The sequence below is a fragment of the Carassius auratus genome, chromosome 12 (genome assembly GCF_003368295.1).
Source record: "Carassius auratus strain Wakin chromosome 12, ASM336829v1, whole genome shotgun sequence".
Classification (NCBI taxonomy): Eukaryota; Metazoa; Chordata; class Actinopteri; order Cypriniformes; family Cyprinidae; genus Carassius; species Carassius auratus.
Window position 1 is genome coordinate 19,217,984 of NC_039254.1, and position 144,179 is coordinate 19,362,162.

Genomic DNA, 144,179 nt, shown 5'->3' on the forward strand with positions numbered 1-144,179 from the left:
CAAAATGAAATCAGCATGTTCAGAAAGCTGGTCAGCAGAAGGAAGTGCAGAAGGAAGTGCTCCAAGATTTCTTGGTAAACGGGTGAAGTGACTTTGTTTTTTAAAAACACAATAGACCAACACCAGCAGATGACATCGCACCCCAAATCATCACAGACTGTGGGAACTTAACTCTGGACTTCAAGCAACTTGAGCTACGAGCTTCTCCACCCTTCCTCCAGACTCTAGGATCTTGGTTTCCAAATGAAAAAAACATCTGAAAAGAGGACTTTGGACCACTGAGCAACAGTCCAGTTCTTCTTCTCTTAGCCCAGGTAAGACGCCTCTGATGTTGTCTGTGGTTCAGTAAATCTCTTGACACGTCTGTGTGTGGCTCTTGATGCCTTGACCCCAGCCTCAGTCCATTCCTTCTGAAGGTCACTCGAATTCTTGAATAAATTTGACTTGACAATCATCATAAGGCTGCGGTTCTCTCGGTTGGTTGTGCATCTTTTCCTTCCAGTCAACTTTCTGTTAACATGCTTAGATACAGCACTCTGTGAACAGCCAGCTTCTTTAGCAATGAATGTTTGTGTCTTACCCTCCTTGTGAAGGGTGTCAATGTCTTCTGAACGACTGTCAGATCAGCAGTCTTCCCCATGATTGTGTAGCATAGTGAACCAAACTGAGACACCATTCTGAAGGATCAGGAAACCTTTGCAGGTGTTTTGAGTTGATTAGCCAATTGGGATAATTTATTGAGAAGCACCTGTATATTGTGATATTTTATTCACAATTATAACTCAGAAAAACAAGATTCAAACTCACAATTCTGCTTATTTGACATTTTTCTCAGATTTTTTAAAATAAATTTTCCGGTTTAATTAAGTTTTCTCATAATTCTGCATTCATATCTTGCAATTCTGAGGTCATATCAATCAGAATTATTAGAAAACAAGTCCAAGCCGAAATTACCTTTTAACTTCTTAAGTAACACATTGATCTAAACCTTGATCATTTTACAGTGTAGAGATCAGAATTGAATAATAACTCATCTTCACAAACTGAGCAAAGAGACTCTTTCATTATTTTCTGATCAGTTGTTATCATCAGTTTCAAATTCATTTATATTAACAAACACACCTTATATCTGTAGCATAGGATGCATGTTAATACTGTCATATTCTGTCAGACAAACAGATGATTGTCAGTAAACTGTGTCTGTAGAGTCGTATAAAGTCTGTCCCAGCAGGATCACTGTAGTTCCCCGAGGGGCAGGAGTCTATAAAGATGCCTGTCGAGTTAGCAAGTAATTACGACTACACGCACATCTCAGCATATATGAACAATATTTGATTTTTACATTATCAAGGGCTTTATTTTTGGGCTATAACATTCAAGCTGTCCCTGTGCTCTCTAAACAGTGTCCTGTGATGCTGTGATCGACAGCTGGATGTTATATATCTGTGATAATCAGCGCAGACGAGCTCCAGACCGGATCATTTGTGAGGAAACATTTGGAAACACAAAATAAACGTGAGCCTCGGGTGGTAAAATGAGTCTGGCTTTCTACCAAAGACTTGCTCCTAGTGAAGGATTCCCATCGCTGCGAGACGCCTTCTGTTGGTCAGAACAAGAAGCACAGCCTTGGAAGAGGAGACACGACCGAGAAGACACATGTGTGACAGAGAGGGGTTTAAATAGCATAGCATAAATCACATACACTACTTTAGATGGGTTTTTTTTCTTCTTACTTTTAAACTTTGTACTTATCAAGGAATCCTGAAAAAAAGTATCACAGTTTCCACAAAAATATGAGGCAGCACAACTTTTCATTGATAATAATCAGAAATGTTTCTTGAGCAGTAAATCATCATATTATTCTGATTTCTGAAGATCATGTGACACTGAAGACTGGAGGATCGATGCTGAACATTTTCTGATAAAAAAACTCCTGCATTTTGACTCCATCATGAACAGAAGACAACAGAGCTTCAGGAGTGCAAAAGCCTTCGAAATCAGCCGCAGTTCTGATATACAGCCCTTCTGAACCCAGCACACACAGATGGGAAGCATGTCCTCAAATATCTCACAGGAGATATCAGGCAGGAAACACAGAAGGGTCTGGATGGAAAGTGGAAAAAGCGGAGACACTTGTGTAAGACTGAACATGATACTGTGAGAGAACATGCTTTCTGTGAAGAGCCTTTATCAGAACAACGCATGATGTTTTGCCACACATTTCTATTAATGTGCACCAGCCACAGAAACTACTAAAGATCACATGATCCCAGGTTTCTGCTTCATGTCTGTACTTCATTTTCTCTACATCGTCTCATTTGCCCAGAAAAATAAGACAAAGACAAGGAGGAAAAATACTTGTGCTAATATGGAGTGGGCGGGGCTTATGCAAAAGCTCTCTGATTGGTCGAGTGCAGCTGGCCATATTTAGTTGAGTCATTTCTCAGACCACAGCATGGTTGTGTTTTTGCTCTTTTTCTTCTCCTTGTCACATCATGGAAACTCTGGCCAAGTACTCAGACCCCTGCTGGCAACATCTCACAGAACAGCTCTATGTTAGTTTGTTAAAACAATGGTGATTCAACGGTAAAGGACTGTAAAAATGAATAGTGCACTCCTTCAGGCAACCCAATAATTTATTTCTTCACGGGAAGAAGTTTGTAGAAATGTAGCACTGCATCAGTGTCTCATCAATGGATGCTCTGCAGTGAATGGGTGCCGTCAGAATGAGAGTCTGATAAAAACATCACAATAATCCACAGCACTCCAGTCCATCAATGAACATCTGGAGAAGACACAAGATGAAACACATCCAGCATTAAGATGATTTTAACTCAAACACACATAGTCTATATATAGTATACTACACTGCTGCCATATTGTATTTTACTGTGAACCACAGCTGCTGTTTTATTACTGTACATTTGATTTCATAGGAATTCACAAAGACTCTGAAAATGAGCTGGAGAGTACAGATGATTGTTTCTGAGTCATGCAACTTCAGCTTTCAGTATCTGCTTCTCATTAGTTCCTCACATTTTCCCATTTCTGTCTGATGCCAATATCATGAACACAATCAGTCTGAAGGAAAGGGCTAAGATCGCCCCAGAGCTCAGCGCTTCATAGGTTTAGACGTGAGATCTGTGTCATTATTAGCATTATTATCAAATCATTTCTGTTGAACTTGCAATGACTAAAAGGTGCAAGCATATGCATGACTTTATACAATATTAAAATGTGCCAAATACGTCTTAAAGTGTATTTATTATTTTAATAAATCTAATAATTTATACTTACTAATATTAATTATATCATATTATAAATTAATGTATTATTTCATATTATATATATATATATATATATATATATATATATCAATATTCAATATTCAATATTATTAAAGAAATTATCAATTTTATTCAGCAAGGACACATTAAATTGATCAGATGTAAATTAAAAGCTCTTCTTTTTAATTTATTATTTAGCAAATAATCTCCGTGGTTTCCAAAAAAAAAAAAAGTTGCATATTAAGGTATATAATATTATAATATTTTATATGCAATATTATATTGTAGTTATAATACTAAAAATATTAAAGACTTCTTTCAAAAACTTGAAAAAAATCATACAGACCCCAAACTTTTTAATGGCAGTGTAGTGTTCATTGTTTTTTTGTACATTGTACAATCACTAAAGACCAAGAAGAAGCCCTTACATGAGAGGAAACACAGTCATGCCCATCTCTTCAGTCTCAACAGGAGCTCAGTGGAGATACACAGATCTATTTTTAGTCTGACATCATGACTGTGTACATGGAGAGCAGTTTGACCCCCCCGTGCACACCGAGGGAAGCTATCCGACACCGGCGTCCCCCCCCTGCTCCCGACCAAACATGTGGAGACGGAGCAGACAGCATTCCTGGATCCCAGTGTTCAGCGCTCCGGAGTCATCGGCACACACTGAAACCCTGATCTCAACAAGAGAATATCAAACATTATATCTGCTGTCTGGATAACCTTTGCTCTGACTTTATATGCATGTATTTATCTCTGTGTTAGGCTTGAATGTGAGTAGGTACATGGCTCCACTTCCTCAAAAGCTCAACTGGGAAAGGCAAAGTGAAAGAAAGCCGTCCATCTATCTCTCTAGTCCATGTCTCCACCTGCCCCTGAACACTTCTCTCACGCCTCAATCATGAGAACACACCCAGAGCTCAGCTCCAGGTCTCTTCAAGCCACAGTACAGGAAATAAATGTGCATTTACAGACACTATCATGATCTGAAGTGAATGGCATGCTCTTAAAGGGACAGTTCACCAAATATATATATATATAAATTTGGTAATCATTTACTCACCCTCAAGTGGTTCCAGACCTGTATGGTTTTATTTCTTCTGTTGAACACAATACAAAATATTTTGAAGAATGTAGCCATTGACTTCCACAGTATGGAAGAAAAAAGAATACTATGAAGGCAATGGGTGCCGTCAGCTCTTTGGTTATACCAGTCATCATATCATAGCTCTGTGTGGACTAGTATCTGGGAATATAAAATCTATTGAAATATTAAGACTTTAAACATGAAGTTTCTTCAGATAAAAGCATCTGCTAAATGACTAAATGTAAATTATAATAATTTGAAACTACTGTCAGGTACAGAAGCTGAAAGTTGTTCATTACAACCCACCAAAATAAATGTTTATAGAAATATAGTACAATTATACAGTAGAATATGCTTCTTAAAAAGTGATTAGAACAATAATAATAATATTTTGTATTATAACATTAAAAATAAATAAATAAAACAGTAATTCTACAGTGCAGCACTTTGTTTGCAGAAAAGAAAAGAAAGTAACTGCACAACGTAATTAGATTTCACTTTAAAATAATTATTAAACTGTAAGTTTTATACATAAATTTGATGACAACTAGTAAATTTGTATAAAAAAGAATACGGAAATATTAAAACACACAAAAAAGAAAATAATAGGACTCTATTATTGTTATATTAATAAATCATTAGACTGTTTCTAAAGTTTCATGACTTAACTTTCGAATGATTTAAATGTAATACAACTTTTAAAATGGAATGCAGAGAAATCAAACTTTGGGGGATGACGGAAATTAGGGGATTTCATAGGGTCTTAGGACCATTCTTATGGTTCATTTATAGACTTCTCAGCTCAACAGCATTGATCTCTGTTCAGATTCACTGCTTGGATAAGAGCTGCATGGATATTCTGCCAAACATCTCTGCAGAAGAGAGAAAATCAGAACATGAGTGTGAGTAAATGAGGAAAAAACTTCTCCAAGTTATCAATGATAAAAGCATTGACCAAAACCTCAGGGAGTTCTTTTTTCAAAGAAAGGGGACTGACATTTAAAACATCTTGAGTTGTCATGAGAAAAGAAAAACAGCAGGAATAATTAATAAAGATTTAAACATCAATCAATCAATAGCTTGAGTATTTTCTGATTGGCTGATTGTGAAAAGAAACATCAAACAGTCAGATCTTCTCTGCAAATATAAGTCTCTTTTTCCACCACTATTCAAGTCTTACTTTTTCCATGTCCTCATGAGAAACCCGACCCTGTTCTCTCTCCAGTAAAGAAGTCGACTCATCTGGGAAAGCTGGTCTGTTCTTGAACTCTCAAACACAGCGGTGAAGAACAACGCGTTTGTAATTGATTATGTTTCTTAATAATCACTGGGTTGATTGCCAGTGTTTTCAGACACAGCTGAAGTCAGGGGAAAGTCATTTCCTCACACAAGTGTTTAGGGCTCAGAAACATCTTGAAGTGTTTAAGATGGAGACTTCAGGCGTAACAAACCTTTACAGCGGGACACGGTGACTGAGACGTACAGTGTGCTTTAAAACAGGCCGAATCAGTGGTGAAACAGCCACATCACACCAGACGAGAGGGAACGGTCTCAAACACTGCGTCTCTGCTTCTCTCACACCCTGCTCTCTTCTCCTCCAGCTCCAGAGATCTGTCCGTGTGTGTGCTCTTGTGAAGAGAAACAGTGCGTCATCTCCCACAGCAAACTCTGGATCGCTCAGCTCTGAGACTCTTAAGAGTTATGTTGTACATGCAGAAGGAGACGTCCAATCACAGACCAGCGGTGTGAAAGTACTGTGGCATAGAACTGGGATGTGGGAGAATTTTATGCAGCAAAACTTTCAGATTTTGGAAATCATTGTTTGAAATTGAAGTCTCTTCTGAAACGAATGTGAAATAAACGTTATCTCAGGCTGCATTTATTTGGTCAAAAATACAGTAAAAATTTAAAATATTATTCTAGTGTAAAACATCTGTGTTCTGTGTGAATCTGTGTTAAAGTGTGATATATTTCTGTGATGCTCCGCTGTATTTTCAGCATCATTCCTCCAGTCTTCAGTGTCACATGATCTTCAGAAATCATTAACAATCTAAAATGTATAACATTTAACCGTTTCAGAGAACACAGGCAACAACTGAACATTTGCTAAAGGAAAGAGTGAATTATGAGTCAGACACGAGCAGAGGTTAAACACAGCTCTACTAAAATCCTCTCTGTCTTCAGACAAGTCATAAAAACAATCTCTTTCCCGGTAAACTCTGACAGATGTCAAGCACGTATTACCAGTAGAATAGCTTGGTTTTGTAGAAAGACCCACATTGGGAGTTAAAATGAATTTTTCTTAAGAACAAAAATTTGAAGATTTTCATTACCCCTCACACAAACACAGTTTTCTGGACATTGCTTCAGTATAAACATTTCAGCCGAGCCTCCCCTCTGAGAACAAGCTGTAAGACCTCCTCCATTACAGCTGAAGACACTGAAGTGTGTCCAGAGAAAACACACACACACACACACACACCCGTCACACTGGGACTGAACACTCAGCACTGCATGGAGGAGTGGACAGAGACACACTCGTACACACACACACTAAATAAACCTGACTGCAGTGGATTTCCCTGTGAAAGAGAGAAATATCCTAAATCATTATTCTAAAATCACAGATTCCTTTCACATCTTTCACAAATATACAGACACAGCATTCTCCTCTTCGAAAGAAAAGTTACTCTGTGCTTCACACTGTGCAATCATTTAGTGCACACAGTCTTTAAGTGGCTTTGCTTCTGAAAAAAAAAAAAAAAAAAATATATATATATATATATATATATATATATATATATATATATTACTATAAATTTTTCCTATAAATGAAATAATAATAATGATGTATAACTGATGATATTGTGAAATGTAAGATCGTGTGTTCTGATCTGCTGTATAAGGGTAAACTCAATTGTGCAGTTAGTCTAAAATATCAGACTTGTGATGTTGCTACATTTGATCAGTCATATAACATCACAAACATACTCTTTCTTGAATGTTTATAGGTATGATTCAGAATGTTTATATGCCGTATGGTATAGTTTATCCCTCGTTTAATCGCAGAGAATGGAGTGATTGCAGTTGCCACCCAAACCAGTTCAATGCTATTATGTGATACTGCTGAGATGAGGCATGTCTGTCAGCCGGTGCTGATTCAGATCAAGTAGAGGGTCGTTAGTGTGATGGGAGTCTGCAGGAGATTAGTGTGTGTGTGTGTGTGTGTGTGTGTGTGTGTGTGTGTGCAAACTGCCTCAAGCTTTACGGTCTTCACCTTGTAACATTTCAACCATGCACAGACTAATAAAAGCTATATATTAGGTTAAAACAGAGCATCACCTGGTGTGGTCTTCTGCTGCTGTAGATCATCTGTTTCAGGGTTCGGTGTGTTGTGTGTACCTCTGTTTTAACGAGTGGTTATTAGAGTTACTGTTGTCTTTCTGTCATCTCTAACCAGTCTGCCCATTCTCCTCTGACCTCTGACCTCTGACCTCTGACATCAACAAGGCATTTCTGTGAACACAACTGCTGCTCACTGGATATTTTCTGTTTTTCAGATCATTCTCTGTAAACCCTAGAGATGGTTGTGTGTGAGAATCCCAGTAGATCAGCGGTTTCTGAAATACTCAGATCTGGCACAAACAACTATTCCACGATTAGAGTCTCTTAAATCTTCTCCATTCTGATGCTCGGTCTGAACTTCAGCAAGTCATCTTCACTCATCTGGATTCCCATGTGATTGGCTGATTAGCAATTTGTGTTCCTGAGCAATTGAACAGATGAATCTAATAAAGTGTACACTGTAGGCCTATGTGTTGTACATGCTGTATATTAAAGCCCTTTAAAGATCACTGGTGAAGCTAATAACTTTTTTAAAATACAGTTATTCAGTATAAGTGAATATGTGACTGGATCAAATGCAGACGTGTCATGTGATGTTAGTCATGTGCCAGATGCATCAGTCCACAGTCAATGCTCTTTGATCTACCCAGGTCATTAGTTCTGCTGAATAACGACAATTTTGTTATAAAATGAAAAAAAAGAAAAGGCAAATATATATATATAAATCAGAAATGTATTTTAAAATCATTTGAACTTTATCATCCTTATTCCTGGTTCTTCTAACCGCAAATTAACTTGATCTCTGAACTAAACTCATTTTGTAAATCTACACCACGTTCCTCCCTTTATAGCTGCTTTCCTATTAAACCTCATTATGTGCTGTGTTTTGATTACAAAAATATACTTTGTGCTATTAAAAAATACTAGATTTTTTTTTTTTTCTTGTAGCAATCCATTATAGAAGAACTGGTTGATTCCCCAAACAACCAACAACGTTTTTAAAAGAACCATTTATCTGAATAACTTTTCTCCACTATGAGAACCTTTGTTTGGGGAAATGGAGGGATTTCATGGAGCCACAGATGCCAAGGAACCTTTGTCTTTAGAGTTAAATTAGAGTCATAATTTGGAATTAACTATAAACTGAAATTATTACAAGATTTTCACAAAACTGCAACTTTTAGAAAACTACTAGAACTATCGTGATTCCCAGCTTCTGCTGTAGAATATTAAATTCAATTGAAAGAAAATTGAGGCGTCCAGGTTTCTGTGAAGGCATCTGCAGTAGAACTCAAGAATCAAATCAAGACAAGAATTTAGCTTCATTATTTGGTCCAATTAGCTAAATGTTCCCATAGGAACCCTGTTCACATTCCTCAAAGTTCCCTAACTAGAGTTTGAAGAATCCTTGTCTTGTTTATGTGGGAAGTCATCATTTCCTTCTTTCCTCCTCCAGTTTTTCCAGTGTGACATCACTTCCTGTGTTCAGACCTGAGCTTCTCCTTCACAAGGCCTCCTCCTGCTTGCTTCCGCATGTAACAGACCTGACACTGCAGGCAATATCTCAAACAGCTGGAAACAGAGAGGAGAGAAGCTGCTAGAGAGGATTCCAGCGCGGTGAGTCAGACCCAAGCTCCTTCAACAGAACAAGACTGAGAGAGTCTGACGAGTGATCACAAAGAGCTGATTCTGTCCTCACAGATGTGCACGACTTTGTCTTATTTAGAGGATTCTGCATGCACTAAAACCAGTCCATCTTTCATTGTCTTATAGTGTCAGTGCCGAGGTCAAAGCCATGGTGTAGTGTTTGAGTCTGCTCTGTTTTCCACACACACGGAGAACTCTTGTGTTTAATAGGGAAGTGTTGCATTGGCCAGCAATGCTTTCTCTTACACACACACACACATTCACACACACACACACACGGAGTTAGATGTAGAACAGCACTATTAAAGACAGCAGGGAAAAACACAACCTCACTCTTTTATTACTTAGAAAAAATAGGATACTTCCATTCCCAAATTTTCAATGATGAGGGTGATTAGAGTCAACAAAAAAAATAAAAAATGTTTTTGCAATAATATGAAGTACTTAAAAAAAGGGTGATTAGAGTCAACAAAAAAAATAAAAAATGTTTTTGCAATAATATGAAGTACTTAAAAAAAAAATAAATAAATAAATAATAATAATAATAATAAATATATATATAAATAAATATATATATAAATATATATATAGATATTAAAACGGATCGCTTTGAAATGTCCTTATAGGTGATGATACACTACTACAGTTAGTGAATGCTTACAGTAATTGAGAGATTTTTTGGAGTTTGCTTCTTCTCTCTTGAGCTACAAGCATGTTTCCTCTCTCTCCTCAGAGGTCTGGGCTGGTATTTCTGGCTGGGACTCTGGGAACAGCCCACTCAGATTAGAAGCAGCTGGATCGTCACACAGCAGAAGCCCCGCCCACAGGAGGAGCTAAACCCTGCAGGGGGCGGGGCCATCACACACCCGGACTCCATCACCCATCATTTACTGTGATTGGCCAATTACTGCACTCCGATAGTTCAAATGATGATGGGCACAAGTGTATCCAGCCGAACTCTTTGAGCTTGTGGTTTCGCTCATGTGCATCGTCCCTTCTGTAACCTCTCTACAGGCCTTTAATAGAGCGAAAAGACACAGACTAAACTACTACAAGGCTCCATCTGTTCACAGTTATATATAACTTAGTTAATGTTGATTCAAATATTTACTAATACTTTATTAAAATCAAAAGTCTTATATTAATGTTTTTGAGTTAAGATGGACTAAAAATTAACAGCTGTATTTTTTATTGACTAGCCTTCATCTTAATTTTAACTAAAGTTTTGTAATTTTATTGTTTTATTATTGTTATATTATTATTGTTATATCACCCATTATGCGCTCATTCAGCTGGGTTTTAATTCTCTTTTGGTGGCCGTTCAAACAGAAAGATGAATAGGTACAGTGTTCTGAACTTCCTGTCTGTGTCTTCCTGTACTTCCTGTCAGCTCTGATAAACGTTTAATGGAAGCTGCGTGTCCTGAAAGGTTCTCCAGCGCTTCAGTGTATCTGATGAAGACTGAAGCAGGCGATTCTTTGGACTCAGTCACAGAGAGGCGTTCATATCCTCCTCCTGACCCACATCTTACACCAGTCAATCCCACGGGACATGTCCACTTAAACCAGGAAGTCTGAGGTTTCCCACAAATCTCCAGAGGGGTCAGACAGAGGTCAGAGGAGCTCAGGTGAATCAAACACACCTCATGTGTTGATGTCAGTGATGCTAGTTTTACAAATCACTCTTCTGACAGGTTACACCTTTTTTCTTCTGCTGCACAGATGATGTATGAAACAAGGAACAAACACATACAGACTGACTTTAAAATATGATGAAAAGTAACAAAAATTAAATTCTCACTAAACATTAACTTTCTAAATTAATTTTTGTTTTTATTTTCTGCTGTATATCAGACCCACATATACACCGGTACATCAGTATTTATAGGTCCTTCTCAAAAAATTAACATATTGTGATAAAAGCTCCTTATTTTCCATAATGTAATGATACAAATTAAACTTTCATATATTTTAGATTCATTGCACACCAACTGAAATATTTCAGGTCTTTTATTGTTTTAATACTGATGATTTTGGCATACAGCTCATGAAAACCCAAAATTCCTATCTCAAAAAATTAGCATATTTCATCCGACCAATAAAAGAAAAGTGTTTTTAATACAAAAAAAGGCAACCTTTAAATAATTATGTTCAGTTATGCACTCAATACTTGGTCGGTCGGGAATCCTTTTGCAGAAATGACTGCTTCAGTGCGGTGTGGCATGGAGGCAATCAGCCTGTGGCACTGCTGAGGTGTTATGGAGGCCCAGGATGCTTCGATAGCGGCTTTAAGTTAATCCAGAGTGTTGGGTCTTGCGTCTCTCAACTTTCTCTTCACAATATCCCTCAGATTCTCTATGGGGTTCAGGTCAGGAGAGTTGGCAGGCCAATTGAGCACAGTAATACCATGGTCAGTAAACCATTTACCAGTGGTTTTGGCACTGTGAGCAGGTGCCAGGTCGTGCTGAAAAATAAAATCTTCATCTCCATAAAGCTTTTCAGCAGATGGAAGCATGAAGTGCTCCAAAATCTCCTGATAACTAGCTGCATTGACCCTGCCCTTGATAAAACACAGTGGACCAACACCAGCAGCTGACATGGCACCCCAGACCATCACTGACTGTGGGTACTTGACACTGGACTTCAGGCATTTTGGCATTTCCTTCTCCCCAGTCTTCCTCCAGACTCTGGCACCTTGATTTCCGAATGACATGCAAACTTTGCTTTGATCCGAAAAAACTAGTTTGGACCACTGAGCAACAGTCCAGTGCTGCTTCTCTGTAGCCCATTTCCTGCACACGCCTGTGCACGGTGGCTCTGGATGTTTCTACTCCAGACTCAGTCCACTGCTTCCGCAGGTCCCCCAAGCTCTGGCATCGGTCCTTCCCCACAGTCTTCCTCAGGATCCGGTCACCTCTTCTCGTTGTGCAGCGATTTTTTTGCCACACTTTTTCCTTCCCATTGAGGTGCATTGATACAGCACTCTGGGAACAGCCTATTCATTCAGAAATGTCTTTCTGTGTCTTACCCTCTTGCTTGAGGGTGTCAATGATGGCCTTCTGGACAGCAGTCAGGTCGTCAGTCTTACCCATGATTGCGGTTTTGAGTAATGAACCAGGCTGGGAGTTTTTAAAAGCCTCAGGAATCTTTTGCAGGTGTTTAGAGTTAATTAGTTGATTCAGATGATTGGGTTAATAGCTCGTTTAGAGAACCTTTTCATGATATGCTAATTTTTTGAGATAGGAATTTTGGGTTTTCATGAGCTGAATGCCAAAATCATCAGTATTAAAACAATAAAAGACCTGAAATATTTCAGTTGGTGTGCAATTAATCTAAAATATATGAAAGTTTAATTTTTATCATTACATTATAGAAAATAATGAACTGTTATCACAAGACGCTAATTTTTTAGAAGGACCTTTATTTTAAAGAAATTAATACTTTTCTTCTGCAAAGGGAGACTACATTTATCAAAAGTGCCACCAAAGGCATTCCTAATGTTACAAAAGACTTTCGAACTTTCTAATAATCTGTGAATCCTGGAAAATAAAATGTATCACAAATATTGTGCAGCACAACAATGATGATATTGCTAATAATCATATTTTCATGATTTCTGAAGATCATGTGACACTGAAGACTGGAGGAATGATGCTGAAAATACAGCGGAGCATCACAGAAATAAATTACACTTTAACACAGATTCACACAGAAAACAGATGTTTTTAGATTATGCAGTTTTGCAGATTTTACTGTATTTTTGATCAAATAATCGCAGCTTTGGTGAACGTTTTGATTGGTGGTGTTGGTCAGATGTTGCTGGCTCTGGTGATGAGCATCATGGGAATGTTCTCTTGTGCTCCGTCTTTACTCATACTGAAGATCTTACACAAGATGCACTTCATGTGCTCACAGACATACAGTTCATCGCAGAACAACATGAGAGTACAGCGAAGCTTGGAAAGGACTGGAAATATGTTTCCCACAGGCAGGGAGATGAGAATTGGTTCTTGGACTGAGAGCAGAAACCCTGTCCAGACATAAGTGTAGAGAGAGAGAGAGAGAGAGAGAGAGAGAGAGGCCATGCTTTAGGTGACAGCACCACCTAGTGTTTGATTTGCACAACTGCAAGTGTTTCACTTTTCCATGTTGCCTTTACTTGATTTCCATTTATTGAGTCATGTTCTGTAAGTTATTTCATGGCTAAAGACATCCTGAAGGGTGGTGCTGGGGAGGTGGAGGGTTTCTAATTACAGCAAACACTATTTATATGTTAAGCAGTTATCTGCAGAGGCCAATCAGCTTGCATCATATGTGTGATGTCATCGTTTGCTGTTTGCATTAATATCCAGCGCCATGAAAGAGCATGATATTGTTCAGACACATAACATGTACTGTTAAAGGTGTAAGTGTTAATCAGTTCATGCATGTTAATTTCATTAGAATCAAACCCATGTTATCGTTGTGAGTTTTAGGAACGCACACAGAAAATACAGTTTTATTATATTACACTTACACTAAAATAATGTGTTCTCATGTTTGTGTGTGTGTCTGTGTGAGAGAGAAATATAAATATTAAATGTGTTTACCTTTTTTATTTATTTGTTTTTCATAATGTGACTTTTGGTGAATTGTTAAAATAGTGCCCAACATACTGTACTCACATCCACAAATGCTTACAGTAAAACAAATAATAATAAAAACGTTTGCTTTCAATCTTGCGTTGATGTTTACAGTACTTTTTCAACATGTCTCTGAGAGAGAGAGAGACAGAGAGAGAGAGAGAGAGAGAGAGAGGGCCGTGGTGCAGTGGTACAGAGCTGGAGAAGGAGCTTAAAGCTCAATCCTGAGATGAGGATCAGAGAAAGAGCTTAAGTTCTGGAAACACAGGAAGACAGAGAGAGTTGTTTGACTCCTGAATCCTGTTCCCACAGCAGCCAATGAGCACACAGAGTCAGAATAGTGTTTCATTCAGACACAAAACGCTTGAACTGCGAGGAGTAAAGAGTTTATTTTAAAAAGAGATAGGTAACATCATATCACAAGAAGTATTGAATGACATGAGGGCATCTTCTGTGTAGTATCCAAAACTAAAGTGGCTGCTAAAAAAAATCCTAGTTTCTAGTACAGATATTGATGGTTTATACAAAACTAGTTGTTGAACGGTGCCCTGGTGCGTCCAGGGCCACTGCTATGTAATAATGCATCCACCCTTCTCCTTGAAAGGGTTCTTGTCTTCTGGGACACCTTTGACCAGCGGGTCTTCAGCAGACAAGCCCTCCACGAACGCTATGATCTCTGGAGCTGTTGTGGAGACCTGAGAAGAAGAGTCGGGACAGATCTGAGTGTCATCGACCCAATCAAACACGTAAGCCATCACAGGAGGAGGCCAAAACTCTCTAATCTTTTAATCACACTCATGTCCTGCCAAAACATTACAGAAGATGTTTTAAAGAATGCTAGTAACCAGAGAGTTTGAGATCTCTTTGACTTCCATTATATGGACCAAACTAACTGTGTGTTTCTGTGTTCGTTACTATAATGTTTCCAGAAGAGAGAAAGTCCTGCAGGTCTGGAGTAAACGATGACTGAACGTTCTCACCGCGATTCGAGGAGTGTTCACTTCCACCTTCAGCTGATCCAGCTCCATCTTTAGGATCTCTTTATCTGACATGTCCCGAGCCATCCTGACTGTCCAGAGGATAGACGTCAAACAACATACTGATCCCATTACATCTTTAATCATTTAATCCAGGAAATTTGTATTTTGGTCTATTCAGTTATTTAGTTTTTTTTTTTGTCAGTGTACTGTTAAAAGCACTTAATAAAAAAAAGGAAAAGGAAAAAAAAAACAGTGTTATAAAAACACAAGAAAAGGCTTATAAATGCTCATAAAAACAGTATGCATTGTTCCAAATATACTTTAACACATATAAAAAATTTGTGCATTTACAGAGAAGATAAAATTACTGTTAAATTACTGAAAACCACATTGTAAATATGATTTTGCAAATTTATTGGTGTATTTTGTACCAGAAAACCTAATTTCAGCATTTTTTCTTAGAAATGCAATGCTTGTTCCTTGTATTAGTAGCCATTTATTTGTAATTATTTGTGAACAAAAACCATTGCTTCTGAGCCAAGTGTTTTTCACTGAAAAAAAAATCTAATAAAAAATTGTTAAATTAAAGGTAAGGGGTTGCAAACAATTTATTTTAGCTACATATAATTTTTTATAAGTTAGTCAACTAAATGTATTTGAATTTAGTTTAAAATAGACTGATTGCAACCACTTAATTAAAAAACAAACAGATTAATTAATGAATCATTTTCCCCCAGTGATAGCAAAAAACTCAAGCCTGTTGTTTCAGTAAAATAGATTCTCAGTGTGACACACACACACACACACACACACACACACACAGAAGTGGTGGAGTTACCTGTTGAATGGGACTGTGGCAGCAGTCAGACTCCAGAAGACGATCAGCACTGAGGCTCCTCTCCTCTCCTCTCGTCTGATCTCTGATCCTCGCTCCTCCTCAGCTGTGGACTGATCCTGGAGGGATTGTGTTCTGATGTCATCAGTCTGTCCTGATCTCATTAGGCCAATCAGAGCAGCTAGGACAGCTGTGAGGAGTCACCTCTAAACACTGCAGGACAGACCCGATGTGTCCCTCAGATCCTGCACTGAAGGACTTACTGTGTCAGCAATACTTTCTACTCATCTGTGAATCTAGAAAGATAACATGCATGACAAATATTGAGCAGCACAACTGTGTTCAACAAGGATAATAATCAGAAATGTTTCTTGAGCAGTAAATCATCATATTATTCTGATTTCTGAAGATCATGTGACACTGAAGACTGGAGGAATGATGCTGAAAATACAGAGAAAAAAACTGGTGTAGGATCTACTTTAAAGGAATTTACTCAGAAATTGTGAGCACATTTCACACAAAAAATACAAAGAAATTCCTAGAACACACTGAAATTAAAGTGAAATTTAAACCTTTGTTTTATTTAGTACCTTGAAAAATCTCTCTTTATTAGTGTTTGACATACCAGTTGTGTGTGTGTGTGTGTGTGTGTGTGTGTGTGTGTGTGTGTGCGTGCGTGCGTGCGTGCGTGCGTGTGTGTGTTTGAAGCCAATTGGAATCTGGTTTAAAATCAGTCCTGATATATAGAATAGTCTTGAGATGCTTGTGTTAAACTCAGTCTGAGGCTCCAGGAACGTTTGGCCCAGGATTAATGCTGTCTTACATTCCTCCAATCATCTGATGATACGAGTGTTTCACGTCTAAACAGCTCTTCTGGATAGTTTCGAGGAGAACAGTGTCAGACCTGATCATGTGTGTGTGTGTGTGTGTGTGTGTGTGTGTGTGTGTGGGTGCGTGTGTGGGTGTGTGTGTGTGTGTGTGTCTGTGTGTGGTGCACTCTGGGTAATCCGCTTCTCTGGATCTGGGTCTGTCCAGGATTAACAGCAGAGAGCTTGATTCGTGATCAGTGACTGCACAGAGCTTCTAAAAGCACACGGCTCCAACCACTATACATCTTTAAATCAGATCCATGTTTTTAGAAAGTGTCCTTGCTAATTTGATTTTTGACTATCATACACTATTACCATGATTTACACCAAAAAAACAAATATAATAATAAAAATGCCACCATGAATTGTCTTGATTCAGGTGAGACGGTTCTGTCATCTAACATCCATTAACACGATCACTAATCTAATTCACACCAGATGTGTTTTAGTGACACAGATCTATGTGAACACTTATACACTGTGACTATTTTTACTAGAGTATGTGACAATAAATTTATTTCTACTTCAACATTGTACATTTAATTGTATGTCTTACTATGTAATTATCTTTGAATTTTTTTCACTTTAGTGTACACTAAAAATAGTACTTTGAAACAATTTACACTACACGTACCGTAGTATTTCGTAATATATCTGTGTTATTGTATTATTAAGACTTAATCAGTTATTAATTACATATAATTTTGATGCTTAGCATACAAGAAAATGTGACACTTCAGTGTGCGCTGTTATTACTAGATGAACTAAAAGCATTTCCACTTATCTCTGAGGCAGTGAGAGAAAAACTAAATGTGTTTTACCTGCATTTTGAATGTTGTACTTCATTGCATCGTTTTTTTAGATTTTAATGTATTTATTCATTTATGTTTAGTGTTATAATATAGTTGTTATTGTTTATTATTATTCCTAGGTTAACAGTGCGTTTTTCAGTGCATTTAAAATCAGCTGTTTCTCAGTGTCAATATTAGATTTTTTAAAAGGTATTCATTACTGCTAAAGTTAGTAGCACAAGAACTGAATCGTCGTATGATGTCACTTTTAAAAGCCATCATCTGAGTGGACCGATTACAGAAGTATAACTAAATAATTGTATTTTGGGTCGTCAAACTGAAATAACTTGAAATGAATCAATCAGTTGATCTGTTGAGTAAACACTTCTCTGGAGGCTCTCTGCTGCAGCATGCGCCCCCTGGAGGAGAAACTCTTTATGACTCACTGTCAGTGTTTGCCAACAAGGCTCCTGAAAGACGAATCATTCCCGCGATCCGGTTCTTTTGAACGGTTCGTTTTAATGAACCGGTTCAAATAGTTGATTCACAATTCTTACTTCATGACGTCTTTACGTCCTTGTTGGAACTCGTTTTCCAAATGTTATTATTGAATCGATATTGTACTTATTCAGTTATATTGAGGCGTAAAGTACAGACATTTACCAATAAAAATATCCAGTATTCAAGACCTCTTTCGTTTTACAGCAAAATCTACTTTTACTTAAAATGATCAAAAGAGTATGTAAAACGCTTTTATTCAACGTATTTATATTTATGACCAGATTTCACAATCATACATGCAAGTTTACTCGTAAAAAGGTTTTGTTGACTGAACTATATGCAGTCTTTAAGAATCTTTGAGTAAGAAAGCTACAAAAATGTATTTAAAATTGCATTAAAATTGTACAATGTTCAATTTCTCCATCTGAAAGAAAACAATGAAGTTTAGAACAAAAGTGTAATTTGTAAAATGTTTGCATCTTTTACGCTCGAGTTCGAAGACGAATCGCTCTTATGATCCATTCAAGGAATCGACTCAAAAGAACGATTCGTTCACTAACCCTAGGAAGAAGGTGATCCGGAGTCATGGCTGCTGTAACCAGCAAAACATCTCTGAGGTTTTTCTCTCTTCTCGGAGCTTTTATTCTGACTCGGTTCAGCTTCTGTTGATGCTGTTCGCGGTTCGAACAAATAAACACGTGACATGCAACAATGTAACAAATCCCCTTCACACTCGCGCGCTTGTGTTTAAACTGCATTCGTGCATCAGCATGTTTAACGTGATGATAACGAAGCTTCATTTAAAGAACAGGTAAAGAAGCTGGTCAAATCTAGAATACAACTGATACACATTGTCCTAAGCTGTTTAGGACAGGAGTGATGAGATGCAGGTTTGGCCCTCTCTTGACTCACACCATTGCTTGATGGATTGTTAACATCTAAATTAAGATATGATTTTTAAGCAAATGACTTGCCTAAGTTGATCTTCCTATTAATCTGTGCCTCTGACTGCTAATGGAAATCATTAGCCATCTGTGATATAATGTTATATATCTGCAGTAATATCTGTCTGATCATAATACAGCGGTCAGGGGATGGTTTTCTGGAGTGTCCATCATCCGCAGCTTGAGGCAGTGTGGACCGTGTAGATTCACTGATAACCGCTGCAGGTGAGGATGTTCTCCAGAGCCACGGCTATCACAGGAGCGTTTCTGCTTCCTGTATGTTTAGTTCATCATGATGATCCACACAAACACAACTTTTATAAATGTTTAAGCCTAAATACAGTCGCCAGAAAGCTAAACCTAGAAATAAATAAACTACACAATGGTCACATGATTTCAACGTCCCACAATTTCAGCTTCACACAACTTTCCTCCGAAAAATTAAACACGATTAAACAGTGTTGGGAAAAGTTACTTTTAAAGGTAATGCACTAAAGCGATATTGTGCTGCTTCCTTAAAAAAGTAACAAATTAAGTTAGTAACTTTATATGGAAAGTACTTTAGATTTGAGTGTCTGAATAATTTCTGGCCCTGTATTCTACTGTTAATCCACTGCATGAATACATGAATGAGTTTTAGTGTCCTGCACTAGTAATAAAATAAATACAGATATCTGGTGTCTGAATGATTTCTGGTTTGACTGTAGATAAGTACTTAATAATCTGCACAAATGAAGAGCTCTTGTGTTAAATAAGACTCTTGCTGACTCCTTTCTTCGTTTGGGAGACTCCCAAGGCATAGGATAATTTCCTTATTTTTCCAGGTTCATCTTCTGATTTTGCTTGCGTTCTGCCATGACCAGAGCCGCCACCACAGTGACCATCACGGCTCCTGTAATGAGCAGGACAGTGGCCGTTTCTGCCACACACAGCTGACTGTGCATCACACCCAGAGACAGCGGAGCATGGCACGTGAGGTTCATGTAATCGTCCACGTGGAGATGCCTGACGTGGAGAATCTTACTGAAGACGCGATGTAACTCGCAGTCGCATGTCCAGGGGTTCTCCGACATCTGCAGATGTGTGCTGGCCGTCTGGAGGTTTAACAACGTCTTGAACTTCAGGCTGCTCAACTGGTTGGCTTCTAAGTTCAGAAGTGTGAGGGTGTGTAAGGGGGCCAGAGCTTGGGTTTCGATCTTGGAGATATTGTTGTGGTCCAGGAGGAGAACTCGCAGACTCTGTTGCATGGTGAGCAGACCTCGCTGCACGACTGTGAGCTGATTCCAGGAGAGGTTAAGCAGCTTCAGCACGGAGAGACCACGAAATGCACCAGCTTCGATAACCTGAACGTGGTTGTGACTGAGATCCAACCTCTCCAGACTCTCTAGGTCCTCCAAGGAGCGGGACTCGAGGCGTTGCAGAGCATTGTGGGAAAGCTGGAGATCTTTAAGAGCGGTCAAGCCTTGAGAGAAATCTGGAGGAAGGACACGGAGCTCGTTGTAAGCCAGGTCCAACTTTTCCAGGAAGGTCAGAGAGGAGAGCGCCTGGAACACAAACAGGACACAAAGATAGAAGTAGAGGAATATTTATATTTTTGTTCACATTTGAAGAGATAGTTCCCTTAGTTCAGCAATCGTTCACTCGACCTCGTGTTGTTCCAACCTCGCGTGACTTACTTCTGAGGAACACGCACGATGAGGTTTCAAATGTTTTTATCCGTACAAGGAAAGTCATCAGGATGCAAACCAACATTAGACACTTTCATTGAGTGGAGGAAAACTCCTGGAGCACAAAAGCATAAGTAGAATAACCAACATTATACATTTTTCTTTTATACCAGAAATCATTAGGATATTAAGTAAAGATCATGCTCCATGAAAATATTTTGTAAATGTTCTACCGTAAATATATCAAAACTTCATGTTTGATTAGTAATATGCATTGCTAAGAACTTCATCTGAACAACTTTAAAGATGATTTTCTCAATATTTAGATTGTTTTGCTCCCTCAGATTCCAGATTTTCTAATAGTTGTATCTCAGACAGATATTGTCCTCCGAACAAACCACACATCACTGGAGAGATGATTTAGAAACACATTGACCCTTATGAATGGTCTTGTGCTCCAAGCTCACAAAATATTATTTTTTAATCTCTTGTTTTGTATATTATATATGTTTTTAAGAGTGTAGGCAGAAAGATGAATGGGAGCACACACCTTGGAGCGCAGCAGCTGTATGTGGCTCTGTGAGAGCAGGAGCACCTGGAGAACCCTCGTCCCAGTGAAGGATCCGCTCCTCAGCTCCCACAGATCATTCCCACTGAGGTCCAGGAGCTGCGTGCCGTGTGGAATACTGCGGGGAACGTGTGTGAACCCTCGGGATCCACAGTCCACCAGTTCAGACGCATCGTAACACAAACACTGACGAGGGCAGAGCTTGGAGCTCCTCACCAGGAGGAAAGACACGAGTAACACCAGCACACCGAGCATCCTCAACAGATCAGGATCTCCATCCAGAAACAGAAGGATCCTCCAGATTACCCAGCACACGCGCCTCGCTCATCCTCAGGTCGAGCTGAAAGTAGTAGATTCCACTGGTGTATTTGGGGCATTTATGATGCAGTTTCTAACAGCTTGCGGTCTACAAGGATTTGTGGCTTGGCATGAGAAGTCAAATCATATAAAGAGCTCAAATCCTTTAATCCGTTTATCATTTTACACAGAATTAATCACTTTTATGTTAGTTAGTGTCTCCTGGACAGATGTGCAGAGCTCTGTAATTCAGATAGATCATTTATTGTACTTACCACGGTCTTCATGATTCAGATGTCCTCTGAAAACTGAACTACAGCGCTAACGCTCGAGATCCTTCACCTGATGGTCTCTGACACAGACTGGATTTATCCTGGAAGCACACTGCGTCCCTCACGAAACTAGAGCCCTTGGAACATGATGAATATTTGAGTGACCGCTCCATCGGTCCAGAAGCAGGACGTGTAGTCTTACAGCTCTCAACAGAGCCCTTCAGGAGCACCGTGCACGGTCTGATCTTTAACGGTTTGTCTAGAGATGGACACGGTGCCAGCGGTGTGTATAACAGTAATAATCTGACCCCAAGCTTTAATTATTCATGAACAATCAAGACCTTTTGATGCTGCAATAACAGAGTCCAGGGAAGTCAAACCCTTCGTAGTTCCTGGCAGTGAACACACACGTGTGTAATGAACCCAGGTCTGCAGCTGGAGAGCTTTCAGATGTGTGAACCTTACCACAATCACATCGCTCTGATGAGGTCTATAAACATGACACTAGAGAATAAATGCTTGCTTTTGGCACAGAATATACTCTACACTGCCTAGTCTATAAAAATAAAGATATTAAGCGATATAAACCTCTGAAGTTCACCCCGTGTGTTTCTTGCTGCTTGATTATATTTGTAAAGCAATTAAACCCAACCTCTTTCTGCAAGCAGTGTTCAAAGATTGTGAAAAAGCAACTGAAAGTACAATGTTACAGTCAGAATTTGTTACTTTTATTTTAGAAAATGTCCTTTGTAACGCGTGGCATCATACGTCACATTTCTTTTAAAATACAGAACAGACAGACAATTGTAGAACATAAACAGCCAAAAGAAGGAGAAAAAAAAGCATAAAAAGTAAAAGCTAACAAGCTCTTCTGACTGATTTGTTTTTCTTTTTTTGACAAAAATGGAATAGAAGGCGAAGGAGGGATGTAAGAGAAGAGAAGAAACGCAGGATAAGACACTGTACGTTAGTCAAAGAAACTATGGAGGGAGGGGGTTTAAATTATCTTCATAAAGTCTAATTTAGAATGAACTCTTCACTCTGGTGTTTTCTCTTAAAACATTTTTCCTTTTTTTTTTGCTTTTTTGTCTGAATGTGTTTGAGTTGGTGTTCCCTGCGCCAGGCCCTGGTGCCTCCACCCTCGGAGCGCCGCACAGGTGGAGGAGAGCGCTGGCCCCCAGCAGCTCTCGGGCCCTCGGTGCCCTCCCCAGAGCAGACACACACCCCCTCACGAGGATAGAGACGAGTCCTTCTGTGTGTGCTGGCCTGGCGTGCGCGGGACACACTTCTGGCTCTCCACATCTTTCAGATGTTTCTCCACCTGCAGGAAGAGCACAGATCTATTCAGAAACAGTGAAGAGTCAGTATGGATACAACAAAATGAACAAGCAAGAATGGAAACCTAGCGCTTGTGAAATCACAATATGAAGTGCATTTTACACCAGTTTCACACAGCTGAGAGTATGAGGACTGATCATAGCATTATCCACTTGATTCAGTTCACACGGAGACTGAACGTTAAAATAACTGCTGCCTTTTCTTTTAATATTGTCCATGTTGTAAGCCTACAGGTGCCGCTGGGAGAGATGTATGAAAGTAAAGCATTACTGAAATGAAAGGTTGCGTGACACTCACAATTTTGCGTATATGACTGAGAGCGCTCCCCTCTTTTCCTCGGCAGTTCTCCACCTGATACGGTGGAGAGATCACCACATCATCCATCACAATGATGTTCTTCTCCTGCCACTTACAGTCTTTGATGCTGGAAAACAACATCTCAACGATCAATCAGACACAAACACACATATCACTCTTACTTTAACGTGATCATCGTGAAGATCTCTGAACCCTAATGTACTGAACGCATTCTTACGTTTTGTGTATGGTCTGGAACAACTGCTGTCCCTCGGCTGACACCCCAGCACTGATGGCATAGGCCTGGGACAGCTTGTCTTCCTTCTCTGTCCTGGCACGACTGGCCAGCTGCGGAAACGAGACGTGACAGGACGATCACGAGGTGTTATTAACCATCACACGTTCATCTGATGGATCTTCACTCACAGAACACATCACAGTAACTCACAGCACTCATGTAGAAACTAACATTAACATTAATACACACTCAAGTATTGTTTATTCCTTCATGTTATCCAAAGTAGTTAACTAATGAACTTTATTGTAGTGTGCTACTAATATTGATACACTAACAATTCTACAACACTTCTCAATTAAAAACAAATCATCATTTTGACTTAACACCATTGTTTCAGGTTAACACTGCGTTGCATTTCGGCTCAACTCAATTTCAACGAAGTAGACCAAAAATTACTTTTGATGCTTGATCACTTTTCTTTGGTAAGTGAAGTTAATTCTTTACAACCAATCGACTCGATTCATTAGAGAACATTAATGCTTTGCTCAGCACAGCGCTGGATAGAGGGAATAAGTGTTATTTTATGCATTTCTTTAGTATTTGTTCATGTTTAATGCTCTTCTATGTTTGTATTTGAGTGTTTCTGGTGTGTTAGTGTTTGGGGCTTGGGTTGAGCACCTGCTATCACGAGTTAAACATTATTAATAATAAAATAAGATCTTTGCTCATGCCACGGATATAACTAAACCATCTTGTGGCTAATGCCTAAAGCGAAGTGAATCAAATGTATCGTTTTTTGTGAGTCGTTTAGAAGGATTTCTGCCTAAAATGTTACTTTCCAGTTACAGGATGTTGTCTGAGTTCAGCAAGGATAATAAAGATAAAACTTGTCAAATGTATCAAATTGAGTTCATGAATTGGGATTCCACAAATGTATTGGATGGAAGTCCTGCCCTCGATTAAATTGAGTTCATCCAATTATTATTACTTTTTTTTTTTTTTGAGTGTAAAAATTCAGTCCAATTTTATTGTTTTACTTTCAGTAAAACGTTTTTTTTTATTTTTTTTTATTCAGTATCATTCAAATGGAGTTAAATTTAAGTATTTTAATATTTATTTACTTAATAATTACAAAATCCATTTTTGGTTTCTGTTTTCAGCCCAGAAGTTTCATTTCGTTGCATCCCTTATATTATGTGAAAACACTGTATGAATATGATAAACCAAACAGCATCTGATTATCCTCACATGTACACAGCAGTGTTAGCGTCTCCTGATGAATAACTGTGAGGCAATGCTGACGTCTGGACCATAGAGGCTTAGAAACTGATGCAACATTTACAATTACATGTTTTCCATGATAGATAACGAGACGTGGCTATTAATCATATTAGTCATGGAAAAAAAACCTGAAACTAAACTCCTTGCGTGGTACAGTTACACTGATGAAGGGATGCAGCATATATCAGACACCAGTATCTGCCCATAAACACTCTTTATACCCTTCTGATCACACCAATAAGATCTGGCTGATTAAAGCTGATAAATAATGCATCAAATCTCTCTCAGAGACACTTCAGATTCACACTGATGGTTTCTAATTGCCTGAAATATGATTGGAATCACTTCGAAAAGGACAATAATACAGTTAAGTGTGATGAAGATGGGCAAGGCTGCATCAAATTGTGTTGAGAACATTGCTGTAAAATAGCTTAGTGGGGTTTGACAGCATTTACCCAGAATTTACAGGAACACACAAGAACACAAACACATCCGCTGGGTTAGATATGATCCAGATTCACCAAGTGTGAGAGTCTGGAGCCCACCAGGCATTATACTTTCACGTTACCGTTCTTCTGTTGTTTTTGGAAATAAATATTCCTGTAAATTCTCACTGATGGTCAGAACGATCCGTTTCATAATATCGGTCTCTTTTTCTGAGTCTTTGTTTCGAAAATGTAATGTTTTTGCATTAATGCCAGACTTCGTCAAGAATGAGCTCGTCTTTCGGTTTGCACCCAAACAAAAGGAAGAGGAAGTCAAGTAAAGGCACATTCACAACATTATCTTTTAGTCTAACTACATTAGCATCCGTTCACACCAACAGAAGAGTGTATCTGAAGCTCAGACGGCTTCTGATTGGCTGACAGAGACTGACTGTGAAGATCTTACCTTGCTAATATTCAAGGATGCTAGAGGAGGCGGAGTCTCGGAGCGGTCATTAATAACATCCACGTCTGAAACATAGGCTAGGTTAACCAGGATGACATCACTGAGGTGGGGCTTAGCGCTGGAGGAAGGGCATTCTGGGAAGACAAGGGTTAAGGAGAAACCAAACCAAGACTTCCAGAGAAGATTATTAAACATCAAATCAAGCTGAATCCTGGTTTGGGAGTGATTTTAACTAATCATGGGCAGCAGGTGCTAGCACACCTGTGTTACACAGCAAACACACACTGGTTTTAAGATCCAGATATATAAATGAGCAAAGAGTCAATCGAGAAACTGAAACTAACAAAAACTGACATGAGTAATTAGCGGAGCGGGTGTACAAAACAGAAGATGAGGGAAAAAGTGACAAGCTGAAGACGTCAAAGCAGCAAAGGTCATGCCGATATACACGTGTGATTTATAGAGATGAAATCTGATGAAGATCAACTGCAGACGAGTTCATTCATCACCACAAACACTCCAGAACTCTCTCTCTCACACACACACACACACATCCTTCACTCAACACAGTGTGTCTTATGTTTTATACACCGTGATCATCATCACATCTTCAAGATCAAAACATGCTGAAAGTCCTTCACACACAATCTAACACAGGCCTCAATGATATACTTCTATAAAAGTAGAACACTTTTTACTGCAATTGTAAAAAAGTCCACTTAGCTGTGAAATCATTGTTTTTTAATGAAATAAACCTGAGTTTGAATTAAAATTTAGTATAATGAAGGTTTATAGTTTTCAGAAATCATGTTACAATGCATCAAATATGATCATCAGGCTTCTAAGGAATGTTTATTTTATATAATTATAGTCAACATGTATGGCATTTTAAAACGCCTGTGGATTAATGTCAGCTATAAACAGAGAGTATAGCAGCAACAGACCTGTCTGGTGTTATTTTACACATTAATTAAACGCGAATAGCCACCTCCTCGTCTCATTAGTCCACACTACTGTATTTGTTTCTTCAGGAGAAGAACAGAGGAATATTAGCACTACTGATCTCACAACAGCAGCCTGAGACCTCGTGTATTGAGGTAAACATGGTGTATCCTTCACACAAAGTGATACTTGAGGAAATAAATCCAGAATATATTCTGTGAGAGCTGCCATTATCGCATTAGCTTAGCGCGCTAACGACATTAGCTTACGCGGACTAGTGCTACATGCTAATCACATGCTGACCACAAACAACACGCTTTCGACATTCAACCCACATCAGACCAGCTCAGCTCAGACCCCCCGCGAGACACACACCGGGGACCGTGACCAGACCCCGCACCGAGAGACACGGGAGCGGGAACAGGCCGCTAGCTCGCGCAGCTCGTTCACGCGCACATGTCCGAGGGCGAAAGGATACTCAAAGTCAACATCTTGGACGGATAATCGAAGGCCAGCACCTCTCCCTGCAGACGCTGGCCTAAACAGGTGAGGCACGAGACACGGCTCCCGACGCTGAAGTACTCCCCCGGTCCCGGAGCCGCCATCTTCTCCGCCAGGGACACCGGACCGCGGCTTTACGTAGACGCACGCGACGCAGACGCACGTGACGCCGTGAACGCACGCGACGCAGACGCACGTCAGCTGACAGGAAATAGGCTCAACCGTCAGACTGAGTAGAATGTGAGATAAATAAAAAAAACATATAAACAGATATATAAACCCTAACATTCAAATAACTTATAAATAATGTCATATATTAAACAGTATGAATACAGAATAAACACATAGACCTATATAGCAAAACAACAACAAGTTCATATTTCGCCAGTTACATGCGTTTGAAAAGCTTTTGGATTTTTTTTTTATCGTTTTCATAAGTTTCTTATTTTGTATTTTCAATATGTAAAAGCAGATCTTAATAATATTTCAGTTATTTATTAATTTATTATAAGTAATTAAAATGTACGTATTCAAAAATAATTAAAATATAAAATAATGATTCTAAATCGTAGGATTCTAAATTAATGTTTATCTATTTTCAAATGAATGAATAAAGACTGTGCACTGTAGTCCTAATATTATCTAGAATTCTCTGTGGAATACTTGATTCTGATTGGTCAGTCGCAGCATTAGTGGCTCAAGTTGGTTTTCAAATGGTACGAAACGAATTGCTTTGCATCTTGGGATGAAGCAAAGTGAAACTGAAAATGTCAGAGCAAATAATAGCTGTCGACATGTCTATAATCAAGCTGTTATGTATATTATGTAAATATTAAATGATTTATATGATTATTATTATTATATTGTTAATGGTATTGTTGTTACTGAACAGTAAAAATTTATATGAAATATAATTAAAATGCATTTAAAATGATCATGTACACTACCAGTCAAAAGTTTTTGAACAATATTTTAATGATTTTTCAAAGAATCCTCTTTTGTTCACCAAGCCTCTATTTATTTGATCTGAAATACAGCAAAAGTAGTACAACTTTGAAATATTAGAAAACATGTGAATCTGTGTTAAAGTGTAATGTATTTCTGTGATGCTCCGCTGTATTTTCAGCATCATTCCTCCAGTCTTCAGTGTCACATGATCTTCAGAAATCAGAATAATATGATGATAGAAACATTTCTCATTAGCAATGTTGAACACAGCTGAGAATATATTTTTTTCAGGTTTCTTTGATGAACAGAAATATAATTTATCTTACTGTAGTTCTAGACTTATATGAACATGTTTACTCTGTTTAAACACATTCAGTGTTCCTCAGAATCAGTAAAAACAATCAAATGCAAAATCAGAATATTATACAAACCTGCAATAATTAAATATGCTAAATAAGACAATTTATTTATTGCTGAATGTTGTTGATCTTTCTTCTTCTGTGGCATATTCTTCATGTGATTAGTTTGAGCAGCGCCCTCTACTGTACAGACCTGAATTTACATTTCCTTCATTCCACTTTTGGTGTGAAAGGGCATTACCTTCCATAAAAAGTAACTAAGTAACGTAATTAGTGACTTTTTTTTAGGTAGCAACGAAATATAGTAATGCATTACTTTTAAAAGTAACTTACCCCAACACTGCTTATTTGTATGTAAGAATATCTATATCATCTCTCTCTTACAGTAAGATGTAGCTGCAGTACTGTATCTGTTGTATGCCGTGTTTTTGGGATGTTTAGGCCTTTCTCAAATCTTCATCTTGGCTTACTTACCACATAAAGTCATTGCAGGTCTTCGTTCTTAAAATATCACATACTGTATACATTGCATAATTGTGCCATATAAGCATCCATTGGTGAAAGCGCGAACATGTCTAATGTAACAAACTCATCTATATATCAATAAAGTAAGTTTAGGAGCACGATCAGTTATACATTTCTTAAAGCATATAAAAATGACAAGTGACATGATAAAAACACATTCTGGTTTATTGAAGTCAGGAAATGTTGTCACAGCGCTCTGAAAGCTCACGTTTACAGACGAGAAACTCTGCTTAGCAAGCAAGTACATGGAAATCAACTCCAACTGAAAGATAAAAGAATGGGCAAACCCTTCAGAGGTAAACGTCACATCTCTCCTGCTGAGTTTGGTGGAGATTCATTTTTTCGTCAGGTGTGAAGTTTATTTCTGTTTAGTTCCTAGACATACGGCAGATACACGAATGTCTGTGTATGTCGATTTCAGAGGATAAATCATGCGTCAGGTTTTGTACAGCAATAACAGCTTGCATGAAAAACCACACTTCAGAGTCCGGTGTTCAAGTGTTATTTATTTAACTTTTCCCCAAAGTTGACCATGAGGCATTTCTCGATTCAAGCAAGTTTACACCGACAGCAATAGAAAGGTGGGTATGGTTGCCTTTAAGACAAGCTGTCTAGATATCTGTCCATATTCTGTATTGTAGAGCCACATTGAAGCTCCGCATGTTAATAATATCATATTCTGAAGCAGAGGACTTTGAAAGGAACTAGCTGAATATTGTATTTTTACACGACAAATGCACAAAATTTTCTAAATGGCAGGTTTGCTTTTCGGTGTGTGTGAAGTCACTGAACTGTGTTTGAGGCGTGAGGTTCATCACGCTGCATTTGGTGACGCGTTTGCAGATGTTGTATGCATGAACACATCTGGCCACTATATACAGCAAGTACACTGCGCTCTATAAAGGCTGTTATATACACTTTTTAAAAACATAATTTCGCTCTTTTATATTATTGTTCATTCATTTGCTTGAAAAATTAGAATTGCACCAAGGACAATAACTGCTATTTGATTTCTAGAAGTACAGCTAATCACAGGTTATATTCCAGCATCCACTGAATGTTCGTTATTAAGGATTCCCCATCCCAGATCCCCCCACTGTCATCTCCAACCCCCTCATATTCACAGTCCATATAATCCTTACAGATGAATAAAGTGCTCTCTTTCGTCATAATGTCACAGACAGACCAAAGTTACGAATAAAAGTTTTGAAGTTAAAACAAACATACTTCACTTGATATACTAATGCTTCTCTGTGACAATGCAAGGTTCCATTTCTTAGAATACTAAAGAAACTGAAAATACAGAAGAAGTTATATTACTACCTTGCAAACTCCCCTGAAACTTTGTTGCGTAGTTCCCATACTGTAGAGTTCATAAGACGTCTGTGGTGTGATACATTCCTCCACTTGAAATGTGTCTGGATTGGCACTCCACTACTTCATAAATAATTATTTCATTTTGTAAATAAAAGCTTAGTATTATCCACAAAATGCCAGGGTTACTTGAAAATCATATTACGCTTCCCATGAAAGTGCTTTGAACTAATATTATTGCCACTCTACAACTGTGAATTTTGACACAAACAATATTTCTGCTCGGGAGCCAGAATTGTAAGGTAATAAGTGTAAAGATAATAATCTCCAGACATAAACTCTGAATCATTATTTTGAAAATATCTGATACCATTTCCAAAGTCCAAATCAATAGATACAAAATTAAAGACAAAATAAACCTGACACAAAACCGCTTTAATATTTCTACACATCATATAACTTAATTATAAATATTCCTCTTTTTATGCTATAACTACAACTTAATTTTTCTGAAACGGATTTGCACTTTTTACAGTCTTGAACATTTCAACAATATGATGTCAAGAAAGCCTAGCAAATGAGTTTAGTTTGAATGAGAAGAGGGAGATCAGGATTAATTGAGAGAGGGAATGAGTTCAACACACAGTTTGTTGTGTTTCCGCTTTAGTGCTGGGAATGAAGGCAAGACACGATTCCTCTGTTGTGGAACGTCAATAAATGTGCTTTAAAATAATGTGCAGATCTTTAGAGGACATTTTTTTTTCACTCCAATGCTCCAAAAGGGGTCTGCCAGGGTATTTGTAGCCTGTCCGGCACCCAAGCTCTAAGTGTTTACCAACAGATTGAGTTGACTTAAAGTAGGCACAGGTAATTGTACACAACTTTTGTAACACAGTTTTTTTTAGTTTATTAAAAGTGTTTCTACTAGGCCGTTTCCTCTATTCAAAATACTGGCTTTAATAACCTCCACCTACACTTTCACTGTCACTCACACCTTATGCCCACCCTTTGGGGCGCCTATTAAACATTTGACTCCACGTAGGGTCTCTTTGGTTTGATGGGCGAGGTGGGACATTGTCTGGCATCGCGGGAAAGCTGGCGGTACATCTTCTCCTGGTACGCCTGTGCCACTGGCATTGTCCGTGCCACCTTAACATCCTGGTACATCGGCGCCTGGCTCACTCGCTCCAGGAAGTCTCGATCACGTGCCCCTCCATTAGCAAGCTTGCCCAGGGAAGAGGGCTGGGGCTGGACGTAGTACTCCTCCTCTAGCATGTGTCCATTCTGGGCATTATTGGTCTTATTGTAGTAGGCAATATTGCCTAGAGATGTAGGGGGGCTGTAGGAGGAGGCTGTGGATGCCTGGTGGATCAGATTCCCAGGTGACGTGGGGCTAGTGATAACCGATTCCAGAGATGACACAGGCCAGGCCCGGGAAGGCTGGTGGAGGTACTGCTGCTGAGTCCTTGCAGTCTTGTCGATGATGCCCATGAACGGAGTGTTACGGGATCGGGCGGGTTCACCCGAGTACAGTCCGCTCTGAGAGGGCGACAGGGCAGATGGCTCATCGAAGCTCCGTTCATATGCAGACTGGAGCGGGATTTCCATTTGAGCCATGGAGGAGGACGGCCTGAAGCCAGGGGCTAGATTGCAGCTGGAGCCTAAGGATATATTAACGCTAGATGGGGAGAAGCGAAGATTTACGCTCTGGGAGTGGATGAGTGGTCTGGGGGTTGGTACATGCTGTTTTAGGTCACTTGTGATGGCACTGATAGGTCTGCGCACTAGGTGCGGGATCTCCGGAGAGCCCAGCTGGCACGGTGGCAGAGCAGAAGCCGCCACTGCTCTCTCGAGCTCGTGCTTGGAGACTGGATAGTATGCCGCTGACTGACTGCGGCTTATCTGGGGGGTTTGGCTGAAGCGCATGCCTCCAGGTCCCCCTGTAGCTGAGCGGTACGCCGATGCGGGTCGCTGATGGATCTGATCTTTCCCCAAGTTTGACTCCAGGACACCAGCAGGCCCACCTCGCCCCCCATGACAGAGAGCTCCCGCACTGAGGCTAGATTGCACTTGAGACATTGACCGGCCATCCAGCGAGGGTTGGTACACCAGCCTCGGCTCTCGATCTCTGTCCCTGTCCACATCCATGGAGCTACCTTGGTACCTACTGCTAAGTGGATGCGCCAACTGGCTGTACATGCTGTTGCTGGGCTGGTTAGTGCGCACGATTTGCGCCATCGAGGGCTGCAGGCGCAAAGCCTGAACCTGGTGGTGCTGGCTGGTCTGAGAGCTCTGGGAAGGTTGCGACTGGAGCTGGAAGGACCGCTGGCTGCTCATCTTCAATAGTGGCGATTTAGGGCGGCTAGGTAAAGGATCCTGCTGGTAGCGGACTGGTGAGCCAGACTGGGAACGATACAGACACATGTTCTCGATCGGAGGGCTACCTCTGAATGGAGCCCCACGCCTAAGAGGAGATGGCGGAGGACTCTGATAGTCCATCCCCTGGTTACCTCCACTGCCAATGGGTGGAGGGCTGAAGCGGTAGGAGGACTGATTGGCCGAAGAGGTGTGTGGTGGACTCTGGCGGTAGTGGGAGTTCTGATGGGTTGGAGAGATGCATGGAGAGGTGGACTGGTAACTATGATGTGTAGGAGATGACATAGAGGAGGAGCTTGGGTGGAACTCGAAGGCATGCCCTCCAGATAGGTAGCCAGTGTCATGATGGGGTGGAGAAAGGGGTGGACTGCATATAATGGCAAGGCTTGAAGCGTTCGATCGAATGTCTGAAGCAAAACCGAAGGACACGGCCTCTAGCTCTTGTTCTAGGAATTCGTCATCCTCAAACAAGTCTTGGACGGGCTCCATGTCATCCAGTCTTGGCTCAGGAGGAGGGGTGTGATGAGGGGGCTCCTCATCTTCCTCCACCGGTAAGGGAGATGGTGGTGGGGATGGAGGAGGCTCAAGCTCTGGCTCCTCTGATTGGGTAACTTGCCTGTACTCCTCGTCCACACGCTGAAGGAGGCGCTGGATTTCACGACTGTTGGGACACAGCTTTATGGCTTCCCTCAGGTCTTCTAGTGCTTCCACGAATTGCCTATAAAGTGACAATGGAAATATTAAGCCACCAATAAATAACTTGAAGTGTGAAGCCCTGTTCACACTGCCAGCCACTTTCTCACAAGGCACTGTCCTGTAAAGATGCATGTGGGGCGTTCCTAGTGCTGTTGTTCTAATATCATTGGTAGACTTTACGTCTGGACATATCTTTAGAAAATGCTTTCACAACTTTATATATTGCTAATAAAACGGAAGTTGCCAGATCTCCACTGAAAATGAATGGGATCATAACGCTTTGTCTCTGTGTGTCTCTGGAGGTGTGAACAGGGCTCGAGGAAATAAACGATGGAGGAACCCTACCTGCTGCTACGCTTGGCTCGGGCTCTAGCATAGAATGCCTCGTAAGACTTCGGCTTCAGTTCCAGAGCCTTGCTAGCAAACTCTTCCGCCATACCAAAGTCCTGAAACCAAAAAGAGTGTATTTCATTTTTGTAATCTAGGGGTTGACATTTTATTATTTTGCACAGCTGTACTAGAAGTACACCAGCAGAATTCTCACAACATGCCTCATACTGCAGTTATTACAGCGTAACACAAGCTTTTATATTACTGTGCACTAGAATGAGAGTATTTTTGCTGTTCTCACATTCATTTTCCTCCGACAGCGAGACAAGTTCAGGAACAAAGACACTTTGAGCTCCTTAAAGGTCTTCAGTTCCTCACTTAATCCTTCTCTGGGAAATTTCTTCAGAGCGTTCTGGTAGCACTGAGCTGCCTCCTTCACTTTACCCATCTGCTGGGGAAAAGATGATTGACTGTGTAAATACACAGAGCCAGGGACTTTGTACTTGACAAATCTGCACAAACATCGAGTAAATCTGACCTTGTAGAAGCCATCTCCTTCCTCTAAAAGTTTACTCAGTAGGATAATCATGATGTCAGGTTTCGATGTCGCCATTGCCCAGGTAGCAGGACCTATGGGTAACAGGATGTTTGATGGGTCAAAATGAACAACTGGTTTGAGGGTAAAACATGTGGAGAGACGGAGGAGTGCAGAGAGCACTCAGGAGCAGTGCTGGGGGTAACACATTACAAGTAACGCAAGCTACGTAATCAGATTACTTTTTAATTAACTAGTAAAGTAAGGCATTACTTTTTTAATTTAGAAGGAAACATTGGAGAACCTTTTTCAAATAACTAACAGCAGTTACTTTGTTTCTATGTGTTGAGTGACAGCTCTGGTGTTGTCATGGTGACAGAGATCAGGAGTCAGTGCAGAGTGTTGTGTGTGTGAACATGATCTCACTGTAGTTCTAGACTTTTAGTTATTGCTGTATAGTGTTGAACTTTATTCTTCTGCGTCATATTCTTCATGTGGTTAGTTTGAGCAGTGCCCTCTACTGTACAGATGTGGATTTACATTTCCCTCGTTCCACTTTTGGTGTGAAAGGGCTCTAAGATTCGTCAAAGAATAACTTTTTTATATTAAAAACAAACAAGCAAGCCCTGCCCAGATTTAAAAAGTAACTAAAAAATAAATCACTAGATTATTTTCCATAAGTAACTAAGTAACATAATTAGTTACATTTTTTTTAGGGAAAACGCAACATTGTAATGCAATACCTTTAAAAGTAACTTTCCCCAACGCTGCTCAGGAGTCATAACACACACAGATGGAATGAGAATGCCTTCAGTTCTCATTCCCTGTAACCTTTCATTTGTAACACTTCAGTTTAAAGTGTCAGTTAAACCTGCGGCACCCAAACACAGCCACAGAACAGAACAGAGAGCTGTCCGGACGCCCGAAGGAAAGCAGGATGCACAAGCATTACCTCCTTTACACCGACTCGGCAGCGTCTGACATCCTGAGGTCAGAGGTCAGAGGTCAGGGTTTGTGAGAGCGAGGGAATGAGGATTGGGTTGTGTGAGAGTGAGATGGAGCGAGTGGCACAAGCACAGGTGGAGATGAGAGCGGTGTGTGTTTAGTTGAGTGAAAGTGTGAGCGGCAGGAAGACGAGGTGAAGAGTGATGCAGTGGCCGTGGAAGAAAGGTGAGGGGAACACAGAAAAATCAGAAGTGACTGGAGAGAAATAAGAGCTTCGGCTGAAGAATGAGAAGGTGGAGGTAAAGTCAGCTTTATCTGCCTATAAAAATGGGGAATAATTTGGCCTTAAAGCCTCTCTTTGAATGTTTTAATGATATTTAGGAGTGGACGGCAGCAAATGTTCTTCACCTGAATGAATCAAAGACTGAAGTGAGTTCTCCTGAACTTATAATCAATCAGTTAGGCCCCTTTGAATCTAAGGTACATAATCATGCAAGGAGTCTCAGAGTCATTTTGGATGCAAAGTTAAAGTTTGTTAAGCATATCGATTCTGTGGTAAGAGTTTTTTGTTTTTGTTTTTTTTCAATTAAGGAATATAGTGAAATTGAAACATTTTCTGTCTTTTAATGATTTGGAAGATGATATGCTTTTTTTTTTAATTGCAATTTACTGTAATATAGCATTTCTCATGCATCAATTTCATGCTTGCATCTGCTTCAAAATGCTGCTGCCAGGCTTTAAACTGGGACTAGGAAATCTGTAAGCACCCCTTCACTGGCTTCCAGTCAAATTTAGAATTCAGTACAAGTTAGGATTATTTGTTTTAAGGGGTTAAATGGACTGGCACCAAGTTATATTAGTGAACTTCTCCAGCAGCATACATCATCTAGGCCCTTACGATCTGTACAGAGAGAAAGAGAAACAGGTAGCGAGTGAAATCCAAGGCAAACACCACAAACATAAAGAGCACGGATCTAGAGACACACAACCAAGAGTCAGTGAAGTATGAGGAGCAGCCAAACACAAGCTGAGCTACATGAAGACACACTCACACACACACACACACACACTCACACACACACACTCACACACACACACACACACACACACACACACACACACACACACACACACACAGTACACAGGGATTTACAGTCATTTATATTCGTATAGACCAAACCAGTGAAGTTTTCCTTTTGGGGATCGTCAGTGATTTCTGCTTTTACTTTGCCTTTAAAGTTTAAGGAAACCAGCTTCAGGAGATTTGTACGTTTTCTCAACTTCTTTTCAAGTTTATACTACAAAACATTGAGAAAACTCACAAATCTCCAGAAGTGGATTGCCTTTAACTTTAACGTTATGTAGAGTTATGCAAATATTTTTTCTCCACAATTTACCAGTTCAAGAAGAAATAGTTGTATCTCAGACAAATATTGTCCTCCTAACAAACCATACAGCAATGGAGAGATGATTTATTTTTCAGATTTCAGATGATGTATAAATCCTTTATGACTGGTCTTGTGCTCCGGGGTCACATGTGCATCAAAGCACTGCATGTGCTGTATGTTTTAATCCACATTTGGAAAACCAGTCATATTCAAGTGTTTAAGCATAACTGTCTCCCTACAGGACTACATTATCCCTTTCAACAGATGGAAATTAAATTCCGATCAAGCTCAATAGGATCGAACGAGGGCTTGATGTCGGATTAGTTGGTTACATGTCATACCGATTTTGGCTCCTTTCTTCAGCAGGGCGAGCACCACAGACGTGTTTCTGCAGCCGACGGCGCGGTCCAGAGGACGCATCCCGCTGTAGTCCACATGCTCGATCACAGCCCCATGATCCGCCAGGAACTGAACCTGAGACACACCAGCAAAAAGAAGCTGTAGTTTAAATAGCTGATGTGATGCCTATATTTGAACAAATGTAACTGTATTTGGAAAAATATCTACCGGTAAAAGTAAAAACTTGGAAGCAATGCAACCAATTTGTTGGTTTTTATGAGGTGGTTGGTTATATGTACTATTGTTTGTACAGTTTGCTTGATTCTCAATATGAAAAAAAGAATATTTATTAATAAAATAGTCTAATACATTTATTTATTTATTTCTGTGTACTAGCCTGGTACACAGATTTCTATTTCGATTCATACACGATTAACTCTGTGGATGGGCTTTGGATATTTGATTATGTGCTTCAGTAGCACAACAGGCTTTCATTACAGCCGGAGCTTCTCAAAGTAAATCTAAGTCCACTGAGGGAAAGCCAAAAGTCCAGATGTGGTCAAAATCATCTGAAGGTGTGTTTTGAGTTTGGTGGATGTAGTTTGAAAGCTCTTGGGGGAATATTTAGAAAAGTTGAAGTATTTTTTAACCTAATGTTGTCAAGCGAACTGAGACCTGGCTCACCACGTCAGAGTCTCCGTAGAAGGCGGCCAGATCGAGAGGCGTTCGTCCGTTTTTATCGGCGTGGTCCGTGGCAGCTCCTCTCTCCACCAAGAAACGAACCACAGACAGATGTCCTTTCAGACAGCCCCAGCTGAGCGCCGTCAGACCCTCCTTATCCTTCAGATCCACACACGCTCCTGCACACACACACACCTCACACACCTCCATATCAGCGCTTACTGTCCTTCACCTGAGAAGAACTCAGAGCTAAACTATCAGAACAGATTCATCTTGAGAATGTCAGGTAACTGATGATGAATTCAATTGAATAGCTGTCAGCTGGTAAATTTAAGAACGTAATTAGATAATACATTTGCTACACATGTAGAAAAGTAATCAGTTACATGACTTTAACAAAGTAACTGAAAGGGTTACACTACTGTCACGTGTGTTGCAGCTCGTACAGGTGTGTGTGATGTACCCTGAGCCACGAGGAGCTCCACTGTGTCCAGGTGTCCCTCCGAAGCCGCCATCATGAGCGCAGTCCGGCCCTGTTTATCAGCCAGGTTCACGTCTGCTCCGTGTGACACCAGCAGATCCACCGTCTGCAAGAGTGTGTACAGCTGAAGCATGCAGAAACACTCTCTGGAGATGACAGACGTGTGTGTGTCTCAGTTACCTGCCAGTGGCCCTGACGCACAGAGCTGAAGAGCGGACACACTCCTCTGCGGTTGGGCTGGGTCACGGACGAGCCCTGCTCCAGCAGCATCTGACAGACGTCCAGCTTCCCTCGGCCGGCTGCAGCGGTCAGCGCTGAGGACACGAGCCGGACAGAGCGCTCAGTCACCACAGGGACAGTCTCACAACATTCTCTTTAGGGTAACAACACGTGTTTCTCACCACTAACAGAGCTCCTGGAGAGCAGTGAAAGATTTAAGCTCACGAAGGACTAGAGGAAGGGGGCGGGGCTGAGCTCGTTGCAGTGGATGATGTCATCAAGCTTATTAACTATGCACACAGTGATTGGCTGATCGTGTCTGTCAGCGATTCATTCATAGAAATATTGTAGAGCGTGATGTTATGTTGCCATATTCAAATAAAGATTTTAAAATGTCACTAATTAAACTTTTTAATTAGCCGAGAAGAATAAACGTGGCTGATATTAAGACAAAGTTTGTAATGTTGTGATTCTCCTTGTAGCTGGTTGGTTTGGTTTATGACTGATCTGATAGAGTCTATGTAGGAAGCTCAGTAGACTTTGAACACAGTTATTGACCCTCTACCTGTCTCGCCCCACAGGGTGTCATAGCTGTTCATCTGGGCACGAGGAGTGTCCTCTTCATCCCCGTCAGGCAAGTCCAAGAGATAAGACACAACCTGAGAGACACAGACACAGTTAGCAGGACCACAAAATGTAATAGATTTCTGTGAGTTTGTGGGTGATCTGAGGCCGGTACCTCAGTGTGACCCATGCTGGCTGCTGCTGTAAAGGCCTGCTGCACTGCCACACTCTTGCTGAAGCTCGCAGGCTCCCGAGACGTCTGCTGCGGAGTCTGAGCGTCCGCTTGTGTCTGCTGTTCAGACTCCTGCTGCTGTGACTCTGGGGGCGTGGCTCGTGTGGGGGAGGGCGTGGCCTGTGACTCAGTGGGGGAGGGGCCCCAGTCACTCTGAAGGAGAAACTTCATCACCTCCAGATGTCCTCGGAGAGCAGCATGCACTAGAGCACATTGACCGAGCTTGTCCAGGTGGTCGAGCTGTGGAGAGGATATCATTCATCAAATATGCCCAAATAAAAGCTCCAGTCTGATTGACTGGATGATGCTAATTCTGTGAATCATGCATGGATTCCATCAGTCATTTAGTAATACTGATATACTATCTGATTGCTCTCAGTCTCAGAAACCCAAGTGCATGTATTGTGCAGCGTGATTCCTCGTACCTTTGCTCCCCTCTTGCACAGGGCAGTGACGATGGCCAGGTGTCCGGCGGCGGAGGCGTAGCCCAGCGGAGTGAGGCCGCTCTCAGATGCAGAGTCCACACTGACGCCGTTCTCCAGCAGCAGGTGCACCATCTCCGAGTAGCCCAGGTGAGCGTGCACACACAGCAGCGGAGCGTTGTTTAACACCTCCGTACGGTAATTCACATTAGCGCCGCCCAGAATCAGCAGCCGGGACACCTACAGAGCATGCACGTGAGAAATAAACCTAATGCTGCAGAGCCAGAAAATAATACACGGTTGATTTTTTGTCCAGGGTAGAGTGGAGAAGCACCTTAATGTTGGGTGTGTAAAGGTTTCTGAGCGACGCCAGAGCTGTGGATAAACTCTCGGTGCTGTATGACACCCACAGCCCTTGCAGGACGGATGAAGAAACCCCAACCTTCTTACTCAGTCCCTACAGCACCACACACAAGAAGCTTTAATGCATGAAATCTCAGATAATGATGGCGATCTGTGTACAACACTCTTACCTTGAATATGTGTGCTTTCAGGATATGGTGACCCAGCTCAATCGTCTGCTGTCTGTTGAGTCTGTTTTCTTGTCTGGACAACCAGAAAGCCAGAAGCGTGTGGCCATTCCTTTAAAAAACAAAACCAATGTGTAAGAAATGAGAAAATCTTCAAGCGACAGCTTTGTGTTAAACTAGACCTGTCATCATATTTCCCTCTCAGATTTAATAGAAAACCTTGAATATGTGTAGCTTTCATGTACAGTATTTGGAACTGTGACACATTGCTTCATTGCTCTGTTGTCAGCTGCTCTGGGTAACTGAATCTGCTAAATGCATAAATGTAACAAAAATCTTAATTATAAAATTAAGAGGCTGTCACAGTTTTTTTTTTTTTTTTTTTTTTTTTTTTGTGAGTAATACTGATATACTATTCTATTTTTAGAAATTAGAAATTAGAATTAGAAATTAGAAATTTTCACTAAATAGGCCTTTTAGTTAAGTTTTAGTTATTTTAGTACCTGAATTAGGAACTTAATACATGGTATAATGCATTATAATTTTTCTTAATGTGCAGAAATGTCTAGAAATACATTATATCATGTTGTAAATAATTATAAACAAATTTAAAATGCATAGTGTAAGTGTTATTATAGATTAGCTGGTAATTATGCATAATTAGTGTATTAAACATTTTTTTTTTATAATGCATTATACCTCAAGGCTTTATGTAGAGTGTTACCAAAATATGTGTAACATCTTTTTGTTTTTTTGTTTTTTTTTCAAGAAATGATTTATATATATATATGCTTTTAATTTAACAATCAAAACCCTGGCATCTCTTCATGTATAGATCTCACTAGCTCCGGCACGTTTCAGCACAATATATTTTTACAGTCTCTCTCTGAGCACTGTATTATTGTATGAGCAAAATTAAATATCGTTTGAACTCATATCTATTGACATGTTCGTGCATAAACCAATTTTTACACCTACGAATGTACATATTAAATAAAACATTTCTTGAGTATTTCAACTTTCAGTTTTCCTGTTTTCAATAAAGATTTTGAGATGTGGGTCATACAGTGGTTTATTAGAGCAGGTCTTAAATGTGACCCTGGACCACAAAACCAGTCATAAGAGTCCGTTTCTGTTTTCCATTGATGTGTGGTTTGTTCGGAGGACAATATCTGTCTGAGATACAACTATTTGAAAATCTGGAATCTGAGGGAGCAAAAAAAATCTAAATATTGAGAAAATCATCTTTAAAGTTGTTCAGATGAAGTTCTCAGCAATGCATATTACTAATCAAACATAACTTTTGATATATTTCCGGAAGGAAGTTTACAAAATATCTTCATGGAACATTATCTTTACTGAATATCCTAATGATTTTTGGCATAAAAGAGAAATGTCTAATTGTGACTCATACACTGTGTTGTTGTGTATTTCTACAGATACACCCCAGAGACTCAAGACTGCTTGTGTGCTGCAGGGACACATATCTGACTTTAAAAATGCTGGTTTGCTGCTTTTAGATGGTTGAGTTAATCTAAGTGCTCCAAAGCATCGTAGTCTGTGGTGAACAGAAGCGTTTGTTGGTTCGTTCTGTTTCACGACACAGAGCCAGTGCTTTCCGTCAGACCTGAGATCGCAGAGGAACTTGGTCTTCTCTCCCTCCTCTCTCCATATGAGCCACTCTCTGAAGGACGGGTGCACAAACATGCGTGTCCCATCCCGTCTCTTGACCAGGAACACCGACAGGTTCTCCATCCTCTGCTGGAAGTCGTCCCAGTCCAGCGCTCCCTGCACCGAGCCGCTGTTGATGGCCTGGTAGATCTGCTCATCGCTGAGAGGATGCAGTGAAGCCAGGGCCAGGTTGAGCAGCGGCAGGGCCCTGTCGAAGGACGACTGCGTGGGGAAGCGCATGTTACACTGCAGGAGGTAGACCTCGGCTAGACTGACCGGCACCACCTTGTAGTTGGAGCTCTTGAGCACCAGATAGCCGCGCTCGATCAGGTCAAAGGTGAGCTTCAGGTAGAGCAAGCAGCCCTGGCTGAGGGTCTTGAGGTGTGAGCTCAGCTTGCTGAAGCTGGTGTTGTCCATCTTGCCGTTGAGGGAGATGTTGTTCTGGATCTCTGCGCTGCTGTGGATGCGCTGGAGGATGTAGCTCTGCAGGTCGTGGTCGATGGCGTCGTGTTCCTCCAGAGCGTCCAGAGAGATCCGGTGGAAGGCCAGAGGTTTGGTGATCTCCTGCCAAGAAGGAAGGAGTTTAGTACATAGGAAATAATCTTTGGGAACACTTTATTGTGATGATCCCATTTGAGCGTTCTGTTGACGACGAGCAACATTGCACCTACACACCAACAAACTCTCGTCAGTAGACTTATTAATATCAGAGAAATCTTTATTGTGATGGTGAATAGAAGTTATTTTTCAAATATGTCAACTTATTTTAACCCTTAACCTACCAGTCTACTAATATATTCCAATGAGAAGTCAATAGAATGTGTTAAAGGGACCATCAATATAAAGTCAATGAAACCATGTTATCTTAATAGTGCAACCAAGTTACTAAAAGAAACATGTATTATAACTATTTAAAATTCATCATTTCATGTCAGCAAAAAAGATTTCTAACTGTAAACTCTTTAAATGAAGGTTCCTATGTGTAGACACCAGGGTCAGATGTTAACAGGGGTCCGAGTCAAAACTGTCACTGAAACACATTTCTATTTCCTTTATTTCTAAGATCTGTAAAAAATTTGGGATCAGTAAAATTGTATCATTAAATTGATCAAAAGTGACAGAACAGACATTTATAATGTTACAAAAGATTTGTATTTCAAATAAGTGCTGCTCTTTTCAACTTTTTATTGATCTGTGAATCCTGAAAATAAAATGTATCACAGTTTTCATCAGCACAACTGTGTTCAACACTGATAATAATCAGAAATGTTTCTCGAGCAGTAAATCATCATATTATTCTGATTTCTGAAGATCATGTGACACTGAAGACTGGAGGAATGATGCTGAAAATACAGCGGAGCATCACAGAAATACATTACACTTTAACACAGATTCACTCAGAAAACAGATGTTTTAAATTGTAATAATATTTCACATTTTGTGCAGTTTTTACTGTATTTTTGATCAAAGCGATACCTGCATGGAGGTCCTGACCGTCACCAGCAGCTTGAGCCAGACGGGGAACCTCTTGATGGTTTTACAGAGGAAAGACACAATGGTGTCACCGTAGTCTGGTTTGTGGAACTCAGCCTCATTCAGACCATCGATGAGGATGATGAGGTCTTCATCTGGACTGATCTTCCTCTCTGAAGATAAACAACAATCAACAAACTTTAACACATGCATTCAGTCTTTTGAATTATTTTACTTTCTTATAACAGAATTACAGTTTTTGCTGAAAATATCTTCACTCTCAGTTCATCAGAGATCAGGATAAGTTTGTTTCTTCATCAGATTTGTAGAAATTGTATGAGTGTCTCACCAATGGATGCTCTGCAGTGAATGGGTGCCGTCAGAATGAGAGTAAATAATATCACTTCCACCAGTGAAAAGTGCATCATCTGTTGTTTCTCAGATCTAAATCCAGACACATATTAGTTTAGATCTGTTTAAACGCTGCTTGATCTGTGCAGATTTCTCTCCTGATTCAGACCAGAACACTTGTTCACTGGAGGAAGTGTTATTCTGGATTATAGACTCTATGTGTTTGAGTTAAAATCATCTTAATGCTGGATGTGTTTCAGGTTTTGTCTTCTCCAGATGTTCACTGATGGACTGGAGTGCTGTGGATTATTGTGATGTTTTTATCAGACTCTCATTCTGACGGCACCCATTCACTGCAGAGCATCCACTGATGAGACACTGATGCAGTGCTACACTTCAATAAACCTGATGAAGAAACACACTCATCCTGATCTCAGATGAACTGAGGGTGAGGATATTTTCAGCAGTTTACATTTTTGGCTGAACCTTTCACAACAACACACTCTTGATAGTTTGTTTATAACGTGCCTTTATAAAGTGTGTCCAGGGGTTCTAGCACGCCTCGTCTGAAGGCAGCGGGGGGATCCTGGACGCAGGATCGCAGACTGAGCGTGCTCTGAATGTGCGGCTCCTTCAGCAGAAGCTCTCTGTATGCGGCCAGCTGCGGCGAGCGACACAGAAGCGCTGCCACATTGTGCACAAACTCCGGCACCAGACAGGTGTATGCATTATCTGCCTGACAGTAGTGATACGCCACGACCTGCAGGGGGCGGACAAGAGGAGCACAGCTCAGACAAACACCGGAGGGCAGGTTATATGATGATCTAGGGCCAGTTTACTGTAATTATAAACTATACGTATAATACTGATGTGCACATTATGATGTGGAACAACAATCCCTAAATGAGGAGAGGAAAAACAATCTGCTGTGGCTGTATAGTGCGTCTCTATTTGTCCCCTGAGAGGTTTGAGTGGCACAGTGCTAAATTGCAAACTTATTTCCCTTCACTTGGAATTTGGCAAGACTTTGTCATTAGTTTCTGTGGGACACCCATCTCTGAGACAAGTACACATAACTGGTTCCATTAAAGAAGTAATTAGCTTAATTAGCTGCTTTAAAACATGATTCGAAGGGCAACACATCTTCTGAAGTTGCCTCAGTTTTGAGGATCATGCAGCAGAGGTAGTGCCTACTCAATAAAGAAATAAATAAAACAAACAAACTGAGTAAAACAAATCTGCATATTATATCAAACCTTTTTTTTTCAAGACAACACATTCATGTTACAAACAAATACAAACATTAATCTAATTAAACACAAAAAGTGAATTAAAACTATTTTTCACTCATATTATTCACACCATTCAGACAATTAACACACAGCTTAGTGATCAAGTTTGGCTAAAACATAACTCACAACGTTCTGACCTACTATGGTGTAAAATAAAATAAAATAATCTGTTATTTCCAAATGCTGTTCCTGTGTCTCTGCATGATCATTCAGACTGATGAGAAAACGACTTACAGAAGCAAGAAGAACACACACAGACACATCCCCTCGAGCTCCACACACTCCTGAAGCTCTGTTAATGAGGTGTGATGGTGTAACGGGGAAACACTGAGTGTGAATACACACATCACATCCCATCACATCACATCACAGCCCAGCGCAGGACACCACGGAGACATCAGGCGCAGACAGAGACCATCAGCTAGACTAGAAGACCAATTCACTCACACAAATGTTTTCAAAGGACTTTAACCGTCCAGAAAGAGAGAGTTGATTATTAATGCAGTGACTTAACTAGATCTAACAACATTGTAAGGAAATTGCTTTCTGCCTGAATAAATATTTAATGAGGCTCACTGGCAAACTTACTTCTCTTTTTTAAACATATCTGCATAATGCAATAGCTGAGACAGCAAGCCTGCACAGGTTCAGACAGCCTTCTGTGCGAGCAGAAGCAATTCTACCAGTCAACAGCATCTATTGTGAGGAGACTGATGTGTGTGTGTGTGTGTGTGTGTGTGTGTGTGTGTGTGTGTGTGTGTGTGTGTGAGTGTGTGTGTGTGTACCTGTGATGCAAGCCTCCTCATGGCCTCCTCCTGCCTCCTCCTCATTTCTGGAGTTCCAGGGCAGCTTCCTCCTCCCAGTGCACCATGGGAAGTCTGCGGCTGTGTGAGAGGGATGTCATCTCCATCTGACCACACACATGCAAACAATCAAATACACTCAGTCCAGGCTCATTGGGAAAACATGCCTGCCCTGTTGTGTGTATTGCAGCAGTTCTTAACTGAAATGTCCAGTGAGTCGAACTAAAAGATTAATGCTCTGTCACTTTTGGAAATAGCGTACCTTCTACACTAAACCTAACTGAGAGAGTTTACTAAAGCAAACATAAGATAAAAGATGCATTTGCTGAAGCAGTTGTGTCATTTTATCTTGCTTTCACAAGTCTTTGAGCTCTTTTGACTGGTTTCATACTCTTTTCATCACAAGTTCAATGCTGTACCGGGTGTGATACCGAGCAAGTTTACTATGTAAGAAAAGCCAAATATATGGAGCTTTTATGTGATGCAAACATCAAATTTTATTATTTTACAAATAATGCACTGTGGTAAAAATATTTTGGGGCCATATACTACTATTTTACACTTAAAATTGTGCAAAAATAAGCCTTTATTAATTAATAATCTGCACCATTTATTATAATTTGTGTAAAAAGTAATGAATGTTGGTGTTTTACTGCCACTAGTGTTCCTTCAGCTGGAAACTGCAGTGAACTGAAGGAACAAGTTTTTTTTCTAGAAATGTAGACAGAGGTATTTGTTTCAAAGCACCCATGTTGATTATATTCTATTTATTATTGTGCGACAGAGAAAGTCACACAGTAAACGAGCTCTCGAAGAGTAGACTGCAGCACATGTGTAGTTTGGTCAGGACACCCTGCAGAAGTGATGTAACAGGCTCACGTTTCGGCGACCCCTGTGGGCTCTCGGAGGCGATCTGTCGCATGCGGTTTCCATGGCAGCTGAGAGCCACGAGGCGCGAGATGATGGCAGTTTTGCCGAAGCCGATGCCGCCCACCAGGACCACGCCGTGATTGGTGGAGGAGTGGGCGGGGCGCAGGTAGGCGTCGACCTCCTGGAAGAGCCAATCACGTCCTGTGAACACAGAGTCCATGGTGATGCTGGGCACCTCGAAGAGCAGCGGCTTCAGAGCGATGTCCTGCAGTCTGTACGGAGCGAAGGGCCCTGGGGGGTGCACAGAGAACACAACCAGCGGTGAGAAGAAAACACACATCCTCTAAAACACACCAAACAGACACACACACACTCACAGGGAACACACAACCAGCGGTGAGAAGGAAACACACATCCTCTAAAACACACCAAACAGACACACACATACCAACGGCACTATGGTTTTAGGGTGAACTGAAGAATTAACAATGAGAAAAATCAATACAATGTATAAAACACATGGTTTAATTACTAAAAGTTACTAAATTGTTAATATTTTATACATTTATTTGATTAACACACATTTTGATGATTAAATGTCATTATGATAGAAGTTCTATAATTGTTCAAGATAGTAATTGTTATATTATGCTTATATACATATGTAAAATGTAAAATAAATAACGGAAAAAAAAAATTATACAACTTTTTTTTTTTTTTACCTAAGAGAAATTACATTAATTACAAAAATATTTCATAGGGCCCCACATATCCACACATGCTGTTAAAAACTGTTAAATATTATTATTAATTTATTTCTGTGATGCTCCACTGTATTTTCAGCATCATTCCTCCAGTCTTCAGTGTCACATGATCTTCAGAAATCATGAAAATATGATGATTTACTGCTCAAGACACATTTCTGATTATTATCAAATGAGTATTGACTGGTAAGAGAAGCATCCCAGTGATTTTAGCAATTTTAGCGTATGATACAGTGTTAGGAAGGACTGTATTTGACACACACCTGAAGACCCTGTGGATGACTGGCCGGATCTGCTCGACTCGAGTGATCAGTGATGGAGAGATGCTAGCTAACAGATGCTAATCATGATGACTAGTACTGCGTGTGTAGAACAGAGCGTGACGCACAGGAAGCTGCTGCACTCATGTTACTCTACAGGAGGGTGTTGAGTTAAGCTCTGTAGACTTGCCTTAAATGTTTGCTGTTAAAATAGGCCACTCTTTGTTTTTTAATGCTTCTTTGAGTAATACATATATATATATATATATATATATATATATATATATATATATATATATAAAATGTATGTCATATTTGTGTGTGTGTTAGTGAATGAGTGTGAGTGAGTGTGTGTGTGTGTGTGTGTGTGTGCGAGTGAGTGTGTGTTTGTTTGTCTGTGTGTGAGTGTGTGTGTTTGTGTGTGTGTGTGTGTGTGAGTGAGTGAGTGAGTGAGTGAGTGAGTGAGTGAGTGAGTGTGTGTTTGTGTGTGTGTGTGAGTGAGTGAGTTTGTGAGTGTGTGTTTGTGTGTGTGTGTTTGTGTGTGTGTGTGTGTGTGTGTCTGGGGAAAGGATTTGAGTTCCCGGTCTCCTACACACTCTGCTGGAGATTTCTGTATTAGTTACAAATCAAATGAATGTGTTTGTGTGCACAATTACTAGATTTAATATTTTTAACATCAATAAAATCCAGTTGTGATACATTTTAATGGAATATAGTTTTCCCAAAGCAAGCAATATTTTAACCATGTTCATAGTTCATAACTGAGTAAACAGATTTATGTTGATTCGAAATGCATTTTGAAAGCATGATTATTTAAATAATGAAATAACTAATAATGAATGTAAATATTTCATGAAAATAATTAATGATAAACTATGCCAAATGGATGTAAATGTTAAAGGCAGTTGAAGTATGTAAATGTTAAACTGAGGTGTAAATGTGTTGAGTGACACCGAGAGCAGATGAGGATCAGCTTCACCTCGCAGCTCTGTGTTCTGACGCATCATTCTCAGCGGAGCGTGTCTCTGCTCCTCCAGGTGAGTCCAGCTGCTGGCTGATGGGACACAAACACAGCACTCCAGCTCATCAACACACAACACTCATTTATTTATTCAACACACATACTTGTTCACTAAAATCTCCAGAAATCATACCTGTACATACAAAAGGTCAATTTTGTTTTTTTAGTTTTGCTGTTTTGTACATTGTCTGTTTTGTATATTTCTATATTATTCTTTTTATTATCTGAGTCTTGTCTTTATCTGATGCATTAGTGTTACTACTGTTTACCCTTTGACCTGGAAACAGACATCAGAAAATAGACGCATTGCTATTTTCCATCTTATTGGGACTCAAATACACTTTCATGATTTATTTCATTTCTTTTTATTCTAAACTTGATTCTTATATTAATGTTTGTATCCCACAGGATACTTCACTGTTTTGGGGGAATAAATGAACTGAAAACAGAGCAACGTTGATACAAAAGATGATACATAACAGATTATTGATGACAAGAAAGCCTTTAAAAATAAAATAAAGTAAAAAATAAAGTTTACATTAAAGATAATGTTATGATCTACTGTTTTTATTTATACGTAATATATATTATTAAAAGTATGTTGAACTCTAAAAGTTATGTTTCAAATTTGAAGTTGATATCACAAAAAAATATGGTTCCTGTAAGATTTTGTTTGGGCGCTATACCAAACATCACCACTGGGTGACACCCAAACTCTATTGAATTCTTCGATGCAATTTTCTGTCACAAATTTAACCTTTTTCTGTCACAATATCACCTCTTAATTTTAAAAGGAATTAAAAAACAAAAACTTTGAGCACATTCCAAAAGGCCGTAACACTTTATTTTGATCGGCCACTTTAGACATTCGTTAACTCGCAGTTCTGAGACTTTACTTCTTAAATACTTTATACCAGAAATACCTTTTTACTTTTTTATTCCAAGGAAGAAATTGGTTTTAAAGTAGCTCTAGAGAAAACACTTGTACAAATAAATAAAAACAATAAATAAAATGAGAGCGTTAAGGTAACAAATATGAAGTTTTGACATGAAAACCAATGGTGTTTGACGTTATTAATACCCAACCTGTGCATCACAGAGCATCCGAGAGCACATTTTTGGAGAGGCAGGTGTTATTTTCAGCTCGATGGTTATTTCTGACAAGGATGACATATTCCACAGAGCTCAAGGAGTCTTCTCAGAATGACTTTGTGTGAGTGGACGTCTCATTGTGAGTGTATCAGATGAAATAAAAAGGGGGGAAAAATCACGTTGAAATAGATTTTGGGTGTGCTTCTGTGTGTTATAATCATGTGTGCTTGTGTGTGTATGACAAGACAGCCTTGTTCTGAGATAATACGCTTAAAATTGAGTTTGAGTGTGTGAAGACGTGTGTGTGTGTGTGTGTGTGTGTGTGTGCGGAGCCACAGCTGCATCTTATTCCACAAAGCCGCAGGTGAACAAATCCGAGGTTCTTCTCACAGAAAGATGGGAAAACAAGCAATTACAGCAGCTTTCCAATAGAGTTAAAGACACTCTGTTCTCACGAGGAGCTTCTAGTGCATTAAAGTGAAGCTGAGTCAGGCTGAGCTGCCCTTCCTGGACCAATCTCAGTCTTGTTACGCAACACGGGGAATACAAATGATTCCAGCCAAACAACACCGCCTGACTTTGTTCAGTGTGAGATAAAGGGCTAGTTCACACAAAAATGAAGGTTTTGTCATCTTTTAATCATCTTCATGCTATTCCCAAACCATATGACTTTATTTTTTCTAAGGAACACAAAAGATAAATGTCAGGTAGAAAGCCCTGTCTGCTCGTTTCTAAAATAAATAAATGTGGACAAGCACAGTCAAGCTCCAGAAAGGTTATTATTGTTAACCTGTTATTGTTAAAACTGTTTATTACAAATATTTTAATGATTAAAATAAATCTCAAACAAATTATAAATATTAGATGAATTATGTATATATATATATATTAGGGCTGTCGCGATATACCGGTATTGACGGTAACCGTGATATTCAAATACACAATTATCGATATTGTGTTGATTTAGTGTATGAGGATATACCGGTATTAGTGATAACCGCAATATTAAAAATGGACAGTTCTCTTATGATGACACCACATGTAAAGAGTTGGTAACAGTACCAGGTTGAGTGCCCAGGGGGCAGTATCGTGCTTTAACTCTGACACATGTCACACAAGAAGAAGACTCTGAGGAGAGCTGTGTTCATCAGAGTAAGTTCTTATTATTTTACTAGTCATAGACTGGGAAATATTATATAACCTATTAACACATAACACCTATATATCTCTTTTTAAAGTAAAGATAAAATAAATACAAGAAAATAAAGAAAATATAATAAACTAATACACTAATTAATAAACAGACATGTCTTGGTAACTTACTGAAATAAGTTAAATTCGAAGCAGTAAAATTACTGGTAAAAAATATATATATTTTTTTTTTCCAGGAGTCTTGAACAGCATTTATTTTAAACATATTTTTTGTAACAATTAAAAAAGTATTTACTGTCATACAATGAGTTTATTGCATCCTTGCTGGATAATTTCTTTTAAAATGAATCAGCTAGCTCACATTTGGCTTTGGAATAAATTGGGAATAAATGCAAATAAATTAATTTGTATGTCATGTGTAGATCCCAGCAGCCTCATTCACTTTCACTGTATGGAAAGGAGCAGCCTAGACATTCTGCTAAACATCTCCTTTTGTGTTCCACGAGCGACAGGGTTTGTAGTGATACATATGCATGCTAACAATGCTGGTACCTCCCTTCTTGTGTTACGTCACACCTTCATGCCCATTCTCTTCTAATGAGGATGTTGACACAACACAATACCTGCACAGCATTACATCCTCTACAGTCTGCACTCCTCCATTCACACGTCTCTCCTCCAGCGCTGGAGCTCAGCCAATCAGCAGCCAGTATTCTCTCCGCCTTCATCTCATCTCCATCTCTCTCCTTTACCTGCCATTATTCTCACACTGTTTTCTTTCATCCCCCTCTCCTTCTTTTATTCACTCCTCGTTAAATCATTTGGGTTGACAGTGAGTATTTCTCGCTCTCTTTTCACTGAGAACATCACTTACCTCAGTATGTTATTTATATCATTGCCCTTTCATCTTTCTTTTTTTAGACTTTTTTTTCATTTTTTCCCTCCTGCACATCTCTCGTTCGGCTGATATATGTGTTTTCTAAGCGTTATTTGAGTTGCAATGATTAAGTGACATATACATCTACCGATACAAATGTGTAACAACATAACACTTCCTCCAGTGAAAAAGTGCATCTGTTGTCTCTCACAGATTAGTTTAGATCTGTTTAAACGCTGCTGGATCTGTGCAGATTTCTCTCCTGATTCAGACCAGAACACTTTTTCACTGGAGGAAGTGTTATTATGGATTATAGACTCTATGTGTTTGAGTTAAAATCATCTTAATGCTGGATGTGTTTCAGGTTTCGTCTTCTCCAGATGTTCACTGATGGACTGGAGTGCTGTGGATTATTGGGATGTTTTTATCAGACTCTCATTCTGACGGCACCCATTCACTGCAGAGGGTTAATACATTTTGAAAAATGTCTCACAGTTAAGTAAGTTTATGCTTGAAACAAGACAAAATCCCTGCCAGTGGAGTGAGAAAAAATGTACATGTTTCCTTTTTAAATAAAGTTCATGTTTGTTTTCCTATTGATTGACATATTTATTGTTCGCACAATTCATTTTTCAGTAATATATATATATATTGCAGGGTTATTTGTGTGTGCAAAACTTAAATTCTGTTGCTATTCATCACAGAAGAATTCCTCTTTAGATGACAGTATATTTTCCAGACCGACCCGCACAGCTTGCTGCGGTCAGATTTATATGGTTTCCAGATCAACTGCATCACTCCTGATCACACGTGTGAATGCCAGCCGTTTCCTTCATTAAGAAATCATCTTTTATATCACTTGCCCTTTCCAGACCCACTTTCTTTTGAGATAACCATAACTCACTGTTCTCTCTCTCTCTCCTAAAAACACTTCTTCTCATAAATACAACAATGCTGATTACTTGGACAATAACACAATCAGCCAGCAATGAGGAGGCGCTGCGTTATATAAGACACATACAGTATCAACATCATCAGACAGATTTAGCTTTTACTTCAGGGAGCGAGTGCTGTTCATCATTACCTCCGCTATTAGATGCCTCTTATCTCCTGCTAACACAGAGCTGAAACACGAGGTCTGTGACCCGACTGAATCAGACTGTTCTGACCCCACAGAACACAGGAGAGGACATTAACCTGGACACCAGGGTCAGCATCACTCAGAGCCAATCAAGAACTATTTCAAACTCCTCCTGAACTGAATCTGAATGTGAGGAAGCTGACTTAAAATAGATGACATTTAAAGAAACTTTTTCCAGTATAAATTACTCATGAACATGTGATCATATAACACATTAGAACATATTTATATTCATACTGACAAATTAAATGTTTCTTTAAATGTTTTTTCAGCTTATTTTATTAATTAATTAATTTATTAATTTATCATTATTATTAATACTTACTAATATTAATATGATCACTAGATAGATAGATAGATAGATAGATAGATAGATAGACAGACTGTTTTTTTCTCTAGAATCTTTATCTTACTATCACTCTCTGTTGTTTAAAGTGATAAAATATAACTTAATTTACACCATATTTCTGATATTATCGATCAATCTTATCAGATTAACTTTGATCTTTCACTTTTATTTTATATCCGTGAGTGCAGGACACCTGCAAAGCGTTAGCACTCGTTAGCTTGTCATTAGCGTTTTCATTCGAACTTATCGCTGTTTTCTTTTCTCCTCTCCTCTCTCTCACTCCAGTTTTTCACAAGTTCATCAAACAACCGCAGTAAGAATATTTCATCAAGCACGGTGAGTAATGGCTTCTCCTGCTATTGTTATTTGCACCTCTTGCCACATGTACAGTTTATCTATCTCTGTCGCTGATGAGGGATTCACATGTGATAAATGCAGGGAAACAGTTAGGCTGACAGAGAAGATTTCAGAATTAGAGACACGCATCCAAACTTTAATTGAGGACAGTAAGAATGTTAAGGCTCTAGATATGGCTTTGGATGCGTCTAGCTCAGGGATTCTTGTACATTGTCCGGTTCCAGCAGAGCCCCTGCAGCAGGGCAACTGGGTGACGGTAAGGCAGCGTAGTCGTGGGTCAAAACACCGCTCTTCTGTTTTCCGATCAAAACATTAAACAGGTTCTCCCCACTCAGTGATGCACCCACTGAGAAACCTGATGAAAGTGCTCTAGTTATTGGTGATTCTATTGTACGGAACGTGAATATAGAGACACCAGCCACCATAGTCAAATGTTTACCGGGAGCCAGAGCGCCTGACATCTTGGCAAATTTAAAAGTGCTGGCTAATGCTAAACGTAAATACAGTAAGATTGTTATTCATGCTGGCGCTAATGATGTTCGACTTCGCCAGTCAGAGATCACTAAAAATAACTTTAAAGAGGTGTGTGAACTTGCAAGCACGATGTCAGACACTGTAATATGCTCTGGTCCCCTCCCTGCTTACCGTGGTGACGAGATGCATAGCAGATTGTCATCACTCAATGGCTGGATGTCTAAGTTGTGCCACGCAGAATAGCATAGGTTTCATAGAAAATTGGATGAGCTTTTGGGGCAGACCTGACCTGTTGAAAAGAGATGGTCTTCATCCCTATTATTATTAATTCCTTATTGTCATTAGGATATGTCCCCAAAACCTTCAAACTGTCTGTTATTAAGCCTCTCATCAAACAAATAAAAAAATAAAATAAAAAACACAACTTGACCCCAAAGAACTAGTTAGTTATAGACCAATTTTGAATCTCCCTTTTCTGTCCAAGATAAGGTAGTATCCTCACAATTATATTCCTTCTTAGAGAAAAGTGGTATCTGTGAGGATTTCCAGTCAGGATTTAGACCGTATCATAGTACTGAGACTGCTCTCCTTATAGTTACAAATGATCTGCTCTTATCATCTGATCGTGGGTGTATCTCTCTATTAGTGCTATTGGACCTTAGTGCTGCGTTCGACTCTGCTATTGACCACAACATTCTTTTGCATAGACTAAAACACTTTGCTGGCATAAAATGGAAGTGCATTAGCATGATTTAAATTGTACTTATATGACTTCCATCAATTCGTAGCAGTGAATGAAGATGTATCATATCGATCACAAGTGTAGTATGGAGTACCTCAAGGCTCAGTACTAGGGCGACTACTATTCACGCTTTACATGTTACCCTTAGGAGATAAAATCAGGAAACATGGTGTAAGCTTTCACTGTTATGCTGATGATACTTAATCAGTAGATATCATCAATAGCAATCTTTCCTTAGAAAGCCACGTTTCTAGCATTTGTAAAAAAAAATGTATATCTCAAAAATATATGTAAATTACGGCCTATGCTGTCAATGTCAAATTCAGAAATGTTAATCCATGCATTTATGACCTCAAGGTTAGATTATTGTAATGCTTTATTGGGTGGTTGTTCTGCACGCTTGGTAAACAAACTACAGCTAGTCCAAAATGCAGCAGCAAGAGTTCTTACTAGAACCAGGAAGTATGACTATATTAGCCCGGTCCTGTCCACACTGCACTGGCTCCCTATCAAACATCTTATAGATTTTAAAATATTGCTTATTACTAATCCCTGAATGGTTTAGCACCTCAGTATTTGAATGAGCTCCTTTTACATTATACTCCTCTACGTCCGCTATGTTCTCAAAACTCAGGCAATTTGATAATACCTAGAATATCAAAATCAACTGCGGGCGGCAGATCCTTTTCCTATTTGGCGCCTAAACTCTGGAATAACCTACCTAACATTGTTCGGGAGGCAGACACACTCTTGCAGTTTAAATCTAGATTAAAGACCCATCTCTTTAACCTGGCTTACACAGAACATACTAATATGCTTCTTATATCCAAATCCGTTAAGGTCACCATAGCCACCAGATCCAGTCTGTGTCCAGATCAGAGGGTCACTGCAGTCACCCGGATCCAGTACGTATCCAGACCAGATGGTGGATCAGCACCTAGAAAGGACCTCTACATCCCTGAAAGACAGCGGAGACCAGGACAACTAGAGCCCCAGATACAGATCCCCTGTAAAGACCTTGTCTCAGAGGAGCACCAGGACAAGACCACAGGAAACAGATGATTCTTCTGCACAATCTGACTTTGCTGCAGCCTGGAATTGAACTACTGGTTTCGTCTGGTCAGAGGAGAACTGACCCCAACTGAGCCTGGTTTCTCCCAAGGTTTTTTCTCCATTCTGTCACCGATGTAGTTTTGCATTATTGACACACTGTTATGCTAATGAAAGTTGTTCAGTTGCATTGACGCAATGTATTTTGTTTAAAACGCTATATAAATAAAGTTGACTTGACTTGACTTGACTGCTGATCAAGGAAACCTCACATGTATGAGGCGGGGCTTCACTCACCTGCCACTGAGTTGGGGCGGGGCATGAGGTAGATGGGGGTGGGGTGAGAGGAGCAGTGGGTGGAGCCAGGCTCTGGGATCTTGTTGAGGCTGTAGGTGGAGGCGGTCATGTTCTCATCCACGCGGTACAGACTGGAGTCCAGAGTGGATCTGTATGAGTGCCAGAGCTTCAGGCTACTGCTTCGAGAGCCGTCCCCGTGCTTCCTGCTCCTGTCCATCGGCTCTGAGTAACTGGTCAGGGTGGCTGGGAAAAGAGGAGGTAAGCTGTCAAGATCAAGTCACGCCAAGGCAAGAAAGTCCTGCTGAACAAATCAGCTCCCCAGACGCTACTGTATGAAAAGTGATTGCACCAATTAAGTTGCAGAAGCACATCGTTTGGCTTTAGATTATATTAAGATATGCTTTAGAGCCTTAAAAATAACTTTACAGATGAAGAGGGGAATTCCTGCCCACTATTTGCATTATTGGAATCGCAACCTGCAACATATGCTCTAACTCCATAATCAAGTTTGCGGATGACACCACGGTGGCAGGCCTGATCCGCGGCAATGATGTGACGAGGTTCAGCATCCAGTAATGTGCTGCGTCAACAATAAACTTGCACTCCACAAGACCAAAGAGCTGATTGTAGTCCACTTTTATCAAAGACGTTTACCACAAAAAATGTATAAATAAATAAAAAAGTGAACTGAACAATAACCTGTCTGTACTTGTCACTCACAATGCTCTTATTATTTCCTCTGTTATTTTGCACATTTCTAATTTTTTTTGCACATTTCTACCTCCGGAGGCCATTTGCACTGTTACAGTCATTGGCCATATATAAACTTATGCTATTTACGTACCTCACTGTATAATGCATCTTCTGTTTATACTTTATTTGCACACTGTGTTATATGTAAAGTCATTTGCATTGAGCTGGGCCTGGTTCCCCAAAACGTTCTTATCGCTAAGTAGTTCTTAACCTATTCCTTAACCCCTCTCTAAACCTTATGCCATGATTCACGACACGTTCCTACGCTAAGTATATCTTTTGTAAGTCACACTTTTGTAAGGTTGGTCTGGACCATTCGTAAGCTCTCTCTTAGCATTGTTTGAGCTCAAGAGGCTAGTCTTTAGAAATCAGCGCAGTGCAGTACAAGTCAAACTATGGTATGTTGACAATGTTGTGGCTCAACAATGATTTTATGTTATGGACATTTTAAGACTCATAACAAAATATGTTCGCAATGGAAACAGGCCTATTTATGAAGTTAACTTTATGTGGTATCAGAACTAATATGGTGGTAATTAGCCTAGGCTATTTCGTAATTAAAGCGAATTGGCAATCACTTTTTATAACTGAAATCTGGCAAACAATTTGGCTCTAAATGACTAAGATCTATAAATGGGTAAGCATGGTGGTGTCCAGTAAGCGACCAACTATGGCAGCGATCCAACGTGTCCTTGTATTGAATCAAAGATGGCTCCGGCCGCGGAGCCGTTTAGTCCATGTCAGTTTTTATAGTCTGCAAAACTTAAGCCCTTTTGACATTTTGCCTGACGTGGCTATATAAATAAATAAACAATTGCCTCCCAAGACAATTCATTATGGAGCTGCTGGACCTTCTCAGACATGCGCTTGCCAGTATAACGCGGCAGAATCTTGCTCTAAGCCCTGAAGTCCAGCTGCTTGCAGCGCTACGTTTATTTATTTATTTTTTTGCTACAGAGAGCTTCATCGAGGTCGTGGGAGAGGGCTACGTCCTAATCAAGACCTCGGTGTGGAGGTTTGTCCACACTGTCACCAACGCCCTTCTGCGCCATGCCGGGGATTTCATCCTGGTGGATGGCTTACTCATCCCTATCGCCAGTCTATCAGTGATTGATCAGGCGTACATATCACGAAAGGGATACGCGGCCATAAACGTGCAGGTTATAGTGGACCATAGGGGTGTGATCTCTGACCTGGTGGCAAGGTCCAGCAAAACTTCAAGTTCCTCTAGGAAGACGCTTGGTGCCCTTTTTTACGTTGCTTCCCCATCATATTCTGTATCTAACTCTCTCTCTCGGTTCATTGTAGATAGGTTGCTTTTTATTGAAAACATTAACCAATGGCAATCAATACCGCATTATACAGAAGTAACTGCAGCTGCTTGCCAATGAATTCTGATTGTAAAGTACATTACCATTAATATAAAAGTGTATTACATAATTTTTAGAAGTCGCTAAACCCATGTCAAGAAGCGGCACAAGTGGCACAACGGAATAAGGAGGGTGGATGATCAGCGAGGGATCCCCGGTTCATCTAACCGTCACAACATATTACTGACCATTTGATCATTTAATTTATAGTCTATATTTTACTGATGACTTAAACTATGTAAAAAATTGTTTTACTGAAATAATTCGAGGAATGTTTCTTTTGCATAGAATGGGTTGTTTTTCTTAACGCTGTATTGCTCCTTCGCGTGAAGTGGAAAATCGATTCCTGAGCAATCGATGCCAACTAATTCAGCACCTTCACTCGGGACAGCGCTCTTGTTACGTAAGACGTAAGAGGCAGCGTGCTAAGAAGCTTCCTAAGGTACACTTTGGGGAACACACTTAGGAACATAAACAACTTTGATAAGATATATCTTTCGATGTCTTCTTAGCACGCTAAGAGTGAGCGTTATCGGGGACCCGAGCCCTGGTCTCTGCCCTCCTACCTCAGAAATTGCACTATATGTCATAAAGCTTAATGTATATACACACACATTCTATATTTATTTTATATACTCCGTTCTTTGAACTTCTGGTTAGATGCTATCTGCATTTCATCGCCCCTGTACTTGTACTCTGCACAGTGACAATAAAGTTGAATCCAATCTAATCTAATATGAAGCGTCTGTATTGACTGTAAATTTGTTTAAAATTAAAAAAATTACAAATATTTCTAATTGTTTTTAAAGATATTGCACTGAGTGTTTTGAATGTACTTGACATCATAATCATGACTTGTAAATATGAACTTCACAGGAGGCCATAAATACAGCATATGAACAGAAGTCCCGGTTTTTGGTCAAAAGAGCCAGTCAGCTTTTAGAAGTGATTTTCATTTGATTGTGTTTTGAACTTAAGAAACAACAATTATAATTTCACTTTTGACAAAACATACATTAACAGTCTAAAGTTTTTTTAACACTAAGATTTTTTTGTTTGTTTGTTTTTTAAGAATACTCTTCTGCTCACCAAGCCTGCATTTATTTGATCCAAAATACAGCAAAAGCAATAATATTGGGAAATATATTTATTACTTAAACAAGCTGTTTTCTGTGTGAATCTGTGTTAAAGTGTAATGTATTTCTGCTCCGCTGTATTTTCAGCATCATTCCTCCAGTCTTCAGTGTCACATGATCTTCAGAAATCAGAATAATATGATGATTTACTGTTTGTGAAACATTTCTGTTCATTAGCAATGTTGAACACAGCTGAATATAATTTGTTTAAGTTTCTTTGATGTATAGAAAGTTCAAAAGAACAGCAATTATCTAAAATAAAAATCTTTTGTTGCATTACAAATGTCTTTATCATCACGATGGATTAATTTAAAGCATTAAAGTATTAATTTCTAAGGATAAAGGATTTAAAAAGGATCATGTGACACTGAAGACTGGACGAATGATGCTGAAAAATACAGCTGCACATCACAGAAATAAATTAGAGTTTAACAGACAGCCTTGAAGAGACATGTTTTAGAAAGGCCAGCTCCCAGGGCAGGACTCACCGATGATGCCGCTGTCTCTGCTCTCCAGGGTGGATGTGGGGCTGCTGAAGGCCTGTCCCGGAGCAGCAGGAGGAAGGGTGGAGCAGGGGCTGCAGGCGGGGGGCGAGGAGGTGCTGCTGGTCAGAGTGGAGCACGGACTCATCCTCCCGCTCACTCCTAAACCCTGCACACACACCTGTACTCTCAGTTCACCTCTGTCCTGCCTTTCATTACCATCCAACATCACGACAGACACAGCTCTAAAACACTCACAAGCACTTCAGAGTGTCAGAGTGAGAGTCCACACACACAAATACACACACACGCACTCAAACTTTTATACTGTACAAACTGTATTTTCTATTGCTCTAAACCAACCCTACACCTAACCCTACCCCTTACAGAAAACTCTCTGCATTTTTACAATAAAAAATAAATAAATAAATATATACAAAAAAAACTTCATTACTTTATATTTATACCAGTTTAACAAATGAGGACATTCCCAAATGGGGCTTTTTCACACCGGTGAGATTGAACCTTTCTGAGTGTCTTTTACATCTTAAGAAGGTGTGTATTTATTGCCGGAGGTGAGGATGAATAACTCACCTGAGCGTCATCAGGCTCATCCATTCTGTACTGCGGCCCTTGAGACCCCTCGCTCACTTTGTCTCCGAGTAGGAAGCCAAGACGAGTCATTAACGTGTTCGCTGCCTCATCCGCTGAGGGGGTGGGGACCGAAATCCGGACCTAACCCCCCTAATAAGAGAGAGGGACACACACACACACAGAGAGAGAGAGAGAGAGAGAGAGAGAGAGAGAGATTACCTCTACTAATGCACACTGAGAAATGAGCCATCAAATTTTGGAAACACCTAAAAATGCGCAACCCCAACTCTAACCATTTTAAAGCCCTTTGAAACCATAAAGTGAACCCTGAAAAAAGTCCCCTGATTCAGATTATCCTTAAGCTGCAGAAGCAAACTAACATGACTAAAATTATCCAGCATCAGGCCACTGAAATATCCATCCAACAATTCAGCCCAACCATATTATAAAAGCACAAAAAGAAAATGATCTAACTTACTGGACTGGAACAACAGAAAAACAAAGTAAACTTGAATGTTATGGCCCTAAACAGAGACTACACAACTGCAGGATATCTGTGTACACTGAAAGAGTGTAAATGAAGAAGACAGATGACGAGGTACAGACTGAGCAGTCATACTCTGACTGTAGAGACAGACAGATATCCACAGAACTGACCGCATCTGACCTTACTGCAATCACGGAGACACACTTTTTCACCAGCTGAGAAGAACTATGATGAAATCAGAAATAAATTGTATACTTTACCCTGACTTCAAAATGTTAAACAAGACAAGTCAACAAATAAGTGATGCGCCTACACACACACACACACACACACACTATACACACACTGAATTATAAATTGTAGAATTTCAAAATATTATGTGTTTTACTTTTTAAATGTATATACATGAATGTTTTTGTTGCATATTTTATATATATATCTGTTCTAAATTTAATGTAAACACTATGCTTTGACAATACATTGTAACGATTGTCATGCCAATAAAGCACATATTGAACAGAATTGAATTGAATTGAGAGAGAGAGAGAGAGAGAGAGAGAGAGACAGACAGAGAGAATTAAACTAAGCCAACTATAAAGTGAAACCAGCTAACTAGCTCACCACAACAGAAAAAGTTCATCATGAGCCTCACATCTTCTACTGCTCGTGTTAGCTTTATCATGATTATGGATTCCACATGAAAATTCAATAATTCAGTAAGTGATTTCCCACAGATCTTAAATGAGAGCTCACCCTCGGAGCCCATCAATCTCTCTCTGTGTTCTCTCAGCCTGCACTCTTCTGCATGACAACATACAGAGATGAGAGCCACAGCTCACAGACACAGCTCACAGACAATGTCACCGACACTGACACATCTCAAAGCCACAGCTCACAATTCAGAGCCACAGACCACAGACTCAGCTCTCAGCTCACAGACACAGACACAGCTCACAGACTCAGCTCACAGCTCACAGACTCAGCTCACAGCTCACAGACACAGCTCACAGACACAGCTCACAGCTCACAGACACAGCTCACAGACTCAGCTCACAGCTCACAGACACAGCTCACAGACACAGCTCACAGCTCACAGACACAGCTCACAGACTCAGCTCACAGACACAGCTCACAGACACAGCTCACAGACACAGACACAGCTCACAGACTCAGCTCACAGCTCACAGACTCAGCTCACAGCTCACAGACACAGCTCACAGACACAGACACAGCTCACAGACTCAGACACAGCTCACAGACTCAGCTCACAGCTCACAGACACAGCTCACAGACACAGACACAGCTCACAGACTCAGACACAGCTCACAGACTCAGCTCACAGCTCACAGACACAGCTCACAGACACAACTCAGACACAGCTCACAGCTCACAGACACAGCTCACAGACTCAGCTCACAGACTCAGCTCACAGACTCAGCTCACAGACACAGACACAGCTCACAGACTCAGCTCACAGACATAGCTCACAGACACAACTCAGACACAGCTCACAGACACAGCTCACAGACTCAGCTCACAGACTCAGCTCACAGACTCAGCTCACAGACACAGACACAGCTCACAGACTCAGCTCACAGACTCAGCTCACAGACACAGACACAGCTCACAGACTCAGCTCACAGACTCAGCTCACAGACACAGACACAGCTCACAGACTCAGCTCACAGCTCACAGACACAGACATAGCTCACAGACACAATTCAGACACAGCTCACAGACACAGCTCACAGACTCAGCTCACAGACTCAGCTCACAGACTCACAGCTCACAGACACAACTCAGACACAGCTCACAGCTCACAGACACAGACATAGCTCACAGACACAACTCAGACACAGCTCACAGACTCAGACACAGCTCACAGCTCACAGACACAGACACAGACATAGCTCACAGACACAACTCAGACACAGCTCACAAACACAGACACAGCTCACAGACTCAGCTCACAGACACAGACACAGCTCACAGACACAGCTCACAGACACAGACACAGCTCACAGACACAGACATAGCTCACAGACACAGCTCACAGACACAGACACAGCTCACAGACACAGCTCACAGACACAGCTCACAGACACAGATCACAGAAACAGACACAGCTCATAGACACAGCTCACAGACACAGCTTACAGACACAGATCACAGAAACAGATCACAGAAACAGACACAGATCACAGAAACAGACACAGCTCACAGACACAGCTCCCAGACACAGCTCCCAGACACAGACACAGCTCACAGACACAGACATAGCTAACAGACACAGCTCACAGACACAGATCACAGAAACAGACACAGCTCACAGACACAGCTCACAGACACAGATCACAGAAACAGACACAGCTCACAGACACAGATCACAGAAACAGACACAGCTCACAGACACAGCTCACAGACACAGATCACAGAAACAGACACAGCTCACAGACACAACTCACAGACACAGATCACAGAAACAGACACAGCTCACAGACACAGCTCACAGACACAGATCACAGAAACAGACACAGCTCACAGACACAGCTCACAGACACAGATCACAGAAACAGACACAGCTCACAGACACAGATCACAGAAACAGACACAGCTCACAGACACAGCTCACAGACACAGCTCACAGACACAGATCACAGAAACAGACACAGCTCACAGACACAACTCACAGACACAGATCACAGAAACAGACACAGCTCACAGACACAGCTCACAGACACAGATCACAGAAACAGACACAGCTCACAGACACAACTCACAGACACAGATCACAGAAACAGCTCACAGACACGGCTCACAGACCACAGACACAGCTCACAGAAACAGACACAGCTCACAGACACAGCTCACAGACACAGCTCACAGACACAGATCACAGAAACAGACACAGCTCACAGACACAGCTCACAGACACAGCTCACAGAAACAGACACAGCTCACAGACACAGCTCACAGACACAGATCACAGAAATAGACACAGCTCACAGACACAGCTCACAGACACAGCTCACAGAAACAGACACAGCTCACAGACGGAGAGACGGGGAGAGAGAAAGGCTACAAGACAAAACTTTTGAAAGAGTGAATAGTTTCATTCTGAGGTCATTTCAGCATTACTGGCAGAGAAAAACTGATGGATAGAACAAACGATAAACACTAGGGGTGTCCCCGACTAAGGATTTTCATAGTCGAATCAGAATTTTCTAATCTTGCTGATATTCGACTAATAGTCAAATCATATGTTTGGGGGTGGGGGTTAATACATTTACCCAAGTCAGACATTCGACAGCCATAATTACTAATATTAACACACAGTAGAAAAAAACTGTAGAAATTATGATATTTATTATACATGTATCACTATATCTGTTTAGACAGACCAATATAACAATCTGTAAGTAATAAACAACAATTATTTGAACAAATATTAAATAACATACAGTAAAACTGCAGTTACAAATAAAAATCAATGCATGTTTTTCTTACTATTATTGTTAATTTTATTACTACTCATTTACCATCATATTTAATAAATATGTATTATTTGGCATTTTGCAGTGTGTTGGTAGTATTTAAATTATTAAGAAATTAAGAAAAAGAACAAAGCATGTTACTCAATAATCTGTTTAGATGGGTCACTTTAACAATCTGCAGTAATAAACAACAATGTTTATTTACATATGTACGTTTTTAACAAAGATTATAAAACATGCAGTTATTATAGAGCTATAAAAATAACATGATCTAGACCAGATTATTGTGTTTTCTAACACGTCTCAACTTCCAGGAGCCTGCAGAACTACACTGCACAACACACCTCTCTCAGTCCAGTGCTGTGTGTTCATGCATGGAGAGATCTGTTAGAGCACTTACTCTCCAGCAGCGTGCTTGTGTCACACAGTCAGAAAACACTGTATAACCAGCCCGAGTCTCTGGATCTGCTGCCTAAAGAAAGCTGAGCGTTTGTGTGTGTGTGTGTGTGTGTGTGTGTGTGTGAGAGAGAGAGAGAGAGAGAGGTTTCAGGGAGAATGTCAGAGCTGGAAATGCTTCTATCCATAGACAGCACCCACGCGCCAAGCTGCTATATCTACAGGAGAGTGACAGAAACTTCTCCTGAAGTGAGATCTTTAGCTATGAATGCATCGTGATATTTGATTATGCTCCATAAACATCTCTGTGTTAATGCATCAGATGGCCTCAAAGATGATGTGTTTCAGTAATCAAACAGCCTCTGTTGCCAAGGAGATTCAAAACACCTCATCCAAGACATAAAACACAGTAACACTGCAGTCAAGAAACACAGCAAAGGATCCTAGTCAGTCATTTGTTTAGATGCATCAATAATAATCAATCATGTTGATTTACATAAATATAATTTTAATAAAGTTTTAGTTTTTAACAATGTAATTCATTATTCATATATTGTAAACATATACATTTGAGATGAGATTTTTTAAAATAAAAATAAATGATTGCTTTTATTCAACAACTATGCATTAAATCAGCATATTATTACAATTATAAATCATTACTATTAGATACTACTGAGATGCAGTTTTTATTTTAATCTCATTTAAAGTTTTACTAATTTTGTTGTTTTTTAATTATTATTTTTAGCAGTTTTCATGTTTTGATATACAGTTGCTCATAAGTTTCCATACCCCTTGCAGAATATGTGAATGTGTTAATAATTATAACAAAATAAATGGGATCATGAAAATGGCATGTTATTTTAATTTAGTACTGTCCTGAATAATGTATTTCAGTCTCTTGTTGGTCCTGAACAGTTCAGAAAATCCCTCCAGCTCCAACAGTGACTGTATGATTTTGAGCTGCATATTTCCACACTGAGGAAACTGAGGGACTCAAACACAACATCACTGATGCTGAAGAAGGCCACACAATGCCCAGATGATGAAGTCAGAGGAAGGGTTGGGTTTCACTGAAAGGCACACACACATTCACCTGATTTTGTTTCTGATCCATTATTTCATTATGTGATCTGATTATGGGCCAACAATCCAGACTTATGCGATCAGATGAAAATATTGTAACTTATGCTGCACAAACTAATTTCATTTAAACATATTGTTTTATTAAATAAACTCTAAGTATTAAAAATCTAGATTTCTCAGCAGCACTTCATACTTAAAATTTCGCAAAAAATAATGACAAACAAGTCATTTGAGATTTTTAGATTTATATAACCTTTTCCATCACACACCATTCATCTTTAACTAATCTAAAAAAAACAAAAAAAAAAATAAAAATAAAAACACACACTTTAGTTTAATGACACTGTTAAATGTAAAACTAATTTCTGTTTTTCCCACTAAACATCATTTTTATTCATTACTTTTAGCATTTAAATCATATTCTGATTTATTATTTTCTTATTAGCATGCATATCACTAGTAATGATCTGATTATTAGTATTAATAAAGCAGATATTAATGCCTTATTCTGCATGAGCGAATCAGATCCCTTCATAAGTAGCAATATAAGAGTTTATCAATGCAAGAGTCATAGCTAATAGTTAGTTAACAATGAGAACTGGACCCCAAACTAAAGTGTGACCACAATGTTAATATCAGACTTTCATGTCTGCAGGTGTATTCCAAGTAATTATCAGCTTATTGATATTGTAAAATTATTTGAAACCTCTCAGTATGGAACTGGACGCAGAAAAACCATGTCCAACAAACAAAACAGCACTGTATGATGGCGTTTGTTCTCGTTACACTAAGCACATTTTACTTTACAAGCTTTGTGAGTTAATAAATGTCATGCTGCATAACAAAAACTTTGATTCCTAAAATAAGCTCCACTTCCTTGTGCAAGATAATTCGTCTTATTCTCTGAGCCCTGTGAACTCTGACGAGCACAGGATCAATCTAACACTCTTCAAGTGCAGATCACTGTCATGAGACACAATTATGTGTGTTTTGTGCCTTTCAGGTAAATCAGGTAAGACAAAAACACACACTAACAAAGCTTCAGCAGAGCGTGTCTAATACTTCCTTCAGATACAACATCTGCTGCAGGATCTGAAAGAGCTACACAATGACTGTTCAAGTTCAGTCGAGGTCAGCAGCACTGAAGACACGTATCAAACACTCACACCACCAGTGTGTGGTGTGAGTTTTTGAGAAAGTAAAAATGCACAAAGTTTCCTGTGAGGGTTAGGGTTAGGTGTAGGGTTGGTGAAGGGAGATAGAATATACAGTTTCTACAGAATAAAAACCATTACACCTATGGGATGAACACACTTTACACAAAAACAAACATGTGTGTGTGTGTGTGTGTGTGTGTGTGTGTGTGTGTGTGTGTGTGTGTGTGTGTGTGTGTGTGTGTGCGTGTGTGAGAGTGTGTGCATGTGCATGTGTGTGTGTGTGAGTGTGTGTGAGTGCAGTAAGTGCACACACACACCGTGGTAAACGGGAGGATGTCAAGAGCTCCAGCAGGTTGTTGTGTACATTCACCAGATAAACAGTGAACCTATAATTTTATAAATGTGATAAAATTATTTCAGCTAGTTGTCAGCAAAATTTTTTTATCATTTTCATTTAGATTAATTTGATATACTAAAACAAATTAAGAAAACAAAAAAAATGCAAATAATAATAAAATGTATACAGACATTTAAAATGACAAAAACACACACACAAAAAAATGTATACAAAATATTATATTTAATATTTTTCTTCATCTATTTTCTGAGGCAATATTTGTATTTTTTTCATTCTGTTAAACTGTAGTACTTAGTACAAGTAAACTAAAAATAAATATACGGTAGAAGACGAAAATAAAAAATAAAAAATAAAACTTATAAAAATGACAAAAGCACAAATTCACTAAAATGTTTACTAAAATAAAAAAAGAAGAACATAAAATAATATTTTATATCAGCTTCTTGCCAAGTCAATATTTCTAATTTTCAGTCAGTTTACACTGATCTACTAAAATAAATAAGACTAAAACTAAAAAAATAAAAATAAAAAAAATAAAAAAAACAATACAAACTTTAAAAAAAAGAGAGCACAACTGAAAAACAGAAATGACAACATAAAAATAAAAATATAAGAAATAATGAAACAAAAATTACTTGATAATATTAATACAAGTTCTCATGTAAACTGAATACTTCTCTGTCGAGTGTTTGTAAGGTTTCATGTGTCACGGCTGCTTCAGTCAGACATCGATCTTCACTCCTGTTAAATATGGTTTAATATTTCAGCGATCTTGAAGCCTGTTCACTTAACGCTGATTGATTAATTTGAGCAGAAGACTGTGAGTGAAGCACACTTTACACACTTCTGTCAGAAGCAGCACAATAACTGAGGCCAAACACTTAGAGTTTCATTCAAAACACACTAAAACATACTGCTCAATGATATTAATCAATTCATTAATAAACACATTTTTTTCCGCAAAAAGTCAAATGAAATTCAGCTTATATCAACTGCTATTCACTTACTTAACTTGAAGAGTATTTTTAAGTTCTATTGAAAGCCACTAAAAACTCATGTAGTGCTCAAATAATGATAATAATAAAATAAACAAACAAACAAATAAATAAAAAGTATCTTAGTTACTGAATCCCTTGTCTTTCAGATGTCTGTATTTCAAGGCAAAAACTGTTTTCAAATTATAATAGTAAAAAGAAAAACAATTATAAATAAACACCACTATTTTGCATTTGATTAAAAGCACACTATAAACTCCTGTTTAAGGCCTAAATCAATCAAATACATCAATAAACAAAAAAATGTATGAATTTAATGAATGAATGAAACAGCTGGTATCACTTGTTTTGAGGTTTCAAACAAACAAATAATAATGCAAACTTATATTACCTTTTTAAAGATGATTTTCTATTTTCTATTCACACCACTAAAAATACCTGTTTAAAAAATGTAATAATAATAATAATAATGAATAAATGCATTAATAAATAAAACAACAGTTCTTTTCAAAAAGGGCACATTATGTCAACCGCTATCACTTGTATCACTCTTAAGAATGAACGATGAACTGATAAAATCTCGACTCCTGGGAAATGAGTAGATGCTCATCTGAATGTTTAGTGAAGCAAGGCACCAGTAACTCGGAGAGAGAGAACATTACCTGAACCATCCTGAGGAAACGGAGGGATGCGGACACTGAAGCACTCGCTGAGAAAGAAAGAACTTCCCACAAGTATTTCTGGTATTCTTGCTGCACTCCATTACACACCATTCTCAGTGTCAGAACATCGGAAAGTTTAGAAATGACAGTGTATTTTCATATTTTCACTCACCAGACGTTTCATTTCCAGACTGCCGCAGTATGCACAGCAAGCAGTGTAATAAAACTGTGACAGGTTCACATTCATCTGGTCATTTCTATTTGAGTGTAGTGAAATACAAAAAAGCATTGTAATATCTTGCACAAATGTCACCATACGCAGGTTTTCGCAATGTTTAAATCCATAACTTTTTACTCCGTATCATTGGAAAATTATGTGCACAGTGACATTTGTGCAAAAAGATATTACAATGCTTCTTGTGTATTTCATGACACGTTCAAATTGAAATGTGAACCTGTTTTATTAAGATGTTTACTGTGGCAATTTGGTAATTAAATGTGTCTTTCACATTTGAAAAGAACAAGGGCAACTATGCTGAACCCTAGTGATAGTGTTAAAGACAGATAACAACACATATTTGCCGAAGCAACCATACCATGTTAGTTTGATGCTGGAGTCTTTAAGCTCTTCTGTTGTGAATCATGTTTCACGAAACTTGCACTCCAGCTCTTTGTATCTCAGGTTCAACACTGCACTGGGTGCGCTACTGAGCAAGTTTACTACATCAGAAAAGACAAACATATGGAGCGGTTTATGAGATGCAAACATCATAAAACATGCACTGTGTGTTTTAAAGTCATAATATACAGTAGCAGTGTGCCAGGAGCTGCGTGAAAAGTTGCTGGTGGTAGCACGTTTTTCCTGTTGGTTATTTTACAATAAATTATAGTTATTGTACTGATTTTCATATTACAACATAAAAACGGGCGTTAGATCACTTCCAAACTTTACTGAGAGCTGTGTAAATTGACAGTGCGCATTTTCAAATATTTTTTGAGTATGTGTTAGATATGTGCTCATTTAAATTAAATTATGTGTACGTTGCATATGCTATCATTAAATTTCATCAGCCAGCACGCTCTCTAGATATCCGTTCTGGCATCGGCATCAGTCAGATCCATCTACAGTATAAAGAAGTACATTTATTCTGAAGAGAGTATGAAGAGAATGGATGTGAATGCACACATATGCTGGCCAGTGGAAGCTGAGCTGCGTGGCATGAGTGTTAGCTGTGGGGAACGATCCAACACACTTAATCCCACGGCTCTGTTTTGTAAGCAAATCATTATTGAGACTATTAATGGCACACTGCAGAATTCTCTCTCTGTCCTTCTCTTGCTCCCACTCAGTCTCTCTTTTCAGTCCATTTCTCCCACCTTCTCCATCTCCATTTCTCTGCGTCTGTTTTCGGGGAACCTTTTTAATACTCGTCTTAATTTTTCCTCCCTCTTTCTGTTTCCATCCCTCCTGAGCTGCCTACGGAGGCATTTTAAGACATCGCTGATGCACTCCTGACGTGAAAGCTGATCTTAATGATGCTGACTTGCAAGAGATCTTGTTTTAGCCAAATTTTAAGGGAGCACTGAATGTATTCTTCACAGGGAAGCCAATCCCATAATGCACTGCAATGAGCTCTGTGAAAATTGCTATACAATTATTGTAAACCTACAATTCATTTAATATTAAAGTGAATAAACTCTACTGAAATCAAGTGAGTCTCTCATGCAGAGCACTACTTGTGCTGTGTATGGATTTGCGGTCTATGTAGAGTGATCCAAATTAGTATCCTTCTTCAGAACACTTCATGTGATTTGGAAACCTCTACATGTTGTACAACATTCTTTTGCATAGACTTGAACACTTTGTTGGCATTAATGGAAGTGCATTAGCATGGTTTAAATCGTACTTATATGACCGCCATCAGTTCGTAGCAGTGAATGAAGATGTATCATATCGATCACAAGTGCAGTATGGAGTACCTCAAGGCTCAGTACTAGGACCGCTACTCTTCACGCTTTATATGTTACCCTTGGGAGATATCATCAGGAAACATGGTGTTAGCTTTCACTGTTATGCTGATGATACTCAGCTCTATATTTCTTCGCAGCCCGGTGAAACACACCAATTTGAAAAACTAATGAAATGGATAGTTGATATAAAAAACTGGATGACGAGTAATTTCTTACTGCTAAATTCTGAAAAAACAGAGGTGTTAATTATAGGACCTAAAAACTCTACTTGTAATAACCTAGAACACTGTCTAAGACTTGATGGTTGCTCTGTCAATTCTTCGTCATCAGTTAGGAACCTAGGTGTGCTACTTGATCGCAATCTTTCCTTAGAAAGCCACGTTTCTAGCATTTGTAAAACTGCATTTTTCCATCTCAAAAATATATCTAAATTACGGTTTATGCTCTCAATGTCAAATGCAGAAATGTTAATTCATGCATTTATGACCTCAAGGTTAGATTATTGTAATGCTTTATTGGGTGGTTGTTCTGCACGCTTGGTAAACAAACTACAGCTAGTCCAAAATGCAGCAGCAAGAGTTCTTACTAGAACCAGGAAGTATGACCATATTAGCCCGGTCCGGTCCACACTGCACTGGCTCCCTATCAAACATCGTATAGATTTTAAAATATTGCTTACTACTTATAAAGCCCTGAATGGTTTAGCACCTCAGTATTTGAATGAGCTCCTTTTACATTATACTCCTCTACGTCCGCTACGTTCTCAAAATTCAGGCAATTTGATAATACCTAGAATATCAAAATCAACACACTGTTTTCCTAATGAATGTTGTTCAGTTGCTTTGACGCAATGTATTTTGTATAAAGCGCTATATAACTATAAATAAAAGTGACTTGACTTGACTCGACTCTACACTATCTACATAATGTTCAAATCAAGCAATTATAATTTAGAACAGTTAACTTGATTTAAAACATTGTACATGCCCTACACTGTCTATATAGTGTGTTCCAAATAGAGCAATTTAGAACACTGTGCTTGATTTGGAACACTGTACTTTCTGTTCACTAAATGTGAAGAGTGTTCCACATTAATATCCACTTATAATTTAGAGTACTCTACCTAGACACTGTGTAGGGCATGTGTAGTGTTCCAAATCAGGAATGTGTCATTTAGAACATTCGATGTGCACTACACGTTTTCTATGTAGAGCATTCCAAATGATTGGCCTGGCTGATCGGATGCTGCCTTAGAAGGAAGCTGTCTGTGTAGGCAGCAGGCAGCGAGACAGCTCAGTAGGTTTTGGAAAAGAGCTTCTGTGTTTCTTTTCGAAAAAAGCTATTTGAGCTAAACGTGACTGAAAACATTGGATGCCAGCCTCCTACTGATTGTGTTAACACATTGCCTGGGCAACTTCAGCTAAACCACAGCAATGCTGAACATTTCAGACCCAGAGATTTTTTATAACGGTAAAAGAGGGGGCAGAGAAGGAGAGGAGACAGGAAGAGCTGGAAACATGAGAAATAGGAACATTTAGTACTACACGAGATATGCCACACAGAACAAAAAGTGATGCTGCGAAACAATAAACATCAAAACTAAAATTTATCAGAGTCTCAATATAGCTGAAAAAAAAAAAACAATCTATTCAATCATTAGCTCTCAAATTTTACATTAAATGTAAGAAATGCTTAAAATAATAGCAAAGAGTCATAAAGAAATATGCATTACTTGAAACTACATAAAATCCAGATTCGCCAATTCGTCCCATCCAGTCAAACACAACTGTCTTAAAAAAAAACAAAAAAACTGAACAAAAAATGCTGAAAGTTTAACGGTTTGTGAATTCCAAGCACGCACTGCAGCATAAATACATGATGTGCTGATTTACACTATTGCTGTGTTTCAGTCTTTTTGTTGTTTTATAATTGTTGTTAGTTATTTGTTGTGCTGCGATGTTAAGAGCTCTTCTACATTAGTATGTTCCTGAGGTTTGTATGTGAAGTGTTGAGGTATATAACCATCTAAAACTACTCTTTATGTCAGAGATCTTTACTTTCTTTAACTTTACTACAGCTCACTTCATACATCAAGGGGCTTATAAAACAAAATATGTAAGATTAGTTTATTATGTTGCTAACTGTAAAATTGAAAAGGAAATCAGCAGTTGCCTTGATTTATTTATTGGCAGAAAGTTGTTAGGTTTAGGTACTGGGTCAGATGAGGGATGTAGAGTACTGTCCTGTAGAGTAAGTACTAATAAACAATCAAAATGTTAATAATAGGCATGCTTATAAGCAACTCATTAATAGTGTGCATTGGTCCCTTTACTAAAGTGTTACCAAACATTTGTTGCATATGGAGAAAGGTTTGAGGGTAAATTCAACAGTATAATCAACATTCAAAGAGGAAAAGAGCAGCTTGAACATTCTGCGAAACATCTCCTTTTGTGTTCCACAGCTGGCAGAAAGTTAGATTTTCACTTCAAGTGTTTAAAATGACACAAGTGGGAAAAGATGATGACAGAATTTACATTTTAGCTCACTATCACTTTAAAAATAGAGGTCACACCCTGCATGATCTTGATAAAACTACAAGAATTAAACTTAAACTCTGCCATGACCTTGAAAACTGATAGTATTGCAATAAACATCCTAATTTAGCACAGGTGACTCTGTAACATGCAACAATTGCATTTGAGGGTTCAACATGCACCGGATCGCACCAAATGTTCATTATTCATCGGCAACAGAGCAACCTCTTGAGACTCTACAAACCCAAGCTGCCTGGGTGCAATTCAGCTAACAAATCACACAGAGGCCCTTGGACACCGGGGGGTCAAAGACTCCTGAGAACATCTCCTGAAAAAGCTGAGAACACTGCAGCACACTCCACCTCCCACAGCTCCTCAAGCACTCGTCTGGACAACACCGCATCCCCTAGATTAAAACAATCCCACACGCAGATACATCAACATACCGTGCTCCCGCGGCACCCATCCATTTCTTCAGAGAGCAGCGTCTCAGGTAGAGAGTGTGTAGAAGGAGAGAGAGTGAGGTTAGCTAAAGAGATGTGTGGAGGGTGGGGTCCGGCGCTCACCATACTCAACCCAAACCCGCATTGGGCTGGCAGGCGGGTGTAGATCTGTCCACAGACACACACAGCCCCTGCGATCCTCTCACCGACGGACAGATCATCCACACGCCTCCACAGCGGCTCTCTCCGACGGAAGAGCGAGGGTGGGATCGGGAAGGAGGCTCAGTGGAAGCGCATCAGGGAAGAAGCATTCCTTGGGTTTGGGTGGATGGGTAAACCTTAAAGCGGAGTCAGAGGAAGCCTGGCAGCTCGTCTTCCTTCCACGAGGAGAATCCAGAGAGAGAGAGAGAGAGAGAGAGAGAGAGAGAGAGAGAGACTACAGCTACAGTCCATGAATGGTGCAGTGCTGCTGTTGTCATGGTAACCACTGGGGAGGAGGCTGGTGAAGCGGTGAGGGGGATTGAGAGAGAGAGAGAGAGAGAGAGAGAGAGAGAGAGAGATGCTCTGCAGAGGGACACTGGAATGACAGACTGGAGAAACTGGAGGCTCTGGGTCTGCTGTGACCTCATGTTACTCTTGAAAAAGCCATGGATCCGCCTCTTCATCTGCAGGTCCTTCATCACACTCAGACTATGTTCATCTCACACTTGCCCCTGCCTCTTATTTTATAATCCATTCATTCTTATGAATATGGGGTGACAATCATTAATATCAATTAATACAATGAAAGTCAGTGGCTTTAAGTGCATGGACAAAGTTGAAACACAAAGTTGAAAGGTATACATACTATATTAATTTATTTGTGGTTTTATTAGCTTTTTTATTTTACTTTTTTATTTTTTTATATTTTTACATCGTTTTGGCATTTTCATTTCAATTTTAGTTATTTTAGTACATCCGATTAAACTTGAAATATTTCCTTATAATGTAATATAATAGTGTCTGTGATCTGTATCTGGGCTCTAGTTGTCCTGGTCTCCGCTGTCTTTCAGGGATGTAGAGGTCCTTTCTAGGTGTCTGTTTCTAGAGAGTGTCTGCCTCCCGAACAATGTTAGGTAGGTTATTCCAGAGTTTAGGCGCCAAATAGGAAAAGGAGTTTTGAGAACGTAGCGGACGTAGAGGAGTATAATGTAAAAGGAGCTCATTCAAATACTGAGGTGCTAAACCATTCAGGGCTTTATAAGTAATAAGCAATATTTTAAAATCTATACGATGTTTGATAGGGAGCCAGTGCAGTGTGGACAGGACCGGGCTAATATGGTCATACTTCCTGGTTCTAGTAAGAACTCTTGCTGCTGCATTTTGGACTAGCTGTAGTTTGTTTACTAAGTGTGCAGAACAACCACCCAATAAAGCATTACAATAGTCTAACCTTGAGGTCATAAATGCATGGATTAACATTTCTGCATTTGACATTGACAGCATAGGCCGTAATTTAGATATATTTTTGAGATGCAGTTATGGAATTATTATTATTATCCTATTAAATCAACATTTATTTTATTCATTTCAAGTAACATTTTAACTATAATAACCCTGATATGCTAATTGTTAAAGCTGATCACTTAAAATTATCCAGTAGGGCCACTGAAAATGTTGAAAGCAGAAAATTGAATTGAATTGAATTGAACTGAACTTAATTGAATTTATTTTTTGGGAGTGAATACTTCCTTTAACAGGCAGCTCTTTCTTCTGTTTTGTTGGGTTTATTTGGTTTAGCTCCGCTCCTCTTCACTTCTCTGGATGAGTGTCTTAATGACGTGTCGAGCTCATTAGTGACTCCTGCTGCTCTCACTAATGTGCTGTTTGAAATGATCTTGCTCTTACTCTCTTGTTCTTAATCCTGACATTCAGAGCACTTGAAGAATGAGCTGCTTTAAAAAGTGACATGTTTGCTCATATAGTTCTCCATTTTCTTGGTGAGCATGAATAGAACAGAGCAGAGATTTTAAACGGGCAGTCAGTGCGACACTGCAGGGGTCCTCCAAATGATGTTTGATCTCAAATTATTTTGCAAAAGAAAAGGAAAAAAATCTATATATAAAATCAAAGTTAACTTTAAACCAAAGCTGAAGTTAAGAAGCCGAGGTAGAGTTAAATGTTTAATTGTCCATCGCACTTTAAAGTGTATTGTGTAAAAAGTGATTTACTGCTCAAGACACATTTCCGATCATTATCAATGTTGAACACATTGTTTTACTATAATTTTTGGTAGCACTTAATTTTAAGGTTTCCTTGTTACACGTTACATATACTTCTTATAATAACAATGAATTATGTACAATTGCATGCAAGTAACCTTAAGACAAATCCTAATCCTAACCCTAATCATATAGTAAGTACATGAAGCTAAAATGATTCAGTACTTAAATGTATAATTACACTGTAAGAAGGACATCTTAAAATAAAGTTTAAGCAATATTCCTTCTAGACTCAGGTTTATGGAGCACACAAAACCCATCCTGCTCCATCCATGTTCCCCAGGAATCAAACTCACGGTCTTGTTGTTACCAGTCCTGGATGCTCTTAAATAAAGACATAAAATATTAAAGATGAAGAAGCCTAAATGCATCAGTGATTCAAACAAACTGTTCAGCCCTAGTCAAAATGTGACTTGAATGCTAGTTCGTGATCAGGACAGAGTTGATCTAACTTTCCGATAGCCTTGATTCCACTCACTGCACTGTATTTGTTCTGGTAAAACGGACAGAGATTTATGGGTTTAATACCACTCGATGTCTCTCTGTCCTCTGAATGTCAAGCACCAGCCCTGCATGATAAACACTTGACTGTACATGCACTGTATGAAGAGCACATCCCTGCTGCACTGCATCTCAACTCTCACACAGAGAAGAGACCGAGGCTGCACTGTTTTCTCCCAAATTTACAAACAAATCAATCGTGGTTGAGCAAAGCTGAACTGCAATTCACTGAGTCAAATAATGCTAATGAAATTGTCCCCATTTGACCATAATTCACTGCATCCGCAGATGTCTGGTGATTTGATACCATATTGATATGAGAGATATGATATAATAACATACAACACTATATTGGCATCTATGGTTTCATGAAGAACCTTTAAAAACCATGGAAATCTTCCACTGCATAAAAGACTCCTTATAGTGAAAAAAAGATCTTTAGATAATTAAAATGTTCTTACACTAATTAATTTTATTTTAAAAACAGATCACTGAAAGGGTCTAAAACGATTATTCTACAGCATTGCTGAAAACATAATAATAATAATAATAATAATAATAATAATAATAATAATAATACATAAAATAAAAAACAACATTTATTTTTAAAGTGCATGGAACCATATTTTTTTTCTGATTATTTAAATATTCCTCAAACCAAGTGATTCTTTTAAGAACTGTTTACTAAAATGATTCTTCTCTAGCATTGCTGCAAAACCCCCTTCTGAACCTTTGTTATTAAGAGTTTATAATGGCACATTGAAGGCATTAACATCAACGCTTCATTCTAAAAGAGGAATCTACGTCATCAGCGCCTGCCTTTCTCCTTTTATGATCTCTTGCTCAATTGCTGGCCATCTTTTTATCATCTGGACTCATTCTCACTCCAGTTGATCTTGACCTGAGCAGAATTAAAGCCGTAAATGTCACATTTTCATTTAGCTGAACAAACGACTGTCTGAGGATGAGGGGAGTTGCAGAAGGGCTAGAAACTGGGAAGTGATTTGAAGAAGCTAAAAGAGTGAGAAAAGACAAGAAAAGTTAGCAATTTCTGAGTTGAACCCAAAAATGGAAATTCTCTTAGTGTTTATTCACCCTCATGCCATCCCAGATATGTTTGACTTTCTTTCTGCTGTGGAAAGAAATAATCCATCTCTGTATGGGACCTTTAAAATTGACGCTTCAAAAACAACACAGAACAAACACAATAATAATTCATTAAACCCGAGTTAATGAACATACTCGGTTACGAACGTAACCTCAGTTCCCTGAGATACAGAACGAGTACTGCGTATGGGGAAAAGCTCTTTTTATCCGATACTGAAGCATTCTTTCAATAATGCAGTGCAACTGCACTACCATTTGTTTAATCTGTTAAACTTTTTTAAACCAATGACAACGCTGCGTAGCTGCGCAAGCCTGTGTCGATGCAGGGCACCAAAGCCCGCCAAAATGGGTGGGGCAAATGGCTATATAAGCAGGCAAATCACCAGAGGAAATCAGGTCATACGACTGAAGCAATGACACTAAAGCCGCAGCCTCGTGGGACGGTATATAACGCAGTACTCATTCCGTATCTCAGGGAACCGAGGTTATGTTCATTACAGAGTACATTCCGTTTCGATACTTCACTCATACGAATTGTGCCTTGCCACGGAAGGGAATGACAAGACTTATCTTGGACACCTTGGGCTCCAGGGGATAAGTGAGAGGAATCTGATAGAGGCCGTCGTTATCATACCGAAAGGACCCGAGCATGCAAGGTCAAGATGTCCAGGTTATAGAATCTGACATAAGTGCAGGGCGAGGACCAGCCGGCCGTCTCACAGATGCAGTGGTGGACAGTAACGGAGTAGCTTTACTTCGTTACTGTACTTAAGTACATTTTTCAAGTATCTGTACTTTACTTGAGTAATTTTATTTTGAGTAACTTTTACTTTTACTTCACTACATTCCGAAGCATAAAATCGTACTTTTTACTTCACTACATTTCATAAAACATATCGTTACTCCCTATAATATATCACGTGCTCCGACACGCAGAAGCGGTGCCTGATTCATCATGAATCAACTGAGTCTTTTCAAAATAAACCTTTAAATCGGATCGCGAATCGCACCAAACGATTCGTTTAGGAATTAGAATGATCCGATTGCAGCTGTTCTGGAGTCGACCACTCACTGATTCAAATGAACCGTTTAGTGCGAGTCTCCAGAAGTAAGAACCGGGAGATCTTGTGAGCGCGCGCACGTCTGATGTTGCTAAAAGTAAGTTATTAATGTCGAAATATTGGATTAATTATTGTAACTGAAAATCATATTTAGGTCAAAATTTTCAGTTGTTTGGGAACTAAATCCGTTGTAAAGAGTGATCTATTTAAGCCCACTGAAATGCTCGAGTGCAGACACATCAATTTTAGGTAAAAAAAATAAATAAATTTTAAATAACACAGATTAAATACAATAACTCATGCACGTTCAAATTCACCGCTGCCATAATGTTAACAGTTTTATTAAAATGTCCTATGTGACGTCTGTTTTTATATTGTTTATCAACAGTAACGTTATACATATGTATATTGTTTGGATTAACTAGACGAGTAGACAGACATGAATGTTCATTGTGCTGAAAATAAGTAAATATTGTTAGCTGATGCTAACTGTCTAGCTAACAAGCTTGTTGGTGCTAAGTTGAGGTAAATTTTTATAAATAATGTCCAAATATTTTTATTCAACCACCCATATATATATATATATATATATATATATATATATATATATATAGAGAGAGAGAGAGAGAGAGAGAGAGAGAGAGAGAGAGAGAGAGAGAGAGAGAGAGAGATTACATCTGGGTAGAAAAGAAAGGATGTGATGTTCAGAACATGGTAACTACAGTAATTATTAAAGTGGGAAGAGATGCACCCCGTTTGGCCAGGGTAGTTTTTAAACTATAGACAAGATTTGAGAAGGAAAAAATCATTATGAAAATATAATTATATTTTCCTTAATGTTCTTCCTAACTTCAGGCCTTATTATCATGTCATATATAAAGTTACAGTACAGACCAAAAGTTTGGACACACTTTCTCATTCAAAGAGTTTTATTTTTATGACTAAGAAAATTGTAGATTCACACTGAAGGCATCAAAACTATGAATTAACACATGTGGAATTATATATGGAATTATATACATAACAAAAAAGTGTGAAACAACTGAAAATATGTCATATTTTAGGTTCTTCAAAGTAACCACCTTTTGCTTTGATTACTGCTTTGCACACTCTTGGCATTCTCTTGATGAGCTTCAAGAGGTAGTCCCCTGAAATGGTCTTCAACAGTCTTGAAGGAGTTCCCCGAGAGATGCTTAGCACTTGTTGGCCCTTTTGCCTTCTGTCTGCGGTCCAGCTCACCCCTAAACCATCTCGATTGGGTTCAGGTCCGGTGACTGTGGAGGCCAGGTCATCTGGCGCAGCACCCCTTCACTCTCCTTCTTGCTCAAATAGCACTTGATGCCTTCAGTGTGAATCTACAATTTTCATAGTCATGAAAATAAAGAAAACTCTTTCAATGAGAAGGCGTGTCCAAACTTTTGGTCTGTACTGTAACTTTGATGTTCTGTAAAACAAACTTTAAATTACTTTGTTCTTTGTTCTTATTTTGGGAAAAATCCCAGGTATTTTGAGCAGTAGGATTATAAAAAAATATGTGCTAATATAACATTAAATTAAGTAGCCTATATAAAATTACAAACATCTATCTTTCAGTACTTTTTTACTTAAGTACATAAAAAATTTAGTACTTTTGTACTTTCACTTGAGTAAGATTGAAAAAGGAGTACTTTTACTTTTACTGGAGTAATATTTTACTATACGTATCTGTACTTTTACTCAAGTACTTGATTTGTGTACTTCGTCCACCACTGCACAGATGTCCTTGATAGAGACACTACTAGACCAGGCCCATCCCTCTAGTGGAGTGGGCACTTACTCCTATGATGCAGCCACCAAAGTAGACAAAAAGCTGGTCAGATTGCCGGAACGGCTGTGACCGCTTAATATATATCCTCAAAGCCCTCACTGGGCAGAGTAATTCCAGCTCTCGCTCACCTGACAAAGGAGGAAGTGCAGAGAGGGAAATTAACTGTGCTCTGAACGGGACAGAGAGCACTTTAAGGACAAAGCCATGGCTGGGTTTTAAAATAACCGTAGGGTCATTGGGCCCAAACTCAAGGCATACAGGGCACACAGAGAGGGCCTGCAGATCGCCAACACGCTTGACCGATGCTAGAGCAAGTAGCAGAGCAGTTTTGAGCCTGCTATAGGGCCGAAGGTCAACTGACCACAGCGGCTCAAAGGGAGGTCCTTTGAGTGCTCAGCGGACTGTTTGAAGTTCCCAAGTGGGAACAGTGTGAGGACTATGAAATGCTACGATGGCTGCTACGTACATCTTGAGCGTAGATGGGGTGAGACCCTTGTCTAGAAGCTCTTGGAGAAATTATAGTATCCCATCTGTAACAGAGGGGAAAGCGGCTCGTTCATGCACTTCATCAAAGTGCGGGGAGCTGGCGACAGCCCGAAGGGAAGGACTGTATATTGGTAAGCCACGCCCTCAAATGTGAATCTCAAGAATCATCTGAGATGGGGGCTATCTGGATGTGAAAGTGAGCATATTTCAGGTCTAGTGAGAAGAACCAGTCCTTGGTGCAAATCTGTGAGGATCTGTTTCTATGTCAACATCCTAAACTTCCGTCTCATGAGGAAGCGGGTCAGGAGTCTAAGGTCTAAGATGGATCTGAGACAACCATCTTTCTTGGGGACAAAGAAATAACGTCTATTTCTATGGCTCCCTTTTGGAAAAGCTTGGCATCCATCCCAGCTCTTGTGTCGACGAGCTCAAGTGATGGCATGTGGGCGGGGTCAGAATCACTGGGAAGCCGTGAGAGACACTGAGTCATCAAGTGGCTCGTCCTGTGATCCGCCAAAAGAGGCGAGGTCGCTTGCTTCAGCCAAGGGGCACTGCTCTGGGCGTGAGAAGAGGACAGGGAACGGATCTCTCATAGGAGAGGGTGAGGCACGTGGGTGTTGGGCCGGCGTGAGCTCACCAAAATCTGGGTGCTGAGCCCCTCTACCCCACTGTCTTTTCCTGGCTGGCTCACGGGAGGAAGATGATGGGGGGGCATGAGGGGCGGGAGCGTTTTCATTAAATAAGGCAAAAGACGCACTCACCGTGGCAGTCATCTTCATGCAGAGTGGGAGATCCGCTGAAAAGCAGCCGGAAGGGGGAAGAGGGCAGTTCGGGAACGGCACTAGAGAGCGGCTGTCCACGAGAGCGCCGGCGAGAGCTCGTTCCAGGTGAAGGCATACAGTAAGGATCCAGCAAAGAGAAGTCGTCACTGAAGGAGTGAGATCTGATTTCCTCTGGCGATTTGCCTGCTTATATAGCCATTCAACCCACCTATTTTGGCAGGCTTTGGCGCACTGCATCGCCACAGGTTCACGCAGCTACGCTGCACTGTCATTGGTTTAAAAAAGTTTAACAGATTAAACCAACGGCAGTGCAGTTGCACTGCGTTATTGAAAAAAGGCTTCCGTATCGAGGAAAAAAGGAGCTTTTCCCCATACGTAGCATGAGTGAAGTATCGAAAGGGAATAAAGGGTGTGTGGGTAAGAAAAAAATACAAGCATTTACATTTTTTATACCATAAATCTTCACTAGGAAAATGATTGTTGTCTGTTTATACTCACATGAGTTAGAAAACACAAACAGAGCACTTTGATTCTTGATTGTTTGATTCTTGATTCTTTGCTTCTTGTTTGATTTTTGGTGACTCTTAAGAGCTGATTCTTTTAGTGAATCAACAAGTGTGATTACAGTTCAAATCTTGCGGATTTTTAAGTGCTGAATCTTTCCAGATAAAATCAGATCAAAATCATGTAGTATGCTCTGCATCTATGTTTTAGCTTAAAACCTTGTTTAATAGATTTTTCTTCACACATACCTATCACTTCATTTCAGAAGTTTGAAAATACACTCCTAAAAATGACATAAGGATTGAATCACATGTAAAGCTGAAGTTCACAATAAAGCAGATATTAGACTAAAATAATCATCAGATGCATCATGTTCATTCTTGTGGTTTGCTCTTGGTCACAAAAGACTCAAGTTACTACAAAGTTACTACACTGAGTCTCACCTGACCAATGGGACGGATCTCAGGGAATCAGTTTTTTGGTAAAATCCTTCCTCATGGATGCAGGGAGGAACCGGTTGTTCTCGAAAGGAGTCAGTGAACAGAAAAAAAGGGCTAATTGCATTGTAATTGTGGTATGGATTGAGGAGGAAAAGTGGAAGCAGATCGACCACAGAAGAGGACGTGTAATTTCATCAAGCCAATTAATCAGCATTGAGGGAAAATTAAATTTTGCCTCTTTCCATAGAGATCTATGGGGATAGCAGTAAGAGTATAGATTGTAGAATTGAATGTGTGTGAGGCTTATAGTTCAGAGGAGCCAAACCTTGGATTCAATCAGGAGACACTGGGGGTCAAACTAAAGCAGAAGAGAGGGTCCAAGGGCAGTTCTGACTGAGTCACAGAAGGCAGGAAAAAAACAACCCTTAATGACAATAATATAATGCAACTCAACATACAATCATGTGTAGATAAAAAACTTAAACGCTGCAAGTTCGAGCTGATACTTTTCAGTGAATTGCACACAGTGCGATCTATGCAGACTGATTCTTGATGACTCTTATGAGCGGATTTTTTTCAAAGAATCACGCGACCATTGTAGCCCTACTCCTAAAACAAGTTAAACTTATAAACTCAAAAAAGAAGTTACACATCTGAAACTCTATAGCCTTTCATTTACAGCATTAGCAGAGAAATAATCCAATCAGATTTAACCGAAACAGCACTTGAATTAAATAAGAAGGTTGTAAATCAGTATGAAATCAGGAAAAGTAACAGAAAAATGTATATTATACATATATATATACACACACACACAAACACACACACACACACACACACACACACACACACTATTTATTATTTATTTAAAAAGAACCTCAAGAGTGTGACATCATACCCCATAACCCAACTTTAATGGGGTATATACTTCTATCACAATAAATGCATTCAGAGGGAACAAGGTGTCTCTCAAATGCACACCTGCCCTTATCACACTTTTTTACCCCAGAACGAAATGATAAAGCAGTCCCAACAGACCTCACATACAGCTTTATGAAATCTCAATTAATCAGCTAAGTCATGTTGGGCTGCTGTATATCTGACGTTGTTGCGCTCAGGTGAATTAATTGCCTCCCCGCAAGCAGCAACAGAAGTTAATTGACGTCGCAGCTCTACACCTGAGAGAAACAGAATTCAATGCACAAAACAAAGGCCTTGTGGCATTTCTAAACAAGAACCGCTGCGAGGAGGAGGCGCATCGGACCCCCCGCCTCGCTCCGGGAGGCTTAAATCAGGAAGTGATTGATCTGTTAAAAAGGTCACTGCTCTCTTGCTGGGCTTTGTTCAAACGTGAAGGTGAAGAGATGGATACAATCTGCCATTTTCCTCTTTTCTTCATCCGTGGTAAACACAGACAAATGGAAAGAGGGAGATACAGAAGAACAAACAAAAGAAAGAGGACAGCAAAGAGGATGGGAGAGACTCGGTCACTTTAACTGATGTGATAGTGGATGCCAGATATGAAATTATGAGGGGGGACCAGATTAGAGAAAGTTGCAAACTGGGCTCAAAATCATATTTTCCACATGAGCAACACAACTTAATGTGTCAGAGCATGAGCGCTTGAGTAATAAAAACAGTCCCAAAATACAGTTCAAGCAATGCTTCTTATGCAAACTTGATTTCATGTGTTATTGCATTGCGTTTTAAAATGTTGATTGTTGTATGTATCATGACATTTCTGAAATGTCTGGTAAGTGATAAAAGATTAATGCTGTTTGCCAACATTAAACCAGACCCTAAACCTCAGTGATAGGGTTAACAAAAACAAACAGAAGATAAAAACACATTTACTGAAGCAATCATGTCATTTTATCTGGCTTCTACAAGCCTCTGAGCTCTTTTATAGTAACTGTTTGACAGACTCTTATCCATGCGCTTCACAACACAACACTGCACCGGGTGAGCTACTGAGCAAGCTTACTTTGTCAGAAAAGCCAAGTATATAGAACTGGTGCATCATCAAAATGCATTAGTTTTCAAATCATGCACTGATATAAAAGTGTTTTGAGCTCATAACATTGAATTTTGCAAGGAACTGTGTGAAAATAAGTCTTTATTGATCAATAATCAGCTCCTCTAATCGTAATCTACATGAAAAGGAATAACATCTGTTAATATTTTACAGCCTTTAGGGTTAATTGTCATCTGTTTGTATGCATCTGACTTCAAATATACACATAGTTAGTGGTAGACCTAAACTATGACTAAAGTGAATGCAGCAAAAAATACTGCATGAAAACGTAACTCATATGCTGTAATGGCTTATATGGAAAAGTGAAAAAAATGTGCATACTGTATATGCATACCTTAATTATGTCTACAAAAATGCAAACACATTTAATATTTCCCATTGCAACTATTTCTCATGAAAAATAACTATTGGGAAAGCTGTCAAAAAGTGAACTAAAGAAATTGAGGAAAATACATCAGTTTAAAAATATTAATTATTATATTTGAGTAATACAGCAGCAAACATAAATAAACAAGCAAATAAATAAATAAATAAAGAGCAATCATCTATTAAAAAGTCTTGGAACCATTTGGGTGAATGAAAAAAAAAAATCTAAATATATTCTTGTATGTTCAGTAGAAGATCATTCATTCATTCATTTAATCAAGTTATCATAATTTTTGTCAGACTTGCTGAACATGTAACTGCAGTACATTGTTCTATTCTCATTCCATGGTATATTTCTCTCCATAATAACAGGACAGTTCTTAAATGCAAAAGCAACACCTGATTAGGTTCTCATGAATATGCAAAAAAATGCATGAAAAGCAGGATGAAACGGTGCTCATAAAGAGGCCTGACTTTCATTAGGAGAGATGAGAAGCTCTGCATTGCCGCTTACACTGGAGAATTACACATCAGCAGGCTTAAAAACACTGCAATTCATGCTGGGAGTAAATATAGAAGACCTCCAAATTTCTGCTGCTCCTAAACAGGGTTAAGATGATGCTCTAACCATTTGTCTTTAAGACGGCTTTCTGGAATTAAACTGTTAAGCGTACTAGAATATGCTATGGTCTGTTGGCTGGAGCATGAGAGCATTATTTTCTTACTTTCCCCTTCTCTATACAATACTATAAGTCCAAACTCTGAAAGTAATCATCTAATCTGAAGGAAAGTGACTGTGAATCAGAGAAGCACTGAGTGACTCATATCAACAGCACCACTATCCTTTTCAGCAAAACTCCCACAATGCACTTGATTTCACGACAGATAAAAGTGCAAGGATATACTCTTCTTGATAAGATTGTAAGAGTCATGATATAATGACATCTCTCTTTACTAATCTAAACCAACATTCAGACACTTTCACATCTGATAAAGGATTGCAAATGAGCACACTACATTTATGAAAAGGGACATCGTGCTGCTGTAACATGTATCTGTTGAAGTCTCAGTAGGAATATGAGACTGGCACACCCTAGTGGACACATCCAACACCAACTACAGGGGCCCACAAGCGCACATTTAAAAATGCGTTATATTTAGAATTATATATATATATACATATACAAATAAAGTACCAATACAACTTAATTTATTAGTATGACAATTGAAAGTTCTTTGAAATGCTTTAAATAAAATAATAATAAAAAAATAAGATAATAACAATAATAATTAAAATTAAATTAAAAAAGAACAACTTAAAAAAAACAAAACAAAAAAAAACATTGTTTATATACTTGCTCAGCAGCATTGCCAAATCTACTGTATGTATTGGCATGACAGTACTGTAAATAATAATAATAATAATAATAATAAAAAAACTTCCTGAATGTTTATGTATATGATAGAATGCATGAAGAATCATCACTGAGAGAGAGTTCAGGTCCTGAGGTCAGGTCGAAGAGCTTCCTGATGGAGCTGGAGGTCTGGTGGGTGAGCAGGGGTGATGAGGGCAGAGATCGGGACATTGCTTCCATCAGACGGATGTCAGGCAGGCCCTCAGTCATGGAAGTAGAGGAATGGCATAGTCCCCCTCAAAGGCACAGGCCCTGTCTATACTGCCACCTACAGGATCGGAGGACACATAAGGTAAAGTAAGCATGCACTTAATGGGAACTGAACTATGAAATAACAGAGCAAAAATATGCAATTTGGAACAGTGGTTGATATTATTACTATATGGCCAAAAGTTTAAATTTTTATGACAGAATAACAGAGTACTTACATGAAATGCATATATTTGTATAATTTAGTGTGTGTACAGAACAGAACTCACTCTCAAAATTGCAATGACTGACACCACTGCAACACTTTGGCATCTTGTGCCTTTGGAATCCACTATTTTTATCCAAAGTAATATTACAGTGACCAAAGACTTATGTTGGTCATTTTAAACAGAACCTCCGCTGACAGAGCCATCGTGTTTTGTTTATGTTGTGAAGGCTACTTTACAGAGCATGCTCTTGAAGGGTTGCCATGTCCATTCATTATAAGCAATGCTTCCTAATCATCTTTAGGCTCGGCTCATAAACCTATCCAGATTCTGAAGTAGGCAGGTGCAGTTCACTGGCTTATTTAAGATTACGAACTTGGATTTGAGTTTATTATGGGCTTTTTCTTACCTGTAGTTTTTTTAAAGCAATATCTGGCAACACTAATTAGTAAAGAAGTACCTCAGTCCCTGTGATTTCTTGCACCGCAACTCTGATATGCATGTAAATACGTCGTTAACATCTAGTTGTTCAGTTTGCTTAGACTAAACATAAGTGGCTGTCACTAGCTGAATTTTTTGGGAGTTAATTCATTTAATGCAGTCGTCATTCCCATAAATTGTGTGTGCAGAATAGGATTAAACACTGAAAGGTGATTTGAACACCCAATTTAAGAGCAGTGTGCACAAACCATAATTATCCCAAACCAGTGTTGAGGTAGCGCATTACAAGTAATGTTACATATTCAGATTACTTGTAACTAGTAAAGTAATGCATTACTTTTTATTTTAAAAGGAAATATCTTAGTTACTTTTTTCAAACAAGTAACTCATTACTTTGTTTCCATGTGTTGAGTGACAGCTCTGGTGTTGCCATGGTGACAGAGATCAGGAGTAAGATCAGAGTGTTGTGTGTGAACATGATCTCACTGTAGTTCTGGACTAAATATAAACGTGTTTGCTCATCTCACTGCACAAAAAACAGATTCAGTGTTCTTCACAATAAATAAAAACAGACATATGCAAACTCAGAATATCCTACAAACCTGCAATAATTAAATATGTTAAATGGTTCTTCTTCTGCGTCATATTCTTCATGTGATTCGTTTGAGCATGCATTACATTTCCTTCAGCCCGACCCGCATTCATTCCACTTTTGGTATGAAAGCATATTTACATTTGTAAAAGGAAAGCTTTTTATATAAAAACAAGATGAATTTGTTCTCACACAGTAGAGTTCTTGACTTGTTTTATTCCCATTTTCTAAACTATAGTGAATAAACCGTGAAATAATGTGAGAAATGTTGAAAGTGTCTGAATACCTTTTGGTTTTACTGTATATTGCATAAGTTTGAACTCCTGCACAGCTATTGCAATCAGAGCTTACCTTGTGCAGTGAAGTCTCCTCTTCTGGCCATCTGCAGAGGATTGAGTCCAGCAGATACACCAGCTGGGCATCCAGTAACCAGGTTCTAGTGTGCAGGACCCCTAAAAGAGTGCTGGTGCACAGACCCTCGATGCTCTTCCTCCGGGTCCATGACAGCAACTTGTCTTTTGAAAATCATATTTCCCATGTTACAAAAACTGCATTCTTCCATCTTAGAAACATTGCCAAGCTACGAAACATGTTATCTGTTTCTGATGCACTTCTAGGTGGTTGTCCTGCTTCGTCAATAAACAAGCTACAGGTCGTCCAAAATACAGCTAGAGTCCTTACCAGGTCAAGAAAATATGATCATATTACCCCAATTTTACAGTCTCTGCACTGGCTACCTATTAAGTTCCGTATCAGTTACAAATTATCATTACTTACCTATAAGGCCCTAAATGGTTTAGCTCCAGCGTACCTAACTAGCCTTCTACCACGCTACAACCCATCACACACCCTAAGGTCACAAAACGCTGGACTTTTGGTCGTTCCTAGGATAGCAAAGTCCACTAAAGGAGGTAGAGCTTTCTCACATTTGGCTCCCAAACTCTGGAATATCCTTCCTGATAATGTTCGGGGTTCAGACACACTCTCTCTGTTTAAATCTAGATTAAAAACACATCTCTTTCGCCAAGCATTAGAATAATGTATCTTTTTAACTGTGAGTGTAGTTGCATCTGATCAAAGGTGCATTCTTATTCTTTAGCTTGGGTTAAACTACTTTTACTTTGTTGGATCAGCAGCTATGCTAATGATGTCTCTATGTGTTTCTCTGTTTCTGCTGGATCTTCATCCCGTGGTAACTAGGATTTACACAAGCTCCAGTCTGGATCCAGAACACCTGAGAAGAGATGATGCTGACCCTCAGAGGACCTCAGATGATGCTAACCCTGAATCAACAAACAGAACTAACAAATATTACTACAAGTGTGACTGCATCATATAATAATTGCTGTTAATAATGTTCATCGTCTGGCTGACTACGTCTTGTATTAATTTTTCAGAAAAATCCTGTCATATACGCACAAACTGACAGTCACCACCATAAGCTACTACTAAATATTGTAGAAACATAATTTTCTGTAAAGTTGCTTTGTAACGATTTGTTTTTTAAAAAGCGCTATACTAACCAACTTGAATTGTATGAATTGAATTGAAAGTGTGAAACTGAAGGAAGCTTACATTTTTTGATCTTCCCCATGATAACGGCTTGGTTAGAAATGGCCAGTGATTCAGGAATGAGCAGCATTGTGCAGGAAAACAGACACTGCTCTGCTCTTGTGGGCATGAGAGGAGAGAGAATACAGTAACATGCTGCTCAATAATGGATCAGCATGGAGCTAATGATATCAGGATCTATTACTTCAGGTCTCGGGAGATGGGAGAGGCTGGTCTGGTCTGTTAGGACACGTCAATGAGCATTAAGTTAATCACTGCAGAACCACTCTCTGGATAGATCTTGATCTGCGCAGGACAAAGCAAAATGATCATAGAGAGGATCTCAGAAGAGTAATGCAATTACTAGCCAAGCAACGAAAACACAGAAGTGACCGGCATGAAATGACTCAGTTTTGAATCTTCTTTGAATTTTGAAGCAGAATAGGAAATACATGTAAGGTCTGACCTGTGGAAATTAAATTAAAATGATTATGATGCAAAAAGAAGAGAAATTCAACATGATGCTAATCAGAGTGTTTGGAAAGCACTGTCTAATCGATATGTGAATATTAGCTGCCTGAGGGTCACGCACTGTACCGCTGCACACATGTGTGACGTGTGACTATAACTACAACACCATCCCTGTGTCTCAGAGTCCAGACGTTATCCAAGTCCAGTCGTTAGCATAGGTTCAAATTTCAGTAAAGATGATAAGCATATGGAATAATCTAACAATCAGTCACACAGCAGCAGAAATAAAGGTGACAAAAGCCAGTCAGTTCATGTATCTAATAAATCTGCGTCTCTGTGTAAATGAACATCTGATACACAAACTTAAACCCACTGTCAGGGATTCATCACAGTCAATTCAGTCCCCATCCAGAGCAATCACCCAAACACAGTCACCTGTGTCCTGATCACCTGCACCCGCTGTCACCAATCAAGCACCACAAGAACACACACATCACAGTCTCTCACCGTCTACTGTTCACGTCTATGAACTGTTCTGGACTCTCTTAGCTGAACTTATCTAGAAAGACTTGCCTGTTTCTCCTGCGATCCTCCAACAACTGCTTGGCTACTGATCCGTGATCTCCAACGAACCTGCAAAACAAATCATCAGTGCTCCGATAAGAACCCTGAAACCTTCACTGTGTTGATACTCACCTGCATTCACCTCACTGTGCAAACACTGCATCTCTGTGCCAAAACATTGCTCTGCTCACTTTTTAACATCCTGGGACCTTGATTTGTATATTGATTATGGATGTCTCTAGATTTAATCACTTTAATCACTGACAACTGAACAAGAAACAGCTCTTTTTTTATTATTATTATATTATATCAGTAAGACTGCCATAAACTCAAACCTACTCTGGAGCAGGTTCATTTAACAGAAACATGAAGAATGTTTTTGTGCATAAAATTAAAGTCAGTGGGGTCCAAAACAGCAATGGATGCCACTTTCTTTCACACAATCTATTTTCAGAATACGGCTAGAGCCAATGGATTGAAAGTATGGAAGTCTTCAGAAAACCATTTGAAATTGATATTTTTGCATTTCAGATGCAGAAATGAAACATCATCTTTATCTAATCAACCGCAGAGGGACGTCTGAACGCTCCAGAGAAATACAGTGACATATCTCTACTGAAGACTTTATCAACCGTTGCTAAATTAGCCTCAGCCATTATGTGTACGCTGGTGATTACTTGCCTCTCACTTTCTTAAGGAAATAGCTGTCGTTACAGCACCTCAAACATGAATTTACTGTCACATCAATCAATTTTACATTAAGAAGAGTGCAGGGGAGGTGAGAGGGTGAAATGAAGACATACATTTCCTTTAATTACACTGAGGAAATAAGACAAGAATTATCCCAGCAGTATAAGCAATCCGGACTGCCCCATTGAGCATAACAGCATCAACACAATCACTACTCAACGGGCCCAGAGTATCTGGGAGATTTCTGCGTGTCAGGAGTGATTCACAGCGATTATCTGATCCACACAGATGCTCAGAGCTCAGGCTGATCTGGGTTTGAGTCTTGGCTCTTTCTGAGATGTCTGCGCACCTGTATTTTCATCAGAGCAGAGGCGATTATACACGGCCACATATATGCTACAGCACTGGTCAAGATGAGTGCGATTCATTAGGGGTCAGTTTTGGGGTCCAGGATCTCACATTTACGTGTGTGTGTTTGTGTGAAAACTATCAAAGTGCAGTTCACAAACTAAATATCCAAACTGTTTGTCCGCACAGTGTGGTCCAAAATAATCAGTGTTGGGTGTAAACCCACTGTCAGGGATTATACTGTAATAATATTACTTTTTTCAGTAACTAGTAGTGTAAGGCATTACTCGTCTGAAAATGTAATATTATTACAGTTTTCCCAAGCTAGTTACTTGCGTTACATTTGCCAGTAGCACCTTCATCACACACAAGGCACACAACACAGAGAACAGAAGGGAAGGGAAGGAGGGCGTGAATGGAACAGTGATTGGTCTGGGTTTGGCACGAGGTATCATTTACCATCACTGATTGGTCGACAGCCTGAAGCAGAGCGGCACGCTCAGACAGATGGGGAGAATGGAAGAGTCAACAACGGCAAGCTCTTTTTCAGAGGAAGGTTCCCAGCAACAGAAAGCTAGTTTCGACGGGTGGAGATTCAGTAATTATTTTGTAGGAGTGCTCCGATCACGATCGGCCGCTTAATGCGCATCTCAGTTCTCTAATCAGCGGTTTATTCCATCAGGTGCGTGAACCATATGTTCATACAACCGTGCCAATAAACGCTGAAAATGAACGTGGATTTGCGCATCTTCTCAGTTAATAACGGCTCTGTGTAGTAACAGCTGCTCTATGTGAAATCACGCACCTGATGGAATTAACCGCTGATTAGAGAACAGGTGTACTGACGAGCAGTAATGTAAGTGAGTTGTGTAAACAGTGATTTATGTGACTTCAATTATTTCTTATTAAACTGAAATCAAAAAGTAAAAAGTATTTTTTGGAAAAACCACATCCTGGTGTTAGTCTTCATATGCTGCTGAATAGTGTTAACACGGATATAGAAAAATAAGGAGTGCAAGAGATTGATTCCTAATGTCAGTTTATTTTTAATTAATACTACAGTAGTTCGGTTCCCTTTACATCTTTAACTACCCGTTAATTTATCAATTGAATGGGTGACCTATCCTCATTAATAGAGCAAACATTTGCCCCCCCTGAGAGAATTGGCAGGAGCCGCCACTGATAAAGACCCTAAAGAACACTCCTCCTTTGTATGTTCTCCCTCCATCTGATGCATCTCAGGCAATCATAGAGTAATTAAGAAAAAAAGATGTAACTAGTAATATAACTAGTAATATAACTAGTTACTTTCTCCAGGGAGTAATAAAGTAAAGTAAGGCATTACTATTTTTGAGAGTAATATGTAATATGTAATATATTACTTTTTTGAGTAACTAGCCCCAACACTGAAAATAATAAAACACTGAAACATTTCTCAAAATATGTCCTTTTGTGTTCCAAAAGTAAGACATGCAGCTTTGGAACAACATGAACGAGAGAAACATGTATAGAACTTTTATTTCTGTGTGAACTGTCCCTTTAAGCCAAAGAGTCTAAACCGAACCCTTTGAAATTCTGTATACTGTCATACAATATCATTCTTAGTTCTGTATTGTCTTTATAAGTCGATTAGTTATGTGACATCTGTAAGTTTAATATCCTACCTCTTTCTGTTCTGTTGGGACTGCTTGCAGCTATATTCATATACGATAATGCAAAGCTCTTATGCAAGGATCCTTTTTTGTAAATTTCAACATCATCATCTCTGAACATCTCTAAACCAAAATCATCTTTAAACAAGATCGAAGCCTCATCTGCCTCCAGTCAGGAAGGTAAAGTCAGCTCTACTGCAGAGGATGATGATGATGATGATGATGAATTGTCTGCTTTCAGAATTTATCACAAAGTTTTTTTGTTGTTTAATTATTACATCCGTACATTATATAGTTGCATTGCAAGGGGTGGTGTAGTGGTTTATCCGATGAGAATTGTACACTACATCATATAGGAATGTCTAGCAAACAAAGGGTTTTCCTTCCTGCCGCCTCTAAAACCCACAGGCGGTAATAAAAATAATCTTAATGCAAATGGAAAACAAGATTATTCTAAGTATCCATTACTAAGTGCAAATCTACTGTAGCTCCGCCCTCCATCGACACATAAGGTTGAATAAGACACATGTGAATAACAGCTTCAGTGGTGTAGGCGGTAAAACTAGCTTGTAACCCAATTGATTGGGTTTGAGTCTGGATTTTACAGAGCTTGTTCTCCTCACTTTTCTCATCATGTCACATTAGAATGTATTTTCAATAAAAATGAACAAAATGTTCTAAAAATGGAAGTAAAGTGCCTAATGTGTAAAGTTAGTTAAAGTGCCTTTAATAATGATACAACTATTTATAATTGTAATAAATATAATCATTTACAATCTGTTATTGTTGAATACTGTTAATGTATAACAACACTGAGGTGCACATGTATCTGCAAGTATAACTAATTAATCTAATTATTATTTACACTTAGCCTGTTGCAAAGAACTGCTACTTTTACATGGTGCATAGAATATATCACAATTTTTCACTGTACATTTTTTTCTGTAAATAGCATCTAGAGCTACTTGCACTTAGCCTACTGTAAATAATATCTATCGCTAAGAAAGTATTTTAATTCCACTTAGAGTAAATGCCACTGCCGTATTTTTCTTACTCTATTGGCAGATCATTTGTAAAATAAGAAAAATGCACTTAAAATATTATTATTAATATTATTTTATATATATTTTTTGCCCATGAGAGACCATAAAATGATTAGCTATTAGATTATTAATCTAACGTGTGATATTATAACACTGAGAAGTGTTTCGAGTCTGAAGAATGCAGACGGCTTTTTGGCGGGAGCTGTTGCCATAGTGAATCGTAATATCTGTGCTCCATTGATAATGGCTTTTTATAGTTGTGATGCACGCACTTAACTCAGAGTCAGTCAATTTAGAACCAACTCATTTCAGACGTTCTGTAACCGAAAACTCAGAGTTTCCCACCTAAGGGTAAATCAACTCAGAGTTCAACTTTAAACTCAGAGTTTGTTGAACCTCCTTAGTGAGACGGCCCCTGAACTCATGAAGACATATACATGTGTGCACATGAGTGCAGACCTTGATAGAGTGAGATAAGATTACTGAGAGTAGAGAGAGAGAACACAGAAGGGAGGAGGGACTGCAGAGAGACAAACTTACAGAAACATAAAACAGAGAGCATGGTATAATCTAACAGACAGATAATCTGTTCAGACAAGAGCTCCTGTCTCTACATTCATTCTAATTGTATTTTTGGGTGAATGGCATCACATGCTGCTGGGTGATTTGGACAAAACATACTGTAAATGTATTATATCATGACCTTTTTCAAATACCAGATTCTGTAGCTTCTTCAGAGTGGTAACTGTCCTCTGTGTGTTGATTTAAGTCTCCCTGTTTAGAATAAGATTTGAGGCGCTTCTTCAGCAGTGCTTTGATATTTAATATTTATCATATCCTCCTTTTTGCTGATATATTTTCTTTCACAGCTGTCGTTCAGCTTCACAGACTGTATAATCTCTGAACAGTGGGTGTTTTATCCGAGAAAGCGGCAGCTATTTTAATTATTCACAGGTAGCGGCCAATTAGAAGGCAATTGTGCCCTCGTTATAATTGTGTCCTGTGCTTGATCGGGGCAATCATGGGGCTCTTTCAGCACAGGGGCTGAATACTTCTGAAAACATTTATTTTTCAGTTTTTCATTTGTGCTAGTTATATTTTCAGACATAGAACAATGCCGCATTACAATGATTCGTTAAGAGTTTAAGCAAAGTACAATTAAAGATATGATGTGCAACATTTACAGCAATAATCACTCAACAATATTTAAAGCTTTTATATTTTTGCATCTGCTTTTCACAAATTTTGTGATAGTTTCAAAGTACTTGACCAAAAATATAATGTTTAATATATTGTTAATTACTTATTTATTTATAAACAAAATTTTGTAAAATTAATATTTGTAAACCATTAGAGTCTAATTTACATTTAGTTAATGATTAATTTAGTTTTAATTTTATTTTGTATATTTATTTAGTTTCACGTTCTTTCACTACATGATTGAGTTTATTATTTACGAATTCCGAATATGGGTAATGATACTTGGCTGTATGTCAAGTTACTTTTTACTTTTATTTCACAGGAGCTGCTGAAACAGTTCTACTTTGCCATCACTGAATCCATCCTCTGCACTTCAGTAACTGTCTGGTTCAGCTCAGCTCCCAAATCTGACCTCAGAAGACTACAGAGAGTAGTCCAGACTGCTGAGTCATTGGTGCCATCCCTTCTCTCCAAGAACTGTACTCATCCAGTGTGAACAAAAGGGCTAGTAAAATCACTTTGTTCCCATCTTGTGGACACTACAGAGCTCTGAGCAGCAGAATGACCAGACACAGGAACAGTTTCTTCACCCAGGCAATCCATATCATTAACATCTGACAATAATTGTGGAACACACACTATTTATACGCATATTTATCTAACACATACTAACATCTATATTTCAGTTTGCACATAATATGCCTGTACATACAACTGTCTATTGTTATATATCTGTACATACAATTGCCATTTTGTATATATTTTATTCCTTATTTACTTGTTCTATTTTATTATTTATTTTTTATTCTTTTATTATGTGTTTTTGTTCTGTCACTGTCCTTCTGTTACACTGTGGAAGCTTCTGTCACGAAAACAGATTCCGTGTATGTGTAAATATACCTGGCAATAAAAGCTCATTCTGATTCTGAATCTAAATATATGTTGGCTTTCTCAAGCCCAACAAAGAAGACAGAGAAGAGAAACATCAACCAATTTACTATGTGATAAAACTAATAAAATTCTAAGGCAAGAAAAATAAGAATTTTATTTGCCCTAAACCCTGTTAATTTTTTGTCAGTAAGGTGTGTTCTCTCATTCTTCTTTCTCTCTTGTCTATCTCATTCTTTCGGCTACACATGCTTACATTCATAAACTTTATTAGTTTTCACAATTATTTATTCGTATCACACACACATACAAAGAACAATTTGCACTGTATTTATCAGTGGGAAAATATTCATACAATACTATAAACTATGAATAATGGAAAGGGGTCACTTGCAATTCACAGCAACTCAAATTATGTTCCCAGATTAAAATATTATTCTAATTAACAGTGAGTGGTGGTTTCAGACATTATAGTGTCGCACTCGTACTGACTCTTATTCTGCCTGAAAGAATGAAAAGACCGTACTGAAGGTGGAGTGATTCGACCAATCAGGTGAGAGTAGTGTTTCAGCGCCGCACAAGTGCCAATGAAATATTGGAGCTATAAACCGATTTGTAAACGCCACTGGTGTAATTTACAGGTGGGACAGGTGGGACATGTCCCCAGCACTTTTTGCCAGGGTCGATATTGTCCCTACCACTTATTGAAAGTAATTGGAAAATGTTAAAATACTATAAGTATTTACATCGCCGCCACCACAAGTTTTCTCAGTCCCTTTGAAGTGTTCACAGCTGTGGGAAGAAAAGACACCAAAGACTCAAATCTGAATATACCTTCACTTCAAATCTTTTATTGTTTTACACTGACTTTATATAAGACAAAATAAGGGCGGTACAATCTTTTCAACCACTAGGATATAGATTATGTGTTGAGTATGAGCCACAACACAACGTTATGTCTGAGGTAAACATACCTTCAGCAAATGCTGGATATATAAGGAATAGCATGGACATAGAACATTCCAACTTTCAGTAAAGGACAAACTGAACTCAACAACCTGGGCCCAAAAGATGCTCCACTACTCTTCACAGATTCAACTCTATGTATCATAAGAGACATAAGACTAGAGAATAAAAATAGAAAGCACAGATGGGAGGAGGGAGAAAATCAAGGAGACAGAAAGGGAGGGCAGAAGTAAGAGAGGACAACAACACTCACACCCAACATTAAAAGGAAACATCTATGGAAGAGAGCAAGTAAGAAGGAAGAAGGGATTGCAAACTCACAATAATATATGACAGCGATCTTGATATAATCTAACAAAAAATATCTTAAGAAGGAATGTATTGAAAGGAAAACAAGATCAACAAATCATTCTTCATAATCTAATTAGGGTGAGTAGGCCTGCCCTCTACTTAAGATTTTTCTAGTCAACCTGTCGCACGTTATATTACATTTATATAATATAAATTACATTTATGCATTTAGCAGACGCTTTTATCCAAAGTGACTTACAGTGCATTCAGGCTATACATTTTTACCTACTTGTGTTCCCGGGGAATCAAACCCCCAACGTTGGACTTGATAATGCAATGCTCTACCAATCAAGCTACAGGAACACTATACTTTAATATAATTCAAGAAAACTGGTACAGCTAAGCTATATGTCCGGTCAGAGACATTAAGATCCAGTTTTAAGTTCTTGATGCTTTTATTTTCTTCACAACAATTCCATAAATGTTGATCACGTAAGTGCAGACAGTACATTGGTGTTTCCATCTGTGTGTGGTTTGGTTCAATATACGCACACAACACCAACACTTTAGAAAGCCCCGAGTCCATTAGCTTTCACCTACTCTCTGCGGGAAATTTCTACCAAACACTAATGACATTGACAGCACAATCAAACACTGGCCGATCGCCAGAACACTTAAAAATGAAAGCTCATTTACAGCGGGGCTTTTTACAAAAATAATATATTAAGATGTAGCTTAATATAGGCATTCCGCGTTCTCCACATGGATGTGCCTTTAATAAAGATTACACACTTAAAGAATATGACAATATTGAGTGGTTAAGTTTTCCTTATATTTATTTTATTATTGATAATAAATGTATTATTTATTTACTATTAATTGCAGGTCTCCAGACTGCAACCGACTAAATTTTGTGAGCGGTCCACCTCTTTTTTTAATGAATGCATAAATGCTGCTATTTCTGTTGCATATGACAAACATCAAAGTGTGACTCTACAATTTGCATAGTCATGAAAATAAAGAAAACTCTTTAAATGAGAAGGTGTGTCCAAACTTTTGCTCTGTACTATATATATATATATATATATATATATATATATATATATATATATATATATATATATATATATATATATATACCATTACAATATAATATAAAACATTACAATGTAACATTTCTGTAATCTACTGTATAGCCTACCAGTAAACAGCTTTTGAACAGTAAGATTTTAAATGTTTTTAAAGAAGTCTCTTCTGCTCACCAAGCCTGCATTTATTTGATCCAGAATACACCAAAAGCAGTAATACTGTGAAATATTTTTTACTATTTAAAATAAGTTTTCTATTTGAATATATTTTAATATGTAATTTATTCCTGTGATCCAAGCTGTATTTTCAGCATTATTACTCCAGTCTTCAGTGTCACATCCTTCAGAAATCATTCTAATATGCTGATTTGGTGATTATCATTATTTAAAACATATGAGTACATTTTTTCAGTATTCTTTGATGAATAGAAGGATCCAAAGATCAGCATTTATTTGAAATAAAAAGCTTTTGCAACAGTATACACTATCATTGAAAAGCTTAATAATAATGTTTTAGTGTAGTGTTTTTTTTTTTTTTTTTTTTTTTGAGCAGCAAATAAGAATGTCAGAATAATTTCTGAAGGATCATGTGACTGGAGTAACGATGCTAAAAATTCAGCTATGAAATCTCAATAAATTAAATTTTTAAATATATTCAAATAGGGTTAGGGATCGTATGTTTAATGTGTTTGTGTTTCCAAAAGTGTCTGTATTTCTGTGAAAACAACTGTTTTCATACAGCGGTAGCTGGACGCTTTTGTCCATATTAAAAGTCCTGTCTTCGTGATCCCATGTATTAAACTTTAGTTAGTGTTTAATGTTGTTGTTAGAGTAGTAATGACGTCACTAAAACAGTTTTTTGACTAACCTCTGCCCACATGTATACACAAACAGGTGGCGTGGTCTTGTTGCGCTTCAGTGGAGAAGAGGAAGAGTTGCATTTGTTTCTGTCGCAATGTCGTTGAAACGCTGTTATTTTCATCTCGGAGTCCAATCACCTTTGCTTGGGCTTCCCAGGGACGCTGTACTTGGAGATTAATGGTTACAATTTATGTTTAACTCGGTTCACAAAAATTATAATCCACATGTAAAACTATGTGCAGCAAATTTTGCTGAGGACAGCTTCCTCAATATCAATCAGTTTAATGCCGGATTCACACAAAGATTATGAAAATGAAAGATGGAGCAGTTCCAGCAGGTCTGGAGAAGGCGTTGTTTATGGACCACAACCGGTGTATTTTATTATCTAAGTTGGTGCGTTTAAAAGTTTCTGTAACTTATTACACAAAGGGCAACGCTGTTTAGCTTTGTTAACTAGATGTTAGGGCTGTGCAAAAAAACAAATGTGATTTTCATGCGCATCTCGTCAGTAAAAACGCTCCTGTGATTGTAAGTACATCTCCAGCATGTGCGTTCAGATCAGCATTGCCAAAACAAATCCTGCCCACTTGTTTCTCAAAACTAGCCCAATCACATTTCCAGGAGGGCAGCGTGCTCTCAGCTGTTGTCGAATCACAACACAGGAATCAGAACAGGAATCAGAACTCATCACGTATTTCTGAAGGAGGGACTTTATAGAACAATGAAGTCATCAGCCCCCGTTTTTATGACAGTGAAAACAGCGGTATACAGATAGGTGAATTGTGTGAAAAATACTGTTTTTTTTACACGCGAAACATGAACATGTGTTATATTGCACACTGTAAACACAATCAAAGCCTCAAAAAAGCACGAAAAACGGGACCTTTAAGAGTTTCCTGGAATGAATTTCTGTGCGAGAGCGCCCTCCAGCTTTGAGTATGAAAGAAACACACACTTCATGAGAGTTTAGCGCTCCGTGATGTTCATCTCGTCTTCTGGGTCTGAATAAAATATCATGTCATGCGCAGTCTATCCTGTCTCTTTGAGTTTAAATCTATATTTAGACACACCAGCTCCTTGAAAACCTCTATGTGAACACACTTCCCCGTGTAATCTACAACTCTGGCGTGAAGAGTAGCGGCCCTAGTACTGAGCCTTGAGGTACTCGATATGATTCCTCTGCATTCGCTGCTACGAATTGATGGCGGTCATATAAGTATGATTTAAACCATGCTAATGCACTTCCATTAATGCCAACAAAGTGTTCAAGTCTATGCAAAAGAATGTTGTGGTCAATTGTGTCAAACGCAGTACTAAGATCCAATAGAACTAATAGAGAGATACACCTATGATCAGATGATAAGAGGAGGTCATTTGTAACTCTCTTCAGTGTCATTCAGTTCCTTGTCTTGGATTTATGTTATTTGAATGGTCTATGTGTGTAAGTTTATTAAAAGATTCCTTTATCTCCATGCCATAATGTGCCTCACTAAAACCGAGACCGTTTGACTGTTATCAGTATATGCTGAAGATGATCTGTTGTCTCTGAGAGAATATGCAGCTCAGATGCCAAAAAGGTTGTGGGTTATTTATTTTATTTAATTTTTTTTCACTTTAACTTTGTTCCCAGAGGGTCCAGTATTTTGTGGGTGGGACTGCCAAGAAAAGGAAAGAAGAAAAAAAAAAAAGAAGGTACAAAGCCAGATGTACACTGGAAGGGTGAAACGCCCAAAATAAGAAACATGAGGCATCAAAAAAAAACTGCCTTGGACTTTAAAAACATGCCCTTAAAAAATCAAATGGATATTGAAAGTCGGCAACAGCACTGTAAGTTTCAAAACATTTCATTAATTTGTTTGCTAAATAATTTCATGCATATAGTTTGTGTGTGTATATACATTATGTACAATGTATATTTACAATGAATTGCAATTGGTTTAAGCATGTGCAGGAAGATATGCGGGGTGCGTGGGGTACAAAGTAAAGCAGCATTAGTTGTAACCCACATGGTTCAAACATTTCCGCACATGCAGCATAACAAAATGTATGCTATTTACTAGTTGTTACATCAACACTCTTTAGAGACAAAACTGTGTCAGAATTTTAAATCTTTTAAAGATATTGCTGAACATTTAATTAACCAAGTAGAAGAAAATTTGTGGTTAAAGTACATTTCCATTTCAGTTTTTTTGTGTTTACTTAAAATAAGACAAATTTGCTATTACTTTAATCTCCAATCTGTTATTTAGCAGTTTAGGTGGCTTAAATGCTTCACTAACTAGCAGAACTATCTGTTTAAATTCCAGTTTCGCAAATTGGGAACATTGTAACACTGCATTACAATATGTCCCATTATTATTAGAACTATGATATTCTATGACACTATTCTATGAAACTGTAACTTACACTAATTCCTTAAATTCTGAGAAAAAGTGTGGATGTATTTTAATTTTTTTAAATTAATTTGCCAACATTGTTTTGAAGTAGGCTACGACTTAAGTAATTACATTTTAATAAAAAATTCTATCATTAATTACTCACCCTTATGTCATTCCAATGTTTAGTCTGATGTTTTTAATAAAGTCATGTGTTATCGCTGAACATAATCAATGCTGATTACGTTGTTTAAGTTCAGTGGAAACTCTCCAAAATGACGGAAGAAAGGGAGAGAAGAATTGTTGAATAAATTATTTTCTCTGCGCACAAAAATATTCTTGTAGCTTCGTAAAGTTACAGTTGAGCCAATGATGTCACATTTTACAGATTATTTTACCGATGTCCTTGCTACTTTTCTGGACCTGGGAACATTACAGTTGAGTTGCTGTCTACAGAGGGTCAGAGAGCTCTCGGATTTCATCAAAAATATCTTAATCTGTGTTCCGAAGATGACAAAGAGTCTTATGGGTTTGAAATCACATGAAGGTGAGTAATTAATGACAGAATTTTCATTTTTGGGTGAACTAACACTTTAACACCCGATTTGCAAACGAGTGTGCCGATTCTGATGACGTTATTAATTTTACTGTATTCAGCTGTCGTTTTTTTTTCTCTATGAAGTTAGTATGCATTCCCATTTTACCAACTTTAACTAACTTATTAAATGGTAGCTCATGAATGTTAGCAAGACAAATTTGACTATATTTTCCTTTAGTCTTTTGGGTAAATGGCTTATATATAATTATTTGTACATTTGTAAACTTTATTCTGTAATATTGATTTTACAGTTCACAAGGAAAGATCATGTTTATGGAAGCTTTTTACTGGGCTGTGTCTACTGGTAGTCTTGTTTTTTCTGGTGAGTTAAAGAAAATACATTTCTGTGTGACGATCTGAAGTAATTTCCTGGTACACAAGGCCAGAATGTTTTTTGGTTTGAGATATTTTACAGTTTGCTAGTACTACTGTTTTGGCTCTCTTAAAACATGCATGCAAGTGTGCAACTTTTACCATCTGCTGAATGAAACTCGACTGCAATGGTCAGGCCCATGCATATAGTCCTGGCTTGCATGCCCTTTCTAGATAACATTTAATTTTTTTTTTTTTCTTTTTTTTTATGCATGCATGCAGTTCTTTGAATGGTTAGAAAACAATGTTAATTCAATTATCTCCAAACAAGCATGATAATAACCATCTAATGTGTATTTGTAGGTTTTGTCTTTTATGGGAGAAGAAAGAGAGAAACGCCCTCTACCCAGCTTTTTGTCTCTGTACTCAGTAGAACACAGTTGCCACAACTCTTCTAATGCCAGGTCTCCTGCAGGAATCAACTTTCAGACACAAATAAGCTCTTTCTACTCTGAATTAGGAATCAGTTTAGATGCCTACTCTAGGTTACAGCAGGCTGTTTACTGGGAAGAACCTGACAGATCAATCACAAGTGTGTCCATGAGTACTAGTCCAGCCCACACCACTTTCATCATAGAGAACCTGAAAGAGAGCTACCAAATTGGTGAGGAGCTTTTTGTAACAGTACAGGCGAAGGACTCTGACAATAAATTCAAGCGTTATGGAGGTGACTTTTTTCAGGCCAAGCTGTTCTGGTCTAAATCTAAGGTCAGTAGTTGTACACATTATTATTTTACTAGAACGGCTTAGCTGTTGTGTTTAAGCTCTGCACCTGAGAATGTTCCTCTGTCATAGGCCAGTGTGTTTGGGGAGGTGCTGGACCTGTGCAATGGCTCCTACCGTGTGCGTTTCCTCCTGCCGTGGGTCGGTGAAGCTCAGGTGGCCGTGCGTCTGATTCACTCCAGTGAAGCTGTGGAGGTCCTGAAGCGTCACAGAGTAACTGACTCTGACAGAGTGTACTTTTATGGATATTATGAGGGACCAGGACCAGATAAGACCAGACTGAGTGAAACGGTAAAGTGTAATGTGAAGTGGGACAAGAATGGACTAGAGAGCATAAGAACTGGAGACTGTTGCTGTGAATACAACGATCCCCGTTCTGGAGAAACATGGCGCTGCCAGAGACCCAAATCACTGCCATGCAGTGCCCTTGTGTACCACTCTATGGGTGGTTATACAGACAGTTTGACTTATAAAGACAAGCTGCTTATGTGAGATCAATGGCTTCTTGATTTAATTTATACTTGATTTATTTAATGCATTGCTGGAAGGCAGCATGACAGACAAACATGTTCTCTTTGGCAGGAAGCAAACTAACAAAGATATCAGTGGCGATAAGAGCATCATCAAAATTTTTTCTTCCCGTGGAAATACAAATATTGGTATGTTGGTCAAGAGTTTAACCCAGAGGAATAGAGATGCTGGGAAATGTGTCGCACATAAAAAGAGAAGCTAATTACATAGTCAAAACTCATCTTTTTACAGACCTTACATTTTGTTTATTTTCCAGATGTAACAGAGAAATGTCATCCTGGTTTACACACTCCAGTTCCGGCCGGCTTTTACCTGAATGATGTGTGGACTTCTTTTGTCTGTAGAACCCGTCATTTTACAACCCAAAAGATAACAGAGTGCCTGAAAGACAAAGACATCTACATGATGGGAGACTCGACTCTGAGACAGTGGTTTGAGTTCTTTGTAAATGAAGTACCAGGTGAGATAGAAGGCTACTTATTGGGCTTCCAGCTCTCACAAATTCAGGAGGAGACGTACGTCGCTAACTCTGTTAGCTGGATTTAATTGTTGATGATTTGATCTTGGATTGGTTAATTCCTTCAATGCTCCTGGGCTGTAAACTTAAACCTGTTTGGGAGCAGCTTATTTAGTGTAAACATGATTAGATCGTATCTTTGTAAGCAGAACTGATACTTAAAATCTGTCCGCTACCACTGCTACTTTATTAGAAGAGTACCCCACTGATCCAGGGACAGTAATTTACAATAACAATAAATGAAGAAATATTATAAAGTTGTGTATTCATCACCTACAACAGTATAGACATAGAAACATGTATTTTTCATGAAATAATTACTTTATATAGGGTTACTACTGATAGATTTAATTTTGCAATTATTTGTAAAAGTAATGTATGGAACCCCGCACATGACATGCAAGAAAAAATAATAATAATTTACTAATACGTTCCCTCAATGTACTAAAATGTGCACATGATTATTATTGCGTTCCCTCGATTTGCTAAACAGTGAGCACGATTTAGCAAATCAAGGGAATGAATTAGTAAATCGTGTGCACAATTTATAAATCTAGGGAACGCAATAGTTAGGAGCTCCGTTGTAATTCTTTCACTATACATTGCTATTCTTATCATGGTGGAAAGGAATTTTCTTTGCAGCATTTACAGAATTCTATAATAAAAATCGTACCAGTCACTGTGCCTTTAAAGCATGTCTGGAGGTCAAATAAAAATCTGCTAACTGCATGTGTGTGTTTGATAACAAAACAAGTTTGCAGATCTGCATACTATGCATACAGGAACTGTGGAGTCATACAGCATTTATTGGTGTCACTTTTCAGTGCTGAAGCAGATGAATCTGCATGTCCAACATCAGTCAGGACCACTCCTAGCAGTGGATGTGGAGAACAACATTGACTTACACTGGAGAGCTCACGGTGTTCCTCTGCGCACTCGAAAAACAGCATTTGCCGATCTGCACTACATCAGTAATGAGATCGATGACCTGGCTGGAGGACCCCACATGGTCATTGTATTCAATCTGGGGCCTCATTTCACCACTTACCCTCTGGATTTCTTCACCCAAAGAGTGTTAAGGATCCGCAAAGCTGTTCTAGCACTGTTACAGCGGGCACCTGAAACTACGGTTATAATCAAGACTGTCAACACTGGCAGAAAGGTAAGCTTACACAGTATCAAGTGTCTACATACAAAGAGGTCACACTGTGATGCCAAGTTTAGGGTTGATGTTGGATTTCTGTCTTTCTAATAGAATATTTTTGGCAGTGACTGGTATTCTCTTCAGTTGGACAGAATTCTGCAGTGGGCTTTTCAGGATGTTGGTGTTTATATTCTGGATGTGTGGCAAATGACTGCCTGTCACTACAACGATGAAGACATCCATCCAGGCCCTGTCATCATCAAAAATGAGATTGACATTTTACTCTCTTTTATTTGCCCCAAATTAATTTAAATGAATACATTTTAATACATTTGAAAATCCAGGTCATGTGTAGGAAAACTTGAAATACTGTGTGACAGTGTTTAAAACAAGTGTGGGCAAAGTTGATTATCTAAATGTGCTCCACGTGTAGGGTGACCATATGAGCCATCCTCGCCAGGATTTCTATATTGCCTAAAACATCCAAAGTAGTTTGACCAATAACATGCAGGTATGGTACATAATCAACCAATCGTGGTGTGTGAGAAGGTGAGATCTACAGAGAACGATCAGAGCAATGCAAATACACGTACATGTTAGGTGTTTGTTCGTTCATTCAACTTGAAGTGTCGCTGTGCACTGATCATTATAAGGCACCAAAGTAGGCGTCCTGGGAAAATGGCTCATATGGTCACCCTACCACGTGTGCTGTGTTGGATGATTATCTTAACATCCTCTTCCAGATCTTTAAAACAACTTTAAACTGCAACTGAGTAATGACATTTATATAGAAGCCTCTTTCTGCCACATAAAAATGCTAAATTATCACATAAGAAGTCATACTATGACAACCATAATCATGAAATTAAAAGTCAAAGTAATGACATACTAAGTCAAAATAGCCTTAACCTGGAATTTGGTGTCCTATTGGTGTTATTTACTTGCATGTCAATTTCTAGAGAACCAAAAAGTTGTGCAGACCTCAAGAATAGAAAACATCTCAACTGGCCGCTTTGAACATTTCATTTTGCGGATGCATTGCATGCTGCTCAGGCCTCAGCTTTAATATGTAATGTTTTATTTTTGTGTACCTGAGATCTATCAGATCGCCTATGTTTCAGTTCTCTAAAATACACAAATTTTATTTAAACTTCAGTAACGTTTTTGTGGTTACCACTTTGCTGAAGATAATAGCTTGTGCTGATTTTGTGAGTAGTTGTTGCATGCAGAAATGTTCTCTGATTGGACCAATGAACATACACAGATTCTGTAAATGATGTGTCTCTTTCTATAACTTGCAAATTTAATGAATCGGTAAGACTTGTCATTGGCATTAGGCCCAGTTCTTACTCAATGAGAGCAACAGTGTTTTGTTTCCTGTAGCCACATCCTACCCAATGGAAATATACAGAAAAATGTGTTGCTCAGAAAAGAAATCCACCCACCAGCCCAAAAAAAGCACAATCAAATGCCTGGTTGAAGGTTTAATACGTATTTGGTCTTTTACATGCACTTTTGAATTTTTTTTGGTCTACTCAAAATGTAATTTATTTGATTAAACTTCTGTTAGCTTATTCTTTGGCCTGTCAGGAACACAACTGGACACAGATGCAGGTTACAGTATGAGACCAATTTATTCAGTAAGTCCAAAAGAAAAACTTCCTCAAATGAACAGAAACAGACCAGGAAATAGGGAAAAAGCTCCAACAGAAAAATAAGAGACTTCAATGTCCCTGCGTAAACACCCCCGGCAGGGGGCACCCAATGGTGCGGCCGCGGAGAGGGGAGGAAGACAGGAGAGAGCCAGTAACGGAACAAACCGAAACACTTCTGAGGAATGCAGGTGCCCGGTCTAGGAAATGAGGAAGAGAAAAAAAAATTGAAAACAAAACAACCAGTTCCAGCAAACAATGGCACGACAGAACAAGGCTAGACTGGAACAGACATAATTGCTGTACATGGTCTATTGTTGAACAACGATCTAATAAATATATAAATAGAGCGAGAGATGAACAGACATTGAATTCAGGTGAGCGGAGTAAAACAATTAGAAGTGGAAACTGTAGTAATGAGGGGGAGGGAGGAACGCCACAGATAGGTGCAAGACGAACGATCAAAACCAAAACAAAACACAATGTGCACATGAAATGCAGACATATACAAAAACACACACACACAAACCGAAGAACAGGGTGATCAGACAGTGGACATGACAGTACCCCCCCCTCCGATGGACGCCACCTGGCGCTGCAGGAAGGAGCTCACCTTGTCACCAGTAGAAGTCCTCGACCAGTGTCTGATCCCAGATGTCCCGGGCCGGAACCTAGCTCCTCTCCTCTGGGCCATAGCCCTCCCAGTCCACAAGATATTGAAAGCCCCGACCCCTACGTCGGACATCTAGCAACTTCCACACTGTATAGACCGGTGGAGCCATCCACTAGCCGGGGGGGGGGGGGGGGGGGGGGGGGGGGTTCAGAGGGAACAAGAGGGGTATGGAACACAGGTTTAACCTTGGAAACATGGAAAAAAGGGTGCACCCGACCAAGCGTGGTAGGGAGCTTGAGCTGCACCACTGTCGGATTCAGGACCTTGGTGATCCGGTATGGGCCAATGAACCTGGGCTACTCTGAGAGGCAGGTCCTTGGTGGAGAGCCATACCCTTCGATTTGGTCCGCCTATTAGCCTGGGTCAAGGCCTCTTTAGCCCTCTTCCAGCTGCGTCGACACCTTTGGACAAAAGCCAAAGCAGACGGGACTGCAACTTTGGGTTCCAATGTGGGATACAAGGGAGGTTAATATCCAACAGAACACTGGAATGGGGACATACCTGTGGCAGAGGCCGGAAGGGAGTTATGGGCATATTCTACCCATGACAGCTGTTGACACCAGGAGTTGGGATTGTGGGATGCCAGGCAGCGAAGAGTGCGTTCCCAATCCTGGTTTGCCCGCTCGGACTGCCTGTTGGTCTGGGGTTGGAATCCTGATGACAGACTCGTAGAGGCCCCAATCTGCCGACAGAACTCCAAAACCGAGAGACAAACTGGGGACCCTTATAAGAGACCACGTTGACTGGAATATGTGATCAACCATCACCTGAGCAGTTTCTTTGGCTAAGGGGAGCTTGGGAAGGGGAATGAAGTGGGCTGCCTTGGAGAAACAGTTCACCACCATAAGAATGAGATTCAGGGAGGCCAGTGACAAAATCAAGGGCCAAATGTGACCAGGGGCGAGAAGGGATGGGCAACGGGTGGAGCAGACCAAAGGGAGGCGCATTGGAAGTCTTGTTCTGAGCGCACACCGAGCAGGCAGCCACAAACTGCCTGACATCCTTGGTCATGGATGGCCACCAGATTCGCTGACTGATGGCAGCCAACGACCTCCAGATTCCTGGATGACAGACCAGCCTGGACGAGTGATCCCACTGGATTACTTCAGAGCGCAACTTGGTGGGAACAAACAGATTACCCGCTGGACCCACCTTCACCACAGGCCCCTTAAGTAGGGCCTCCTCTACTCATCTCTCGATGTCCTGAAAGAGGGATGCCACCACCACCTCTTTGGGCAAAATGGTGTCCCGTGGGTGTGTTGATACCTGTCTTCCACTCATCCCCCTCACGTATGCGAATCAGGTCTAGTTTGCTGAAGACCTTTGCTCCCTGCAATAGCTCAAAGGCAGACGACATAAGAGGCAAGGGGTACCTGTTCTTAATAGTGATGTCATTCAGGCCTCAATAATCTATTCTTGACAAAGAAGAACCCGGCACCTGCAGGAGATGAAGAGGGTCGGATGAGACCTGCTTTGAGGGATTCATTAATGTACTTGTCCATGGCCTCTCTTTCAGGGCCTGAAAGGGAAAACAAGTGACCCTTGGGCAGAGAAGTGCCTGGAAGGAGCTCAATGGCACAATCATAAAGGTGATGTGAAGGTAAGGAGGTGGCCCGGGACTTCCTAAACACCTGGCACAAGTCGTGGTACTCCACCAGGACCCCCATCAAATCAGCAGCCTAGAGTAAATCACAATGATATTCATGATAGTTGACGCCTACTCACATATGACTTTTACCAAAAAAAATTTTGCTTAGAAAATTTGAATCAATATAAGATGACAATATAAGAAGTAAACAAGATGATTTTCAAATAATTTAGAAAGAAAAATTCTAGACTACAAGCTCCAGTTCTCAAAAGTCCCGGGAACCAATGTTCATTATGTGTTTTTTTTTTTTTTTTTTTTTGCATTATTCAAGTGATTTAATATTTTTAGTTTTTCACTAACCACGCATAATATTTTTTTTCTCAAAAAATACAATCATGTACATACATGCATTTCACATGTTATTATAGCCCAGTTTGTGCTGATTACAGTGATATTAGACTTTACCCATTTAGATATTTATAAGAAAGTGAAAAAAGCACAAATGTCCGGGCATGACAAAACTTCTCCAGGCCCCAAAAATACCCTTAGACTCCAGAGGGAGTTTATATTTTAGATTTAGTCCGAGAGCTCTCAGTCCCTCCATTGAAGCTGTGTGTACGGTCTACTGTCCATGTCCAGAAAGGTAAGAAACACATCATCAAAGTGGTCCATGTGACATCAGAGGGCCACTTAGAATTTGTTGAAGCATCGAAAATACATTTTAGTCCAAAAATTGCAAAAACTTCGACTTTATTCAGCATTGTCTTCTCTTCCAGGGTCTGTTGTGAGCGCGTTCACTGCAGTGTAGTGATATCCGGTTTGTGAACGAATCATTCGATGTAACCGGATCTTCTTGAACCAGTTCACCAAATCAAACTGAATCATTTTAAATGGTTTGCTTCTCTAATACACATTAATCCACAAATGACTTAAGCTGTTAACTTTTTTAATGTGGCTGACACTCCCTATGAGTTCAAACAAACCAATATCCCGGAGTAATTCATGTACTCAAACAGTACACTGACTGAACTGATGTGAAGAGAGAACTGAAGATGAGCACCGAGCCGAGTCAGACAACGACATAATTTTCCTTTTTGGCTGAACTAACCCTTTAACTCCTTGGAAAAGATTCAAAATTAAACAACAACCAAATTACAACTGCCATTTCTGTAATACTGTGTCAGCAGGTACTTTTCTTCATATGTTTGGGGAGTGTCCTATCCTTTCAATAATCTATGGACACATGTCAAGTTTGTTTTATCCTAGTAAAACCAAATTGATTATACAGTTAAACCAAATTTATGTCTCATTAATGTACAGTGGCACGAATTGATGGGGCCGAACATCTACAAATCCCAAAAAAGATAGTGGATATTATCTGTAAAATAATTTGATTTCTCATTTTCTCAAGTTCACTTTCCTTTTTTGTGTATTAATTCATTCATTCATGTATTTTCTTGTTGCAAGAACAACCAAAATTAAACAAATTAATGCATTAAAGGGGAAGACTGGAGATTTGCAAACATATATTTCTTTAAAAATAAATAAACAAATAACATTTACAATAAAGATAACATAAAATCATCTATAAAATAAGTTGGTTTGGAGTTTAAAACAAACCATAACTAGAATGTTTTTACAACAGTGCAGTGTTCAACAGTGGTCCAAATCATTTGTTCACTTCATTACATGTGCAAAAAAAATAAATAAATAAATAAATGAAGAAAGTGAAACTGAATATCCCAAGCAGCCCAAAATAGCAAAATTGTATCATCCAAATGGTGTGAGTTTGAGGCAGGACTAACTCTTATACCAACCAGTGACAGAGGTTTATTAGTGGTAGTCTTGTGCAAGTTCATACAGTACTTCACAAACTTCACCCTTGACACAGAGAAAACCTCTGAAGAGACGAGAAAATGAAATAAAGGCAACACCATCGTGCCCTTAAGTGAGGCACTTCATCTGGACTGTCTCTACAGTTAGTTTGCTTTATGATATTTCGGAAGAAAAAATATTTGATAAAAGCTACCAAATAAACACAAAGGTCTTCACTTAAAATACTGCTTACTCCAGCACTTCGTAAAGGGTTTATGTTTGTTTGTTTGCCTTTATAGACATAAGTGACCACATGACCAAAAAAAAAAAAAAAAGAGAGAGAGAGAGAGAAAGAGAAAAAAAACGGCTTAATGAAGGTTGAATAATAGTATTGAATTAAGGTATAAATAAATACACAAACACACATCAGATATTCAATTAAACACGTTCATTTTAAAAGAAAATTAATAATTAGGGAATTTTATGAATACATTTCTCTTCATAAAGACTCATAATCTAATCAGTTCACTGCAATAGATGTTACAAAAACAGCTTTTATATGACACAGCCATGTAATGCATCATAATGAATAAACCCTTTTAAATGCATACCCAAATAGAGCCCTTGTGTCTTTCTTAAAAATACATTTGGAGAAGTGGTGTATTTAAGGCCAAAGCACAAGCTCTTCAAGTCACTGATTTATCAGATAAGCAAAGTGTTCTTTGGCACATAAAACAACTCCCAGCCAATCCGAGCTATACATCTGTCCAGTATGTATGAACTGAAGCTCAGTGAACAGCATGTTCTGGTAAAACACTGCAGAGCTCTGCTGTGCTAATGGGTAGTCACTGTTCTGGCACAACCATAACAAAGGCACTATGACTTCAGTTTCATAACTTCACAAAGTATGGATTGAAAAAGCCTTGCTAAACATTTTAAAACCAACTGAAGGTTATTTTTAAGCTTGCATAACCCATGTGTTGTTTGAAACTTCGACAGCTTCAAAACAGATTTGAAGGTTTAAGGTTATTATTTTTTTAAGTAAGTTTTGTAATCTGCAGTCTTCCCCTTCAATGCATTAATTTGCTTAATTTCGGTGTTTTTGCAACAAAAGAAAGACCAAAATAAATGAATGGATGGATGGGCGGACGAATGGATAGATGGAAGGAGGGATGGATTGATGAATGTATGGATGAAAGGATGGATGGATAGATGGATGGATAAACAGAAAAACAGAACAATGGATGGATGGATGGATAAATAGAATAACAGGACAATGGATGGGTGGATGGATGGATGGATGGATGATTGAGTGGATAAACAGAATAACAGACAGTCACCACCATAAGCTACTACTAAATATTGTAGAAACATAATTTTCTGTAAAGTTGATTTGTAACAATTTGTATTGTAAAAAGCGCTATACAAATAAACTTGAATTGAATTGAACAGAACTATGGATGGATGAATGGATAGATAGATGGATAAACAGAACAACAGAACAATGGATGGATGGATGGATGGATAAATAGAATAACAGAAAAAATGGATGGGTGGATGGATGGATGAATGGACAGATAGATGGACAAACAGAACAACAGAACAATGGATGGATGGATGGATGGATAAATAGAATAACAGAATGGATGGATGGATAGATAGATGGATAACAGAACAACAGAACAATGGAAGGATGACCGATGGATAAATAGAATGGAATGGATGGATGGATAAATAGTATAAAAGAACAATGGACAGATGGATGAGTGGATGGACAGATGGATGGATAAATAGAATAACAGAACAATGGATGGATGGAACGATAAATAGGAGAAAAGAACATCTTTATTTTCATTTCATGGTAACCTCTCATTTGTTCCAAGGGGTAAAGAAATTCATATAAGTTTGAAAGATTATGAAAGTTGAGATGACAGACGTTTAATTTTGGATAAATCAGCCTTTTAAAAGACTAGCAAAGACTGGCAGTGTAGAAGTGAACTAATAGAATTGTGTTCAGCTGATAAGACTGCACAGAGTTTAGCCCTAAATACATTAGACACCACATCACGGTTTATAGAAGTATGATAATAAAAGCATGTCAAATGTTTTTAGTTTTGCCTCCTAGGTATAAAAGGAAAGACATTTGACTCATTTGGGCTTAGAAATAGTCTTCTAATAAACGAGAGCGAGTGGAAGAAATGTTACACTTCACATGCTTCCAGAGGTCTGTGGCTGTGAGTAATAAGCAGACAGGAGGCCTGGATTCGTTTAATCAAAGCCAATCTTTTCTCAGGTGCACAAAAACACAAACTCCCACACAGACACTGGACAGACGTGAACCTCACAGCACAGTATTCTACTGTCATACATTGCAGGAGACACAAGAAAAACAAGATTCACTTGATCGTCAGTAATATAAAAGATTCTGTTAAGTTCAATGCAATTCAATTCAAGTTTATTTGTAATAGCGCTTTTTACAATACAAATAGTTACATACCAACTTTACAGAAAATTACGTTTCTACAATATTTAGTAGTAGCTTATGGTGGTGACTGTCAGTTTGTGCGTATATGACAGGATTTTTCAGAAAAAAAATTAATACAAGACGTAGTCAGCCAGACGATGAACATTATTAACAGCAATTATTATATGATGCAGTCACACTTGTAGTAATAATTGTTAGTTCTGTTGTTGATTCAGGGTCAGCATCATCTGAGGTCCTCTGAGGGTCAGCATCATCTCTTCTCAGGTGTTCTGGATCCAGACTGGAGCTGGTGTAAATCCTAGTTACCACGGGATGAAGATCCAGCAGAAACAGAGAAACACATAGAGACATCATTAACATAGCTGCTGATCCGACAAAGTTAAATTAGTTTAACCCAAGCTAAAGAATAAGAATGCGCATTTGATCAGATGCAATGAGAAAGGTCTGGCTGCAGACTTGCACTTCTGCTAGTGACATCACTTGCAGTCTTTATCTATTTTTTGTTATTCTATTTATTTATAACTTTTTATTTGAATCTCTCAACATTTTACAACAGTAGCCAGGTGGTGAAGACAAGAAAAAAAAAATAATTACAATGTCACTTGCAATAGCTACTTGCACTCTCCGCTACCTGTGACGTCACCACAAATCGTGCATGTTGCCAATGCACACAAGACGCTGTGGTGTTGATTAAATGATTAAAACCAAATTAGTAGGCCTACTAATATAACATAAAGGGTCCTGCAAGAAAAAGACTAGACCAGCAAACCCGTGGCCACAGAACAGCAATGCAAGTGATTTTAAAAGGATCAACTCCGTACAGGCAAGCAGACGAGTAGCTTACAGAACGCAGTGCGTTAAATTGTACATGAAACATTTTCCTCCAATAGAAAATCATTATAAATAAAACACATAATGTAGCTTAATGGACAAAGTGATACAATCGAGTTGTAGACAGTTTATTCTATATTGAAAAATGCTTAACGCGAAACTTTGCATGTTGAGTTTATTCTGGGCTCATCTGCTTGCCTGTACATATTAGTTATGTATTTTAATAATATAGAGAAGCATATTGAGTTTGGCCTTTATAATCTTAGTCCATTATGCTACATTTTGTAGTATGTGAGGAAAATACTATATACACATTCATTAAAATAATGAACTGTAAATTTAATTTAATATTTTAATATCATCTTAATACATTAAGCCATGTTAAGTGTTTATGTTTTTCTATGCTTAGCGAGAGACTTTGCTCAAGCGTTCATATTCTGCTGTTCTGGCCACGGATTTGCCAGTCTTGTCTTTTTCTTGCAGGACCCTGTACGTTATACTATTAAATCAGTTTTAATCATTTAATCACCATCACATCAAATTGTCTCCCTTGGCAACACGCCAATGGCGTGTTGTGCTGTTTGTGTTGTTTGTTTGTTGATTGTAAGTGACGTCACAGGTAGCGGAGAGTGCAAGTAGCGATTGCAAGTGACATTGTAATTTACTGTAGTTTCCTTTTTCTTGTCTTCGCCACCTGGCTACTGTTATAAAATGTTGGGAAATTCAAGTGTCTGAGAGTGCAAGTCTGCAGCCAGACCCTCTTGGATACAACTACACTCACAATTTAAGAGATGCATTATTCAAATGCTTGGTGAAAGAGATGTGTTTTTAATCTAGATTTAAACAGAGAGAGTGTGTCTGAACCCCGAACATTATCAGGAAGGCTATTCCAGAGTTTGGGAGCCAAATATGAAAAAGCTCTACCTCCTTTAGTGGACTTTGCTATCCTAGGAACTACCAAAAGTCCAGTGTTTTGTGACCTTAGGGAGCGTGATGGGTTGTAACGTGGTAGAAGACTAGTTAGGTACGCAGGAGCTAAACCATTTAGGGCATTATAGGTAAGTAATGATAATTTGTAACTGATACGGAACTTAATAGGTAGCCAGTGCAGAGACTGTAAAATTGGGGTAATATGATCATATTTTCTTGACCTGGTGAGGACTCTAGCTATTTTGGACGACCTGTAGCTTGTTTATTGACGAAGCAGGACAACCACCTAGAAGTGCATTACAATAGTCCAGTCTAGAGGTCATGAATGCATGAACTAGCTTTTCTGCATCAGAAACAGATAACATGTTTCGTAGCTTGGCAATGTTTCTAAGATGGAAGAATGCAGTTTTTGTAACATGGGAAATATGATTTTCAAAAGACAAATTGCTGTCTAATATAACACCCAGATTTCTGACTGTAGAGGAAGTAACAGTACATCCGTCTAGTTGCAGATTGTAATCTACAAGATTCAGTGTACTGTTTTTTGGTCCAATAATTAATATCTCTTGTCTTATCCGAATTTAATAGGAGAAAATTATTGGTCATCCAATTTTTTACATCTTTAACACACTCTGTTAGCTTAGATAATTTAGAAGTTTCATGTGGTCTCCTTGAGATATATAGCTGAATATCATCAGCATAACAGTGGAAACTAATTCTAATTTCTAATCATATTACCAAGGGGCAACATTCTTTGGCCTTCTTTTTTTAATCACAAAAGCAGTTAACAACTCATAAGAATAAAAGATTATCAATGAATTTATAGTAAATTAGCTGATACGCAGACCAGAACTTATGAAGATAGTCAAAAGGTTGTGTGAGACTGTAGAAATCAAATTTTTTCGTGGAAAAAATAAAGCACATCATGAACCCCTTAAACACTGGGTCCACCCCCTTAGTCATCTGTCGTGTCTTATGTTTAACTAAACAAGCGAACACACACTAGTTCTCTTTACTTTCTCACTTTGTCAGATCTCACTGAGCGTTGTTCCCTCTGAAACACCCAAATCCCTCAGTCCTTTAATCCGAAGGGACCGGAGACACCTGTCATGAAGAACAAGAGTCCAGGCAGGTGAAGCAAGCTGCAGTCGATCCTGGCTTAAACAACCTGATCTCATCAGTTTTCATATATTAAACCTGATTCTACACGTTTAGTACATTTGGGAAAACACTGAAGTATATACTCTACTTCCTATGATCAAATATTGCTACAAGTGTGACTGCATCATATAATAATTGCTGTTAATAATGTTTGTCTGGCTAGAAACGTAATTTTCTGTAAAGTTGCTTTGTAATGATTTGTATTGTAAAAAGCGCTATACAAATAAACTTGAATTGAATTGAAATATTTAAGTGCAATAGTACCCTATTTTTTTTTTTTTTTTACTGAATATCACCTGCAAAACCATAACAAACTATAGAAGTATATAGAACGAAATAGAGATGGATGGATAAACGTAAATAGAATTAAGAACTTAATTTGTCCTGTGAAAAGAATAAGCTTGAGGCTAAACTAAACTGAGAGTAAGACACTCTTAAAAATAAAGGTGCTTCAAAACATTCTTCACAGCAATGCCATAAAATAACTATTTTTGGTTCCACAAATAACTATTCAGTCAAAGGTTCTTTAAAGAACCATCTCTTTCTTACCTTTTTATAATCTGAAGAAAGATGTGAAACAGAAAGGTTTTTCAGATGTTAAAGGTTCCTTATGGAAAGTTTTAGACAAAAAGGTTCTTCTATGTTTCTTCTATGGCAGTGATCCTCAAATCTGGCTCGCGAGATCCACTTTCCTGCGAAGTTTAGCTCTAACCCTAATCAAACACGCATGAGTTTGCTAATCAGTGTCTTCAGGATCATTAGAAAATCACAGGCAGGTGTGTTTAATTAGAGTCCGAGCTAAACTCTGCAGGAAACTGGATCTCGAGAGCCAGATTTGAGGATCACTGTTCTATGGCATCGTGAAGCACCTATGTGTGTGGAGCAGCATCTACAGTGTTCTGCTGCGATGCATCGGCTGGATCAGTGACAGTGCCATGTTGAGTTTGATTAATATTGAAAGCACAGCAGGACTGAGAGAGGCCAGGATCGGCCAGCTGCCGCTGTGAACAGTCATGAATGTTTGGAAAGGATAGAGAGTTTTAAAGCTACTTAATGTGCTACCACTAAAACGACTGAATCAAACAATTCAGGGGTGAGACTGAGTGGATATTCTCACAGAGTGTTTTATCAGAGGAACCAGATAAACCCAAGGCCTTCACTTCTCGCCCAAGACCGGCAGTGCTCTCATCAACCACATGCACATTCAAATAATAACGTGTTTTATTGATATGCAAATAGATTCAAGGTTCCAATGCTACATTTGAATAATGACTCATTGCTATTGGTAACAAATTTTCCCAAGCAATCAGAGAAAGAGTCTTGAAAAGACGACTGTTGGTGGAAGTATTGATTTACTTAAGCGACTCCAGGAAAATATATTAGCAATCTGCCAGAGTTGCACCATAGAAAGAAAAAGAGAGAGCGAGAGAGATATGAGGGAGGTGACAGATGAGAAAAGAGCTAGAGTAAGAGAGAGAGAGAAGGAAGCAGACAGAGACATGAAAGGCTGTACTCCTGACAGATATTCTGAAAGAGCAAATGAAGCTGTGACCCCAGACGTCTTTCTTCAGAATATAAAAAGGTAAGAAAAATAATGTTTTTTTTTTGTTTTTTGTTTTTTTTGGTATAGCTTCACTATAACAACCACGTGTAATCGATGTTTCCAGTGAATAACATTAGCGTCAAGATGCAGAGATTTAATTCGTCTGTATGGTAATCCACTGCATAGTTCCAGCCGAGCTCAGTATTTCAAATTTACAAAAAAATAATAAAAAGATGAAATGCACTTACTGTCTGTAACGACAGGTAAAAGAGGAGGAAGTAATTGCAGGCAATCAGATGATGTTTATTAGAAAGAGAGTCCAGAATGTTGGCAATGGCAAGGAAGGTCTACGGTGGTGTGAGAAGAGCTGGATGGTGAAGTCGATGGTGCAGGTGAAGGAGGTCAATGGGTGAAACCAGGAACAGACCGGAACACTGACACGAGGACGACAACACGAACCCAATCCAGCACACGAACACGGAAGACGGTAATCCAACTAGGACACGGAGACATGAGAGAGGATCTGACAGCAGAGAGAGAGCGAGGTGAGTATAAGTAGCTGAAGTGTGATGAAGATCAGCTGGAGCGAGACAATCAACACCCAGGTGATGACAATCAACTAAACGAGCACATGGAGACAACGTAAGTACAAAAACAACCACAAAACATGACACGGAGGAAACACTGGATTTCCTACCGTGACAGTACCCTCTCCCCTAGGACGTCACCTGACGTTCCCAGCCTGCTTTACCTGTAGATTGTAATCATCTATAAGGTGGTGATCCAATATGTCCCGAGCAGGAACCCAGCTTCTCTCCTCCGGACCGTAACCCTCCCAATCCACCAAGTACTGAAAACCGCGTCCCCTCCGTCTAGAGTCCAGAATACGATTAACCGAATAGGTGGTTTCCCCATTAACGAGACGAGGCGGGGGGGGAACCGGGGCAGGCGGATTAAGACGGGAAGAAATCACCGATTTAATTTTGGACACATGGAACACGGGATGAATCCTCCTGTACGCCGGAGGAAGGCTAAGACGCACGGTTACCGGATTAATAATCTTGGTAATAGAAAACGGGCCAATAAATTTGGGAGCAAGTTTGTTAGAAACGGAACGCATAGGAATATTCTGGGTAGAAAGCCACACTCTTTGACCGACGACGTAACGGGGAGGCTTCGACCGGTGGCGATCGGCCTTAGCCTTGGTGCGCGACCTAGCCTGGAGCAGAGCTCTGCGAGCTCTGGTCCAGGTGCGGTGACACCTCTGGACTAGTGCGTGTGCGGAGGGGACCGAAACCTCGGATTCCGTACTGACAAAATTAGGTGGTTGGTACCCTAAACTACACTTAAATGGAGACATGCCCGTAGATGACACTGGCAAAGAATTGTGTGCGTACTCCACAACTGAGAGTTGCTGACACCAGGACGAAGGATTATTGGAAGCCAAACATCGCAAAACCCTCTCGACATCCTGATTGGCTCGTTCGGTTTGACCATTGCTCTGGGGATGGAACCCGGAAGAAAGACTAACAGTCGCTCCTAACAATTTACAAAATTCTCGCCAAAATTTGGACACAAATTGGGGACCCCTGTCAGAAACCACGTCTGTCGGAAGGCCATGTATGCGGAAGACGTGGTCAATGACAGCTACCGCTGTTTCCTTGGCTGAAGGTAATTTGGGCAAGGGAATAAAATGAGTCGCCTTCGAGAACCGGTCCACTACGGTTAAAATCACCGTATTGCCTTTAGAGGGCGGGAGGGCGGTGATAAAATCTAGCGAAATGTGGGACCAGGGTCTTGAAGGGACAGACAGCGGTAAGAGTAACCCATCTGGAGGTCGATTGGAAGTCTTACCAATAGCGCAAACAGAACAAGCCAAGACGAAATCGTGGACGTCACGAGCCATACCAGGCCACCAAAATCGTTGCTTGACTAGAAATCTAGTTCTACTAACCCCTGGGTGACAAGCAACACTGGAACAATGACCCCACTGGAGAACGTCTGACCGTAACCCCTCCGGCACAAACAATCGGTTCGGTGGGCAACGAGCCGGGGGCGTTACCCCTTCTAAGGCAGTCAACACCTTCGATTCGACCTCCCATCTGAGCGCGGAGATAATGATGGTCCCCGGTAAAATGGGCTCGGGAGTAGCAGTACGATCGGAACGCTCAAAAAGACGGGATAAAGCATCGGGTTTGATGTTTTTGGAACCCGGCCGGTAAGAAAGTGTAAAATCGAAACGACCGAAAAACAATGCCCACCGAGCCTGCCTGGAGTTAAGTCTTTTGGCGGTTCTAATGTATTCGAGATTCTTATGGTCAGTCCATACAATGAAAGGTACACCCGACCCCTCAAGCCAGTGACGCCATTCTTCCAGTGCAAGTTTGACTGCCAACAACTCTCGATTGCCAATGTCATAATTAACTTCTGCAGGAGATAAACAGTGAGAATAATACGCGCACGGATGCACCTTTCCGTCTGAGGATGCGCGTTGGGATAACACTGCTCCTACCCCCACCTCTGACGCGTCGACCTCCACTATGAATTGACGTGAGCGATCAGGGGTGACGAGAATGGGAGCTGAAACAAAGCAGCTTTTCAATTTGGCAAACGCAGCCTCAGCTGCGTTTGACCACCTGAACGTCAAACTAGGGGAGGTCAAGGCGGTCAGAGGAGCGGCTAGTTGGCTGAAATTGCGAATGAAACGCCGGTAAAAATTGGCGAACCCCAGAAATCTCTGCAGGGCCTTGCGAGACTCTGGGGATGGCCAATTTACCACAGCCTTAACCTTCTCAGGATCCATGCGAACACCCTCAGTCGAAATGATGTGTCCTAGAAAAGAAACAGACTGTGCATGAAAAACGCATTTCTCCGCCTTGACAAACAATCCATTCTCTAGCAACCGCAGAAGCACTCGTCGTACGTGTTGCACGTGTTCCTGGAGAGACGAAGAAAAAATCAATATGTCATCCAGGTAAACATATATGAACAGATCGACCATGTCTCGCAACACGTCATTAACGAGTGCTTGAAAGACTGCCGGCGAGTTGGTTAGCCCGAACGGCATCACACAGTACTCAAAATGGCCTCTAGGGGTGTTAAAGGCAGTCTTCCACTCATCCCCCTCCCTGATGCGGACCAAATGATAAGCATTACGTAAGTCCAATTTAGTGAAAACGGACGCTCCCTGCAACCTCTCAAAAGCTGAAGACATAAGCGGCAAAGGATAGGTATTCTTTACCGTTATGTTGTTCAGCCCTCGGTAGTCAATGCAAGGTCGCAAGGATCCGTCCTTCTTTCCCACAAAAAAGAACCCCGCCCCCGCTGGAGAAGAAGAAGGGCGGATAAACCCCGTTGCTAGAGAACTGGATATATATTTCTCCATGGCCGCCGTCTCTGGAATAGACAAAGAATATAACTTGCCCTTAGGCGGAGAAGTACCTGGCAATAACTCTATCGCACAGTCATAGGGACGATGAGGAGGAAGAGAATCAGCACGAGACTTACTGAACACCTCCTTCAGGTCGTGGTACTCCGCGGGCACACTAGCCAAATCCACTGCTTCCCCCTGAAACACAGACTCAGAAACATTACCACCAGCAGACAAAAGACAAGACAAATGACATTCCTCGCTCCAGCTAACCACGGATCCAAGGCGCCAATTGATCCTGGGGTTGTGTTTCTGAAGCCAGGTGTGACCGAGAACGATGGGGGATTGAGGTGAGTCCGTGATGTAAAATGAGATCTCCTCAGTATGGTTGCCAGATGTGATGAGAGAAACAGGTAAGGTGGTCTGTGTGATGAGTGGTAGTCTGTGTCCGTTGAGAGCAAAGGGTGCAATGGGGTGTTTGAGGGAGGTGAGAGGAATGTTAAGCTTACAAGCGAACTTGAAGTCCATGAAACTACCCTCTGCCCCAGAATCCAACAAAGCGTGATGATCGAGTGCGTGGGTGGACCACCGTAGACTCACCGGAAGGAGTGTCGATGTAGATGAGGTCTTCCTGGCAGAGATCCCACCCGATAGTAGCCTCCGTTTTACTATCGGGCTTGGTCTTTTACCGGACAACGCTGGATGTGATGTTCTTGGCTGCCGCAGTATAAACATAGTCCCAGGGATCTCCGCCTGATCCTCTCCTCCCGGGAGAGCCGAGCTCGCCCCACCTGCATGGGTTCAAGATCTCCCGGTGGGCTGACCGCAACCTCTGAGCGCTGACAGTGAGCCTCCGGTCTGTTCGCGAGAACTGCTCTCCCCCTCCGTCTGGCGGCTTGATCGAGTCGGTTGTCAACTCTGATGGTGAGATCAATCAGGCTATTGAGAGAAGTGGGGAGCTCGACGGCGCGGATCTCCTGTTGGATGCGGTCAGCCAACCCATGCAGGAAGTGATCCCACTGCGCCTCTTCGTTCCACTTACACTCCGCCGCCAGGGTGCGGAACTCAATCGAGTAATCGGATACGGACCTGTCCTCTTGACGTAGGTCCGTGAGAAGTCTAGCCGCTTCCCTCCCATCGACGGAGCGGTCGAAGACCCGTCTCATCTCCTCCGAAAGGGCGTGGAACGAGGCACAGCAGCTGTCTTGATTCTCCCACACCGCCGTCCCCCAGAGGGCAGCCCTTCCCGTCAGTAGTGACAAGACGAATGCCACCTTCATTTCCTCGGTGTAGAACGTGCGGGGCTGCATGGCGAAGTGCAGAGAACAATGAGACAGGAATGATCGACAAAACTCTGGCTCACCCGCATATTTCTCAGGGATGGGGAGGCGTGGTTCGGGCTGGGAAATACCCCCGGAGACGATCGGCGGTGTGGGTGGCGTGGGAGGCGCAGCGGGTGGCTGTTGTTGTTGGTGTTGAGTCTGGAGAGCGAGCTCGGACACCTTCGTCACCATTGCTTGGAAGGCTCGACCCATCTCATCTATCGCCTTGTCTTGGCGATCCATACGACCCACGGCTCTCTGCAGAAATTCCTCCAGATGAGATGGGGAGCGATCGCCTGCTGCTTCCATGATGGTCAGATCCTACTGTAACGACAGGTAAAAGAGGAGGAAGCAATTGCAGGCAATCAGATGATGTTTATTAGAAAGAGAGTCCAGAATGTTGGCAATGGCAAGGAAGGTCTACGGTGGTGTGAGAAGAGCTGGATGGTGAAGTCGATGGTGCAGGTGAAGGAGGTCAATGGGTGAAACCAGGAACAGACCGGAACACTGACACGAGGACGACAACACGAACCCAATCCAGCACACGAACACGGAAGACGGTAATCCAACTAGGACACGGAGACATGAGAGAGGATCTGACAACAGAGAGAGAGCGAGGTGAGTATAAGTAGCTGAAGTGTGATGAAGATCAGCTGGAGCGAGACAATCAACACCCAGGTGATGACAATCAACTAAACGAGCACATGGAGACAACGTAAGTACAAAAACAACCACAAAACATGACACGGAGGAAACACTGGATTTCCTACCGTGACACTGTCAGCTCATCAAAGATGAGGTTTCTTTGCAGTGAAAGGGTGCTGTCAGAATGAGAGTCCAAACAGCTGATAAAAACATCACAATAATCCACAAGTAATCCACAGCACTCCAGTCCATCAGATATCATCTGGAGAAGACAAAAGCTTAAAAATATCCAGCATTAAGATGCTTTTAACATTTTATAGCATATTTCTGAGGGAGGAGCTTCATAAAAGGGAAAGTCGTGACATTTGCCAAGTATGGTAGCCCATACTCAGAATTGGTGCTCTGCTTTTAACCCATCCAAGTCCATTGACACAGCAGTGAACACACTAGCAACTATATATCCAGTGCCCGGGCAGCAACTGGGAGTTCAGTGCATTGCTCAAGGACACTTCAGTCATCGGTATTAAGGGAGGAAAAGAGCGCTGTTCATTCATTCACTCCATCCCACCTACAACTCCTGCCAGCACCAAGACTCGAATCAGCGACCTTCTGGTAACTAGTCCGGCTCTCTAACCATTAGGCTACAGCTGCCCATAAAAGCAGGAAATAATCAGAGTGTTTATAGAAGAAGGAATGTGAAAATGTGGAATAATGGTAAATTAAGTGAAAAATAATGTTTTTTTTTATATAAATGAAGCATTAACACATGTTAGACGATATGACTCCCATGCCGGGGCTGTCTGTTCCACCTCGCTGCCCCACCGTGGTTATGCCAGTAGTTCCCTTGACCCCAATGGATCGGTCCGTATGATCATGCTCGGCTACGCGATTCAGTTCGCCCGGTGTCCCCCCCTAGTTTCGGGGTGTTCGTGCGACGATGGTGGGCAAGGATGCTCCTGTCATGCAAGCGGAGGTTGCAACCCTGCTGGCAAAGGGCGCGATAGAGCCAGTCCCTCCAGCTGACATGAAGTCCGGCTTTTGCAGCCCCTTCTTCATAGTACCCAAAAAAACAGGTGGGTTATGGCCAATCCTGGACTTGCATCCCTTGAACCGGGCTCTTCACAGACTTACGTTCAAGGTGCTAGTGCCCAAGCGCATTTTCGAAAGCATTAGTCTGTTGGATTGGTTTTCAGCAATCGACCTGAAGGATTTATACTTTCAGACCATTTCTTCAGTTTGATTTCGAGGGGCAGGCATTTCAGTATAACATTCTCCCATTCGGGGTGGCCCTGTCTCCCCGTGTCTTTACAAAGGTCGCGGAGCTCTCGAGCTCTCTAGCACGGTTGTGCGAGCACAGGGATCTGGTGCTCACACACTTTGCCTGTCTTTGTCTTCGGGTCAACTGGGAACAGAGCAAACTCTCCCCTGTGCAGAGGATCACTTTTCTTGGTATGGAAAAAGACTTGGTCATCATGTTCGAGCAGCTTACAAATGAGCGCGCTCAGTCACTGCTTAATTGCCTGAGACAATTCAAGGGCAAGAGAGCGGTTCCACTAAAACTGTTTCAGAGGCTCCTGGGGCACATGGCATCTACGTCAGCAGTCATTCCGCTCGGGTTACTCCATATGAGACCGTTTCACGACCGAGTCCCGAGATGGGCATGGCAACAGGGCATGCTCCGAGTCACCGTCGCTCTGGCCTGCCTCTGAACCTTCACCCCGAGGTTGGACCTCTCATTTCTACGGGCTGGCGTTACCCTACCTGTATCCAGAACCTGTGTCCAGACATGTTGCGGTCTCAACAGATGCATCTGCCACGGGCTGGGGTGCCATGTGCAACGGGCATGCTGCGTCAGGTTCCTGGACAGGACCCCGACTTCAGTGGCATGTCAATTGTTTTGAGTTGCTAGCAGTACGGCTTGCTTTTTTAGATGCTCAGGTAGACCTGTTTACCTCTCCAGAAGATTCCCACTGCCAGTTGTTTTACTCCCTGACCGAGGGCACCCTTGGCATGGACTCTCTGGCACACAGCTGACCGCTGGGCCTGCACAAGTATGCGTTTCCCCCAGTGAGCCTTTTTGCACAGACATTGTGCAAGATCAGGGAGTACGGGGAGCAGGTCCTCATGGTTGTGCCTTTTTGGCAAAGGCAGGACCTGGTTCCCCAAACTTCTATTCCTCGAGACAGCCCCTCCCTGGCCCGTGTCCTCCCTGGTACTCTCCAATTCGGGCTAGTAAAGACCTGCTCTGTGTCAATCCACTTGCTGCACCATTCCACTCCATGGACTGGATTCGTGCGCTAATCCCCTCAGAATCCTTGGTTCCTCCAGAACTTTTGATGTCCAGCACTTGCGTGCATGTGCTTCAATTAGCCCTGTGTGGGACTAGGTGCCTCCGTGTGATGTGATTCCCCTTTTTGGGCAATCCCACATGTGTATTCCACAGTAAATCTCTTGGTAACATGTGTCTTTCAAGGAGGTAAACCTCCTTTTGGACAGCGGGTTTCGCTGTTGGATAGTGTTTTCTCTACTTCCTGTTGGCCTTCTGTAGCTAATCATAGCTCTGTGTATCTGTTTTTATTTTATTTTTACTTTTCGCTAGAATCTTTATCTTACTATCACTTTCTGTTTTTTTTTAAGTGTTAAATATAACTTAATTCACAACATATTTCTGATACTATCGATCAATCTTATCAGATTAATTTTGATCGTTCACTTTTATTTTATATCCGTGAGTGCAGGACACCTGCAAAGCGTTAGCACTCGTTAGCTTGTCATAAACATTTTCATTCTAACCTATCGCTGTTTTCTTTTCTCCTCTCCTCTCTCTCACTCCAGTTTTTCACAAGTTCATTAAACAACCGCAGTAAGAATATTTCATCAAGCACGGTGAGTAATGGCTTTTCCTGCTATTGTTATTTGCACCTCTTGCCACATGTACAGTTTATCTATCTCTGTCGCTGATGAGGGATTCACATGTGTTAAATGCAGGGAAATAGTTAGGCTGAAAGAGAAGATTTCAGAATTAAAGACACGCATCAAAACTTTAATTGAGGACAGTAAGAATGTTAGGGCTCTAGATACAGCTTTGGATGCGTCTAGCTCAGGGATTCCTGTACATTGTCCGGTTTCAGCAGACCCCCTGCAGCAGGGCAGCTGGGTGACAGTGAGGCAGCGTAGTCGTGGGTCAAAACACCGCTCTTCTGTTTTCCGATCAAAACATTAAACAGGTTCTCCCCACTCAGTGATGCACCCACTGAGAAACCTGATGAAAGTGCTCTAGTTATTGGTGATTCTATTGTACGGAACGTGAATATAGAGACACCAGCCACCATAGTCAAATGTTTACCGGGAGCCAGAGCGCCTGACATCTTGGCAAATTTAAAAGTGGTGGCTAATGCTAAACGTAAATACAGTAAGATTGTTATTCATGCTGGCGCTAATGATCTTTGACTTCGCCAGTCGGAGATCACTAAAAATAATTTTAAAGAGGTGTCTGAACTTGCAAGCATGATGTCAGACACTGTTATATGCTCTGGTCCCCTCCCTGCTTACCGTGTTGATGAGATGCATAGCAGATTGTCATCACTCAATGGCTGGATGTCTAAGTGGTGCCCACAAAATTACATAGGTAGAGCTTTTGGGGCAGATCTGACCTGTTGAAAAGAGATGGTCTTCATCCCTCCTGGGGTTGCGCCAATCTTCTCTCTAGAAATATGGCACATAGTCTTAGTGTTTATACTTGACTAACTGAGGCCCAGGTCAGGAAGCAGTCAGACTGGCTAAACCGACCGTCTGCTAGCTGTCTCACGTCACAGAGGTCAGTTAAAGGAACACTCCGACTTTTTGGGACTTTAGCTTATTCTCAGTATCCCCCAGAGTTAGATAAGTCCATACACACCTTTTTCATTCATGTGCGGTCTGTAAGTGTTATTTGATGCACCCACCGCTAGCCTAGCTTAGCACAAAGACTGGATGTAAATGGATAATGGTAGCATAGTAATCCCAATAAGTGACAAAATAATGCAAACATTTTCTTATTTACATGTTGTGATCTGTATAGTCACAGCGTGTACAAATAACAAGGCTATATGAGATAGAGAATCGTATAAATACTGGGAACTATATTCTCACTAGGCGTAGGAGCACAGCTAACCTTATTTGGGCGGATTAGCGCAGCACCCGAGATGCACCGTGGTGAGAGTTCGCTCAGAGTTGGAGTAATAGAGTCAGCAATTACTAGATAGTAAATTTATAGTTTACAATCGTGGGTGTTCGCTGTATTGTAAAGAGCTGCGACACTAAACAAGGGAGACCAGGTAATAGTATGATGTTTCATAGAATTCCAACCAAAAACGCTGACCTGATGAATCGATGGCTACTTGCTCTGGAAATAGTTCCAAACACACCTGTAAACACCATCACAAAGTATTTTGTTTGCTCTGAACATTTTACTGTAGACGACTATTTTGAAAAAATGCAAGTTGCCACACGGACCATGAAATGTGTGCTAAAGGATACAGCCATCCCATCGTTAATAAAGTCAGGACAAATTGGATCACCTGTTGCTGCGGTAAGTGTTCCGTTATGTTTTGAGATGACTAACATTAGCCATACTGTAACAGTACCATGCTAATGTAATATAACCTTATTAGTGACACTATTACGTGAATGGGGCTCTGTGTATCCCCTTTATTGTTATTATTGTGTTGTCATGAACACACTGTATCGCTCAATAATATTTTGTGTATTGACACACTGTATGGCTATACTACAATTTCATTGAAATATGAATGATCATTATAACAAAATCATTTACTTGGTGGACAGCTGACCATTAGGTCCACTCGGCATGGGGTGTTTCTTCCAGTTGATCTTGTCACAATGGGGAAAAAAACCCGACAACTACCGGGTGTATTAGGGCAGAGAAATCTTCCATGGTAGTGATGCAAATATTTTGATTGTAATCAAGCCTTGACATTGATGGCAATACCCGGTCCCATTCATTACAACAAAGGCATTCGGTTTCTGTCGGCATAGGTTGGCATGTTCCACATTTACACCACCAGTCCGTGTTCGTTCTGATTCTCCTTTGACATCAGAACTATATGGTTCTGGATCTTTGTTTGATACACAGTAAAATTCCTTTGAGTCTGACAATTCCTCAAAGTCAGCCATGATCACGAGTCACGTCTAGCTAGTTAGTCACGTTTGTTTGTTTACAGAACCATCAACAGGGAATCTCGTGTACTGCACTAATCACTCTGCCCAAGTAGCCACTCCGCCCAAGTAACATTAGCTGTGCTCCTACGCCTAGTGAGAATATAGTTCCCAGTATTTATATGATTAAAAATGTAGCCTTTGTTATGAAAGTGAAAAGTGAAAGTGACATGACATTCAGCCAAGTATGGTGACCCATACTCAGAGTTCGTGCTCTGCTTTTAACCCATCCAAAGTGCACACACACAGAGCAGTGAACACACACACACACTGTGAACACACACCCGGAGCAGTGGGCAGCCTTTTATGCTGCGGCGCCCGGGGAGCAGTTGGGGGTTCGGTGTCTTGCTCAAGGGCACCTAAGTCGTGGTATTGCAGGTGGAGAGAGAACTGTACATGCACTCCCCCCACCCACAATTCCTGCCGGCCCAAGGCTCGAACTCACAACCTTTCAATTGGGAGTCCGACTCTCTAACCATTAGGCCACAACTTTATTTGTACACGCTGTGACTATACAGAACACAACATGTAAATAGGAAAATGTTTGCATTATTTTGTCACTTATAAGGATTACTATGCTACCACTATCCATTTACATCCAGTCTTTGTGCTAAGCTAGGCTAGCGGTTGGTGCATCAAATAACACTTACAGAACGCACAGAAATGAAAAAGGTATGTATGGACTTAACTAACTCTGGGGGATACTGTGAATTAGGTAAAGTCCCAAAAAGTCGGAGTGTTTCTTTAATTCTCAGCACATAGCGACTCTTACACCTAGATATCACACTATAGAGACTGTGGCTGTTCCCCGAACTAGAAAAAAACAAAAAACGTCCAAACCAAGTTAAGATTAACAATTTAATTGAGGTTCAACATATAAAAAACAGATGCAATATGGATAAACAAATGATAAAGCTTGGCTTATTGAATATCAGATCCCTTTCTACGAAAACACTTTTTGTAAATAATATGATAACTGATCATAATATAGATGTGCTCTGTTTGACAGAAACCTGGCTAAAACCTGATGATTACATTATTTTAAATAAGTCCATCACCCAAGATTACTGTTATAAACATGACCCGCGTCTAAAAGGCAAAGGGGGAGGAGTTGCTTCAATTTATAAAAATGTTTTCAGGATTTCTCAGAGGGCAGGCTTCAAGTATAACTCATTTGAAGTAATGGTGCTTCATATAACATTATCCAGAGAAACCAATGTTAATGATAAATCCCTGTTATGTTTGTACTGGCTACTGTATACAGGCCACCAGGGCACCATACGGACTTTATTAAAGAGTTTGGTGATTTTACATCCGAGTCAGTTCTGGCTGCAGATAAAGTTTTAATAGTTGGTGATTTTAATATCCATGTTGATAATGAAAAAGATGCATTGGGATCAGCATTTATAGACATTCTGAACTCTATTGGTGTTAGACAACATGTTTCAGGACCTACTCATTGTCGAAATCATACTCTAGATTTAATACTGTCACATGGAATTGATGTTGATAGTGTTGAAATTATGCAGCCAAGTGATGATATCTCAGATCATTATTTAGTTTTGTGCAAACTTCATATAGCCAAAATTGTAAATTCTACTTTTTGTTACAAGTATGGTAGAACCGGAACAGGGAACACTTCCCATAATACCCTATGTACTTGCTAAATCATTAGAAGAATGGCATCTACGCTAATATTTGTCTGTTTCTCTCTTATTTCCGAGGTCACCGTAGCCACCAGATCCAGTCTGTGTCCAGATCAGAGGGTCACTGCAGTCACCCGGATCCAGTACGTATCCAGACCAGATGGTGGATCAGCACCTAGAAATGACCTCTACATCCCTGAAAGACAGCGGAGACCAGGACAACACGGTTGATTCCTGTCTTGGTAAGTCCTCATACGAGCAGGTGGCCTGCTAGCATACGTCCAACTGGAATATGCTACCCAGCGCATTCTGTGTCAGGTATAGGCCCCTCACTCGTGCTGGACTCATGACAGGGTGCTATCACTCACAAGAATTACTGGATGACAGCCGTGTGGCATTTTGTAAGGGACCCCATTCGTCAGACTCTTTCTGACGTAACGTAGAATGTGACCTACTGAAAAGGAATGTCAAGGTTACGTATGTAACCCTTGTTCCCTGAAGGAGGGAACAGAGACGTTACATCCCTTTGCCACATCACGGTTCCGCTGAACGGCCGGGTCACTTAATTTCAAACACTGCATATATATATATATATATATATATATATATATATATATACAGTACAGACCAAAAGTTTGTGCACACCTTCTCATTTAAAGAGTCACACTGAAGGCATCAAGTGCTATTTGACCAAGAAGGAGAGTGATGGGGTGCTGCGCCAGATGACCTGGCCTCCACAGTCACCGGACCTGATCCCGATCGAGATGGTTTAGGGGTGAGCTCGACCGCAGACAGAAGGCAAAAGGCCAACAAGTGCTAAGCATCTCTCGGAGAACTCCTTCAAGACTGTTGGAAGACCATTTCAGGTGACGACCTCTTGAAGCTCATCAAGAGAATGCAGAGTGTGTGCAAAGCAGTAATCAAAGCAAAAGGTGGCTACTTTGAAGAACCTACAATATGACATATTGTCAGCTGTTTCACACTTTTTTGTTATGTTTATAATTCCATATATAATTCCACATGTGTTAATTCATAGTTTTGATGACTTCATTGTGAATCTACAATTTTCATAGTCATGAAAATAAAGAAAACTCTTTGAATTGGAAGATGTGTACAAACTTTTGCTCTGTACTGTACGTAACCTAGACAATCTTAATACTGTGTGCTGTTACCTGGATGATCCACTTTCTGTTTTGTGATGGTTGTGCATGAGTCCCTTGTTTGTTCTAAACAGTTAAACTGAGAACTGTTCTTCCGAAAAATCCTTCAGGTCCTGCAGATTCTTCAGTTTTCCAGCTTCTTTCATATATCTGAACCCTTTCCAGTAGTGACTGTAGACACCAAACAGCTTCTTTATTCTGTCACAATACAGGTACAAATAAAGCAGCTGCTACTGTACAAAATGTTCTAGCAAAGACCTCGGCTGATCTGGATGTGCACTCAGAGAAGAACACAGATGAGCCACAAACATCTCCACTGCAACCCTAAACATCCCACCAGCGAGAGAATCACTGGGATATTAACACGGTTATCATCTGAAAGCAATGATTCAAGAATCAGGAGATGCTCTACAATAATGCTGTCCATCATTTCAAGGCCTTGTCAACTTGGACGACAAAACATTCAGCTCATTGCTTTCTCCCACTACGTATTCTAAAGCTTAATTTCTGCATCATTGCTTACACATTTCCCAGAAGGATTGAGATGAAAGAGTATTACAGCAGGCCGAGTGTTTCTCTGAGTTTCTTACATAAGTTCTCTCATTAAAGACGCCCCCAGAAGACAGACCTCACCTCTGTCTCACACTCAGCCTCTTCTCTAGCCTCTTCAGCTATATCTAGAAATTGTTGTCCTCAATTTCAGTAATCTTAAGTGAAGTGAGGCGAGCGTTATGTAAAGCGTATCCTACTGAGTGCTCAATGGAAATTATGATGATTACAGTTTATACACAAGCTGTCCATCTTTATTTCTCACATGTACCTCTCGGAGAAATCTTTTCAGTCTAAACAAAATCTGGCTGCTTGAAAAAGTAACAACACACAGTGTTCTTTCTCAATTGAATTACACATCCTTCTTAAATGTTAATATTGAGATTAGAATCTAACCCTTCCGAACAACAAGTCATGGATTTGAGGTCTGAAGCACAAATAATTATTATGTGTTGAACTTTAATACGTAAAAATAAAGCTATATTATTATTTTAAGGTTATAAAGGATTTATTTTAAAAGTAAAAAAAAAAATGCTGGTTAAATAATTTTGTTATGAATTAAAAATAAATAATTTTATCATATTTTAAGTGCTATGATTAGAATTAAATATTGGTGAACTGCTAGTAGTATAAATGTATAAATAAGTTGTATTCTAGTGTCATGCACTCTTATTTTTATCATGACTTGAATATGGAAGCGCTATATAAATAAAAGTGACTTGACTTGACATAGTTAAAACAGTCTCAAAAAGTTGACCAAAGTGACAAAAAAAAAAACATTTTGAGACTGTTTTAACTATGTCAAGTCAAGTCACTTTACATAGCACTTTAAACAAAAAGGATTGCATCAAAGCAACTGAACAACATTCATTAGACAGATTAACAGTAGATTAACACTGAGTCAAAGTTAGAAATGTATTTTCTTACTACTGGTAATCAGTTTGGGTTTAAAAGAGAGCATGGAACCGATTTGTGTATCTATGCTCTTAAAGATATTGTGTCCAAGTATAACAGCCTGAATTCGACCAGGTTTTTATGCTTTATTGATGCGACAAAGGCAGTTGATAGAATCAATCATGAATGCCCCGACATTTTTAGTGAGAATTTTAATGTATTGGTATGCCCATCAAAGGTTTCAGGTTAAATGGGACAATGTTGTATCTGCTCCATTTCATGTCAGAGTGAGACAAGGAGGAATTATGTCTCCTATTTTATTTAATGTCTACATGGATGAACTGTCAGACCAGTTAAATAGGTTAAAAAGAGGCTGTGTTGTGGGCAACACTGTTGTTAATCATCTAATGTATGCAGACGATCTTGTCCTGCTCTGTCCTTACAGCGTTGGGCTGCAGCAGATGCTGAAAGTCTGCTCACAGTATGGCTTTTATTATGATATTAAATATAACACTAAGAAAAGCCACATAATGGTAGTAATAATAAATCAACTTTTCCGACTTTTTATTTGTGAGATAGCCCTCTTGCTGTGTGTGAGGATGAGGAACCCAGGTGACAAAGTTATATGGGAATGCACTGATAGTCTTGAGAAGCAGAAGAAGACCAGGAAAGAAATGACTGTACTGCCCCCTTCAGACTAACTCTACACACACACATCCGCACCAATGGAAATACAGATGATTACTCCACATGAACCTGGAGGACAGCTGCTTACAGTCACTCCACAGAGCTACAGTGACTCAGCCTTGACCTACAAAACCATTATGCTAAAATGGTCACTGGATCTTATTCATTTAACTACAAGGCCTAACAAGCTTCAGAAAGAATTATGCATCTTAAAAGTAAAATAAAACTTTTTTAGAGCCTAATTGTTTGGAATAAAATTGCAACGTGAAAACTTCAAAACCATCATTTTTAGGAGTTGCAACTTCTGCAAACCTCAATATCCACCTTGAAGAGCCTGTTTCCACAAAAACCAAACACAGAGAAATTCCCAAAGCCATCATCCATTAATTAAAATTAGAACCAGGTCAAGAACCAGTCCGTGTGTATGTGCGATGTGATTTAGGTAGATTATTTTTCTGAGTAAAAATACAAAGGCCCTTTTGCACCAAGAACAACAATAATTATATTAGCATTCACAGCAACACATGATAATGTTATTTATTATAGCCAAAGCGTGCATCAGAAAAGATGCTTTGAAAATGTGTTTATCAGTAATCAAACATACATTTAATTTTTACTTTAGCTTTATTTATAGTTTGAACTGATAAGTATATCTTGAATGCAATGCAATTAGCTTTGGATAAAAGTGTCTGCTGAATGCAAAACATTAAATTAAATTTCCTATATTATTATTATTGTTGTTGTTGTTGTTGTTGTTGTTGTTGTTGTGAACGTAGCTTGAATAATTAATAAAATACCAGAATCCAATATAACAGTAGTCAAATGCACAGAGATCTGCACTTCACAAGTCAACACATCATATTACAGAAGTCGAATGGAGAATTCCCACAATTCTACTCTAACAAGCACCAAAGCAGGCTTTTAATCACAGGCAGGCTTGTGTTAGAATATTTAATTATTGGACAGCTTCACTGAATATTTCAAACAATCATAAACTGCCAATTGTTCAGTTTATTTGTGCCAAATGGGCACAGACAAACCCTGTTTTATTTCGGGATAATGTCTGTGGATCTGGGACATATTGCTAATTTTTTGCACAGTTTTAGTAATTTATTTAAAAATATATTTTAAAAAAATAACTTCATGCATACTTGTATACCCCTCTTGTCTAATAACCATTTATAGGCTCTTATCTTTAATATTTCTGGGGCATATGGTAAAAAAAAAAAAAAAAAAACATCAGTGTAACCTAACCATCAAACATCTTCATATCACAATTAAGAAAGTTAAATTACTTTATTGAACCTATTATTATTTGATAGCTGCTTCACTCTTTATTAAAATGCAAAACATCAAATTCATGTTGTGCAATAAATATGCATGGATTCAGAAGGAAGCATATAGCAAAACCAGCAGAGCTGAATATATTATTTGTGTCATTTTTCCTTGCCAGCAATTCATTTCAGCAAGAAATTAATTTGGAGCCCATTAGCGATTGTGAGGCGCTATTTTGAAGCTTTTCTATTGGCTGGATCCCTTCGTCCTGACAGTCAATCCAAAGTCTCTTTTCCAGTCCTTACAATCCAATGTTGTGCAATCTTTATGTTGAAAATATGACTGTCTAAAGTTTGATCCACATAAACTGATAATTTGATTGCTTAATTTTAGTGAATCAGTGGGTGTTTTAATGAAATTATACAAATAATTAATATATTGATTCATTAGTGCAATTTTCGATGTTAGTGAAGCATGCCCAATATATATATAGAAATAAATACATAAATAAATAAAAAACCTTTCAGAGCAAATATACAAATAGTTATTTATCACAGATGCCCTCTCTGAGATGTGATTACAAAGAGCTAAAAATATGATTTTAATAATACAGTGATGCACAAAAAAGCAGAAGTAAACCATCAGAAATTCTGGTATCAAATAATAAAATCTGATTGATACAAAGAAGTGAAGTGAAGTGAATAGAAGTGAACATTTGCAAGAATTTGAGGGGAAATGTTCTATCGGCTCTCATCAACCTTACATAAAGGAGATATTACACTGATTCGAATACAAATCTGACAAATGTAATGCATGAGAGAAAGCTGAATGACTTATCATAGAAATATCAGAGGCAAATATGCACCCTGACCAGAGGTGGGAGTTACATTTACTTGAGTAATTGCTATAGAACTGCACTGAATTCCAAATTGCAAACTGTAACGGCCAAAACTATATGTTTTGCATGAATCAAATTATATTGTGGTGTACCCTTTAAGAGACTGATCGCTTGACTTAAGGCGCGCTGTGTGGTGATGACGTAGAAGGACTACGTGACTCTGTTAACGAGAACCACGACAGATAATAAGTTCGCTCTGCCGCTTGTTATTCTTCTGTTTTTGCTTTATTTGTAACGCGAAGGAAGAGTTGATATCTCATGTATGAGAAAAGCGGGTTGCAGTGTACCAACCATTAAATGTGTGAGACACCAACTCCTCGCTTCCTATCTCTTCATTTTAACATACTTACTGAGCTATCCGAGTCAAAGTGTTAAAAAATCTGCAAAGGCTATTATTTGCTTGCGATGGAGATCCTTATTAAATGAACACTGCGTGTGCTGTCTACTGTTTAACAGGTAATAACTTGGGCTACATTCGATTACAGTACAAGATACGACTGTGACATTAGTTTGTTGTACGTGTGTGGCTTATAACAGAGGGGAGTCAAGTTTAATGCAGCTTCCAAAAGACCAAAAATAGCCGATTAAAATTTTATTAATTTTAATACAATCACACCGGTGCGAGTACGTTCAGCAAGTCATATCATCAGCTGCTAAATTCAGCTTGACGATCTTATCGACCTCGTCATTCGTGTGGAGGCGATTTGACCAACGTCGCCACGCTCACCGCCTGGAGGACATGCTCTTCTCGCCGCCTCTCGTCAACTCCGCCTACTCGGATTCCGAACCCATGCAGCTGGGAGGTCTGCGTATCTCACATAAGGAGCGTGAGAGGAGGATTTTGAACCGCCTCTGCATGTACTGTGCTAGTGCTACTCACTTTGTGTCCTCATGTCCGGTAAAAGCCAGCGCTCACCAGTAGGAGGAGGGTTACTGGCGAGCGCCATTACTAAGACCATCCCTTCCGGTTCCTGTACGACACTTCCTGCGCATCTCCAGTGGGCGGGGTCGTCAGCCTTCTGTGCGGCCTTGATCGATTTTGGGGCCGAGGGAAACTTTGTGGATGAGGAGTGGGCGCTCCAACAAGGTATTCCGCTCACACCTCTAAGAGACTCCACCCCTTTATTTGCTCTTGATGGCAGTTCCCTACCTAGGGTACAGAAACAGACTGTTCCATTAACTCTGACTATTTCTGGTAACCATAAAGAGACAATTTCCTTTTTTATTTTTCAGTCTCCTTTTACTCCTATAGTGCTGGGTCATCCTTGGCAGGTACTCCACAATCCTCACATTGACTGGGCTAAGGGGTCTATTTTGTCATGGAAGTTGTCATGTCATGTTGAGTGTTTAGCCTCGGCTGTTCCCCCTGTGTCTTCTATTTCTGTGTTTCAGGAGGAAACGGGAGAACTGATGGGAGTACCGGAGGAGTATCATGATTTGTGAGGGGTTTTCAGTCGTTCTCGGGCCATGTCTCTTCCGCCCCACCACCCGTATGACTGCGCTATTGACCTTCTCCTGAGTACCACACCCCCACGGGGTAGGCTCTACTCTCTTTCCGCTCCTGAACAGGAGGCTTTAGAAAATTATTTATCCAAATCTCTCAGCGCCGGCACAATCGTCCCGTCCTTGTCTCCTGCTGGCGCCGGGTTCTTTTTTGTCAAAAAGAAAGACGGCTCTTTGCGTCCATGCGTAGATTATCGGGGACTGAATGACATCACCATTAAGAATCGTTATCCACTACCGCTGATGTCTTCAGCCTTTGATATCCTGCAGGGGGCAAAGGTCTTTACCAAACTCGACCTCCGTAACGCTTATCATCTCGTGCCTATTCGGGAGGGGGACGAGTGGAAGACCGCCTTTAACACGCCCCTCGGCCACTTCAAGTATAGGGTCCTCCCCTTCGGATTGGTTAACGCCCCCGCTGTCTTTCAGGCACTAATCAATGACGTCCTTCGGGATATGCTCAATTTATTCGTTTTTGTCTATCTCTATGATATTTTGATTTTTTCGCCCTCTCTTCAGATTCATGTACAGCATATTCGCCGCGTCCTCCAACGTTTGCTTGAAAATCGACTCTTGCGTTAAGGCCGAGAAGTGCTCCTTTCATGCGTCATCAATAATGTTTCTGGGTTCCGTTATCTCAGCAGAGGGGATTAGTATGGACCCCACCAAGGTTCAGGCCGTGGTCGATTGGCCCGTTCCTGACTCTCGTGTTTCGTCTTTCTCGTTTTTGCTAATTTCTATCGTCGCTTTATACGCAACTTCAGCCAGGTGGCCGCACCGCTTACCGCTCTCACGTCTGTCAGGTCTCATTTCAGATGGTCCGGTTCTGCGCAGGTGGCTTTTAACTGGCTAAAGACTCTTTTTACGTCCGCGCCTATCCTCCTCACTCCAGATAGCTTGAGACAGTTTATCGTTGAGGTCGACGCCTCCGAGGTAGGGGTGGGAGCTGTTCTTTCCCAGCGGTCAGTTTCTGATGACAAAATACACCCTTGCGCGTACTTTTCCCACCGTCTCTCCCCCGCTGAACGTAATTATGATGTCGGTAATCGCGAGCTCCTCGCCATCCACCTGGCATTGGGTGAGTGGCGACAGTGGTTAGAGGGTTCTACTGTCCCTTTTATTGTATTGACTGATCATCACAATTTAGAATACATTCGCTCCGCCAAGAGATTGAACTCGTGTCTTCTTTACGCGGTTTGATTTTGTAATTTCATACCGCCCGGGCTCTAAGAACGGTAAGCCGGACGCGTTGTCCCGGCTTTTTGATCCCTCAATCGCCCGCACCCCCCGGGAGGAATAATCTGGGTACTACGGTTTGGGGAATCTAAAGACAGGTTAAGCACGCTCTCTCTCGCGTCGCTACTCCCCGTAACTGCCCTAGGGGCAGCCTCTTTGTCCCGGTTCCCACACGGTTAGCTGTACTTCAGTGGGCTCATTCCTCCAGATTAGCGGCTCATCCCGGGGTTCGGGGTACTATCGCGTTTATCCGCCAGCGTTTCTGGTGGCCAACCTTAGAGCGTGATGCGTGCCGTTTTATCGCCGCCTGCTCTGTTTGTGCCCAGACCAAGCCGGGCAATTCCCCACCTGCTGGTCTCCTGCGTCCGCTACCTGTTCCCTCTCGCCCGTGGTCCCATATAGCCCTCGATTTCATGACCGGTCTTCCACCCTCGGCAAACAAACATGGTGCTAAAACAGTGACATGGGTATTGCTCATGTTCAGTCTGTTAAATGCCACATTGAGTGCAAGTGTGTGGCCCTCTATTCTACATTTGACTTGCTGTTACATACTACATAATTTTTATTTGGCACCAGCCACAGTTAATGTTGACAGCTAGCAGGAGTGTGGTGGGGTGCAAGGTCTGTTGTGACCAATGGATGGAGAGCTCAAGGTAGTGCCCTAAATCTAAATGCAGATCTGTAGATTTTGTTTTTATAGATTACATTTTCAATTGTACTTACAGACGCCACTGTATGCAGACACCCAACTCTACAAATTCATTTATATATTTAAAACCCAGTCATGAACCTGGAGAACCATGTCACTAGGATTTTTTGGGATTTTTTTTAGGATTTTTTACAGTGCTCCACTCGCACTGACTATTATTCTGCCGAAAGAATAAAAGATCGAGCAGAAGGCGAGCGATTTGACCAATAAGATGAAAGCAGCATTTCAGCTCCGCCCACAAGTGCGAATGAAATATTGAAGCCATAAACTGATTTGTAAACCCCAAACGACAAAATGAGAAATTGAGACAAAAACTCATTTTCCATTTGTTTGCAATGCATATTCTACGGTGCCCAACTTGTTCGGTTTACTTAGTTTTGCAGTGGCCACGACTTCTTATGTTGAGGGAAAGACATGTTTTTTTTCTCGTGGCCACGAATTTAATGCATAAACAAACCTGCATGACCATAGCAACCCAGGATTATCAGAGATGGATTCATTAATATTTTATTTTGAATTGAGAAATTATTATACAAAATGTATGTATGCCTGAGGAATGGAGAAGAAGTGTGTTCTTCTAACAGTTAGGTTACAGGGTGAAGAGGTGAAGAAGGTACCGGAATTTAAGTACTTGGGGTCAACAGTCCAGAGTAATGGAGAGTGTGCGAAAGAGGTAAAGAAGCAAGTGCAGGCATGTTTGGAATGGGTGGAGAAAGGTGTCGGGAGTTCTGTGTGATAGGAAAATATCAGCGAGAATCAAGGGGAAGGTGTACAGGACAGTGGTGAGAGCAGCTATGCTGTATGGTTTAGAGACAGTGGCACTGAGGAAGAGACAGGTGTTCTGTGCAGAATTAGTTTCTTCTTTAGTTTCATTTCATTTCAGGGCAGAATAACAGGAATCAGAGCTAGAGGTAGCAGAGCTGAAAATGTTGAGGTTCTCTTTGGGAGTGACAAGATTGGACAGGATTAGGAACGAGTACATCAGAGGGACAGCTCATGTTGGAGGTTTGGGGGACAAAGTTAGGGAGTGTGACGATTGGGTATATCAGGAAAACACAAGGAGAGGGTAGATCCAATAGCAAGGTATGATTTAATAACAAAAAGGGTTGTACAAAATAAACAGTCCAGGGAGACAAACAAAACAAAACAAAAGAGGGAACCGGGTGAAACGGAATGGGAAACTCGGAGGAACAAGAAGGTAATGGGAAGTCTCGGGAGACAAGAACATAGTACACAAAGGGTTAGGACTCCATACAAACAACAGAGAAGGACAGCTATTTATAAGGAGACTAACGACAAAGGATGTCTGCACCTGTGTGATTAATTGGAGTGCAATTACTGTGAAGACAGGACCAGACTAGAGGAATTAAAGTGCCTATGGTGAAGTGCCTAAGGAGAAGTGAGCTCACTAGGGAACACCCAGGAAAACAGAGACTGACAGCGTGACAGGGAGGCCAGATTAAGATGGTTTGGACATGTTCAGAGGAGGGAGAATGTTGGACATGGAGCTGCCAGGCAGGAGGCAAAGAGGAAGACCAAAGAGGAGGTATATAGATGGAATTAATGAGGATATGAAGCTAGTGGGTGCAAGTGTTGGGAATGCAGAAGATAGGGATAGGTGGAGAGAGATGATTAGCTATGGCGACCCCTGAAGGGAAAAGCTGAAAGAAGAAGAAGATACAAAATGTTTGCATTTACATTTTATGCATTTATGACATTTTATGTTAATGCCGAGCATTTTCAGTAGCTATTATTTACAAAAGTATTCAGAATGTTAAGTAAAGAGATTGGAATTGAAGCAAAATAATAATAATAATAATAATAATAATAATATAACCGAAAAAAAAAAAATATATATATATAACCAATAATAATAGGCTAATAATAATCATAATGTACACATATTAAATGGGAAATACTATCAGTTAATGGACTTAAAAGACTGTAGGAAGGATATAAAAAAGTTTTTATATTTTATTATGCACTTTATGTCATATTTAATATAAACTTAATTTGAATGCTGACAATCGCATGTAATACAGCCCGGTAGCCAAAGCATATGGTAATATAATAGTTACTTAATTCAAAATAAAATAATAATGAATCCATCTCTGATAATCCTGGGTTGCTATGGTCACGCAGGTTTGGTTACACATTAAATTCGTGACCACGAGAAAACACGTCGTTCCCTCAACATAAGAAGTCGTGGCCACAACTCAAGAGAAATGGATGTTGTTCCCTCAACAACATCCCTATTGCTTTCACATATTGAAACGAAAAAACGTGAAAACAACTATTTTTTTTTCATTTTCCAATTTGTGATAAATATCAAAAATAAAAAGAAATGGATAACAAGCGTGTGTTTCACTTTGGTGTTTTCGTCTGATGCCAGTTAGTGACGGTCGTTCTTGAACGATTCGGTCATTTTAAACGAATCTTTAATGTGACTCGGGAAGAACGAGTCATCTCGGAGAGTGATTCATTCAGTCGCGCATTCGCAAGATTCTATAGTTTCGTACAGGAATTAGTCTAGTTCACCTGTTTCCGTCAATGCAATGGGAGCCGAAAAGAGAATTGATTAGTTATTTTTTTATTATTATTATTAATGCCAAGGTACCAAAGATAAAAGTACAGATAATGTCAATATTGCATACAAAGAAGTGGCATTACATGCAAAGCACCATTTACAGACGTATGTAAACATCAAAATAAATAATACTGAACAAAAGCTTTAACATACAGAAGTTCTAAGCAGCCATGCATTATATTTGTGACCCGTAACGGAAACCAGTGACACAAGTCGGCAGCACAACTTTCGAGCAAAGTGAGAAAGAAGCATTTTATTTTTCAAAATTGGTGTTTTTCTTTTTTTTTGCAGAATCTATGTCTATCACAAAGAAGCCTCTCCGTGTTTGAGATAGCAGTATTGGTATATTTAAAAGCATATATTTTGAGGTTGAAATCAGCTAGTTTGTCGGAGATTCTAGCACGCAGTGGGGGCGTTTCATTGTCTGTCTGTATTTCCACACTGGATAAGCCGGATTTTGTTTCTTTTGTTATTGCCCCCGCCCTCCCAGGGAAGCCTGGCGACTTAGTATGCAGCGCTCTGGCCGGCTCTAGCTGATATCAAAATTCAGTGAAGATGTACGCCGCTAAGATGAACGCAGACGAGCTGAACCGTGGCCGTTACACCAAAAATGCTTTGAAGTACTTCTTCGACAAGCCGGATGCTTATAAACAGGCGCTCACTGATTCTGAAGACGATCTGAGCGACGATGAAAGCGGCATAATAAGACTGTATAATATCCCTAATCTACAACTGACGACGGGGAAGTATGTATTGGACTGGCGTCAGACGAGTTGGACCATAAGATATCAGAGGCTTTATCGATAGTAACATTTGATGGGAATAAAGACAGAGAAATGGGGAAAATGCGTAACATTTAAAGGCAAACAGACGCACAGTGCAAACTTCGGATCTGCAAGAATACTTTTCTGTTTCTTATGGGGTGAGTTTCCATAAACATCAAAGTTTGTCGGTTTGTGTTCATTCTAAGAACACGTACACTATATCTCATGTTTAGTCCATGTTTAGACCTTCCCATATCTACCTATTGTTATTAGCTAGCTCATAGCTCATTGGTTATCACAGAATCCTGTTAAAAAAGTCCTAATACTACACAATGAAATCAATTCACCAAGTTTTATGTAGAAAACCAGCAAATAACAAATAAAATTAGCATCAATATGTACTTTTTGTTTACATAAACATTAAAATAATAACATTAAAAATGATGGCCACATTTAAAAGATTAAAGATTTTTTATAAAAAGATAAAACTCACATATTTCAGCCTCTAAATCATTTTTATAAAAGTCAAAAAAGATAAATTACTGACATTTACAATGCACATTCCCGTTGTGTCTGTCGTTGCTATGCAGGGGATATGGCTTATCTAAATGAAATGTAAATGAGCCCCATTGTCACTCGCAGCAGTCGTGGCCTAGTTGTTAGAGAGTTTGACTCCTAACCCTAGGGTTGTGGGTTTGAGTCTTATGCTGACAATACCACGACTGAGGTGCCCTTGAGCAAGGCACCGAACCCCAACTGCTCCCTGGGCACCGCAGCATAAATGATGCTCACTGCTCAGGATGTGTGTTCACAGTGTGTGTGTGTGTGTGTGTGTGTGTGTTCACTGCTGTGTGTGTGCACTTTGGAAGGGTTAAATGCATAGCACAAATTCTGAGTATGGGTCACCAT

The 144,179-nt window shown here is 39.7% G+C and overlaps 5 protein-coding genes across 11 annotated transcripts; 1 reads left to right on the forward strand and 4 right to left on the reverse strand.

Moving 5' to 3' along the window:
* Positions 1-14,363: 14,363 nt before the first annotated feature.
* LOC113112247 (guanine nucleotide-binding protein G(I)/G(S)/G(O) subunit gamma-T2-like) lies at positions 14,364-15,961 on the reverse strand. 2 transcript variants are annotated; one of them, XM_026277674.1, is made up of 3 exons: positions 15,812-15,961; positions 14,974-15,058; positions 14,364-14,688 (listed from the first exon to the last, which is right to left on the reverse strand). In XM_026277674.1, the coding sequence occupies exons 2-3, from the start codon at positions 15,055-15,057 to the stop codon at positions 14,563-14,565; spliced, it is 210 nt and encodes a 69-aa protein (XP_026133459.1). In that variant the 5' UTR covers position 15,058; positions 15,812-15,961; the 3' UTR covers positions 14,364-14,562. The 2 variants fall into 2 exon arrangements, with proteins under 2 accessions (XP_026133459.1, XP_026133460.1); XM_026277675.1 differs by having other exon boundaries at positions 14,974-15,062; positions 15,812-15,948.
* A 1,480-nt stretch (positions 15,962-17,441) lies between these two features.
* Positions 17,442-22,297, reverse strand: LOC113112074 (slit homolog 2 protein-like). 2 transcript variants are annotated; one of them, XM_026277457.1, is made up of 3 exons: positions 21,721-22,297; positions 21,131-21,488; positions 17,442-20,457 (listed from the first exon to the last, which is right to left on the reverse strand). In XM_026277457.1, the coding sequence occupies exons 2-3, from the start codon at positions 21,401-21,403 to the stop codon at positions 19,726-19,728; spliced, it is 1,005 nt and encodes a 334-aa protein (XP_026133242.1). In that variant the 5' UTR covers positions 21,404-21,488; positions 21,721-22,297; the 3' UTR covers positions 17,442-19,725. The 2 variants fall into 2 exon arrangements, with proteins under 2 accessions (XP_026133242.1, XP_026133241.1); XM_026277456.1 differs by having other exon boundaries at positions 21,131-22,297.
* Positions 22,298-22,428: 131 nt separating this feature from the next.
* Positions 22,429-27,368, reverse strand: LOC113112075 (protein LSM12 homolog A-like). Its single transcript, XM_026277458.1, has 5 exons — positions 27,183-27,368; positions 25,763-25,896; positions 23,591-23,700; positions 23,353-23,479; positions 22,429-23,038 (listed from the first exon to the last, which is right to left on the reverse strand). The coding sequence occupies exons 1-5, from the start codon at positions 27,307-27,309 to the stop codon at positions 22,946-22,948; spliced, it is 591 nt and encodes a 196-aa protein (XP_026133243.1). The 5' UTR covers positions 27,310-27,368; the 3' UTR covers positions 22,429-22,945.
* A 1,820-nt stretch (positions 27,369-29,188) lies between these two features.
* LOC113112076 (protein TANC2-like) lies at positions 29,189-74,744 on the reverse strand. Of its 5 annotated transcripts, none has more exons than XM_026277462.1 (24): positions 74,167-74,744; positions 60,461-60,610; positions 59,873-60,035; positions 56,126-56,368; positions 48,553-48,627; positions 46,559-46,840; positions 45,662-45,786; positions 44,113-44,344; positions 43,237-43,406; positions 41,717-42,324; positions 40,093-40,201; positions 39,894-40,016; positions 39,563-39,799; positions 39,081-39,377; positions 38,907-39,000; positions 38,303-38,436; positions 38,105-38,228; positions 37,645-37,820; positions 36,963-37,095; positions 36,132-36,134; positions 34,292-34,383; positions 34,055-34,201; positions 33,769-33,869; positions 29,189-33,445 (listed from the first exon to the last, which is right to left on the reverse strand). In XM_026277462.1, the coding sequence occupies exons 2-24, from the start codon at positions 60,548-60,550 to the stop codon at positions 31,372-31,374; spliced, it is 5,832 nt and encodes a 1,943-aa protein (XP_026133247.1). In that variant the 5' UTR covers positions 60,551-60,610; positions 74,167-74,744; the 3' UTR covers positions 29,189-31,371. The 5 variants fall into 5 exon arrangements, with proteins under 5 accessions (XP_026133247.1, XP_026133244.1, XP_026133245.1 ...); XM_026277459.1 differs by having other exon boundaries at positions 59,873-60,047; XM_026277460.1 differs by having other exon boundaries at positions 59,873-60,047; positions 74,047-74,744.
* A 27,895-nt stretch (positions 74,745-102,639) lies between these two features.
* LOC113112077 (NXPE family member 3-like) lies at positions 102,640-107,556 on the forward strand. The gene is made up of 8 exons (XM_026277464.1): positions 102,640-102,792; positions 103,095-103,165; positions 103,519-103,923; positions 104,011-104,426; positions 104,521-104,597; positions 104,726-104,929; positions 105,811-106,148; positions 106,242-107,556. The coding sequence occupies exons 1-8, from the start codon at positions 102,756-102,758 to the stop codon at positions 106,440-106,442; spliced, it is 1,749 nt and encodes a 582-aa protein (XP_026133249.1). The 5' UTR covers positions 102,640-102,755; the 3' UTR covers positions 106,443-107,556.
* Positions 107,557-144,179: the final 36,623 nt, after the last annotated feature.

Coding starts and splice junctions, on each gene's coding strand:
- LOC113112076 (XM_026277459.1), bottom strand. CDS start 60,550: ATGACTCGTCTTGGCTTCCTACTCGGAGACAAAGTGAGCGAGGGGTCT. Junction 45,787..46,558: donor CCCACAGGGGTCGCCGAAAC/GTGAGCCTGTTA, acceptor GTGTGTGGTCAG/ATGGAGATGACATCCCTCTC. Junction 39,800..39,893: donor TTTACACACCCAACATTAAG/GTGCTTCTCCAC, acceptor CATGCTCTGTAG/GTGTCCCGGCTGCTGATTCT.
- LOC113112247 (XM_026277674.1), bottom strand. CDS start 15,057: ATGGCTCGGGACATGTCAGATAAAGAGATCCTAAAGATGGAGCTGGAT. Junction 14,689..14,973: donor TGAACACTCCTCGAATCGCG/GTGAGAACGTTC, acceptor TCTTCTTCTCAG/GTCTCCACAACAGCTCCAGA.
- LOC113112075 (XM_026277458.1), bottom strand. CDS start 27,309: ATGGCGGCTCCGGGACCGGGGGAGTACTTCAGCGTCGGGAGCCGTGTC. Junction 25,897..27,182: donor GTCCAAGATGTTGACTTTGA/GTATCCTTTCGC, acceptor TTGTCTTCCCAG/AATGCCCTTCCTCCAGCGCT. Junction 23,701..25,762: donor CATCCTTGAATATTAGCAAG/GTAAGATCTTCA, acceptor TCGTTTCCGCAG/CTGGCCAGTCGTGCCAGGAC.
- LOC113112077 (XM_026277464.1), top strand. CDS start 102,756: ATGACAAAGAGTCTTATGGGTTTGAAATCACATGAAG. Junction 103,924..104,010: donor TGTTCTGGTCTAAATCTAAG/GTCAGTAGTTGT, acceptor CCTCTGTCATAG/GCCAGTGTGTTTGGGGAGGT. Junction 104,930..105,810: donor CTTTGTAAATGAAGTACCAG/GTGAGATAGAAG, acceptor GTCACTTTTCAG/TGCTGAAGCAGATGAATCTG.
- LOC113112074 (XM_026277457.1), bottom strand. CDS start 21,403: ATGCTCGGTGTGCTGGTGTTACTCGTGTCTTTCCTCCTGGTGAGGAGC. Junction 20,458..21,130: donor TACAGCTGCTGCGCTCCAAG/GTGTGTGCTCCC, acceptor TTTGTGTTCCAG/GCGCTCTCCTCTCTGACCTT.